General features: G+C 49.1%; 4 protein-coding genes and 2 non-coding genes across 7 annotated transcripts; 4 read left to right on the top strand and 2 right to left on the bottom strand.

Annotated features, from left to right (window-relative positions):
* The first annotated feature begins 2536 nt into the window (after positions 1-2536).
* PLXNB1 (plexin B1) lies at positions 2537-28072 on the top strand. 2 transcript variants are annotated; one of them, XM_036266932.1, is made up of 38 exons: positions 2537-2565; positions 6555-6607; positions 7270-8382; positions 9329-9511; positions 9860-9988; positions 10112-10212; positions 10536-10668; positions 10949-11105; positions 11378-11486; positions 11562-11670; positions 12058-12729; positions 12937-13059; positions 13246-13368; positions 13654-13747; positions 13830-14002; positions 14160-14311; positions 15649-15754; positions 15931-16067; positions 16350-16526; positions 16751-16922; positions 17087-17329; positions 18105-18269; positions 18353-18501; positions 19132-19232; positions 19317-19534; positions 19639-19817; positions 19945-20011; positions 20225-20371; positions 21079-21247; positions 21472-21575; positions 21649-21733; positions 21946-22118; positions 22275-22435; positions 22513-22660; positions 24712-24776; positions 24919-24994; positions 26276-26350; positions 27384-28072. In XM_036266932.1, the coding sequence occupies exons 3-38, from the start codon at positions 7276-7278 to the stop codon at positions 27486-27488; spliced, it is 6387 nt and encodes a 2128-aa protein (XP_036122825.1). In that variant the 5' UTR covers positions 2537-2565; positions 6555-6607; positions 7270-7275; the 3' UTR covers positions 27489-28072. The 2 variants fall into 2 exon arrangements, with proteins under 2 accessions (XP_036122825.1, XP_036122824.1); XM_036266931.1 differs by lacking the exon at positions 2537-2565 and adding an exon at positions 2708-2949.
* Positions 28073-40211: 12139 nt separating this feature from the next.
* On the bottom strand, positions 40212-60184 carry FBXW12 (F-box and WD repeat domain containing 12). The gene is made up of 10 exons (XM_036266316.1): positions 60095-60184; positions 59514-59551; positions 59171-59322; positions 55886-56004; positions 52091-52300; positions 51382-51540; positions 50380-50590; positions 49709-49887; positions 49495-49628; positions 40212-40311 (listed from the first exon to the last, which is right to left on the bottom strand). The coding sequence occupies exons 1-10, from the start codon at positions 60182-60184 to the stop codon at positions 40212-40214; spliced, it is 1392 nt and encodes a 463-aa protein (XP_036122209.1).
* LOC118633683 lies at positions 44036-44142 on the top strand. The gene has a single exon (XR_004960229.1). It is a non-coding gene; the product is annotated as a U6 spliceosomal RNA (small nuclear RNA).
* A 17907-nt stretch (positions 60185-78091) lies between the features above and the next one.
* LOC118633671 lies at positions 78092-78304 on the bottom strand. Its single transcript, XR_004960221.1, has one exon. It is a non-coding gene; the product is annotated as a small nucleolar RNA U3 (small nucleolar RNA).
* Positions 78305-82512: 4208 nt separating this feature from the next.
* Positions 82513-94153, top strand: SPINK8 (serine peptidase inhibitor Kazal type 8 (putative)). Its single transcript, XM_036267301.1, has 6 exons — positions 82513-82538; positions 84048-84127; positions 89706-89752; positions 90738-90859; positions 92491-92536; positions 94101-94153. The coding sequence occupies exons 2-6, from the start codon at positions 84061-84063 to the stop codon at positions 94134-94136; spliced, it is 318 nt and encodes a 105-aa protein (XP_036123194.1). The 5' UTR covers positions 82513-82538; positions 84048-84060; the 3' UTR covers positions 94137-94153.
* Positions 94154-104661: 10508 nt separating this feature from the next.
* NME6 (NME/NM23 nucleoside diphosphate kinase 6) lies at positions 104662-111659 on the top strand. The gene is made up of 6 exons (XM_036266908.1): positions 104662-104773; positions 107924-108020; positions 109587-109689; positions 110161-110200; positions 110629-110789; positions 111069-111659. The coding sequence occupies exons 2-6, from the start codon at positions 107931-107933 to the stop codon at positions 111188-111190; spliced, it is 516 nt and encodes a 171-aa protein (XP_036122801.1). The 5' UTR covers positions 104662-104773; positions 107924-107930; the 3' UTR covers positions 111191-111659.
* Positions 111660-113338: the final 1679 nt, after the last annotated feature.

The raw sequence follows: 113338 nt of genomic DNA, 5'->3' as shown, positions 1-113338 counted from the left end.
GGAACCTAGCCTGCTGCCTACCCATGAGTAACCATGATGACTATCCCTCTCCGGATCACTTTCTTTGCTATGATGGGGAGAACATCCTGGTTCTAATGGTGGAGGGATAATCAGAGAAGAGCAGGGAAGAGGGATTGGGGGAAGAGTTGATAGATATTGCTGAAGACATAATTACCGGGATTGATGGGCAGTCTGGGTCCCTGGTGTGAGTGCTTTGGGCAGCACTGGTGTGCCACTAGGGCTGGCTGTCCTCTCACACATACAGCCCGCGGGTGGCCTTTACAGGCAGGAGCAGAGCTCAGGTGGTGTGAATGTGAAAGGAAAAGCAGTGTTGGGGAGGGGCCTCCCAGAGGTGGGAGGAACAATAGGAGGTATGGAGGCTGACCACCCTGAGAACCTTTGACCTATTCTTTTTCAGCTGGGAAGGGCAACCTTTGACCTCCTGGGCTAACTGGCCATGGGTGGCCTGTGTGTCCTTGAGTAAACGAGCAGTAGAGGCACTCTGTAGTCCCGTTGGAGTGTTGGAGGATTTGCACATCTGGAGAATCTCTTTTCAGAGTACACCCCAGGGCTGCGGGTAGGTGCTTCTGTGGGCTTGCTGAAGACAGGCCTGTGGAGCCAGAAGTGTTTCCCATGAGGTGTCCTCCGTCTTCATGCCTGTGCTTAGGCCCAGGTGGCCCCCCACAGGTGCTATGAACCTCTGAGTGCCTGGTCCCTTGGTCATTTGGTTACTCTATCTCTGGCAATGTTTCTTTGTAATGAAATGACCTCTGCACTTGGGATGTTTACACTCCTGAAGGGGTAGGAGGTACCACCTCTATGTACAATATGGGGGTTACTATGGAGTTTGGAAGTCCTGGGACCCCTTTGGGTGAGGTGGGTCCTGAAGGATGCACTGGAGTAAATGGATTTAGGGAGGAGGGGATTACAAGCACATGGAGGGGTTCCCCACAAGCTGCACAGGCAGGAAGGCCATGATGGGTGAGGAACTTGGGACAAACTGACCTGGCTGAGGTGGTGACGACCGTGGGGGAGTGTGGAGCACAAGGTAAGAGAATGAAGTGGAGGAACTGGGGTGCCAGATTGGCAGGCACCTGGGGTCTGTGATGTTGGAGGCCAGGGATGAGGGTACTGGGGAGGGGGTGCCATGCTGGTATAGATCAGGTGCTGGAAGGGGCAGAGGAAAGGGAGTGGCCTGAGGAGTTGGGAAGGAAGAATTTGGAAGGCAGAGTTGAATAGATCGGTGTGAAGGTAGACTCTTGATGGGGGTTGGCAGATGGGAAAAGGGTGCAGGTTGTGTTAGCTCTTTGGATATGAGCCAGTGTGGATGACTTGAACCCTCTGGTTGAGGCTCCCCCCAGCTTGTGGAGGCTCTGGGGGCTTTCAGAGTGATGTCTGTGTGTGTAACAAATTTTGCCTCCCAAGAGGGCATCCCAATGGCTTGAGCCCAGGTCTTCCAAAAGTCCTTCTAGAATGGGCCAGGTCCTGTTTGGAGTTTGTAATGGTGAGAAGGGCCCGGCAGGGGGCACAAATGAACCTCTAGAGAGAACCCTGTGGCCCAGCGGTTCCTCCCTGGAAATGTCCAGGTGTTTGTCAGTGAGGGAGTTTAGACTTGTCCAAGGCTTCTCAGCTTCGGGTGGGTCCAGGTGCAGGCCTAGGAGAAAAAGGAGGAGATGCGCCCTTGCTTGTGTACTTTTGCAGCCGACGTGCCCTCCTTTAACAGTCGGGCTAGGTGTGGTATCGCCTCCACTTGCCGGTGAGCACAGGCGTGTGTGTGGTGTGGTGGGAGGTGGCGGAGGTCAGGTTACTAGGCATAGTGATGGCGCAAACCCAGCCCCAGCCCCGAAGCCCGCGCTCTTCCCGCACAACCAGAGGTGGGGGCCGGAAGGAGGGGTGGCCTGTTTGGGAGTCCTGGGCGGTGGGCAGGACCGGGCGAGGTGGGAGAAACAAGGTGCCCAGGAGCAGGTAAACAAAGTTGGAGGAGGCGGACCACAGGAGCCAGGTGTTGGAAGGGAAAGAGGAAGCTCGGGACCCTGCAGGACGGAGGTGGTGGCTAGGGGACCCTGCAGGACGGAGGTGGTGGCTAGGGGACCCTGCAGGACGGAGGTGGTGGCTAGGGGACCCTGCAGGACGGAGGTGGTGGCTAGGGGACCCTGCAGGACGGAGGTGGTGGCTAGGGGACCCTGCAGGACGGAGGTGGTGGCTAGGGGACCCTGCAGGACGGAGGTGGTGGCTAGGGGACCCTGCAGGACGGAGGTGGTGGCTAGCGAACAGACCGGGCAGGTGAGCGGCGCGGGTACCACCGGCGCTGGCGGGCGGGAAAAGGCCGGGCTTCTCACTGTACCCACATCCCTGGGGGTGCGGCGCTTGACCCCTGCCCTCACCCCTCCCATCCTGGGAGGGCTCCCAATTCCTGTTCCATCGCTGCGTGCAGGTGAGGGCGGGACGGGGTGGGGCCGCCCACGCAAGGCTCTCCATTTCCCCCAGCGCCGTGATCCTCGGTGCCGCGGCTCCCCTAGGGTGCACCCTCCCCCCGCCAAGGGACGGGTCGGGTTCCAGCCCGCGGTGAGTGCGGAGCCCGCGGGGTAGAATGCGGGGTCCCGGGCAGCGCGGGGCGCGCGCCCGGCTCTCGGCTGCTTCCGGCCTGGCCTGGGCGGCGCGGGGGGAGGGCGGCCCGGCGGGCGCGGGGGAAGGAGCGGAGCGCAGCGCCCGGCCGACGGGGCTTTGTCTCCTTTGTTCCCCGCGGTGGCAGCTCCGCGGCGGGAGGGCGGGCAGCGGGCGCAGTTTTCCCGCCCCTCGGTCTCCGGGTAACAGCTGCTGCGACGCCAGACCCACCTCCGGGGCGAGGGGGTGGGCAGCGAGGTCGCCGCGCGCAGATCCCGAGCCGAGCCCGAGCCCGTGGCGGCCGGCGCCCGCCTCACCGCTCGTCCCGCGGGGCCCGGCCGGGTGGTGAGTGGGGTCGGGGCCCGGGCGGTGGGGACCCGGCGCGGCGCGCCCCACCCCGCGGGAAGGGACTGGGGTCCCGATCCCCGAGGCAGGGGCAGCCGGGTGAGTGGTGGGCGGCTTCGGTGCTGGAAGTTGGGACCACACTTCTCCGTGTAAAGGAAACTCTGGCGGCTCCGCCTGTAACGCGATTGGGAGACAGAGGAGGTGGAGCTGCTCCTCCGAGCCCCCTCCTCGCCGCCGCCGCCTCAACCAGAACCGCCGGCCCCTTCCCCCGCTTCCCAGGCCACTGGTGGGGTCCTTGCGCGAGGTCTGGAGGGGGGAGGAAGGTCGAGGAAGAGTCGATGGGGAGGTCGAGGCTTCCCCTCTTGTAGGAACAGCTCTTCAGGCTGCAATCGGTGCAACCGACAAATACAGACTGTGAAACTCCTGCCACGCACCCACAGACGGGGACTCCCTTCTCGGTACACAGATGGCTCTTGAGCCCTCGCAGGTGCCCGGTAAATGGTGGGTCCTCCCACCCCATGTCATCATACAGACAACAGGGAGAGCAGTGTGCACTACATCTCTGTCAATGAGGAACTCCTCCTGGGTGGACCCTGGAACCCAGCAGGAGCCGGGAAAGGCCAGTTTCCCGGTAGTTTCCAGGAGTCCAAAGTGAGGGCTGGGTGTGACCCTTCTCCAGGTGTGGAAGGACAGAGGTTGTGAGCCCCTTTGGTTGGTGAAGACAACCCCAGAAGGGCCCAGGAGGTGCTTGCTCTTTGCAGACAGAAATTAGGCAGCCGTAGGCCCTGCTGCAGAGGTCCAGAGAAAGGTGAGCCAGAAGAGACCTCAGGACAAGCCTGGGCACAGGCAGAGTGAGGCTTTGGCTCTGAGCCTGGATGGGGCCAGAGGTCTGCAGAAGGGGCAGGAGATCCTGGCTGTGCAAGTTGGGGACATGAGGCCTGGCTCCAAACCCTTCTTTTCAGTCAGCTTTGGCCTGCTCATTAATAAAAGTGGGGCTCACAGCTTGTCCTCTGAGAGGCCAAGTAGCTTAGAGAGCCCCATGTCTTCCCTACTGGCTGGGTTTCCTTGGCTATGAAATGGGGGTTCTTACAAGTAGCACCTGCTTTGTGCTATCCTGATCTGTCCCAGTTGCTGGGGCCTCTGAATCAACACCCACACTCCCCACCTTCAAGGAGCTTCAAGCGCAGGGTGGGAGGGCGGAGCAGGGGGAAAGTGGCCTTGATTGATGCCACTAATGCCAGGCATACACCATGTCATGTTTAATGGTCACAGCAGTCCTGTTTCCCATTCGGCCCAAGGCAGAGCTGCATAGCCACCATGGGGGGAGGGGGGCTCAGCAGCCGGGGTGGACAGGGAAGGCTTCCCTGGGGGGTGATGGTTGGGAGTGGAGTTAATGGGATAGAGGGGGAGTGGGCATTCCAGGCGGTGGGAACAGCCTGTGATGGCTGGGAGGAGTACGGCAGCCTGCAGCTCAGACGGTCAGGCACGTGGAGCATGCGTGGGAGAGCACTGGCATGTGATGGGAGAGGGCCAGGGCTGGAGGGGTTCAACCTTTATCACAGGTCCTGGGGTGCCCCCAAAGACTCCGGGGGTGGGGAGGGATGTGCTCGATTCTGCTTGAAGGTCCTGTGAAGTAGGATTGACAGAGGCCTGGGGGCTGCTCTGTGGCCTGGCAGAGGTTGAGTGAAATAGGAGTGCCCAGGGGAGGAGGAGAAATTGTCACTGTCCTTTTTCGCCTGCCCCGCTGGTGGTAAGTGGGGAAAGGCGGGAGTTCTAGGCCCTGATGCAGTGATTGAAGAAGCCTGCTGCCCTTCCCAGAGGGTCAGCCTCCAGCCTCCTCTGTGGCCTGGCCAGGAGCTGTTCTGATCCCGCCCCTCTTCCTCTGGGCCACCTAGTTGGGATTTTACTTCTGGGGAGTGTCTTAGTTGCTGCCCCTTGAGGGCTGGAGAGCCTTGGCACACAGAAGGCTCTGAGCAAATGTTTGTAAGCAAATAAAGGAGTGAATGTTGGTCTAACTGTGGACCCTCTGCCCCAGGCATCCCTGAGCAGGAGGTGGCAGGAGGGGAGAGAATAGTAGCTAGGTGCAGGGGTGGCCTTGCGGTGGCCTCTGCCCAACCTCAGGCACACCCTATCTTCCTGGAGGAAGAAACTTTCTTCCCTCATCCCTTGGAAACAAGGTGGGGGGCTCCTGGGAAGCCTGTCTTTGCCACAGTCCTGGGCTTCTGGCCGGGTTCATGACTCTCCCTGCGGCCCCCTCCCCCGCCCCTCGGGTGGCAAACAGAGGCAGCCTTGTTCCTGCTCCCAAAGAGCTGCCCTGTTCTCTGCACACTAAAAATGGAAACCCCCAAGCTATTTCGGGAGCAGTGCCCAGCCGGGCTGTGGCCACAGCTCCCACCGGGCTGCTGGACCCTCCTTGGAGCCTTTGGCCCAACCTCACGCACTCTGGGGCAGCCTCGGGGACACCCCGTGGGGCCCTTGGCTGGGAGGAGCTGCCCTGAGCTGAGGGAAGCTCTCCCACAGGCAGACTGGCAGCTGTGTGGCAGGAGGGGCTGGGCAATGTGGCCTGGGCACAGGCAAGTAGGGGAAGTGTCCCATGGCCTGTGGTGTACAGCCTGTCCCACCACTTTACCAACCTTGGTGCTCCTGCCTAGGGACCACTGGGCCTGGGGGAGATGGTGTTGCTATGGTTTCCTGGTCCCAGCAGGCCTTATCTGGGGCCTGCGAGGAGGGGTCTGTGAGGAGAGCAGGCAGCCAAGGGCTGGGGAGCTCCTGGGGATGGGGGGCATAGCTGGACATGGTGACTTACTCTAGGACAGTCCTCTTCCCCACACCAGGTCCTGGCTCTGCTTTGACCTGCTGGAGAGGAAATAGCAAGAGATGGCCTGGCTTCCATAGCCCTCTGGGACTGAGGGCTCGAACCGGGGGAGTGTGCATGAGTCTCTATGTGGGTGTCTGAATGTCTGGTATGTGGGGACGACATGTGCCACAGGCCTGTGTAAAGTGCATATTTGTGCGATGTGTGTGCTTCTGTGTGGAACGAGGTTGTCTTTGTGTGGATGTGTCTTTGTGCAGGTGGCTAAGTGTGGGCGGTGTGTCTGCCTGTTTCTGTGTGCACAGATTGTATCTGTGTGCATCTGTGTGTGTGTGCAAGCACCCATGTACTCGTGTGGGTGTGTGCAAGCATCTGGGTGGTATGTATGCTTCTTGGTTGTCCTAGCATGTGTCTGCTTGTGTGCTGGTGGCAGTTGAGGCTAGGTCAGCCCCTGGTCTGTATGGGGGTGTGATAAGGTGGACAGAGGGTGAAAATGGGAGAGTGCCGGAAAGGGAGAAGGGGCTGCGGGCAGACAGGGCCTGCCGGGGGCCCGCTGAGCCCTGCCAGCCATCCGGCTCCTTCCTAGCTGCCCTTTCCCAGGCCCCGAGGGTTCCTGGTTCCGCTGCCCTCCCCCTCCCCATGTGGGCTCTGAGGAGGCGTCCCCTGTGGAATGTGTTTGGTGGCTGAGGGCCAGGCTGGGCCCAGTTCCACCAGCAGGCTGGGCAGAGGGAAGGGGGTACCTCTGTGCTGCCTCCACATGCCCAGCTTCATACTCTGCTTTCTCCCTGCCTAGGTGACTCCTCCACAGGTCATGCTGTTGTCTCCTGACCCAGCTGGCCCTGCCAGGTGAGCCTGACCTCACACCTAGGCACCTGGGAGAAGTGTGACTGCCCCCTCTACTGGGGCTTCTCCAGGCCTCCTCCCTGGCAGCCTTAACTCCCTTCTTCTCTCCGATCCTTTGGTTCTGTGCTTATTACCCTTCTGGATCCCAGCCTGAAAGGCCCTTCCTCCGGTTCTCACCCTGCCTTAACATGCGAGCGGCCCATGGACCGCACCCTCCCTCCTCCTTCTGCCCAGGAAACTGACATCTTTGAGAGGGACCCGCCCCCTCCTCCGGGCTCTGTGCCCTTCCTTCCCATCACCTACTCGCACCTGCCCCTTCCAGGCTCTGGTCCCTGGGGATGAGGTGTTTCGCATGTCTTTGCCCCTATAGCCCCTCACTCTCAGACCCAGGGGTGGGTGACACAGGCAGTGCAGGGTGAGGGTGGGGTGGGGTCAAGGTCTCCTGAGAGAATAGGGCTTGCAGAGAACGCAATGTTGAAGTTTCCAGGAAAAATCTCCCGACCCCTTGCTGGTATATGGTCCTGGGGTCCTCCTGGACCATGGTGCCTCTGCTCACCCCCCAGGTTAGGAGAGGCACCTTGGCAGTGGCATAGTCCTGTCCCGCACGAGTGGCCCCATGGTACTCAGTGGCCACATGAGCCCGACTCTGCCTCTCTCCCTGCCAGGTGACCATGCCTGCCCTTGGCCCAGCTCTTCTCCAGGCGCTCTGGGCGGGGTGGGTGCTCACCCTCCAGCCCTCTCCCCCGGCGGCCTTCACTCCCAATGGCACACATCTGCAGCACCTGGCACGGGATCCCACCTCGGGCACCATCTACCTGGGGGCCACCAACTTCCTGTTTCAGCTGAGCCCAGGGCTACAGCTAGAGGCCACCGTGCCCACGGGCCCTGTCCTAGATAGCAGGGACTGCCTGCCACCTGTGGTGTTTGATGAGTGCCCTCAGGCACAGCCTACCAACAACTTGAACCAGCTGCTGCTGGTGAGCCCAGGGGCCCTGGTGGTGTGCGGGAGTGTGCACCAGGGGGTCTGCGAGCAGCGGGGCCTGGGGGAGCTCCAGCAGCTACTGCTGCGGCCGGAGCGGCCTGGGGACACCCAGTATGTGGCTGCCAATGACCCTGAGGTCAGCACGGTGGGACTGGTGGCCCAGGGCTCAGCTGGGGAGCCCCTCCTGTTTGTGGGGCGGGGATACACCAGCAGGGGTGTGGGGGGTGGCATCCCTCCCATCACAACCCGGGCCCTGCAGCCATCAGACCCCCAGGCTGCCTTCTCCTACGAGGAGACGGCCAAGCTGGCCGTAGGCCGCCTGTCTGAGTACAGCCACCATTTCGTGAGCGCCTTCGCGCGCGGGGCCAGCGCCTACTTTCTGTTCCTGCGACGGGACCTGCAGGCTCAGTCTAGAGCCTTTCGTGCCTATGTGTCCCGCGTGTGCCTCCGGGACCAGCACTATTACTCCTACGTGGAGTTGCCCCTGGCCTGCCAGGGCGGCCGCTACGGGCTGATCCAGGCTGCAGCTGTGGCCATGTCCAGGGAGGTGGCCCAGGGGGAGGTGCTCTTTGCAGCTTTCTCCTCGGCTGCTCCGTCCACTGTGGGCCGGCCCCCGGCGGCAGCTGCCGGGGCATCTGGGGCCTCTGCCCTCTGTGCCTTCCCCCTGGACGAAGTGGACCGCCTTGCTAATCTCACACGTGATGCCTGCTACACTCGGGAGGGCCGCACGGAGGATGGGGCCGAGGTGGCCTACATCGAGTATGATGTCAATTCCGACTGTGCACAGCTGCCCGTGGTGAGTCCCGACACTTACCCATCCCTGAGGCCACTGACCAGGCATTCACTGCCAAGCAGCTGCCCGGGAGTCCGAGGGAAGCTGGTGGTGGTGTGGGGGCTGATCAGGTCAATGGCTGTTTCTTCCTTTGTGTCGGAGTGAGGGAGGGGCATTCAGGGAGACAGGGATGGGCTTGGGCTGGGCGCTGAAGGGGTGGCGTTTGTGTAAGTGGATTGAGAGGGTGTTTAGGGTTCTGAGGTATAGGACAGCCACCCAGAAGGCAGGGGAGAGTGGGACCTGTTGTTTTTAAGTTTTTGAACAAGAGGTCAAGTGAGGTTGAGACTTGTTTGGCTCTAGCCTTAGGATGGACTAAAAAAAGGGAAAAGAAGCGCCCCGTCTGCGTGGCTCAGTGGATTGAGCGTGGTCCCATGGACTGGGAGGTCCCGGTTCAATTCCTGGGCAGGGCATGTGCCCGGGTTGCAGGCTCGATCACCAGTAGGGGGTGTGCAGGAAAAAGGGAAGAAGCTGCATACAGGGCACTGAGTCAGTGAGAGGTGCCAGGGCCCAGGTGGGTGGACTTGGAGGTGAGGGTGCAGGCTACTGAGGCTTTGGAGAAGTGGTCCAGGAAAAGGCTGAAATTATGCATACTCTGCAAGACACAGCTGCTAGGCTCGGGCCGGGCAAAGGTGTGGCCCCAGGCAGGTGGGAATCAGAAGAAAAGAAAGGAGCTGCTGGAGACTGTCCAAGGCAGCTGGAGATAAGCCACCAAGGCAGGGCCAAGGATGTGGCTGTGGGCAGTGTTGTCAGGGAGGGCTGGCAGAGAGCCTGGGGCAGGGACGAGGCTGTCCCAGGAGGCCCAGCAGAGAGGACGGAATTGTTCAGGGGGAACTGGCAGAGAGCCCAGGAAGGCAACAGGGCAGGGAGGTTATCCAGGGAGGGCCTGACTGGTACTTCCTGCTGCCTGCAGGATACCCTGGATGCTTATCCCTGTGGCTCGGACCACACACCCAGCCCCATGGCCAGCCGTGTCCCCCTGGAAGCCACGCCGGTTTTAGAGTGGCCAGGAGTTCAGCTAACAGCTGTGGCAGTCACCATGGAGGATGGACACACTATTGCTTTCCTGGGTGACAGTCAAGGGCAGCTGCACAGGGTGAGTCCACAGGAAGTACTGGGCCTTGCCCCAAGGTCTGGAGGGGACAGGCTGCTGGGGACCCAGCCTGAACAGAGCTAACCCTGTGGCCCTGGGGCTGGGAGATGGGATCAGGATATGCCCCAGCCCCAGGCTGGGAGAGATCACCTGTACTCTTCTTCCGAGGGCTGGGTAGTGTTTAACTGTGGTCCCCACCCCTTCTGATTCTTTCTGCCCCCAGGGCTGGGTGCTGTGACCTGTACTGCCTAGGAGGAAATCTATCTGTAAATTGCTTCATTGTGGGGAGAGGGGGACCTTGGGCCTATGACCATGGCCTTGGGTCCCAGACCTTATGGTTTCTGATCTCAGGTGTACTTGGGCCCGAAAAGTGATGGCCGCCCGTACTCCACACAGAGCATCCAGCAGGGGTCTGCGGTGAGCAGAGACCTCACCTTTGATGGGTCCTTCGAGCACCTGTATGTCATGACCCAGAGCACAGTGAGTGCCAGGCGAGAGCTGGGGCCTGGCTGCTGGAAGGGGCCTTGGGCTAGGCCAGGGCCCCTCTGTGGGTGAGCCACCAGTATTTGGATTGCTGGCCTTAAATCCGCTTTGCTGTCACAGCTTCTCAAGGTTCCTGTGGCCTCCTGTGCTCAGCACCTGGACTGTGTATCTTGTCTTGCTCACAGGGACCCATACTGTGGGTGGTGTGTGCTCCTTGGCAGGTCAGTGCTTCACAGACTCCTGACCCCTCCTGACCTCAAACCCAGCCCTATCCCCAGCCTCGTGTCCTCAATGCTCCTGCATAATTGCCCTGTCCAGGCTCCCTGGTCCTTGGTCCTTGACTCTCAACTCCTGACCCCTGGATGCTCCAATCCCTGACTCCATCTTTCACCCTGGGTATCAGTGTCTTGCCAGAGCACACCCAGCCTGGTGTCATGGCCCAGTAGGACGCTACCCAGGTCCCCAGGACTGTAGGTGTCCCTGCTCCATGAACTTGCAGTGGCCCTGTGAGGGTCACAGGTGGACACTGGTCACTCTTGCCCAGGTGCTGTCGCCGTTCTGAGTGCTCGCGGGGCCAGGACCCAGAGCCATGGCTGTGGAGCTTCCAGCCTGAGCTGGGCTGTCTGCAGGTGGCAGCCATGAGTCCTGCCAGCATCAGCCGAGAGGAGAGGAGGGAGGTGAGTGAGCAGAGCAGGCAGGGCCTGGTGGGGAGGGCTCTGGCACTGGGTCGGCACCTTAGATTTCGGTGTCAGGTGTACTAAGTACAACACGGCCTTGCACGAGTCACTTCCCTTGGGGCCTTGCTTTCTCCATCTGTTATTAACCAGGCCAGAGGGCGTTCGTGAAGGCTCAGGAGCGGGTGGCCACTGGTGTCTGCCTATGTTGGGTGCCCCTTAAGCACGAGCCCTGATCTGCTGCCCAGTGACTCCAACAGCGTGTCCTGGCCTCTCTTGGCAGGTTTTCCTGTTGGTACCTGACCTGCCACCCCTGTGGCTGGGGGAGTCATATTCCTGCCACTTTGGGGAATACCAGAGTCCTGCCCTGCTGACCGGTTCTGGTGTGATGTGCCCCTCCCCAGACCCCAGTGAAGCCCCGGCGCTGCCGAGAGGAGCCGGTGGGTGAGGGAAGGGGCCAGTCCGGGGCCTTGGAGCCCTGTGAGCCCTGCCTGCGCCCCACTTTGCTCCAAGGGGTGTGGTCTGGGTGAGGTGTGAATTCATGCAAAAAGCTCACCTTTTTCTGAGTTCCCCGCCCCCCTCCACTAGTCCCCACGCCCCTAAAGCCCCCAGCCCTGGGTACCCTTCCCCACTCTGTGTGGTCTTGGGACATTGGCTTGGTGTCTGGAAACCTCTCCCTGCTCCTCAGCGTTGGCCCTCTCCCCCCTTGCAGACCACGTTTCCGTGAGCGTGGAGCTCAGATTTGGCACTGTCGTGATTGCCAGAGCCTCCCTCTCCTTCTATGACTGTGCGGCCATCACTGACCTTCACCAGTCTGCGCAGTGAGTCCCTCACCCTGACCCCCAGGCCCAGGCTGCCCTGTGGTGCCTCGTGCTCCATGGCTGTGCTCTGTCCAGGTGCCAGGCCTGCGTGAGCAGCCGCTGGGGGTGTAACTGGTGTGTCTGGCAGCACCTGTGTACGCACAAGGCCTCGTGTGATTCCGGGCCCATGGTGGTCAGCCAACAGGTGAGTGTGACTCTGGGCTGGGCCACGTGGGTTTGGGGTCCCCTGATAAGCGTTCTCTGATGGCCCGGGGTCTGTGTGCCTGCCTGCCCACGTGAGGCTCTGTCGTGAGCACCTGAGCTGCCGTGTGACGACTCACTGGAGAGGGCCGTCCGCCGTCCAGGAGAGGACGTTTGTAGCCAAGAGGCAGGGAGGTCTGGGCCTCGCGTCCCACCTCAGCACAGACGCCCGGAGCCTGCCCTCCCCTCTTCTCCTTTGGAGAATTAATGAGCTGTTTTTGTTTCTCTTTTCCTTGGTCTCCTTTCCTCTTAACACATCCTCTGCCTGCCTGCTGCCTGCTCCCGCCCTGCCGCTGAGCGGCCCCTCCTGTCTTTCTCTGCCTCCCCTCAGAGCCCGCTGCTCTCCCCAGCCCCTCCGACAAAAGATGCACCCACCCCCTCCCCGCCTACAGCTCCCAAGGCCACGGTCACCCCTGCTCCTGACACCCTTCCCGCCAAGCCTGGGGCTCCCTCCTCAGCCACAGCCTCAGATATCCTACGTGGGGCCGGGCCTTCCCTGCTCAGCCCCTGGGGGCCGTGGGCAGGTCCTAGCCCCACGAATGGCTCAGCCTCCACAGAGTCGCCCCTCCAGGAGGAGCCCCGCCTTCCCCACCCCCTGGACAGACCTGCAGCCACTGCCCCTGCTCTCACTGCCTCTGAACCCACGGCCACACCTGACGACCTCTTGGCCTCCCCCCCATCGCCCTCAGATGCAGAGGCACTGTCCCCTGCCCCTGCGGACTTCCCCTCCGCGGTACACCGGGACCACCCCCCCAGCACTGCTCCCACCACCACTTTCCCAGGGGCCGCTGGCTCCACGAAGCCTGCTCTGGACTGGCTCATGAGAGAAGGCGGCGAGCTGCCTGAGGCGGACGAGTGGACAGGGGGTGACACGCCCACCTTCTCCACTTCCACCCTCCTCTCAGGTGATGGCGACTCGGCTGAGCACGAGGGCCCTCCCGCCCCCCTCATTCTCCTGTCCAGCCTCGACTACCAGTACGACACCCCCGGGCTCTGGGAGCTGGTGAGGCCCGGCCCAGGAAGGGGCCTTGGGAGGGGACAGGGCAGGTGCCTCGCCTTGCAGTCCTGCGTCACCTTGCGGTTCTGCGTCGGCCGGGACTGAGGGTCGGGGGGCCGTGGCCCCGCACCAGCCTGGCCCCTGGGGTTCTGTGGGAGAGGAGCGAGGTGGCAGGGCGGGCTCCATGGCCGGCCTTGTCCCTGGTGCCTGCAGGAAGAGGTGAACCGGGGTGCAGGCGCCTGCCCCTGTGTGGAGAGCGTCCAGGGCTCCACGCTGATGCCGGTGCACGTGGAGCGAAAAGTGCAGCTGCTCGGCCGGAACCTGCGCCTCCTCCAGGTGAGCGTGTCCTGCTTGCAGGCGGTGCTGTGGCCTCCTTGGCTGTTGGCAAACTGTATGAAGCCCTGGGGAGCAGGAAGAGGGCATGGGCCAGGCCTCAGAGCAACCCAGAGGCTGTGCTGGGGTTCCTGCAGGCTCCCAGGCCACCCCCTGAAGCTGCCCCGACCCCCTGTCCTCTGCCCTCAGGACAGCCCCGGAGACAATGAGTGTGTGATGGAGCTGGAGGGCCGTGAGGTGGTGGTTGCGGCCCAGGTCGAGTGTGAGGTGCCTCCAGATACCCGGTGCCACGTCACGTGCCAGCAGCACCAGGTGCAGGTCTTGAGTGCCTGGGTGGGCAGCGGTGCCCTGGCCACAGACTGGCTACCAACCTGAGCGGGCTGCACCACGCTCATCCCCACCCAAGCTCTGACCCTGTGATCCCGAGGGAGTCTTGGTAGCTCTGACCTCTGACTCTGGTCCCATGGGGTCCCTGCACTCCAACTCTGACCTCTGACTTTGTGCTCCCACAACGAGTCGTTTTGGTCCTTTCCCTGACCCTTCCCCCCAGGCCCCGGCCTCCCCAGCCTCAGACTTACCTGCATCCTGTTTCTCCAGCTCAGCTACGCGGCTCTGCAGCCAGAGCTCCGCGTGGGGCTGTTCCTGCGCCGGGCCGGCCGTCTGCGCGTGGACAGCGCACACGGGCTTCACGGTGAGCGGCCTGGGGCTGGCGCTGGCTGGTGGCGCAGGGCTCGTCCCGGCCTGCCTCTCACCGTCGCCTCTGCCCTCCCCAGTGGTGCTGTACGACTGTTCCGTGGGGCACGGGGACTGCAGCCACTGCCAGACTGCCCTGCCCCAGTACGGCTGTGTGTGGTGCAAGGGGGACAGTCCACGCTGCGTGGCTCGGGAGGCCTGTGCGGAGGCCGAGGCCGTGGCCACCCAGTGCCCTGCACCCCTCATCCACTCGGTGTGTTGAAACGCTGGCGCGTCCCTGCCTCACTGCCCCCCGTGGAGGGAGGGTGGGCTGCTGTGGGCCCGGGTCCCAGAGGGAGGCTGGGCCTGTCTCTCCATGCTGCCAGGGGTCGACAGGTGGGTGGAGGTGAGCAGTCCTTGTCCTGGAACAGGTGGAGCCACTGACTGGGCCTGTAGACGGAGGTACCCGTGTCACCATCAGGGGCTCCAACCTGGGCCAACATGTACAGGACGTGCAGGACACGGTCAGGGTGGCTGGAGTGCCCTGTGTGGTAGACGCTCAGGAATACGAGGTCTCCAGCAGGTGAGCTGGCTGGACCAACAGGAGCAGGGCCTACCCTGTGGGCTCCACAGTTGGCTTTGCTGCTCAGGGCCACCCACCCAGTACTCATCTGCCCTCCCTCGTCCCTCTTTCCTTGGTTCTGGTCACAGTGACTCAACGCTGGGGTTGCTGTTATGCACAGACCTGCAGCTTCCTGACCTGGGCCACTGGTGGGTCATTCCTAGGCCTGGGGCCCAGCCACTGCCCAGACCTGACCAGTGGCTCTGCCTAGGTGTTCTCATCCACATGACTGTGGATGTAGCCATGGTAACAGCGTCTTCTGATCCCAGACAGCTGTACTCGGGCTGGCCTTCCGACCAACTACCCTTCTTCCCCAAGACTCATCCTGGGAGGACTCCTCCCTCCCTGGACCCCTGGGTCCCCCTCCCTTCTCAGGCTCACGGCTTACAGAGTTTCTGGCTCCTAGTAACCTGTCGGGGAGTTGCAGCGTCCCCAGAGTGCATACACGGGACACTCCCAAGGAGCCTTCCACAATCAGTCCCATACCAGCTGAATGTCAGGGTTACCTGGAGAGCCTGCCCAAGCCTCCACAGAGCAGGTCCTTAGCCACGGAGATGTGAATCTGTGGGCTGGTATTGGGGCCAGGTAATGTGTTTTAAACAGGACTTTGAAGAACATGTAGTTTCCCCCCTAAATGTGCTATGACGGAGAACTTTAGGTGACTGTCTCGACTGTTAATGATTCTTGAACCATGAGACTGAAGTGATTTATAATATATTCTGGCTGGAACCTCTGCTGTGTAGTTCACACATCACCTGTTCTGTTTTCTCAGTGACCGTGACAATGTCACGGAGTTAAGCCACTGCAGGCTTCACACTGTGAACATTAACTTGCCCCAAGCTTTTGTTTTCTGGCTAAGACCCAGCATTTTCTTAGATTGCTCGCTTTCCGTTCATGTCTAACCCTAGACCTGACTAGAGGCTTTCAGGGGCTTTTTTTTCCATGAGGAAATCAAATGTCCACCACTTTGCAAGTGGCAGGTGCTGTACACACGAGGTGGCCAGTGAGGCCCACTCGGAAGCTCAGCCCCACCGGCTGCTTTGGAATCTGTGCCTTACAGAAAGGCCTCCTTGCCAGGGAGCTCGGGCTCACCCTGAACGATGGAAGCACGAGTGTTAATTCAGACCGCAGAGCCTCCTGCTGTGCCATAGGGGTTCCGTCCAAAGCCTGAGGGTTTCTGTGTCTCGTGGAGGTTGGGGCGCGGGAAGACCACCTGACTAAGTGGGACAGGGAAGGGCAGGGCGGTCAGTTGGGGGCCCTCGGTGTGGCCTGGCACCCAGCCTGCCCTGTGCCTACAGCCTCGTGTGCATCACTGAGGCCAGTGGGGAGGAAGTGGCAGGCGCTGTGGCAGTGGAGGTCCCTGGAAGAGGACGTGGCGTCTCAGAGCATGACTTTGCCTATCAGGTACCTGACTGCTGAGCCCCCAGCTGCCAATGGGCCGCCCCCTCTGGTGGCTCCTCCAGCCCACCTGGTTTCACCTGCCTGGGTTCCCCTCCCCAGGGCCTTTTTGTCTGCCTTGGGCTCCCCCGCCTCTCTGTTTCTGGCCTGACGTCTGTCTGTCCTTATCCTCCTTCCCACAGGACCCAAAGGTGCATTCCGTCTTCCCCTCACGAGGCCCCAGAGCGGGGGGCACCCGCCTCACCCTGCGCGGCTCCAAGCTCCTGACTGGGCGGCTGGAGGACATCCGAGTGGTAGTTGGAGACCAGCCTTGTCACCTGTGAGGGCTTCCTCATTCTGCAGAAATCCCTGCACTCCAGGGTGGGGTCCCGGGGAGAACAGAGAAGGGGAGAGGGCCGAGTCTGCTCCGTCTGAAAGTGCCCAGACCCTCCCAAAGCTGAGCTGCTGCAGGAGTGGAGCCTGCAGGGTCCCCCGCGGAGATGGCAGTCAGACTGAAGGGAAGTGAGCTGAGACTTGAGTGGGTCCCCTGGCGTGGAGTCATCCCTCCGTCCCAGGCCCTCTGCAGCCGGGCCTGCCCTCCACTCCTCCCTTCTTTCCCTAGGCTGCAGGGGCAGCAGGCGGAGCAGCTGTGGTGCGAGACCAGCCCACACCCCACGCCTGCCACACTCCCTGTGGCTGTGTGGTTTGGAGCCACGGAGCGGAAGCTGCAACACAGCCAGTTTGAGTACACGTCAGACCCCAACATCACCTCTGCTGGCCCCACCAAGAGCTTCCTCAGGTGCTGGGCCCAGGGCATGCTGCACGGATATGGGAGAGAGGGCCTAGCAGGTCTGGGACGTGGGGGATGTGTAGGGCTTTCTGTGGGGGCTGTGGCTCCCACGCTGCTGGTGGGGAGAATCCCCTGTGGCTTCGGGCTGGGGCTGAGCTAACCCAGCCGGGACTGGACTGTGCTTGAAAGCCTGGTTGTCAAAGCCTTGAGTGGCTCATGGGCTCTGTTTGCAGTGGAGGACGTGAGATATGGGTTCGAGGCCAGAATTTGGATGTGGTACAGACACCGAGAATCCGAGTGACTGTGGCGCCAAGAGCACTGCAGCCGGGCCAGGGGCCTGGGCGGAGGCGCCGTGTGGCCCCGGAGACAGCGTGCTCCCCTGGCGCCTCCTGTGGCGGACATCACGTAGGACACCCATGGATATCCCCTGCTTGTGCTGGGCTAGCTGTCACCCCCTGCCTCACCCCACACCCTACCCCAAGGACAGCCGTGGTGGTGGGTGCCATCTTTGGGGGCCCGCCCTGCAGGCCCCTGCTCTGACCCTGCCCTGCATCCCTCCCTCTGCCCAGTTTGAGGAGCCCTGCCACGTGAAGTCCTCCCAGCTCATCACGTGCCGTACACCTGCCCTCCCGGGCCTGCCCCAAGACCCCTGGGTCCGGGTAGAATTTATCCTCGACAACCTGGTCTTTGACTTCGCCGCGCTGAACCCTACACCCTTCTCCTATGAAGCTGATCCCACTCTGCAACCCCTCAACCCTGAGGACCCCACCACACCGTTCCGGCACAAGCCTGGGAGTGTGCTCTCCGTGGAGGTACTGCTTCTCCTCGGGCATGGCAGGGCCCAAGACTCCCACTTGGGTGTACGGTATTGCTGTGTGTGATGGAGGGGCCTTCGAGCCGGGCACGACTCCAGAGCAAGGGCTGGTGGACGTACCTGGCACCTCACCCTTCATGCAGTGAGGGCCGAGGGGGCTGGTGGTGGGGTGCCCAGCCTGATGCATTTGGCAGGACCGGGCTCCTGTGGCCTGGGTCTTGACATACTCCTTGGCAGGCATCTCAGTGACAATATGTAAATGGTTTGGCACACACAGTAGGTGGGTGGCATGGCACACAGCGGCTGCCTGGGCTGATGCCCATTTGGGAGCCTGGCTCATGCAGACACACTTGGCACATGTTCTGACACACACGGTAGGTGGGCATTCTGAAAGACCATAGGTAGGCAGCCCATCATCACCGACCCGGTGGGGCCAGCAGGCATAGTAGGGGCTGTGGCCTTGTTAGGCAACTGGGCAGAATTTGGGACAACTTTATAGTCTTAAGATTTTTAGCTCTGGAGATTAAGACTTGAGGAAGACAGAGGGAAGGGCAGAGAAAGGTCAGGACCAGGAATGGATGGCAGCTTGGAAGACATCTATGAGACTGTCGCCCCACGTACAGGGGATGAGGTGCTGAGGCACCATCAGCCCTGCTCTTGGGAGTAGGTCTCAGGATCATCCCTCCCTCACCTGGGGAGACAGGAGGATCTGAGCGACCACCAGCTCATCCCTTCAGGGAAGAGTTCTAAGTGATCAGTGACCCGTGTTCTAGGGGGAGAATCTGGACCTTGCGATGTCCAAGGAGGAGGTCGTGGCCATGATAGGGGCTGGCTTCTGTGTGGTGAAGACGCTGACTCGGCACCACCTGTACTGCGAGCCCCCTGCGGAACAGCCCCCGCCCCTCCGGGAAGCACCTGACGCTTTGCCTGAGTTCATGGTCAGTGGGCAGGCCCTGGGCTGGGCCGGGCCGGGCACTGGGCACGTGCTGAAGCCTTGCTCACAGGTGGCTTCCCCATGCAGGTGCAGATGGGAAACCTGCGCTTCTCCCTGGGCCACGTGCAGTATGATGGCGAGAGCCCCGTGGCTTTTCCCATGGCAGCCCAGGTGGGCTTGGGTGTGGGCATCTCTCTGCTGGCTCTGGGAGTCATCGTCATTGTCCTCATGTACAGGTGGGTGCTGCCAGATGTAGCTGGGTTGGGAGGGGGCAGGCTACCTAGGAGTCAACAAACTTCCTGTAGAGGGTCAGGGAGTGACTCTTTCAGGCTGGGGGCCAGGCAGTCTGTCACAACTGCTCAACTAGGCCATTAGAGCGCAAAAGCAGCCGTAAACATCATGCAGACACGAGCATGGCTGTGTTCCAGCACATCTTTAAATGTTTCAAGTTTATTGATGCATTTGAGAGATAGAGGAAGGGAGAGAGAGAAACATCAATTTTTTGCTCCACTTATTGGTGTACTCACTGGTTGATTCTTGTATGGGCCCTGACCAGAGTTCGAACCTGCAAGCTCGGTGTATCAGGATGATGTGCTAACCAACTGAGCTGCCCGGCCAGGGCCTCAGTAAATCTTTATGGACAAAAATAGGTCACGGGTGTATTTGGCCTGGTTACAGTTTGCTGACCCCTGGGCTAGACAGGACGTAGGTGGACATGACTTGCCTGGGATGGGACAGGCTAAATTATTCTGGGCTTGGCTGGGCATGGCTGGGTTAGACTGCTGGCCAAGGCAGGCCTGGTCAGGTGGGACCAGCAGAGTGTGGCCTTCTCCAGCCTTTCTCGTCCTGACCTTGGTGCTGAGCAGGAGGAAGAGCAAGCAGGCCCTGAGGGACTACAAGAAGGTCCAGATCCAGCTGGAGAATCTGGAGAGCAGTGTGCGGGACCGCTGCAAGAAGGAGTTCACGGGTGAGCTGCGGAGAAGGGGCCCCAGGCTGCCACGCCTTCCGTCGCATGGCTGAATGCCCAAACCTGGCCTCTTCTGCTCAACAGACCTTATGACCGAGATGACGGATCTCACTAGTGACCTTCTGGGCAGCGGCATTCCCTTCCTTGACTATAAGGTGTATGCTGAGAGAATCTTCTTCCCCGGGCACCAGGAGTCGCCCTTGCACCGGGACTTGGGTGTGCCTGAGAGCAGGCGGCCTACTGTGGAACAAGGGCTAGGGCAGCTCTCCAACCTGCTCAACAGCAAGCTCTTCCTCACCAAGGTGCCAGCCCCGCCCATACCTGGACCCTCTTGGCCCCGCCCCCTCCATCCCTGGGTTTCTGAATCGGCCCCTCCTGCCCACCCATCCCCTCTCCCTGATGCCAGTTCATCCACACCCTGGAGAGCCAGCGCACCTTCTCAGCTCGGGACCGCGCCTACGTGGCATCTCTGCTCACTGTGGCACTGCATGGGAAGCTTGAGTACTTCACGGACATCCTCCGCACCCTGCTCAGTGACCTGGTGGCCCAGTATGTGGCCAAGAACCCCAAGCTGATGCTGCGCAGGTCTGTGGGTGATGGAAGCACCGGGAGCCGAGTCGGGGCCTCCGGGCCCTGGGGTCTACAGAAGAGAGCCTTGTGGCCCTACCTGCTGACCCTGCCTCCCTGCCTCCACCCCTCCCTGTCATCCCAGGACAGAGACCGTGGTGGAGAAGCTGCTCACCAACTGGATGTCCATCTGCCTCTACACTTTTGTCAGGGTGAGGGAGGCAGGGGTGGGTGGGGCTCCCCTGCAGGGAGGGGCAGTCTCCAAACCATGCAGCCCCTGGCCCCCATGCAGCTTTTGCACGCCCGCCCAGCATGTCTCCTGTCACCTTACGTCCTCTGTAGCCTGCATCCCGTCCCCTTCCCCAGTGTGGGTCATGTCCACACACCTCTGCCCTAGGGGCTCTAACTGCCTGCCACTCCCCCAGGACGCCGTAGGGGAACCTCTGTACATGCTCTTCCGTGGGATTAAGCATCAAGTAGATAAGGGTCCGGTGGACAGCGTGACTGGCAAAGCCAAGTACACCCTGAATGACAACCGCCTTCTCAGAGAGGACGTGGAGTACCGTCCCCTGGTGAGGGAGTGTGTCGTGCCCATGTGTGCGTGCCCGGGAGTGTCAGTCCCAAGGGGTGAGTGTGAGCATGTGTGAATGTGTGTGACTATCGGGGTAGCGCTAGGAGGGCCTCTGGGAGAGACGGTTAGACTAGCTTAGCAGGGTAGAAGCTTGAGGGCCAGACCTTGAGGAAAGGATAGGGCCTCAGAAGGTCCCCAGGCTTAGGATGGGGTCAGAGTAGCCACAGGCAGGGTCCGGGGAGCAGCCAGCCCTGCCTGGGACCAGTCCAAGTCCCTTCTGTGCTGGGGCCTGAGTGTTTCTGGGCCATGGTCTCACTGTCCCGTCAGGACTGATGTGCCCACCAGGCTGGAGCACCCTGGCAGACTGCTGTCACGTCCCGGTTTGCTTCCCTAGTGACCCACCCAGAGTTCCTTTGGGAAATCCCATTCAGGCTTCGCCAAACTGCTTGTCCGTTAGGCTGATGGGAACTTCCGTCAGGTGCCTCGCCTGACCAGCTGAGCCAAGAGCCTGGGGACCTGAGTGAAGAGAGCCTTGTGCTTACTCACCTTTTATGCCATTTACCCCATATATTCGCTAGGGCACTATGCCAGGGGCTGGGGCCACAGTGGAGGGAGCTGCTGATGGCCTTCTCGGGTTGTCCCTGTCCTTGTGTCTTGGTCATCCTCTGTGTGGCATGAGCCCTGACGGCTCCCATGTGTCCTGTGTAGACCTTGAATGTGCTGTTGGCTGTGGGGCCTGGGGCAGGAGAGGCCCAGGGCGTGCCTGTGAAGGTCCTGGACTGTGACACCATCTCCCAGGCCAAAGAGAAGATGCTGGACCAGCTTTATAAAGGAGTGCCTCTCGCCCAGCGGCTGGACCCTCGCACCTTGGATGTCGGTGAGGGCGGGTGGAGGCTGGGCTGCTCCTGGCCCGGTGTGAGGGGCGGAGCTGGGCTATAGAGGCACGGCCTCTCACCTGGCGAGGGGCACCTGCTCCTGGTCTGTGGACAGGTGGGCTGCCCCTGATGGGGAGGGGTCTGTGTCCCTGGGAGGAAGAAACGGGTTCTGCTGCAGACAGGGTGTACCGGAAAGCCTGGCCCCGGTCCCACCTTGCCCTTGCAGAGTGGCGGTCTGGGGTGGCCGGGCATCTCATTCTTTCGGACGAGGATGTGACTTCTGAGGTCCAAGGTCTATGGAGGCGCCTGAATACCCTGCAGCACTACAAGGTGGGAGGGGTGGGAGCTGGAGGAGGGGCGGGGGGGGCTGGCTGGTGGAGGGGTCACCAGCTGTGGTCAGCAGGTCCCAGATGGAGCAACTGTGGCTCTGGTTCCCTGCCTCACCAAGCACGTTCTTCGGGAAAACCAGGATTACGTCCCTGGAGAGAGTGAGTACCCGCTCTCCCACCACCACGGCCCCTGCCCTTGCTTTGCCCAGTAATGGGGAAGGGAACTCGGCCTCAGGGTGGCTTGTGTCTGTTTCCATTCTACCCAGACAAGTCCTCCCCAGGTGCCCCCACTCCTGGGAGTTGGCTGGACCCCAGGACTCAGGGGAGGGGGCACCTGATGAGAGGTGACAAGTGGTGGGGTCTTGGCACAGGGACTCCAATGCTGGAGGATGTGGATGAGGGGGGCATCCGGCCCTGGCACCTGGTGAAGCCAAGTGAGGAGCCGGAGCCACCCAGGCCGAGGAGGGGCAGCCTTCGGGGTGGGGAGCGAGAGCGAGCCAAGGCCATCCCTGAAATCTACCTGACCCGCCTGCTGTCCATGAAGGTGGGTGGGGACAGGGCTGGCAGTGGGGGGTGGGGGACAACAGCCACTCGTGGGATTTGGGGGTGGCATGGGACTCACACAGGCCTAGTGCCACAAGCTGAGCTGAGGTCCCCTTGCTGACCACAGAGATTCCTCTGTGCTTCTTGTCCCCTGCAGGGCACCCTGCAGACGTTTGTGGACGACCTGTTCCAGGTGATTCTCAGCACCAGCCGCCCTGTGCCCCTCGCTGTAAAGTACTTCTTTGACCTGCTGGATGAGCAGGCGCAGCTGCATGGCATCTCCGACCAGGACACTGTCCACATCTGGAAGACCAACAGGTGGGGTGGCCCGGCGGCCAGGGCGCAGGGTCTCCTGCCTCTGCAGTACACTCACAGCCACACCTCCCTGCCCGCAGCTTGCCGCTGAGGTTCTGGATCAATATCATCAAAAACCCACAGTTTGTGTTCGACGTGCAGACGTCTGATAACATGGATGCAGTGCTCCTGGTCATCGCGCAGACCTTCATGGATGCCTGCACCCTGGCGGACCACAAGCTGGGCCGGGTGAGCGCTGGGAGGACGGGGTCGTGGGTGGGGCGGGGCAGAGTGTCCAGGGGTGTTGTACATGCACACAGACCCCAGGCTTCCCCCAGGGTGTCAAGGAGGAGGGCTACACAGGTCTCTGCTTCCAGGCCCCAGGCCAGGCTTTGTCCCTGAGCTCCCTGAGCTCCCTGGGAGGTGGTGGTGCCTCATTCCTCAAGGACGACCAAGGGCAGGGGATGCCATGTGCTGATTCACAGGGTTGGACACGGCTGCAAGTACAGCCTGCTGCGGTGGCAGGAGGCCAGGGCCACCAAGTGAGGGCTTACCCTGAGGGGACCACGGGAGCCACTGGAGGCCTGGGAACAGGTGGGGGCGGGGTGTCAGACCTGAGTCAGGTGGAGCCTCTGGCAGTTGTGCAGTGGTTGGGCTGGAGCCTGGAGTCCACAGAGGAATCTGTGTTGTCCTTGGGAGGAGCAGTGGCCAGGTTCACGGTGGACAAGAGGGTGCAGGGCAGGAGAAGCTGGGGGTTGGATGTAGAGGATAAGGAAGATGGGATCCCTGGGCTTCTGGTTACAGTGAGCTTAGACTGGAGGAGGTGAGCCCGAGGTGGTGGTGGGGCCACCAGGTGGTTTCCAGGTGGAAAAGTGGATTCTACGATCACAGGGCAGCTCCAGGCTGCCTGTGTGTCTGATTTCTGAGCACGGCGATGTCTGCTGCCCGCATAGACCAGAGGGAGGGCCCGGGGAGTGGCTCATGGAGGGAGGTGTGGCCAGGGCTGTCCGGTGGCAGAGGGTGGGGTTGTATTGTCTCTGTGGTCAGAGCCCAGAGAGTCCCATGGCATATGGGGTCACCTGGCAGGCAGGGCCCTCGCAGATCCACGAATGGGGCTCTGCTTAGTCCAGACCCTGGCAACGTTGCCCTGTGGCCTCTTGAGAGAGATCTCCACATCTCTATGAAGAAATGACGGGAAGTTCCACTCTAGTGCTGTCTTGTGAACTGTTTTTGCTCTACCTGAATGAGCTAAGCACCGCAGGGCCACAGCAGGACCGAGGGGCCACTTCCACAGTGCACGCCACGGGGTGGCGGGGTATCTCTGCTCGCTCTTCTCACTGCCTGCCCTCCAGCACAGCTGCTGATGCTCCGGGGTAGCTCCAGAGTGGTCCAAACCGGGAGTGCCAGGCGCGCCGCAGAGGAGCGTGCCTCCTGCCCTGGGCCTCTTAGGGGCAGCGATCTTGCCTCAGCCTCCCAGCAGTGTCGGGATGAGGGAGCAGGTGCGGGCAACAGGAGCCTGCTGCCCAGAGCCCATAGCCCCTGGCACAGAGCTGGGAGTGGCCCCCAGTTTGGTGGTAGAGGATGTGTCTGGGTGTGTGGAAACCGTGGGCTCTGATTTGAGAGACTTGCTTCCAATCCCAGCTCAGCCACGTGGGATTTGGCCTGGGCGATTTACTTCATTTCCTGAGTGCGTTTTCTGATTTTTAAAATGCTCGTATGAGCCCTGACCGGTTTGGCTCAGCGGTTAGAGCGTCGGCCAGCGGTCCGGAGAGACCCAGGTTCGGTTCCTGCCCTGGTTGGTCGTGCGGGTAGCAGCCACTTGATGTGTCCCTTTCATGTCGATGTTTCTCTCTCTCTCCCTCCCACTCTATCTGAACAAAAAATGGAAAAATGTCCTTGGCTGAGGATAAAAAAATAAAAAGTAAAATAAAATGCTCTTATGCGGAATGGACAGCACAGGAGCAGCGAGGGCTGCCCACGGCCCCTCCCGCCCGCATGCCGGGCTCTCTGCTGGACCCGGGGGGAGGCACTCAGGCTGAGAAATGACCTTGGAGTAATTGGGGGAGAAACTCAGGAGACAAAGCAGGGACTGGGCTCAGTGGGAGGGAGGAGGCAGGGGGGTCCTTGCAGAAGGAAATGGGCTAGGGTGACCAGCCGTCCCCGTTGCCTGGGACTGAGGGGCGTTCCTGGGACTGGGACGGTTACAACTAAAACAACGCGGAGAAAGTTGGGACAGTCGGTCACACTCAGGGGACTCTCATCATTCTTTCCCCTTTTACTACTTGCCTGCTGGCACCCAGGACTCCCCCATCAACAAGCTTCTGTATGCTCGGGACATCCCCCGGTACAAACAGATGGTGGAAAGGTACGAGGGCAGGGGAAGGGGCTGGGATGGGGCACAGGTGGACAGATTGGTGGGTGCTTACAGCTGAGGCCCAGGGGTGGCCCTGGTAGGGTGAGGAGTGGTTTGTTGTCCCAGCAGCTACAGTCCCCATGATCTCTGGCAGGTACTACACAGACATCAGACAGACCATCCCCGCCAGCGATCAAGAGATGAACTCCATCCTGGCTGAGCTGTCCCGGGTACGGCCCTCCCTCTGCTTCTTGGGTTAAGCACAGACTCCTGCCATGAGGGTCCTGCCCCCTTCATATACTCCTTTGCAGGGAAGTTCTTGGAACCTCGGCAGAATGTTTTAATTGCCACTTTAAAAGACCAGGGCTGCCCTGGCCAGTTTGGCTCAGCAGTTGAGTGTCGGCCTGCAGACCAGAGAGTCCTGGGTTCGGTTCCCGCTAGGGGCACATACCACAAAAAATAAATAAAAAATAAAAGACCAGGGCTCCCAGCATTTCATCAGAAAGCAGTAGAGGTCTGTCCTGGCTGGTTTGGCTCAGCGGTAGAGCATCGGCCCGTGGACCGAAGTCCCTGGTTCGATTCCGGCCAAGGGCACGTACCTCGATTGTGGTTCATCCCTGGCCCTGGTTGGGGTCGTGCAAGAGGCAACCTGTTGATGTGTCCCTCTCATGTCGATGTTTCTTTCCCCCTTTCTACCCTCTCCTCCACTCTATCTGAAGATAAAAAGGAAAAAAAAAATCCTCGGGTGAGGATTAAAAAAGAAGAAGGAAGCAGCAGAAGTCTTGTCCTGGCAGCTGCCACCTCACCTGACTCAGCCAGGGGGTTGGGGTCTGTGGACAACAGCCCCAAGGTGGTGCAGTTGCTGGGGTTCAGCCCGGGACTGCCTGGGTTGGCCTGCCGTGTCTTCCTTTGCTCTGCCTCCCTGGGTGCTCTAGACATGCCCACCTACTCCTGCAGCGGCCCAACATCAACCCCAGCAATTTATGAACCATGGTTCTGAAATGATGACGATCATAACCACAATAATAATAGCTATGATTTCGGGGTATTTCTGTGTGTGAGGTGATTTGATTATCTCCTCATTTGATCCCCGCAAGAGCTCCCCAAGTAGGTGATATCAACTGCATTGTCCTGAGGTGTCCCGCGGAGGGGCCTGGGTGTGACCTCAGGACAGACGAGTGAGGCCAGAGCAGCAGCTGGCTCTGCAGTCACCTGGGACAACGGTTCCAGCCGGAGCCCGGGCGGGGAGGGCAAGGGCCGCGGGGGCCCGCAGACCCTGCTGAAACTGCAGACCTGTGGTCTCCCCACCAAGGAGGCCCTTTGGCCGTCCTGTCCCTGGTTGAGCACGCCTGACCTGGGACCCGATCTGAGAGGGGCCCTGCATCCTGCTGCGGGGCTTGTCCCTTCCTCCACCTCCCAGGCCCCTGCTCCCCCAGCTCCTCCCTGAGCTCTGGAAGCTGTCTGGTGGCTGGCAGCACCCCTCATCTCTGTCACTTCTCTGTCCTCCCTAGAACCACTCTGGAGACCTAGGAGCACGAGTGGCCCTGCACGAACTCTACAAGTATATCAACAAATACTATGACCAGGTGGGCAGCACCCGGGGCCCTGGCTGGAGGGCTGAGGAGATAGATGTGGGAGGGTATATGGCCCTGTGGTTCATGGGGGGACTTCGGGTCTCCCCCTGGCTCAGAGTAGGGGAGGGGCTGCGTCCTGGGCTCCTCAGCAGGGCTCCCAGGCATGGTGGTGGGCCTCTGGGGAATTAGCAGGGCCCGGAGATGGTGTACAGGATGTACCGGGAGGAACACACAGCTGCCTTGCTTGGCTCTCTGCCCGAGTCCATGGGTGGCAGTGCTGTGCATGGTCGCCCCGTGGGTGTGGGTGTGGGCCCGGGCCCGGGCCCGGCCGGGCTGCCAGAGAGGAGGGTCCAGTCACAGGGCCAAGGTGAGTGAGTTCACAATAGAGCCGTCTTTCTGGGGATTCCTGGGCTGGGCCTCTAGATCAGAGCACCCAGCAGTCAGCCTCCTGGTGTCTGCTGAAATGGTGCACCCAGATGTTTGCATGGCATCGGGGTGTGGCCACTGCTGTTCAGAGATGAGAGCCGCCTTGTGGCCCAGGCCTGGAGTGAGCCTGTTTTCACCAAGGAGTGACGCACAGTGTGAAGTCCAGGCACCTTCTCCGGGTGGTGGGGGCCTGGTGTGGGGGAGATGGGCACCTTTGGTTCCTACCATTCCCTCTGAGGTGGCCCCCATCTGTGGTCTGTCTCTGTCTCCCCCCCGTGAGCCTCACGAGGGCAGGACCTCACGTCATCGGGTCCCTGCTTGTTGCCTGGTGGTGGGGAGCCAAGATGGCAGTAACAGGGCCTCTAGGGGGTTCATGGGGAGGCCAGCATGGCAGGTGGGGCTGGCCTGCACTGACCGATTTTCCCCGGGGAGCCGGGTGTTCGTCACCACGAGCGCCAGGTGCTGCGGCTCACTAACCCTCCAAACCCACAGGACTGGGTATTCTTCCCTCCCCCTGGCGAGGCCCCGAGGTCACACAGGAAGTAGTGAGGGGACCCCGAATCGTGCCCTGGTGTCTGAGGAGGCTGGGGTCCCCTGATGGCCGGTCGCTGCCTTTCAGATCATCACCGCTCTGGAGGAGGACGGCACGGCCCAGAAGATGCAGCTGGGCTACCGGCTGCAACAGATCGCAGCGGCCGTGGAGAACAAGGTCACGGACCTGTAGGGACCCGGCGAGCCCTGCTGTCACCGCAGCCCTGCCTGGCCGCCCCGGCGCCTTGAGGGAGAGACACCTTCTTAGATGCTGTAGAGCCTGACGAGCAGTTAGTGGGGGTGGCCCCAGTCTCCCGGTGGCCCTGCCCCGGCCCTGCTGGCCTTACCTCGCAAGCCTGTGGCCGAGAGCTGATGGGGTGGCGCCTCGCCTGCTCCCCGAGCCCAGGGACCCTGTGGGCTGTTCTCTGTGATGTCAGTCTGTGGGGGGCCCGGCACAGGCTCCCAGAGAGGGAGCCCCTGGGAGACGGTGCTGTTTCTGAACACTGGCCTTCATCCCACCGGACCCAGGGAGGAAGGAGGGCCCACTCACTGTCTTGCCCTCCCCCCCATCAGCCCTGACCTCAGTTTAGCTGCCTCCAGCTTTTGCTGCTGCCACGATCCTAGGTCTGAGAGATGACCGCCTCCTCCAGGCCACCGTGAACTGACCCCTCAGAAGGGGTACTGCCTTAGGGCCACGCTGCCTCAGGCAGCCAGTGGCGGGGCGTCTGCTGCAGAGGGCCTCGGGGAGAGTGGTGGCCACACTGACCCAGCTCTTCATTAAAGGATAACACACTGCGTGGCGTCTGCTGCGTGGGCTCTGCCCAGCCCCTCCCTTCGTAGGAGGGCGCAGGGGTGGGATCTGCACCCTGGGGCAGGTCTCGTGGCTCCCGGGTGATGCTCCAGACTCCAGGGCTGCTGGAGTCAGAGTCCATGAAGGAAATGAGAGCCCCGCCCAGGATGGGGCTGGAGAGGTCGCCAACGAAGGCGGAGGGGTCTGCAGTCTCCAGGGGTCTGCCTTGTCTGCAGTTTGAGTGTCCTGACTCCTCCAGTCACGTTCCGCCTGTCTGGAAGGGAACTAGGAAAGGATGGCATTGCAGGCAACCCAGGGACCCTTTCCCACCGTCCTGTTTCTGAACTTCCCAAACCCTGGTAGCCTGGGTGTTCTCAGGGGCTCCTGGATACTGGATTGGGTTGTCTTCTAAGTCAAGGCATCTTGGGAGGGGTCTCCTAACCCAGCTGTCTGCCTGTGTGAAGGCTGCCTTGTATGGTTTTCCTGGTTTGTAGCTGGAGCGGAGCTTCGAGGCTGTCCTCCTGGGTCTTGTGTTGCTGGCTGGGTCTGTAGGGCTGGGAGTTGACGCCCCCTTGACTGAGACCACCCGTGGCCTGAGCAGGAGGCCAGCCCACATCCCTCAGGGTCTGCACAAAGCTCTCCCCCTTGGCTCTCTGCTTACTCCCATAGCCCAGACCCCAAACTGCCTGGTTTAGCTGAATGATGATACATTGTGGACCTCCCTTTCAAAGTGTTCCATCCTGCCCTGGCTGGTTTGGCTCAGCAGTTGGATCAACAGCCTGTGGACTGAGGGGTTATGTGTTCAATTCCCAGTCAAGGGCACATACCTGGGTTGCAGGTTCACTCTCCAGCCCCTGGTCAGGGTCATGTGGGAGGCAACCAATCGATGTGTCTCTCTCACATCAAAGTTTCTCTCTTTCCCTCCCTCCCTTACACTCTATCTGGGAATTAATGGAAAAATATTCTCAGGTGAGGAATAACCCAACCCCACCCCCCAAAAAGTGTTCCATCTTAAGGATGATGGCTTATCCCAATTCCAAATATTTACAGAAATCTAAGATAAGGATACTCTGGTATTTGAAAGGAATTTATTTATTTTTATCCTTACCCGAGGACATTTTTCGATATTTTGTTCAGATAGAGTGGGAGGGAGAGGGAGAGAGAAACATCGATGTGAAAGGGACACATTGAGTGGTTGCCACCCACATGACTCATCAGGGCTGGGGACAAACTGCAACCGAGGTACATGCCCTTAGTGGGAACCACACCTGGGTCTCTCTGGACCACAGGCCAACGCTCCAACCGCTGAGCCAAACCGGCCAGGGAAGGAATTTATTTCTTGATTGTTGTCGGGTTTTATTTATAAGCCTTTGGATTACCTAGCTGATAAGTGCACTGGAAATAGAATGATCTGTGGGCAATCCCGTCCCTGCAGGTCTAGGACCGCAGGGGAGTTGGGTAGCAGTGTACTGCCACCTTCTGGCCACAGCGGGGAAGTTATCAAAATGGAAACGAGGAAAGGAAAATCAGTAGTGCTTGGGCTCAGTGGGTCATCGTACCTTGTCTCTAACCTGAATTCTGGTTTTAGATGTGAGATGTGTCTAAGGAGATAGTTGAGGGAGTGTAACAGTGAGTGACTAGTCAGGAAAACAAACTACTGGGTGTTTCAAACAACAGTGTTGAAGGGGTTGGAAGGGCAAAAGGGGGGTGAAGTTACCCAGAGATGAGTGACTGCAGAAGCCTCAGGCTGGCAAGGGGACAGCTATGTAACCCATGGCCTCTGGCCAGTGCCTGCAGGAAGCTGATGCTGCGGGGCGCGTCCCTACTAGGCACCCTGCAGGGAGGAATGGAGCCTCCAGGAGGAGGGGTCACAGCTCTATCTGAACCTTTGCCGCTCCTTGACCTGTCTATCTTCCCTGAGATCTCAGGCCTCGAGCCAGCTCTGGGAGGCCAGCGGCCTGGATTCCAGTTTTAGTTGATCTGCGCCTGACTGGCTGGGCCTCTGGGGAGAAGGGCAGGGATGTTCTGACATGTGGCAGGAGCCAGCCTGGGTCCTGGGGTTGGGTCCCAAGTTGACACCTGACAGGCGAATGGCAAACCCCAGAAAAGAGGGAACGAGAGCTTCCTGACAGCTGTGGGCAGCAGAGAAGCCAACAGGCCTGTGCCCAAGTGGGCAGGTTCTGAGCAGGCAGCACCAGTGGGAGCTGTAGCTGCAGGAGGGGCTGCCCCTGCCCCTTGGCAGGGAGGATGCTGAGGGAATAATTACCCTGCCTGGTGCTCCTACCTCCCAGTCTCCTGTGGCTCCCCCTGTTGGATAAGCCACCTGAAAGCCAGAGGGAAGGGTGTCTGTGGGCACAGACTGGGTCAGCTCTAAGTACAGAGCAGGATAGAAAGGCAGGAGGGGCCTGTTGGTGCTCTGTCATTTAGGGCCACAGGGTGACTGCCATAGCAGGACTTGGTTCCTGGCCTTGCAGCATCCTCCCACACCCCGACGCCCTGGTGCCCCTTGGGCGGTGCTGCAGTCTACCTGAAGGACATTGGGAACCTCAGCTCCTTACAGCTGAGTGCGCCTCCTGGCCTGCTCTCCGGGCTGGGTAGGGTGCTGGGTGTGCAAGTAGGGGCCCAAGGAAGACAGCTGCAGGCGGTGGAACACGTGTTCTGGATCTACAGCTTTGTCTCAGGTAGAAGAACGCCGCCGGGGCGGGGCGCAGACCTACCCCGGAGATGTGGGAGGCCAGCACACCTGCATTCCGCACACCTGCCCAATGTGTGTGGGCACGTCCACCCCCACCCCCACGCCCACCCCGGGCAGACAGAGCCCTCACCTGCTCCCAGCCCAGCTCACTGACCTGAGTCCGGCAGCAGAGCTCATTGTTTTGTGTGTGGTTGTGCCTTTGTGTGTGTATGTGTGTGTATAGATATTTGATATGGGGGTGGGGAGCAGGCAGAAGCTCTGACCTTGAGGGAAGATGCCCTGGTGAAAAGCCCTGCAACTTGGAGCTCAAGAACTGGGCTGTGGTCTGGCCTTGGCACTGACTGCCTTGGAACCGGCTCTCTTCTGAGCCTCAGGTTCCTCTTCTATAAGCTGTGGGTCCTTAAGCACCTTCCCAGAGGGGGCATCCTGTGAAAACTGTCACTGGGGAAGGCAGGTCCCTGGAGACACTCTGGGCTACCCTGCAGGGCAAGAGCTGTCCCTCCATGCCCGGGCCAGGCCTGACCCCCATGGAGGGCGAGCTGGGTGGCTACTGAAGGCCTCGTTGGGAAGACAGGAAGGAAGAGGGTGCACAGCCTGCCCCGGCCTTCCCATAGAGGGGGCACAGACGGAGTCAGCACTCCCAGGCCCCTCTGGGCCCCAGCGCCCGACTGTAAGGCACAGGGAGGCCCTCTGTCACAAGGGCCTCTTCACCCTGACGTAGGTTTGTGAATCCAAGGGGACAGCAAATCCCTGTTCTGCTACCTGCCCATCCCCAGGCAGCCCAGCCTGAGATTTCTTGCCTCCTCTCGTCATGCTTTAGGGTCGCTGCTAGATTCTCCCTGCCTTTGCCCTCTGCTTGCCAACATCCCCACTTCTGACCTCCCCATGGAGAGGCGAGGTGGGGTAGCTGCCTCCCTCAGCCATAGGTGTGTTGGGAAAAAGCAATAAACAGTTCTCTCCAGAGCATTCTTAACGTTGTTTCCACCCTCTTAAGAAATCTCAACTCACTGAGGCTCATCTTACTATCTTACATTCATAGATGTTTACACAACATACACTCCTGAAAACTCCTCTGTCTTCTGACATTTAACATCCGACTCTTTTTTTTTTTTTTTTTTTTTTGAGAGAGAGAGAGAAGGGTTGGGGGGGTGGGATTAAGAGAGAGAGAGAGATTTTTTTTTTTTTAATCCTCACCCGAGGACATTTTTCCATTTTTTTTTTGTTCAGATAGAGTGGGAGGGAGAGAGAGAGAGAGAAACATCGACGTGAAAGGGACACATCGAGTGGTTGCCACCCGCACGACCCAACCAGGGCCGGGGACAAACTGCAACCAAGTTACATGCCCTTAGCGGGAACCGAACCCGGATCTCTCCGGACCGCAGGCTAACGCTCTAACCGCTGAGCCAAACCGGCCAGGGCGAGAGAGAGATTTATTGTTCCACTTATTTATGCATTCACTGACTGCTTCTTGTATGTGTCCTGACTGGGGATCGAACTCACAATCTTGGTATATGGGGGCGATGCTCTAACCAACTGAGCACCCTGACTTCACTCTTTACATACTCATAGCCTCTCATCATCAGAGTGATCCAATGTCCTTAAACGTGATCAATCCAACAACAATTTCCTATGGCAAAGGATTCCTTATCAATGTCCTTGGACCCCACTTCTATTCAACCACAACGACTTTGATATATATAATTGGAATCCTAGAAGGAGAGGAGAGAAAGAATTGGATGGAAGTAATATTTAAGAGATAATACCTGAACCCTGGCCGGTTTGGCTCAGCAGTTAGAGCGTCGGCCTGCAGTCCAGAGAGACCCGGGTTCGGTTCCCGCTAAGGGCATGTACTTTGGTTGCAGTTTGTCCCCGGCCCTGGTTGGGTTGTACGGGTGGCACCCACTCGATGTGTCCCTTTCACATCGATGTTTCTCTCTCTTCCTCTCTCTCCCTCCTGCTCTGTCTGAATAAAAAAATGGAAAAATGTCCTCGGGCGAGGATAAAATAAAGAAAGAGATAATACCTGAGAATTAAAAAAAAAGATGGATGGTAGGTATCAACTCACAGATTCAAGAAGCTCAGCTAACCCCAATCAGGATGAATAAAAAGAAAATCACACCTAGGCACATCTATTCAAACTACTGCAACCCAACACAAGTAACTGAACTTGAAAAGCACCCGGTGGGGTTTGGGGGATGATGGGAGGGTGGAGAGGCTCACTATCTACAAAGGGGCAAATGTAAGACTGATACCAGCATTCTCAACAGAAATGATGAAATACAAGAGACAACAGAACAAGAACTTTAATACAACAAAAGTAAAACAAAATTTAATTTAAAAAATATATACCAAAAGTCAAATAGGTGCCAGCTAGAATTCTGTATCCAGGCCAATATCCTTAAAAAATGAGAATTAGCCCTGGCTGGTTTTGCTCAGCTATTAGAGTATCAACCCACAGACCAAAGAGTTGTGGGTTCAATTCCGGCCAAGGGCACGTACCTCGGTTGTGGTTTGGTCCCCAGCCATGGTCAGGGTTGTGTGGGAAGCAATCAATCAATGTGTCTCTCTCACATTGATGTTTCTCTCTCTCTCCCTCTCTCCCACTCTGTCTAAAAATAAATGGAAAAATATCCTCAGGTGAGAATTAAAACAAAAAGAGGATTAGCCCTGGGCAGGTTGGTTCAGCAGTTAGAGCATTGGTCTGCGTATCAATGAGTCTCGGGTTCGATTTGGTCAAGGGCAAGTACCTTGGTTGCAGTTCGTCCCCAGCCCTGGTCAGGTCGTGCAGGAGGCAACCAGTCGATGTTTCTCTCTGTCTCTCCCCCACCCCACTCTATCTAATGATAAATAGAAAAATATCCTCGGGTGAGGAATAAAAAAATTTTTTTAAGAGGATTAAAGCCTTGGCCAGTTTGGTTCAGCGGTTAAAGCATTGGCCCACTGACCAAAGAGTCATGGGATGAATTTCCAGTCAAGGGCATGTACCTTGATTATGGGTTCTATCCCCTGCCCAGGTTGGGGTCATGTGGGAGGCAACCAACTGATGTGTCTCACATCGATGTTTCTCTCTCGCTCCCCCTCCCTTCTAAAAATAATCAATGAAAAAATATCCTCAGTGAAGATTTTTTACGGTTAGAGCGTTGGCCTGCGGTCCAGAGAGGCCTGGGTTTGGTTCCCGCTAAGGGCATGTACCTCGGTTGCAGTTTGTCCCCGGCCCTGGTTGGGTCGTGCGAGTGGCAGCCAGTCGATGTGTCTCTTTCACGTTGATGCTTCTCTCTCTCTCTCCCTCCCACTCTATCTGAATAAAATATGGAAAAATGTCCTCGGGTGAGGATTAAAAAAAAAGAGAGAGAGAAAAGATTCCAAAGAGGAACCAAAGAACTGCAGGAGGCAAGGAAGAACACCAGAAAGAATAAATGTGTTTAAGGGCCCTGGCCAAGTAGTTGAGTTTGTTAGAGCATCATCCCAATATGCCAAGGTTGCAGGTTCAATCCCCAGTCAGGGCATATACAAGAATAAACCAATAAATGCATCAATAAGTGGAACAACAAATTGATGTATCTCTCTCCCTCTCTCTCTCAAATCAATAAATAAAAACTTTAAAAAAGAATAAATAGCCCTGCTGGTGTGGCTCAGTGGTTGAGCATTGACCCAGGCACCAAGAGGTCGCCAATCAGGGCACATGCCCAGGTTGTGCCAAATCCCCAGTGGAGGACATGCAGGAGGAGGCCAATCGACGTTCTCTCTCATTGATGTTTCTATCTCCCTCTCCCTCTCTCTAAAAATCAATAAAAATTTTTTTCAAAAGAATAAATATGTGTAAAATATAAATGAATATTTAAAATAATATCTTAAGGGGTTTGTAACATATATAGAAGTACAAAATATCAAAACAGTGGCAAAAAGGGAAGAGGTTATACATTGTTATAAAATTCTTCAGCCACATAAGCAGTAATTTAATGTAATAAGTAAAATAAAGGATTCATGCTGAAATCTCTAGGCCCACTAATAAAACATTCCAAAATGTTTTTAAAAAAGTAGAAAAGGTGAAAAATATATAAAAATAAATTTAACTTTAAAATTTTATAAAGGACTAAAACAAAACATTTATGAATAAACTTGCTTTAACCATATATATATATATATATATATATATACACACACACACACACACACACACACACACACACACACACGTTTTTGCATGATCATAAATTCTCATTTCTTTTGGGTAAATACTTAGAACTAGGATTGCTGGGTGATATGGTAAGTGTATATTTAATTTCATAAGAAATTGCCCCACTATTTTCAAAAACAGTTGTATCATTTTACATTTCCAGCAACAATGTATGAAAATTGTAGTGGCGCCCTGGCCGGTTTGGCTCAGCGGTTAGAGCGTCGGCCTGCGGTCCTGAGAGACCCGGGTTCGGTCCCCACTAGGGGCACGTACCTCGGTTGCAGTTTGTCCCCGGCCCTGGTCGGTTGTGCGGGTGGCAACCACTCGATGTGTCCCTTCACATCGATGTTTCTCTCTCTCTGTTCCTCTCTCTCCCCCACTCTACCTGAACAAAAACTGGAAAAATGTCCTCGGGTGAGGATAAAAAAAAAAAAAAAAAAAAAAAGAAAATTGTAATGGCTTCATATCCTCAACGCTTGGTATTGTCACCCCTCCCCCAGTCTAATAGGTGTACAACAGTATCTCATGGTGGTTTTAATTCAGAGTTCTCTAATGGCTAGTGATGTTGAGCATCTGCTCGTGTACTTATTTGCCACTTGTACATCATCTTTGAAGTAGCTCTTCAAATATTTTGCCCATTTTTAGTTTGTTTTCTTATTGAATTTTGAGTTTTTTGTTTTTGTTTTTTTCTCCTGAGAGTTCTTTACACATGTGGGATACGGGTCTATAGGGGTCCAAAGGATCTGGGGACTGATCGAGGAAAAGAGATACGACCAGAAGAGGTGGTAACACATGAGCTTTATTGAGTGGTGTTTGGAGAGGGTTGCACAGAGGGCAAGTTCCTCACCTCATGAACCATCTAGAAGCTTATGGTGCAGAGGTCACCATACAGAAAGCGAGGAGGGCAAGGGTACTCCGGGAGAGAGGAGATGGGACAAGGGGACCTCCGTGTCTCGGTGATGGAGCTCAGCAGCACAGTGTGCCTGTCGGTGTGGGTTCTGGGTGGAGGAGCTCTGGAGGGCACTAGCAGCCTGGGGCCGACAACCACAGGTTATCAGGCGAAGTTTCGCTGGGGCTATGAAAAGCAGGAAGGCTCCAAAGAGCGAAAAATCTGCTCCTTTGGATTATTTTAAACAATCTATTTAATAAATATCGTTAATTTAAATAAAATTTAAAATAAGACACACTTAAATTTAAATAAATACTAATTTAAATATTTGTAACTTAAAAATGAAAACTAGACATAAAAAAATCTGTATTTGGCCACTGATAAAGCAGCTTCAGGATCCAGAATCCTATAAAGGCTCAGACGAGGACTTGCAAGCTGCCTCGCAGCCAGGCTGCCCATGTAGCTGTGGAGAGCCCGGAAAACAGATCTGGAAAGGAGAAGGTTCTGTTTTGTCCGGTTAGTTAGCTGGGATATTGTGACATCTTTGGTGTATGCCCCTGACTTTCTGTAGAACTTGGTGAGTGTTCTCTACCCATGGGCAGCAGGATGTGCTAGCAAGCATGTAGACCCCCTCCCTTGGGAGCCAACGACAAGTAGGGCTAGGGTGACATTCCAGTGGATGTGAAGTCACGCTGGCGAGCATAGGAGCTTCTCAGATAAGGAAGAGGCACAGCAAGAGAACAGAGTTCAAGTCAGAGGTCATCTGCAAGGGGTCTGTTTGTCTCCCGGGTTCAGGGCAATTCGATCTGTCTCCTGGGTGTCGGGAACAGGTCCGGGCTCGCTCCACCGTCCTTTAGTGCAGCAAGGTACATGGAGGGGAGATCAGGAGGCCTCTCTTTCCTGGGAAACTTTTACTAAAATAGAACATGTTAGTCAAACCTATAGCTTTAAACCATTTATCCATGCTATTCTGAATGTCATCCATAAAGCAATGATATCTGGTAGAGGTGCTCTAATAATGAGAGCAGGCTTGTTTCATTCTCTCGTCTGTAGTTAGCCCCCACGCGCACGTCGTGGCTGTAGGCACATGCCACACGGGGGCAATAAAAGGCGAGCCGCAGGAATCAGTGCCCCTCCTCTAAGTAGGCTACGATACCATTGGCCTGGCCTTGCTAGGAGGGGAAAGGTAACTGGTTCCCACCCGTGATACCCACTGGTAGAGCTTCCTGTGACTGAGGCAGAAACAAAACCCAGCCTGGATTAACGAGCACAAGTCGGAAGTGGGCTGCCACAGCCTCATGGCATGTCCGTAAAAAGGACAGGCTAACCCAGCCGGTGTGGCTCAGTGGACTGAGTGTCACTGAGAGGTCCCAGTTGGATTCCCAGGCAGGGCACGTGCCGGGGTTGTGAGGCATGCAGGATCCTCCCAGTGGGGAATGTGCAGGAGGCAACCGATCAATGTTTCTCTCTCTCTCCCTTCTAAAAAAATCAATAAAACCATTTTTTTTAAAGGATGGGCTAAAATAACGCTAGATTAATAATTTCTCTAATTCTTTTCATTCCAAACAAAAATTTATAGTAGTCCCTTTAATAAACCTTCCTCAAATTACTTGAATTTGTATGTGACATCTGTATTATCCTGGGACCTCAACTAATGGGAGCTCCATCTCTGAGGAGAGTATTGTTTGGTTAGGGATTCTCTGGAGAGAATGGTTCTCTGCTTTGTTTCCCACACACACACGTATGTGTGGCTGAAAACAATGGCTGTCCCCATCATCCTTCTCTAGTGGGGAGATTTTCCTTCAGTTTACCTACAAGGACTATTACTTTTCTGAGGGTCCTGGATCTCACAGATCGCTGACCTCACCTCCAATTTAGCAGAGGCCCCATCTCCCATCACTTAGTCCTTTAAAATTCTAAGAATAAGGTAAAAGCATTTGTTGACTTTTCTGGATTTTTTCCACCATTCCCCCAACATGAAGGTTTCTCTTCTATTCCAGCCACCTTCACCATGGGTTTCTGTCCGATGGCCTGGGGGACTGGCGCCAGGCAAAGTGCTCGACCATTGTCACCTTGCTCAGCCTTGTCTCCCACCCTGAACGGCTTGCCTGGAGCCTATAGATTAACTCCCATCTTGCTCTTATCTATTCACATTCCAGAGGCTCCATGCATAGCCCCCGCAGGGCCAAACCCTAAGGGACAAATTCCAGATACAACCGGCAGATATAAAAGACACGAGCCCCTACATTGAGCGCGGCTTCTAGGACTCTGTGAACCTGCCCAGAGTGTACCCAATAAAGCCTGATCCCTGTTTATTCAGCTGATTGGCTCTCCAGTCTCTTCTCTGTTTTATTTGGCGGCGCCCCCGATTCCTTACAGTTTCAAAGTTTTGTTTTTACAAATTTGAACAACATTTAGGTGCTCCGTGTAGAAAATTTTCTCTATACATTTTGACTACTCGTTGCCTGGCCGGTGTGGCTCAGTGGATTGAGCATGGTCCCATGGACTGAGAGGTCCCACTTCAGTTCCTGGTCAGGGCACATGCCCGGGTTGTGGGCTCAGTCCCCAGTAGGGGGTGTACGGGAAGCAGCTAATCAATGTGTCACTTTCACATGGATGTTTCTCTCTCTCTCCCCCTTCTCGTCTCTCTCAAAAATCAGTAAAAACATTTTGACTACTTATTTCTGGAAAAAAATGAAAGATTAACAGTAATTCAATGTTTATCTCTCTTTAACGTAAGTTATTCAGAAATCACAGACTTCGGGGGATCCTATTTATTCCTGTGTCCTTCCACAAATTACCTTCTTCGTGCTCATGCACATATATTCCACATATTTTACATATTTCTTTACATATTTCTATCTCATCTTTTATCTTGGTCTCTCCATTGCCACCTACTATCTTTATAACAGAGATAAGAGATTCTAATCAAGAAAATGGCTTAACTGGCTTTCTTGTCACTATGGCTACTTTTAAATCAATTTTCTAAATGACAATGAAAAGGATCTCTTAAAAACATAGGTCTAGAAAATATTGGTATTTTTTTGTCCTTTGCTAAAAACAAAACAAAAACCAAAATAATTAATCTTACCATTGCACTTAATACACATTAAATATTTGGGTTATATCCTGCAAATTCTGTGTGAATGGTCACTTTCTGACTTTCCACCCTTGTCTTAGTATATACTGACTTCAGCCACAGAGACTTTGATTCTGAATTCCTCCGTAGTCCCTTCACTGAGCTTCCCTTCCTGTATCCTCTTGGTCATAGCTTCAAGTTTATTTATACAGAGAGGGGATAGTAGGCACTAAACAGCTCAAACACATGCCTGTCGCAGAGCTTTCCCAGGTGCTATTTATAATGCATCTTATGTCATCTTCCCCGACCCTGACCCTGCCCTTCCCCGCCCCACCCTGACCCTGCCCTTCCCCGCCCCACCCTGACCCTGCCCTCCTCCGCCCGACCCTGACCCTGCCCCTGCCCTCCTCCGTAGTCCCTTCACTGAGCTTCCCTTCCTGTATCCTCTTGGTCATAGCTTCAAGTTTATTTATACAGAGAGGGGATAGTAGGCACTAAACAGCTCAGAAACCCACACTGTTCTTTGAAGAAATCTCCCATTGAGATTACATTTCCATTAGAGTACCATCAACCCCTCAGGTCATCTTTCTTCCAATCCTCCCCCTCCCCAGGAGAGTAGACTCTGTGTTTTAGGCTTGATTTATTAGTACTCTCTCCCAGAACTCCGAATCCTGAGCTAGTGATACAAGGATAGTGGGCCAGTTCTTTATCATATCCATTACAATGGATGTGGTGATATGCAAATCAAGATGGTCATGTGATTTAGACTCTGATGTATTTTCTATTTCTTAGTCCTTTTGGGCATGTTTATTCCCATTTATATTCGGAGTCTCTTCTAGCTACCTTTAGATATTAACCTCTATATTTTTCTAATACTTTTTTTTTTTTTCTTAAATTTTACATTTATTTTTGGTTGCTTATAGGCAAGAATACTGGCTGACACAGATGCCTTCACTTTTAAACCAGTCTCCATCTAAATTCACACTTTCCCCCATAAGATGTTTCCCTTGAATTGTTTGGAATTGTATATTTGTGTGACTATTCATAGTTCACTACCTTAGTATTTTACACTCTCCCTGATCACAGGGACAAAGGATATGTTTCTCCACGATGTGTCTTAATAGTGAGTCATCTGTAGTATTTGTCACAATATCTGATTCGTTGTACATATTTAAATTACTGTTTTCCCCCTAATTGCACCAAAATAATCATTCTGGGTTTGCAAATAGAATTGTCTTTACTACATCGAGGAAATCAATGCAAGGTTAATTGCATCAGTTTCCATATCACATATTCAAAGAATACATCACCAGAACGCTGGATTCACGATTTCTTGACACCACACATACTATGCTGGTGTTATCACATATTGCTTTGGAGTAATAACTGCCAACAGAAAAAACAGCATTATCAGCGAACAAAAGGGAAAATAGATCTCTTGTTGATGATACTAAATTTGAACATGATAAAGATATAAATTTCCTTCCTTCCTTCCTTCCTTCCTTCCTTCCTTCCTTCCTTCCTTCCTTCCTTCCTCCCTCCCTCCCTTCCTCCCTCCCTCCTTTCCTCAGCAGTTAAAAAAAAAAAAGATAAATATCTTCCCAAATCAACTGATCCTTTGATCATAGAAGTTACTTTTAGATTTGGTTTTGAGTAACTGTGTAGACCTGGCAAAGTTAAGCTGATTATCATTTGTGGGAGTAGCAATCTCAACCCGCTCTGAGATATCACTGCCAGAATTATTACTCTCTCTGATTTACTAGGTTATCTTATTTAATAACAATGTGAGAAAAGCTTTTCATTTTAAAATGGAACTCTGTTCCCTTTGCCTATGCCTGTTCTGCTCTAGGTGAATACCACAAAAGAAGCTACACAGGCTACTGTGGGGATGGTAGAGCTTGGCCCTACCATGGCACCACCTCATCCTGTGTTAATGAGGTGGTGCCCTACCGCTCTCTCCCAGGAGCCCTGGGGTACAGTCCTGTTGATCATCCCTGCCTTTGCTGGGGTAAGGGTCCCTCTCCCCTGCAGAGACTGAGATGAAGCCCTGTTGACCATCTCCTTTCCTGCACTAAGGTGAGTAGAGATGGTCCTCCTTCCTCTTCCCTTCAAGCGCTGCAGAGATAATAGCTAAAAACTCCTTAAGTTTGGTAAACCTACAGGCTCAAAACTGATCAAACCCGCCCTGGCCGGTTTGGCTCTGTGGTTAGAGCGTTGGCCTGCGGTCCAGAGAGACCCAGGTTTGGTTCCCACTAAGGGCCCGTACCTCGGTTGCAGTTTGTCCCCAGCCCTGGTTGGGTCGTACGGGTACGGGTGGCAACCACTCGATGTGTCCTTTTCACATCGATGTTTCTCTCTCTCTCTCTCTCTCTCTCTCTCTCTCTCTCTCTCTCTCTCTCCCTCGCTCTTCCTCCCACTCTATCTGAACAAAAAATTGAAAAATGTCCTTGGGTGAGGATAAAAAAAAAAAAAATCTGATCAAACCCAAACAGGTTAAATTCAAAGAAATAGACATCAGATACACATAAATTCTAAAAACTAAAGACAAAGAAAAGAACTTGAAAGCAGCAAGAGAAAGATGACACATCACCTATAGAGGAACAACAATTTGAATGACAGTGCATTTCTCCTTGGATCCCATAGAAGACAGAAGGAAGTGGCATGTTTTGCAAATGCTTACAGAAGAGAAGTTAATAAACCAATTAAAAGACAGATCTTAACACAGTGGGTAAATATCATGACTCAATAGATGCTGCCTATAAGAAATTCACTTAAATGACATGAGTAGATTGGAAGTAAAAGATTGGAAAAAACCAATGTAACATACAAACATTAATCAAAAGAAAGCAGGAGTGGCTACATTAATAACAGGTAAAGTAGACTTCAGAGCAAAGGAAATTGCAAGGGACAAGGAGGGAGACAATTAACCAAGAACACATAATACTACTAAATGTGTATGTACCAAACCACAGAGCTGTAAAATACATGAACTAAAAGCTGATAGAATTGAAAGAAAAAATAGATAAATCCACATTTATAGGAAAGTCTAAAAATCTTCTCTCATAAGTTATATAAACACTAAATTAAAAAATCAGAAAGGAGCCCTGGCTAGGTAGCTCAGTTGGTTCGAGTGTCATCCTGACACACAAAGGTTGCAGGTTTGATCCCCAGTCAGGGCACATACAAGAACCAACCAATGAATGTATAAATAAGTGGAACAACAAACTGATGTTTCTCTTTTTCTTCCTTTCTCTCTCTCTCTCTCTCTAAAAGAAAATTAAAAATTTTAAAAAAAATTTCAATATCAGAAAGGATATGGAGGAACTAAAGAAGATAATCAAGCAAGGTGACCCAATTGTCCTTTATACAATATTCCACCCAACAAGAGGAGGATACACATTATTTTCAAGCACACAGGGAACATTCTTGGTCTATCTTGGGTCATAAAACAGACTTTAACAAATATGAAAGAACAGAGAACATATAGACCATCTCTCTGACTATAATTTTTTTTTTATCCTCACCCGAGGATATTTTTCCATTTTTTGTACAGATAGAGTGGGAGGGAGAGAGAGAGAGAGAGAAACATCGATGTGAAGGGACACATCGAGTGGCTGCCACCCGCACGACCAACCAGGGCCGGGGACAAACTGCAACCGAAGTACGTGCCCTTAGTGGGAACCGAACCCGGGTCTCTCCAGACCGCAGGCCAACGCTCTAACCGCTGAGCCAAACCGGCCAGGGCTCTCTGACTATAATTGATTTAAATTAGAAATCAGTAAAAAGACAGCAACAAATCCCTGGCCAGTTTGGGTCAGTGGTTAGAGCGTTGGTCCATGGACCAGACAGTCCTGGGTTTGGTTCCTGCTAAGGGCATTTACTTTGGTTGTGGTTCATCCCTGGCCCCAGTTGGGGTTGTGCGGGTGGCAACCAGTCCATGTGTCTCTCTCACATCGATGTTTCTCTCTCTCTCTCCCTCCCTCTCTCCCTCCTACTCTATCTGAAGATAAATGCAAAAATAAATGCCCTCGGGTGAGGATTAAAAAGAAGATAGCAACAAAATCCAAACACTTGAAAATTGAACACACTCAAATAATACATGGGTCAAAGGGAAAAGGGAAATTTTAAAGTATATAAAACTGAATAAAAGAGAAAAGAATAAATCAAAATCTGTGAGTTGTAGTTAAAGCAGTGCTTAGTGGGGAATTTAGAGCATCACATGCTGATATTTAAAAAGAGAGGTCTCAAAGCAATAATCAAAGCATTCACCTCAAGAAATAGAAAAAGAGCCCTGGCTGGTTTGGCTCAGCAGTTAGAGCATCAGCCTGCAGTCTCGAGGGACCCAGGTTCGGTTTACCTCGGTTGCAGTTTGTCCCCAGCCCTGGTAAGGTCATACGGGTGGCAACTACTCGATGTGTCCCTTTCATGTCGATGTTTCTCTCCCTCTCTCTCTCTCTCTCTCTCTCTCTCTCTCTCTCTCTCTCTCTCTCTCTCTCCCACTCTATCTGATGAACAAAATATAAAAAAAATGTCCTCAGGTGAGGATAAAAAAAAAAAGAAGAAAAAAATAAACCAAAACAAGCCAAAGGAAGGAAGTAAAAGTAGATATGGATGAAATTGAGAACAGCAAAATAGAGACAGAAAAAACCCCACCCAGAGCTGTTTCTTTGAAAAGACAATTACATTAGTAAACTTCTCTTAAGACTGTCAATGAAAAAAAGAGAAGACAAATTATCAATATCGGGAGTGAAAGAGTGGATATCACCATCAATTCTGCAGACACGAAAAGGACTGAAAGAAACAAATCTTTACACATAAATCTGACAAGTTAGATTGAATGACTAATCCTGGGAAAACCACAAACTACCAAACTCATGAAAGAGATCATCCGAATGGTGCTTTAACTATTAAAGAATTTGTAGTTATAATCTTCCAAAAAAGTCATCTCCACTCCCAAACGGTTTCACTGGAGAATTCTACTGAACACTTAAAGAAGAAATAACACCAATTCTACACACAATATTTTCCAGAAAATAGAAGATGAGGAAACACTTATTTTAAGGGGCCAGAATTATCCATATACCAAAATGAGACAAAGATAGTCCAAAAAGTGCTGGCTTTGGTAGCACATATACTAAAATTGGAACAATACAGAGAAGGTTAGCATGGCCCCTGCTCAAGGATGACACGCAAATTTGTGAAGCGTTCCATATTTTTAAAAGAATTAAAAAACTGTCTAAAGTAAAAAATAAAATAAAATAGTCTAAAAAACTATAGGTCGATATCCCTCACGAACACAGAAGCAAAAATCACTCACAAAATATTAATAAATCGAATCTAATAATATATTTTTTAAAATGCAACACAACCAAGTGGGGTTTATTCCAGGAATGCAGGGCTGCTTCAGTATTCAGAAATCAACATAATGTGCCTTACTAACAATCTAAAGAAGAAAAACTATCTGCTCACATTAATTGATGTAGAAAAAGCATTTAACAAAATTAAACATCTATTCACAATTTTTTTTAAAAAACCCTCAGCAAACTAGGGCTAGAAGGGAACTTCCTCAACCTAATAAAGGGAATCTATAAAAACAGAGTGGCCCTGGCCGGTTTGGCTCAGCGGTTGGAGCATTGGCCAGCGGACTGGAGAGTTCCAGGTTCGGTTCCCGCTAGGGGCACATACCAAAAGAAAAAAAAACCCATAAAGTGAATATCATAATTGGGAAAGACTCAACACTTTCTACATAAGGCAAGGATGTCTGCTCTCCATTTCAATGTTGTACTGAATGTTATAGTCAATGCGATTAGGCAAGAACAAGGAGTAAAAGGCATACAGGTTGGAAAGGAAGGAATACAACTGTTTCCATTGACAGATGACATGATTGTGTACGTAGGAAAATCACAAAATATCTAGCAAATTTATTAATAAAGCTCTTTGAATAATTAAGTTTAGCAAGGTTGTAGGATACCAGGTCAATATACAAAGTCAATAATATTTCTACATACTATTAATGAAAATTGAAATAAATAAGACATTATCGTTTATAATACCACTAAAACCCTAAATATTTAGGTATAATCTTACAAAATATTTGCAAAATCTGTATCCTAAAAACTAAAAAAAACACTGATGAAAGAAATCAAAGACCTAAATATATTGACAGACATACAGGTTCATGGATTGGAAGACTCAACATAGTAAAGATGTTAATTTCTCCCAATTTTATCTATAGGTCCACTAGAATTCCAGTATACTTCCCAGCAGAATTTTTGTAGACATTGACAAACTGATTCTAAAATTTATGTGGAAAACGAGGAAACCAGAATAGCAAAAATATTTTTGTAAAAGAACAATCTGGAGGACTTATATCATTTGATTTCAAAGTTTTAAGGTTACACTTTTAGGTAGAGTGTTAGTAGAGAAAGGATAGACATATAGAGCATTGAAACAAGAGAAAGTCTTGAAATGAACCCATACAGGATCAATTTTTGACAAAGGTTTAAAGGCAATTCAATAGAAAAAGAATAGTTTTTTCAAAAAATAGTGCTGAATAATTGAATAGCCACATGCAAAAAAAAAAAAAAAAAAAGAAGAAGAAAGAAAGAAAGAAACTTTGAGGGTGTTAGAAATATTCTGTGGCTTGACTGTGATTTTGATTACAGGACTTTATATTTTTGTCAACACTCAAACTGCGTGTCGGACAACCAGATGCTATTTGGGAAAAACATTATATTTCCCTGCTTTGTTGTTTTTTTATTTTTTTGTCTTTATTGATTTTAGAGAGGGATGAAGGGAAAAGAAGAGAGAGATAGAAACATTGATGAGAGAGAGAACATCAATGGGCCGCGTCCTGCATGCCCCACACCGGGATCGGGAGTACAACCTGGGCATGTGCCCTGACCAGGAATCAAACTGGCAACCTCTTGGTGCATGGGTCAACACTTAACCACTGAGCCACACCAGCCGGGCTATATATTAATTAAAAATATATTAATTAAATATATATATCTCCAAAACACTGGAAATAACTTCTTATCTGAACATAGAGATTTTCCTCATTCTTTTTTTCTTTCTCTCCTTTTTAAAAAATTCTTGTTTTTATTGATTTTTTGAGAGAGAGATAGAAACATCCATGTGAAATAGAAACATCAATTGGGCTTTTTCCTTTATTTATTTATTTATTTATTTATTTATTTTTTAATCTTCATTGTTGAATGTATTACAGATGTTCCTCATTTTTCCCCCATTGACCCATTCCTGCCCCCCTCCTGCCTTTTCCCACACTGTTGTCTGTGTTCATTGGTTATGCATATATGCATATAAGTTCTTTGGTTTATTTCTTCCCAGCGCCCCAAACTCCCCTTTCCTTTGCAGTTTGTCAGTCTAGCAACCAATTTGTACTTCTTAATCCCTTCACCTTTTTTTACCCATTCCTCCAACCCCCCTCCCATCTGGCAACCATCAAAATGTGCTCTATATCTATGAGAATGTTTCTGTTCTGCTTGTTCATTTTGTTTGTTGATTCAATTGTCAATAGATATGTATTCATTGCCATTTTGTTCATATTTTTTATCTTTTTCCTTCAAAAAGATCCTTTAACATTTCATATAATAATGGTTTGGTGGTAATGAACTCCTTTAGCTTTTCCTTGTTTGGGAAACTCTTTATATGGCCATCGATTCTAAATGACAGCTTTACAGGGTAGAGTAATCTTGGTTGTAGGTTCTTGCTTTTCATCACTCTGAATATTTCTTGCCACTGCCTTCTGGCCTATAGAGTTTCTTTTGAGAAATCAGCTGACAGGCTTATGGGAACTCCCTTGTAGGTAACTAACTGCTTTTCTCTTGCTGCTTTTAAGATTCTCTCTTTGTCTTGAACCTTTTGCATTTTGATGATGATGTGTCTTGGTGTGGGCCTCTTGGGTTCATCTTGTTTGGGACTCTGTGCTTCCTGGACTTGTAAGTCTGTTTCCTTCACCAAATTAGAGAAGTTTTCTGCCATTATTGTTTCAAATAGGTTTTCAATTTCTTGTTCTTTCTCTTCTGCTTCTGGCACCCCCAAGATGCGAATGTTGGTACCCTTGAAGTTGTCCCAGAGGCTCCTTACATTATCCTCATTTTTTTGGATTCTTTTTTCTTTTTGCTATTCTGATCGGGTGTTTTTTGCTTCCTTATATTCCAAATTGACGGTTTGCTTCTTGGATTTACATACTCTACTATTGAATCTGTGTAAATTATTCTTTATTTCAGTTAATGCCTCCTTCATTTCTGACTGGTCCTTTTTGATGCTCTTGAGTCCCTCACTAAGTTCACTGAGCATCCTTATAAGCAGTATTTTGGTTTTTTGTTTTTTTTTTTATCCTCACCCGAGGACATTTTCCCATTATTTTGTTCAGGTAGAGTGGGAGGGAGAGAGAGGAACACAGAGAGAGAGAGAAACATCGATGTGAAAGGAACACATCGAGTGGCTGCCACCCGCACGACCGACCAGGGCCGGGGACAAACTGCAACCGAGGTATGCGCCCTTAGCGGGAACCGAACCCAGGTCTCTCCGGACCGCAGGCGGATGCTCTAACCACTGAGCCAAACCGGCCAGGGCATAAGCAGTATTTTGAACTCAGCGTCTGTTAGGTTGCCTATCTCCATTTCGCTTAGTTCTTTTCTTGGGGTTTTGTTCTGTTCTTTCATTTGGGACCTGTTTCTTTGTCTCCTCATTTTGGCTGCCTCTCTGTGTTTGTTTCTGCAAATTACTTAACAAGAGGTATGAGGCTATCTGAGACCAGGTGCTGCTTGTTTGAAAGAATTTAGGAAAACCTGAAACTGGATCCCAGACAGGTTAATCCTATGGTCAAGCAACTGGCAACAGCTTGGGTGGGCCTGAAAGTTGGGTGGGGCGGGGCCTCAGGGAATCACTAGGGCGGGCAACCAGTGTGAGCCAGGTTGCTGGAGTCCCAGATATGGGGGCTGTCTGCTGCCCCAGGGAAGGGCTCACCAAAGGAACAAAGGCCTCTGACAGCACGTTTGTCCTGGAGAAAGCCCCCTCTCCAGCCCTCGCTCCAGTGCCAAACAGCCCAGTTCTTCCCTGTGTGTCTCTGGTGCCCCTCCAGCTGCCTCCCCTCTAAGCTTAGAGGGAGAGAGTCTGACAAATCCGTGTGCGGGCCCTTTAAGGAGCTGCCTGGGGCTCCAGCCACCTCAGCCTCCCTGAGCCTCAGTTCCCGCTGGTTTTTCCAGCCAGAAGTTATGGGGATTCTCTTCCTGGCACTGGAACCCTGAGTGGGGCGCCTGGTGTGGGACGGAGTCCCCTCAGCCCTCAGGGAGGACCTTCCCAGCCGCGGGAGCCTCCTGATTTTTATCCGCCACACGTGGGTGTGGGACCAGCCCGTCCCCTCCGCCCTCCTACCAGTCTGGATGTGGCTGCTGCTTTAATTCCGTAGTTGTAGGACTTCCATTCAGCTGGATTTCAGGCAGTTTTGAATGATGGTTATTCTGTAGTTGGAACTTTGATGTGGTCGTGGGAGGAGGCAATACCAAGTTTACCTACCCGCCGTCTTGACCGGAAGTCCTTTTTTTTTTAATGACAGTAGCACAATACTCCATTATGTGGATACATCATAGTAATTTAGACAATCTCTTATGTTGGAGCAGTTGGGAAGTTTCCAGCATTTGGCAATCACAACTAATGCTACAATAAACAACTACTGCATTTTAATCACTGGAGGTGTACCATTAGAGAACATTCCTCCTAGTGGCATTGGCAGTTTGAAGGATGTATGTAGCCCCGGCTGATTTGGTTCAGCAGCTGTTAGAGTGTCAGCCCACGGACCAGTGAGTCACAGGTTCAATTCCAGTCAAGGGCACATACCTCGGATGTGGTTCGTCCCAGTCCTGGTTGGGGTCATGTGGGAGGCACTGGTCAATGTGTCCCTCTCACATCGATGTCTCTGTCTCTGTCTCTCTCTCTCTCCTTCCCTCCCACTCTGTCTAAAGGTAAATGGAAATAATATCCTCGGGTGGGGATTAAATAAATAAATAAATAAATAAATAAAAGATATATGCATATGTAGTTTATTAGATATTGCCCGAAATAAATATTATAAGGACAAGTAACAATCTGGAAGGAAATATTTGTAAAGTATATAAAAGACAAGACCTCTATGTACAGTATGTAAAATATCCAGAAAAATAATGTAGATGAAGGCAAGCAATCTAGTAGAAAAATAAGTAAAATAAAGATAAAGGCAGTTCAGAAAGAAGCAACTCAAACAACTAATGAACTAAAACAAACAAACAAGAACCTCACAACAAATAAAGACAGGACACTGAAGAAACATCCCACATACTGCTGTGGGATTATAAACGGAGAGCCGTACTGGAAAGCCTTTTGGAATCTATTGCAAGGGCTGTGGACACACTCCAAGAACAAGAATTTCTCTTTTGGGGCATATGCTTATTCATAATATCCTCAAATAATCTTTTTTCTTTACAATTCTATTACCCCTTTATTAATTTGTTTACTGGAGAAATGTAAAATGTTTAGGAAAAGGTTAAGTCACAAAGCAGGGCTTACCAGCTTGGTGCATGATCGTCCCTTCTGTGTTCCAGGTGACAACAGCTCTTGAGGTGTGGATAACGACCTTCCTCTTCCCACGTGTACAAATGCAGATAGTTATCCATGGAGGTGGTGAGGACACGGAGATAATCCTTCAAAGGATACGCAGGGGTGAGTGGTCCAGAGTCAAGGTCAGAGCAATGAGCAGTGTGGGAAGAGAGGGCATACATACCACCCATAGGTTGCAGATGGTCAGCTGATGGTCTTGAAATTGTTGCAGCAGGAAGCCATTGATGGTGAAGAGAAACAGATGTGGCCCACTCTCAAAGACAATCACATTCCCATCACCGACTCCCATACAAATAGGACTCTCCATATTAATCGGCAACAGGAAACTTGCGATCTGATTGGCTGTTTTCATGTAAAACATGCGCGCACACACACAGGCAAACTTTGGGTCATTTAGTCAGAACACTATTCTTACCCTGAATGAAAAAATAGACTCCCTACTTCCAGGGGACTTCAGTCCAGTGAGGAAAATGGTTAGGCCAGTGGCCTGAAAATACGTGTCACTGACTATGGTAATGGGTTAGGGTTAGGGTTATGGTTAGGTGCCACCACACGGGAAGATAGGACTGTGGACAATAAACAATAGGTCAGGCATTGAGGGAAGGGGCAGTGAAATCAGGCCCTAAAGCATGATGGGAATCTAAACATTTTTGCCCAAGAGGGCTCAGTGGAGTGTAGAGGTCAGAAGCGTGGGCGTTGGAATCAAACAGGTATGGGGTAGCCTTCAGCTAAGATGGCCCCTGCTCCTGTACACAGATTGACCTATTTACATACAGCTATAGCTTAAAATGAGTGCATGTGTGATCCAGAAGAGAAACAAGGTGGCCAGCATACCTTGGATGATTGTTCCATCCTGAGTCCACTCAGTTGTTAGATCAAAGGTAGCAAACCCTGTCTTTTTGAAAGAAGCTCTTCGGAACATCAGCGTTATCCTGTTTGCCCTCCTCGGGGCCCAGCAGGCTCCGCAGCAAAATGGAAACGGGAGAGAAACAGACAGAGGGGCTCTGTCTGCTGATGGTCTCAGTAAGCACTCGGTGACAAGTACCTATGGAGAGATCATTGTGCGTAGTCAGGCGAAGGGAGAGGTTACAGCATCTTGGTACAGAAGCGACTCCAGAAAATCCTCTTTAAAAATCCTCAACTGTGGCCAAAGCTTTATTCTGAATCTCAGGAAGGCTTGAATAGGCGCTGCTTGTCACTCACTGTCTTCCTATCCTGTCTGTCATGGTCACACATAGAGCAGAGTCCCCAGAGCTTCTCTTCCGGCATGACAAGGGCTTACAAAAGCAGGTGGCCACATTGGATCCCCAATCAAGCTGTGGTTGGCCAAGCAGATTTTCCCTTCTTGGAAAACTTGACTAGGGCTGAGCTGCTTTTGCTGCTGCCTCCCTTAGCTCCTTGCTCTCTAGTGCCCAGTGCACATGCGCCATGTAAAAAGGCCTGCTCAAAACGCCACTTTCACGGAGTGATATTCAGAGCCTGATGCACTTTTATTTACTCCTTGACCTTGTCCTTTCCTCCAAGGTATCTCAAAGTAAAATAAAAAGAGCCAAAGTGAACCAGATCCTAATTCTTTGTCTCTCTCACCCTCCTCCATCTCTTTGGCTGATTCAGGTTTCATGAGCTAATTTTCATTAATACACAATTTGTCTTTGTGACTGCATGTTGTTGGTTCAAAGAACAATGTTTCATGGTTCTAGGAATGGATCCCACATGTTCTATGGCCTCTGAGAGAAGGGAGCCGCTGTCTGGTCTGTTTGGCTAATACTTCCCGACTTCACCGTCCCAACACTGATTCTCTCCTTCTGGGGCTAAAGTCCACAGGGCAGCGCTTACCCTTGGCACGATATGTTGATGTATCCCACCAGCAAAGATCCATTTCTTGTCAGGAGAGCAGCGTAGAAGATCAACACTGTAGTTAAATGCATTAACTTTAGAAACGTTCCTTAACTCAGGCACTGTCAACGTGAAGATGTCACCTTCAGAATTGCCTACCTGAAACCAAAGCACCACCACGGTGTCAATGGAAAGAGCTGTGAAATCCTAAAGCACACAGAAGGCAGCCCTGGCAGCTGCAGGAGGTGCCATTTCTTCCATCACATGACGGGCATTAACACCTCTGACCAGCCTGCCCCACAAGGTTGCTCAGATGATCCCAAGGAACAAAACGTCCTCCGTCCCAAAGCACGCTGGGATAGTGACTCATGAGCACATCAATACTTATTTCTCAGTGTCTCCCCAAACCCACGTCTCTCCCTCCACAGTCCCTGTCCAAGTTCATGTACTCTACAAAAAGACACACTTGAAAGAAGAAAAATAGATATGAAATAATACAGGAAGGTGTTTTTTTAGGGAATTACTGGGGAAACGTACCTGAGGTATAAGACCAAGATTGTCCAGCCAACATTCATGAGTCTATTGTGACTCTCGGAGTATGTGATAGAGGTGCCTCAAGGAGACAGATTGAGATGGGACAGTAATGGGATTGCAACACCTGTCAAGGCTGCAGGCTTCGTGGGCCCCTCCAGACACAGGGCTCACTTACCATCAGGAAGGGGCCATCACTTGTCAGAATGGCTTCAAAGGAAAAACAGGCCCGAGGCATGGTGAGCGTAGCCAGAGCGTCCACATGCTGACAATTCCACACTTTGATAGTGTTCTGTACATCCACTGTGAATGCAAGGTACATCTGCGGGAGGGTCACCAGATACTTGATGCTAGATTGCTGGACCGGGCTTGACCAGATCATGGTGCCCTAGAGAATGAGAGCAACACTGTGTGTTCATCTGCAGTGTCGGTTTGGAAGCCTCCTCCAAATCAGATTATTTATTTTTTTCTGGGAATAGAATAAGAAAATTTGACTACACATCTCAGCTATTTGAGGGTTAGTGAACATGAAAAAGGAATTATACAATATATTCAAAGGCAGGGACCCACATAGTGAGCATAAAGGACCAGACTCCCTGGGTTCAATTAGTTCTGCCTCTTACTAAGAGTGTGACATTCGGCAAGTTACTTACCACTGTGGCTGCTTACAGGGCTGGGGTATTACATTTCACAACGTGTGAAACGTACTTAGACTTCTGCCTAGACTTCTGCCTAGTACACAGTTGGAGTTCAAGGGGTACCAACTATCATGATAATCGTTATTCCATCATCCGTGTACATTGAAAACAAGGCAGAAGAAAAGTTTTCCTTCTAGGATCTCCTTTAGTCTCATTAAAATTGTAAAATATATCAAAGAAAAGAACACAAACATAATTGTAAAGTTTAATGAATTATTACAAAATGATCTATGCCCTCTTAAAGCCCCTTTGTACTTGCTCTGTTTATTACCCCCTCCACCATCCCCAGATGTAATCACTGCTTCGATTCCTAATTCTAAACAGGTTGGCTGTGTCATGTTGTCTGTTGTAAAAATATCCATAAACTGGGCAGCTTAAAACAACAATACATTTTTATCTTACAGTTTGTTAGAAATGCAGGTGTAGCTTGGCAAGGTAGTTCTGGCTCAGGGTCTCTTAGGAGGTTGAAGCCAAGTTCCACTTTCAAAATGACTCGCTCATACGGTTGGCAAGTTGGTGCTGGCTACTGGCACTAGTCTTCAGTACTTCACCACACAGACCTCTCTGTAGGGCTTCACAGTGTCCTGTCCTCATAACATTGTGGTCAATGACTCAAAAGAGAGAAAATGTCTTTTATGACCTAACCTCAGAAGTTACACACCATCATTTCTACAATATCCTATTGGTTACAAAGCTCAGCCTTATTCAGTGTGGGAATAGACTACATACGATTGTTAATACTATGGAACAAGGGATATTAAGGGCCATCTGAGAGGCTGGCTAAGCCAGTCGGCCCTGTAGCCCCTAATGTCACCTCCCTCCCACATGCAAAATACACTCACCATATCCCACTGCCCTCAACCACCTCATACCATTATAGCATCATCTAAAAATCTAGGATCTCACTATTGAAATAGGTTGAGGTATAAAGGAGGCTTTTTAGATTTTGTTCATCTTGATGTGAAAAACTTTGAACTAAACATAAGTTTTCTGTCCCCCATTTTCCCCAAATACAAGGGTAGGGCAGGCATCGGATAACTTTATAGACAGTCTCATTCAAAAAAGAAGAAAGTAGAAAATGGGAGAAGGGAGCAACAAGGAATTTCTGTTACACAAAAAATTGAAATCCAATAGAGAACATTTGGTGGTTTGCTGATTAGGACTCAAGGCCTGGGAAAGATTCTTCGTGACTGTTGGCTCCACTCTCCAGGCTCTTGGTTCTGTTTCTGAGACATCCTTCCTTTTCCATATATGGTGGCTCAGTTTCTCAGCCGAGTAGTTTTTGCATCCTGCTTCCTGCCTGTAAAAGTCTGGGATTCAAAAGTCTCTTTCCCTTTTGTAATAGCTCAACCCCTTTAATCCCAAGCTGGCAGTGTTCCTGCCAATATAATTTTCTCAAAAACTTTGTGGCTTTCCAAAGAACCTTATTGGAGTTTATATCATTAGACAAGAGCCACACTCATAAGTCTTTGAGATAAATCCTTTGATACCTTGGGCTTCTGCTGGAGCTGCTGAGGACAATGTCTTAAACTTCTTTGAAGTCCTATTGCTTGTGTGAACAGTTCTGGGGCACCTCTTTAGATCTCTGTGGTCTAACAAAGAATTTTGCAGTCAACCCTTTGGCTTCAGTGTAATAGGATAGTTTACTGACATTGCCCTGGATTGATCTTGCTTGGAATCCACTTCTGAAATTTTAGCATCATTTGCCATCTAGACAGGTTGTGAATTTTCAAAACCAGCAATCCTTGGTTCTCTGTGGTTTGACAGTCCTTACTTTATCCACTCCCTCTTCTCTTGCATTTTACTGTAAGCAGCAAGAAGCCAGCATTCAGCATTCTGCCTGAGAATATCCTTGGCAAGATCACTCAATTCATTAGATTTATTTTCTAGTTTTTACATTACCATGGGTGACAGTGCTGCCAAACTTTCTGCCACTATGTAATAAGGATCCACTTCCCTCCAGGATCCAATTATGTGTTTCAGACTTTCCTTTAAGTTCTCACCGGCAGCCTCATGACAAGCCATTAGGGTCTTGCTAACCGTCTCTTCAAGGCCCAATACTATCCTCAGAGTCTTCCCAGCTCCTGCCCCCTGCAAAGCTTCTTCCACATGTTAGGTTTTTGCTATGGCAGCACCTCACTTCCAGTACTAAAAGCTATATTTGTTTCCTATTGCTGCATAACAAATTACATAGTAGCTTAAAGCAGTTAATACTTACCTCACACAGCTTCTGTTGTGTGAAAAATTCAAAGGTGGATTAATCACCTGGCTCTGGTTTAGAGTCTCTTTGTTAGGTTGCAGCAAGATGTGAGCTGGGGATGCAATAATCTGAAGGTTCGTCTGGGGTCAGAGGCTTCGCCTCCAAGATGGCTCACTCACATGACTGCAAGTTGCTATTGGCTGTTGGCAGGAGGTCTGAGTTCTCTGCCATGTGGACTTGTCCGTTGGACTGTTTAAATGTCCTCAGGGACATGGTGACTGGTTTCCCCCTAGAGCAAGTTATCCAAGAGAATACCCTTCTAATTTATTTTTCCCCAGCTTTATTGAGATGTAATTGACATATAACATTATATAAGTTTAATGTAAGGGTGGGTACCCTTCTAAAATTTTATCTCATTTATCTGCCACCTCATACATTCATAAAAGGGTATTTAACATATAGCAGAAGACCCTGTGTTAGAAAGAGTTACTATATAATTTTTATAGGAAAGAGGGAGAAATCTAAACAGGGAAAACCAAGATAACATAATTTGGGACCCACTGGGGTCTTCCAATCCCCTCTCCAGTGCTCAAGCACTGCACAGGCTGGTCCTGATATATAAGACAAACTTTGTGTCCCCTTGGAGGTCATTTGAATTAGAGACCACTTTCTGAAAAAGCCAATAAAACAAATGCCTATTGTTGACAGAGAGGCAATAGAATAGGTAATGAAGCACAAGGCCAAAAAATTGTTTACTCCACAAAGTCACTCCATGTTACCAATAGAAAATAAGTTCTTGCACAAGTTTATATATAGAAACACATATTAAAAGATGAATTCTCTGGACCGCAGGCCGACGCTCTAACCGCTGAGCCAAACCGGCCAGGGCAAAAGATGAATTCTCTATGTGCTATAGTCTAAATGGAAAGGTCACAGGTTACCAATTAGAAGACCTGATTTGAAGCTTTGTTTCTGTTATCAATTGAGTATCACTTTCCTCCCAGCACTAGCTTCACCTGTGGAGCCGGATGGACACAGGTATGCATTACTTGTGCTCCTCATTGGCCAGACTCACCTCCTGCACATCCCAGACAAAAAGCATGCGCTTTGAAGACACTGTGCAAATGAGTGACTTCTCTTGTCCACTCATCGGGAAGCCACCTCCTGAGAGATAAGCCATAGGTCCCAAGATTCCTAGAAGGCAACACAGACAATACTTGGCCACCAGGCAACTGAGAAATAATCCAATTAAATAAAGAGAATTCTGGAGAGAAAATTTTAAGTTTTCTTGCCACCTTTATGGAGAATAGGATGGAAATTGGGCTTCAGAGCCATTCAAACTTGGGTTTCCATTGCAGATTGGCAACTGAAGAGATATTGGCTGATTTGTTTTTCCTCATTAATCTCAGTTTCCATAGATATAAAATGGAGATAAAAATCACTCCATCAGCCCGGCTGGTGTGGCTCAGTGGTTGACAATTGACCCATGCAACAAGAGGTTGCCAGTTCGATTTCTGGTCAGGGCACATGCCCAGGTTGTGGGCCAAATCCCCAGTGGGGGGCAAGCAGGAGGCGGCCAATCGATGTTCTCTCTCATCGATGTTTCCATCTCTCTCTCCCTCTCCCTTCCTCTATCTAAAAATCAATAAATTAAAAATAAAAATAAATTGTAAAAAAATAAATAAAAATACTTTAAAAAAATCACTCCATCAGAGAACTGTCCTGAGTTTCAAAAGAGATAACATAAATAAAATAAGCATTAGAACTGTTATCTACACTTCCGGTCAGGATGGCGGGTAGGTAAACGCGGTATGGCGTCCTCCCACAACCACGTCAAAGTTACAACTAAACTACAAAACAACCATCATTCAGAACCGCCTGACATCGAGCTGAATGGAAGTCCTACAATTACGGGATTAAAGCAGCAGCCACATCCAGACTGGTAGGAGGGGCGGAGGGGACGGGCTGGTCCCACACCCACGTGTGGCGGATAAAAATCAGGAGGACACTTCGGCTGGGAAGGTCCTCCCTGAGGACTGAGGGGTCCCCGTCCCACACCAGGTGCGCCACTCAGGGCTCCAGTGCCAGGAAGAAAATCCCCATAACTTCTGGCTGGAAAAATCAGCAGGAACTGAGGCTCAGGGAGGCTGAGGCGGCTGGAGCCCCAGGCAGCTCCTTAAAGGGCCCGCGCACGGACTTATCGGACTCTCTCTCTATAAGCTTGGAGGAGAGGCAGCTAGAGGGGCGCCAGAGACACACAGGGAAGAACTAGGCTGTTTGGCACTGGAGCGAGGGCTGGAGAAGGGGCTTTCTCCGGGACAAACGTGCTGTCAGAGGCCTTTGTTCCTTTGGTGAGCCCTTCCCTGGGGCAGCAGACAGGCACCATATCTGGGACTCCAGCAGCCAGGCTCACACTGGTTGCCTCGCCCTGGTGATTCTGAGGCCCCGCCCCACCCAACTTTCAGGCCCACCCAAGCTGTTGCCAGTTGCTTAACCATAGGATTGGCCTGTCTGGGATCCTGCCTCAGGTTTTTCTAAATTCTTTCAAACAAGCAGCATCTGGTCTCAGATAGCCCCATACCTCTCCTTAAGTAATACACAGAAACAAACACAGAGAGGCAGCCAAAATGAGGAGACAAAAAAAAACAGGTCCCAAATGAAAGAACAGAACAAAACCCTAGGAAAAGAACTAAGCGAAATGGAGATAAGCAACCTAACAGATGCTGAGTTCAAAATACTGCTTATAAGGATGCTCAATGAACTTAGTGAGGGCCTCAAGAGCATCAAAAAGGACCAGTCAGAAATGAAGGAGGCATTAACTGAAATAAAGAATAATTTACACAGATTCAATAGTAGAGTATGTAAATCCAAGAAGCAAACCATTGATTTGGAAGATAAGGAAGCAAAAAATGCCCAATCAGAACAGCAAAAAGAAAAAAGAATCCAACAAAATGAGGATAGTGTAAGGAGCCTCTGGGACAACTTCAAGCGTGCCAACATTCGCATCTTGGGGGAGCCAGAAGTAGAAGAGAGAGAACAAGAAATTGAAAACCTGTTTGAAATAATAATGGCAGAAAACTTTCCTAACTTGGCGAAGGAAACAGATATACAAGTCCTGGAAGCACAGAGTCCCAAACAAGATGAACCCCAAGAGGCCCACACCAAGACACATCATCATCAAAATGCAAAAGGTTCAAGACAAAGAGAATCTTAAAAGCAGCAAGAGAAAAGCAGTTAGTTACCTACAAGGGAGTTCCCATAAGCCTGTCAGCTGATTTCTCAAAAGAAACTTTGTAGGCCAGAAGGGAGTGGCAAGAAATATTCAGAGTGATGAAAAGCAAGAACCTATAACCAAGATTACTCTATCCTGCAAAGCTGTCATTTAGAATCGATGGCTACATAAAGAGTTTCCCAGACAAGAAAAAGATAAAGAAGTTCATCACTACCAAACCGTTATTATATGAATGATGAAGGGTCTTTTTGAAGAAAAAGATAAAATATATGAACAAACCAAATGGCAATGAATACATATCTATCAACAATGGAATCCACAAACAAAATGAACAGGCAGAGCAGAAACATTCTCATAGACACAGAGAACATTTTGTTGGTTGCCAGATGGGAGGGGGGTTGGGGGAATGGGTGAAAAAGGTGAAGGGATTAAGAAGTACAAATTGGTTGCTAGACTGACAAATCTCAAAGGGAAAGGGGTTGTGGGAGGGTGGGAAGAAATAAACGAAAGAAGTTATATGCATAACCAATGGACACAGACAATAGTGTGGAAAAAGGCGGGAGTGGGGCGGGAGTGGGGAGGAGGGGGTCAATGGGGGGAAAATGAGGAACATCTGTAATACATTCAACAGTAAAGATTTTAAAAAAGAAAAAAAAGAACTATGATTTAAATATTTCCTTTTTCTTAAATATTTTTTTAAATATGTTTTTATTGTTTTTTGAGAGAGAGAGAGAGAAACATCGATGTGAGAGAGAAACATCAATCAGCTGCCTCCTGTAACCCTCTCACTGGGGATCAAATCTGCAACCCGGGCCTGTGCCTCAATCCATGGGACAACACTCAATCCACTGAGCCACACTGGCCAAGCTAAAATTTTTATTCTGGGCAGATGGGAAGCCTTTGGGAAAAGGGAGTAACAGGCCTAGTTTTATGCTGTGAAAGATCATTCTGGCTTCTCCATGCAGCATAAATCACAAGGGACAAGGCAGGAAGCAGGAAGACCAGTGACTGTCCCCACAGCAACCCAGTCCTATTAAGTCTTAATTCCCTTTCTCTTCACTGAATGAGGACACACACACAAAGTGAATATTCTAAAAACAAGTTCATCATGCTGCCCGGTCCCCATACCAAGGTTGCCAGTTGCTTCCTTGTAGACAAAGTCCTCTGGCCGTGCACACGCCATCCGACGCTCTCGCTTTGTTTGGGTGAGGAAGAACTGCTTCCACGTCACCATGCCCAGGCACTGATAGGGGAAGCTCCATCTCTTCAGACACAGGTTTCTGGAAAGAGTCACAGTCCCACCAGACTGCCCACCTCCTCAGCACCACAGGTACCGCATGAATCTTTACTCTCTGCAAACTTCACTCATGCCTCCCAGAACACAGCCACACACAGGCCCCGGTAGAAACCCGACGTCTCCTCTCCCCTAGAGACACCTGTCTTCCCCCCTTTCCCCTGTTCCCTTGCTTACCTCCACAGGTGATCACTATTTGCAACCTTATTCCAGTACTGAGGGAGAGAAAGGAAGAGATAAGCAGGCAATTGGTACCCAAATGTTGGCTCCTCCTTTGCTATCATCTCTTCTAGGAGCAAGGCCCACACGGGTTAACCAGCCACCATCCTGCTCTCAAAGCCCTCCCAGTCTGGGGCAATGGGACATGATAACAGCAGAGCTTCAAGAAGCGTTTAGTCAGCACAACGACTCCTGTACATCAATTTGTCATTTTCATTGATCAAAACATGAGTCTCAGAGTGAAGGATGCTAACCCCCAAACACTCAGTATACCACTCTTGTTATTCTGCAAATTGGTACTCAAATTGGTCAAGAGACGCAACTATCTCCCAAGGACATGGAAGGGTATGTTAGACCTGAACGGGCAGGCCTGAGCAAGGTAAATTGGAGGAATGAAGGAAGGCTGTGTGGGTATGATGTTGGGGTAACCAAGATCCCAAGGCTGAGGGAGAGACGTGAGAGGGGTCCTGTGCCATCACTGACAGGGTGGGCGGTAGTGGTCAATTCAGACAGAGCTGCGAAGGGTGGAGAGCGTTCACCTTGTTCACTTGGCAAACCCGCAGCAAGCTGAGTCCATCCAGGAGGGAGAAGATTCTCAACAATGGCACTTCAGGCAATTGGATCTCCATCTTACGTGGCCCGAGCCCACACCCAGTCTCCTTTCTCCTCTACAGGTTGCTCTTAATTTAAAGGCTTGGCTCAAGTCTGTAGCACTTGGGAGGATTCCCACACACAGCCCATCTGGCTCTGGGAGAAACAGGCTGCAGGTGCGCAGATCCACAGCCTGGCCTCCACTCCCACCTCCGGCGGGAGCCAGAGCCGCGCAGCTGAGGGCATCCTTCCCACCCTCGCTTGTAGCGCTCACTGCTGCAATGCCACCAGCGCCACCTTTTTAACACGGTGAACTGGAAGTGCAGGAAGGACCTTGGGCAGCTCTAGTTGTTGATGAACTTGTCAGGACTCAAGGAAATTTCAACTTGCACGCATTCATCAAATTCAAATCTCCACGTGACATTGAGTTCCGAATCACCGGGGTAGGCAATCTGCTTCCCATATCGATACGTCTACTTTGGGACGTATCTGCCCAGTGGAAGGGTGAGCTCGGGCTGAGCAGACGGCTCCGGGGACGCGTGTGCTGAGGGTGCAGGCCTGGTCTGAGATGGCTCTGACAGTTGCTGCCTTTCCCTGTGACCCAACACTCTTCTCCCAAGAACTTGACAAATGATTCCAGCATTTTCTATAGGAGTCCTTCTGTGAGGCTCAGCAGTGACGACCCCTTCCTTAGACTGCTGCCTGCAGCCTGACCCCAGCAGTGGTTCTCAGGAGTACCCTTTCTTCTCTCGTGTCACCTGCTCTGTTACCCAAAACCAGACTTGTCAGGGGCCATCAAACGTCCTCTATCTTGGAATTCAGAATGGGAAACTTTTCACATTGACGGGCCCATAAAATACAAACCGGGCCACCATGAGGAGACCATGTTTTCACTCTGTTGAATTAATTCATAGAAAATGCTTCAAAGAGAATGGCAATTAAAGAAAAAAATCCGGTTTAAAGAGAGCTAAAGGGAGTCTTATGGGATCTCTGATATCAGTGATTCTAGTTCTTCTGAAGTCTTTCAGTGTCCCTGAACTATGCCGATTTGCCAATTATAAAATTAAAATAAAACTATGGCTTCTGGTTTACCCAATTCAAGTGAATGAACAAGCTGTTGACTATTCACCTTTAACACCAACAAAAAGTTCATGTTAAGACTTGATTAGACCTTGATAGACATCCTGAACTTTTCTTCAAATGTATTCACATCTGGATAAGTAACACGTGGGACTGAAACCTGCCAATCGGCGCCCTTCCCCTCTAACGTCCCGGACCCCAGACGTTACAACTACTTTTCCGGCTGCCATGTGCTCTCGCCCTCAGCAAGGCGGGAATGATGGCTTCAAACGGACCCGATATTGGAATCTCTCTCTGGGTTTCTCGTTTTCTCTTTCTAATTAGGCCTTCCTGTAATTACTTAGGCTTCTTCTCTCACACAAATGGAATGAAATCAGCACTGAAAGAAGCAAGGCATTCTCACCGGTTCATCCACTCTTTGCCCAGGCTCAGTGAGCATCTTTCTGACCTCTGTTTTGAACTCTTCCTCGGATAAACCACTTATCTCCATTTCATTCGGTCTTTTTCTGAGGTTTTATCTCGTCCTTGATTGGGAACATAGACCTCTGTTTCTTCATCTTCCCGGACTCTGTGTTGGTCTCTGTGCAGCAGGTAAGGAGCCACCTCACCAGTCTCGGAGGAGCGTCCTGGAGCAGACGAACCTTGCTGTTCATCCCGCCCTAGCTCTCGCTGTCCCTCCGACCTTTGGGGCTCCCAAGCAGCCTAGTTTTCTTCTAGAGGGTCCTATAGCTGAGGGTGGGCTACAACCTGCCAGTGTCTCAAAGGGGAGGATCTCGGTCAGCACCTAGATCCAGGAAGCCAAACCCTTGGCAGCAGCTTTTATTTATTATTTATTATTATTATTTTATCCTTACCCAAGGATATGTTTATTGATTTTAGAGAGAGAGGAAGGGGGAGAGAGAGATAGAGAGAGAGAAACATTGATCAGTTGCTTCTTTTTTTTTTTTTTTTTTATCCTCACCCGAGGATATTTTTCCATTTTTTGTACAGATAGAGTGGGAGGGAGAGAGAGGAAGGGAGAGAGAGAGAGAGAAACATCGACGTGAAGGGACACATCGAGTGGCTGCCACCCGCACGACCAACCAGGGCCAGGGACAAACTGCAACCGAAGTACATGCCCTTAGCGGGAACCGAACCCGGGTCTCTCCGGACCGCAGGCTGACGCTCTAACCGCTGAGCCAAACTGGCCAGGGCAGATCAGTTGCTTCTTTATGCACCCCAGCAGGAATCAAATCTGAAACTCAGATAATGTGCCCCAGCCAGGAATCGAACCCAAAATCCTTTGGTGTACAGGACAACACTCCAACTGAGCCACCCAACCAGGTGTATTATTATTTTTAATGTTTTTTAAAATGTATTTTTATTGATTTTTTTTTTTAGATAGAGAAGAAAGGAGAGAGGGAGAGAGATAGAAATATCAATGAGAGAGAAATGTTGATTAGCTGCCTCCTGCACATCCCACACTGGGGATCAAGCCGCAACCCAGGCATGTGCCCTGATTGGGAATCAAATCGGCAACCTCTTGGTGCCTGGGCAATGCTCAGTCCACTGAGCCACACCTGCTGGGCTTAAATATGCTTTTATTAATTTTTTTTGAGAGAGAGAGAGAGAGGAGGAAGAGAGAGAGACATCCATATGAGAAACATGTATTGGCTGACTCTTGCACGCCTCCTACTGGGGATTGAGCCCATAACCTGGGCATGTGCCCCAACCAGAAATCGAACTGGCAACCTCTTGCTGTACAGATCAATGCTCAACCACTGAGCCACACCAGCCGGGCTATTATTTTTTTTTAATTTTATCATTTTTATTTTCAATTACAGTTGACATTTTAGTTTCAGGTGTACATCCCCATGATTAGACATTACATAATACCAAGTGATCATCCCAATAAATCTCACACCCATCTAACATTATACATAGTTTTTAGAATATTATTACTATGTTCCCTATGCCGTGCTTTACATCCCCATGACTATTCTATAACAACCAATTTGTACTTCTTAATCCCTTCACCTCTCTATACCCATCCCCTCAACCTCCCTTCCATCTGACAAGCCATCAAAACATTCTTTGAGCCTATGAGTCTGTTTCTGTTCAGGCAGCAGCTTCTAAAAGTCTGCAAATCCACCTCTGTCAGGGGAACACTGGGAGATGGGCAGTTCTGTCTGCTCCCTCTGTGCTGAGCCCTGGGGTGACAGCCATTAAGAACTGTTTCTTTGCTGCTGTCCCGTTGAACTGTGAACACAAGCCCCATTGGCCACCAGAGTCAGACTGTCAAGGGATGCGTCCTCTGGACAGCAGACACAAAAGCTAGGGAGCCAGACATGTGCCAACGCTCCCTTCTCAGAGACACCAAAAGTCTGAAGCAAGGCAGAGGGAGAGTCCATGATCTGCAATTCCTGTTTTACCCCAAGAAGCAAAAGCAGAAATACGGCCCCTGCACCTGCACATTCACGCTCCCACATCTCCCGTGACCCTACACTGTGTCCCTCGGCCACATGTTCAGCTCCGTGATTCTTCATTTCGTGAGCAAATATTTAATGTGTGCCAACTCTGTAGTCCCTTTTCCAAGCCCTGGAGCTCACCAGGGACAGGGCGCGGGCCTCACTTTTCCTGATCGCTGACTGGCCTAGAAGCATCAGAGACACCGTGTACAGGGAGGTTGGGGTGGCTCTAGAGGCCAGCGCGAGGGCGCTCCTGCTCCCTGGTGAGTTCCCAGCTTCTTGAAGCTTCCCTGACCAGTCCCGAGAATGGCACAGTGTCTGGCACATTGTAGGGATTTGGGAAATAGTTGTTGAATGAATGATTGGATGAATGAATAAATACTTGTATGTAAGAAAAGAGAAAAGACTGTAAAGATAAAGAAGAAATAAAAGGACAAACTCTGAGACACAGAGATAGAATTAAAGAGAGACCTAGAGCCCTGGCCAGTTTGGCTCAGCGGTTAGAGCATCAGCCCAATGACTGAACCGTCTCGTGTTTAATTCCGGTCAAGGACACATACCTGGGCTGCAGGTTTGATCCCCAGCCATGGTCAGAATGGTTCTGCAGTCCATCAATTGATGTATCTCTCTTACATCGATATTCTCTGTCTCTCTTTCTCCCTCCCTCCCACTCTCTCTAAAAATCAATGAAAAAAATATCCTCGGGTGAGGATTAACAACCAAAAAAAATTTTTTAATTAAAAACAAACAGCCCTGGTCAGTTTGGCTCAGTGGTTAGAGCGTTGGCCCACAGACCAGAGAGCCCCGGGTTCAGTTCCCGCTAAGGGCACATACCTCGGTTGCAGTTTGTCTTCATCCCCCGTTGGGGTCGTGTGGGTGGCGACCACCCGATGTGTCTCTCTCGTATCAATGTTTCTCTCTCTCTCTTCCCCCCTCCCTCCCGCTCTATCTGAAGATAAATGCAAAAAACAAAACCAATGAGCAGTTCTGTGGCCTGGTGCTCTGGTGCCGGTTGTGCTTAGAGGAGGCCAGAAAATGGCTCTGACATTTCAAAGGTATGTTATCCTAGATGCATGGAAACAATAGACACATCTCACTTATGATAGAAGTTGACCTTTGTCAAGGAAGCTACATGCCTAGGACATGACTACCCACCCTGATCCGCTTAGTTAGGAATTTTTATGTTCAGATCATCTGATGTGGTTACTATAGGTCACTCAGTTTGTAAGGCCTGACCTGGGGGCCCCTCTTGAGCTTGTCAGGTTTAATATGTGGCCCCTTTTTTATTCACAAGAGAGAATATAAGAGACAAGAAAGTCAGAGAGAGACTGAAACTCAGAGGCAAAGTGATCAAGGAGCTTGACCCAGGCTCCTCTGCTCATTGTTCTCAGTCATAAGGATCCAGGTGGAATGAAAGGAAAGTCTGTTCCACCTCTGGGCAGTTGGTTGGTTTGGGGTATCTTTGCTCCAAGGAGCTCAGAGGAAAACCCATCCATCCTGAGCCTTGGGAAGAAGCACCACACACATCCTTGCCTGGCTAGTGCCACTGATGGTGCTCAGGGAAGCCAAGGGGGGCGGGGGGACAAAGTAGGGTGAACATTACATGAGTGGGCAGTAGCAGGCCACCTACCTGCTGACCTGTAGAGCCACTGTGAGTGTCAGGAAGGCATGGAGGCCCAGGATCTGCAAGGAGCCCTAAACCCGCCCAGTTGTACCCTGGGAGTCTCCTTCTCCTCACCCATGTGAGGAATCTAGGGTGTTTCCTGCCAGAAGAGGCCTTAGCAAGACCAGAGCCAGGAAATTCATGGCATGAGTGCCACTACTATCCTCCTTCCTTTCCCCAAATTCCACCCCTGGGAACATGACGTAGTCCTCGAATTCTGTCTTGCCAAGTCCTGAGCCACCCCAGGGTCCTTCTCCATCCCTGGGCATGGGATGAAAGTGCTCTCCTACAGTGACTCTCATTTTACAAAATGGTCACGGATCTCCTAACAGGAGCCAGCAGAGAAAAGGGCAGGCACAGGGGGCAGCAATGGGAGCACCTAGAAACATGGAATGAGAGCAAAGTCTGGACAGAAGGTCTTGAAAGCTGCCCTCCATAGGGGAGTCATGGGCCTCCTGAGCAGCAAATAGCATCATGTGGCCAGAGGGTTTGGGTGGTCCCTGCAATGATCCTGGTGAAACAGAGCTTTGGTGGACTGCGGCAGGAGTACTAAGAATGGGGAGTGAGGGTCAGGGCCAAGAGGGTGAAATAGATCTACAGGTTCCAACACTTTTGTGCAGAGCCTTGGGGCCACAGAGAGGCTGGGCAGGTGGAAGATGAGGAGATGAGAAGATGAGAGGGAGATCAGGAACTCAGAAGAAAACATGAGTCCCGGGGGATAGGAGGACACTGCTTTTACATCTATTGAGTTTAGAAGATGCAATGAGGGCCCGGCCAGTGTGGCTCAGAGATTGAGCATCAACCCTTGCACCAAGAGGTCACAGTTTTGATTCCTGGTCAGGGCACAAGCCCAGGTTTTGGGCCAAATCCCCAGTGGGGGACAGGCAGGAGGTGGCCAGTCGATGTTCTCTCTCATCAATGTTTCTATCTCTCTCTCCCTCTCCCTTCCTCTCTCTCTAAAATTAATAAAGAAAAAAAAATTTTTAAAGAAGATGCATGGAGGGCTATAAAAATGAAGACTTTTGAGTTAATAAACAACCATGTTTTCTCTTTAGCCTTGAGAGGCTGTGGGATATTTTAGAGGCTGTCAGCCCAACTTCTTATTTACCTACTCAGTGCAGTCCAAGCAACTGGCAAAGCCTCAAGAAGGAGATACCAGCTCATATGTTGGGGTCCCGTCCTTTGCCTTCTTCCCCTGCACTGACAGCCACCGGAATCCTGGCTCCCTTGCCAGCTACAAATGTCAATTTTGCCATTTCGTGTTGCTCATTTCTCTGTCACTTAGCAACTGACCTCCTCATGCCTGGATTTCCAGGCTCCTTCATGTCATTACAGCCCAAGGCCAACAGGCAAAAATCAGATAAAGGATTTTGGCTCCCCACTCTGGTTCATTTCCTTTGGGCATCTGCCCACTCAAGTCCTGGTTGCCTAGGCAGCTCTCTGATGATGTCATACAGATTTATTTTTAAATCTTATTTCCATTTTATTCTTTTTTTTTTTATCCTCACCCGAGGACATTTTTCTATTTTTTGTTCAGAATGAAGAAGAGAGAGAGAGAAACATCAACACAAAAGGTACCTATCGAGTGGCTGCCACCCGCATGACCAACCAGGGCTGGGGACAAACCGAAGTACGCGCCCTTAGCGGGAACTGAACTCAGGTCTCTCTGGACCGCAGGCCAACGATCTAACTGCTGAGCCAAACTGGCTAGGGCCCTGCTGTCTTCTTAACATCTGTACTTCAATGTTTCAGGGCATCTCAGAATTCACATGTTTAAAACAGAATTCTTCCTGGTCCCACAACTGTACACTTTCCCTGTGTTCCCATACATATAAATGTCACATTCATCCACTTGCTCAGGCCAAAAATGTCACAGTTTTCAAGATTTCTCTTTGCTGTGGTCTTCCTCTTCTCATCCTCCATCACTTCCTTTACATGTCAGCTCAAATACATCTCCACATCGAGTTTCCGCTAAACTAATACTTCCCATCAAGTTCGGCTCTTCATGCTATTTTACTTGTCCTCATTACCCTTCAGAGCCCCTATAATTAAATTGTAAATAAATTAAGTAAATTTATGTGTTTATCTGTTCATTGTGTCTCTCCTTCTATGGATATAATTTGTCTGATGAAAGGAATCTGTCTCTCTGACTCACTTCTGAATCATAGTCCAGGCTTGTTTCTGGAAACATAAGGTTGAATTATAATATGATGAATGAGGAATGGATGAGCTGTCGAGACTGCAAATGAAACACGAAGCTTCGTTTTCCCTGTTGAAAATAAGGAAGCGATTTTCTTCCCTTCCCTTTTCTGAGAGCATTTATTTTAGAAATCTTATCACCGTAAATTCTTTCTCTATCTCTTTGACAGGTATATGTGGTTTTTAAATGAATTTTAATTTATTTTTCTTAAATTAAATTTCATTTTTTTCATCACCATTTACTCCTCTATGTCCTTTTCCACCTACATACATTTTTTAAGAAGCTAAATAAATATCTTCCCAGCTGTTTGACCCAGGAGTGTCTTTCTAAAGGACCTGGAAGTCATCTCTTTGAAAACAAACATGCAGGGAGAGCACCCCTATCTCCCAGTTTCAGAGGGTGGGAGGCTGGGGGCCTAACTCAGCAGGTACCTTACCCCCAGTGACAAAACTATATCTTGTCATAAAGAAAAGTTTCTTTTCCCTTCTATAAAACCAATATACTGTAGAAGGTTTGTCCAAAGAGCGAGACAAACACGAGTCCTATCTGACATACATAAGAATGGTGTAGCAATCAGAAATCCAGATATTTGGAAGAGGTTTACTTGAGTTTTAGATTTTCCCACCTTTTCATGAGGAAAATATAATAGAATTTTATACTTTTGCTCAATAGAATGTGATAAAATATCCAAAAATATATAATATGTATTGCTGTACAATTCCAACCTACCTCCTACCTTTTTCCAAACAGATCTACATTTTTCAGATAAATATTTGATGAGCCCGTGCAGTTAAAGGTGCCTTCATGGGACTCTCTCATGTGATTATTGACAGTTGCTGAACAGTTTTGTTTTGTTTTTTCTTTTTTTTCTTTTTTTGGCACGTGCCCCTAGCAGGAACCGAACCCAGGACTCTCTGGGCCGCAGGCTGACGCTCCAACTGCTGAGCCAAACCAGCCAGGGCCAGTTTTTTTTTTTTTTTAATCCTCACCCAAGGACAGTTTTCAATTTATCATCAAATAGAGTGGGAGGGAGGAAGAGAGAGGGGGAGAGAGAACCATTAATGCGAGAGACACATCAACTGGTTGCCTCCTTCATGACCCGACCAGGGCCGGGGACAAACCGCAACCAGGGTACATGCCCTTGACCGGAATCGAACCCGGAACTCATTGGTCAGCGGGCCAACGCTTTAACCACTAAGCCAAACCGGCCAAGGCCTGAACAGCTTTATAAAAATAAAATAAAAAGACTTTTACTGTTCTGGGGGAAGATATACAAATAGGGAGAGTGCTTAATTATAGACAACTGGTAAAAATTTGAATGTTTATGGGTAGTTGTTTCTAGGGTGAGAAAGAATAATCTAGACTTGGAGGAGATTGTGAAAATGGGTACAAGAATCTACGCCTGCTTGTCAGTGCACTCCTTTACAATGAGACTCTAGTCCTCCCATCGAGGTGAGGCCTACTTCTCTGCTCCTGGAGCCAGCTCTGGCTTTGTGACTTTCTTTGGCCAGCAGTCACACACAGGACCCGGTGTGCATAGCATCCATAGGTGATAGGAACTCATATGACCCCACTTAGATGCCAAGGGAATTGATACCTCTAAAACATGGAAGGGGAAGCCCAGCCAGTGGGGCTCAGTGGTTGAGTGCCGACCCACGCACCAAGAGGTCGGTGGTTCGATTTCCGGTCAGGGCACATGCCCAGGTTGTGGGCCTGATTTCCAGTGGGGGGCATGCAGGAGGCGGCCAATCAGTGTTCTCTCTCATCAATGTTTCCATCTCTCTCCCCTTCTTCCTTCCTCTCTCTCTAAAATCAATAAAGGAAAAAACAATTTTTTTTTTTTTTAATATGAAAGGGGAAGATGACTTTGCCACATTCCTCTATATAGCATCTACTTATCTGTTGAAATTTACTTTCACTGTTTTTCTGGTGGAAAATTCTGCCCATCCCTAGCTACTTGGTATTTAAATTGTTCTTTGGAACTCCTTATGATTTTCCAAGTTCTCTTTTATTTTTTTTTAACATCAGCCTTTTAAAACTATAATTCTACTTTATGACTGATATACTTTCTCATATGTAGAAAGTAATTTAGGAAAACCTGTATCTCTTCATAATTAGATGTTCAGTCTATCTCAGTTAGGTTGGCTTCATCCTCCTAGTGAAAGTAAAATTAGCAGTTCTTATACCATGTGAGTGTAGATGCTCATGGTTAACATATATGATTTTATAATGAGAAGATATATTTTCCAGTGAGTAAGATGTATTTTCCTGAAATTAATAAGAATTTGGAGAAAATATGATCCTCTGAACTTTAAACAAATTTATAAACAATATGGGAGGAAATAGAGTGGTTCCGTTGCTTGTCTTTTTGGAGATGGACTCTCTGCTTTGATCACTAGACTGAATCAAGATACACATCATACATTGTTGATGCTCCATCTACACGCCCTTGTCCCACCCAAGTTCACCTGTAGCTGTAAAGAAAGAAGGCACATCAAGGTATGAGCATTTCTTCTCTACCTGAGGCTCTCTTTGGTACCACATGAACTTGCTTGACTGCACACAGACAGGTACCAGGAATATGGGAATAAAAGTTTCTGAAGGTGCCTCTCAAACAGTGGGGAATGGGAGTGTCCATGTCACGGCCTCACGTACTCAATGGGGATGATTCTGAGTTTGTTGCACAGAGTGTCTCAGAGATTCTCCCAGTGGATTGAGCACAAAGCTGCTCATTAACGCCACCTAGAATGGCTTTTCTACCCTCCTTGTCTCATTTCCCCACTTCCTCACTTCTGTTTCTTGGGACCATCTTTCAAGTAAAGCATGCCATTTAAGTCCTTGTCTCAGGGTCTGCTTTGGGAGAATCAAATCTAAGACCATTGGTATAGTAAGTAGTCAACTGTCGGTCAGAGTACAAGGAGGGCTGCCTTGCCAGTGTGAAGTAACACTGGTAACACTGGGGGGACATGTGGTGGGTCACAATGAGGTACAGATGGACAGAGAAGCACTGGTTTATGCATTAGTTCTAGTATTTGAAATGTCTGGGGAAGAGTGATTGCAAAGAGTCTAGAGTTGGGTGTTGGGTCAACCATAACCAAAGGACATGCTATGCTATAAAGGCCAGAATCCTACTGTAATCTAAGGACATGCTGTGAAGGCCAGAATCCTACCATGGCAATGTTTAAACAGCCCTCATCTTCTGTAGCAAGAAGGCAAACTGTTAAATTTGAGGCCAGGATTTAGTTATAAGGGCAGTGGAATTAAAAGGATGTCAAATGCATAGATCTTGTAAGTCTTCTCTGTTAACTAGGACCCTAGAACTGAAGGGGGAAGAAAGACCCTAATACCCAGGATAGGGATGTATATTGGGATTTTCCTGAGACCCTGAGCCTAGAGTCCTCCCCAAACCTCCAGGTCTACAGAAATAGTTCTCTTATCTCTGCTAGAGGAGAGCAGGCTCCCATTATCTTCTGACCATACAAAGGCCTCCTGAAATGTCTGCCTTACAATATATTGTCTATCTACCTCAAATTCCACTTGTGCCCCTCCTCATAGCCTCTAGACCAGCGATTTTCAACCTTTTTCATCTCAATGCACATATAAACTAATTACTCAAATTCTGCAGCACACCAAAAATTATATTGCATTTTTAGTCAATCTGACAAAAAACAAAACAAAGGTATAATTTTTATTCATTCACACTGGATGGCTATTGTTGTGTTGGCTATTGTTATTTTTTTTTTTATTTGACCATCTAAGGGAAAAGAGGTTAGTGCCCCTAACTAGTCAGGTGTTGCATGTTTCAAAAATTCTTGTAGCACACCATTTGAAAATCTCTGCTCTAGACCAACAACTAGGCTCAGGTCTTAGCAGAGCCTTGATAAGGAAATAGCTGATAGAGCAAAGGAGCTGCATGATGCATCTAATTTGTATTGACAGGCATTTGGGGAACAGGTGCAGAGGTGGATCGTGAGGGAACATAAGGCTGAGCACAGAAGTGTTTATTGATATGAGGGCATCCCCAATGACTCTAAATTTGACATCTTGTGATGACACAGGACACGGCTCTTGACCCTGTTGGGAGGGCTCTTTGATGATTTCACATGATGATGCCAGAGTAAATGACGTGGGGAGGCTGGAAATGTCTTGGCAAATCCTGAGGGTGAGGATACAAACAAAGGGGCATGTAAGAACTGAATTACTATGTGATCCCAGAGAACCCACTGGTATAGTCCTGAGCTGATTATGATTACGTAACCGGGCTGAATGCAGTCCCAGAGGCCCTCATCTCACAAAAGCAATACAGAATGCACGAGTAAGGCAGACACCAGCATCAGTGACATCTGTCCTCTGAAGATCCTGGTGATGGCAGGAGATTAACTAAGAAAATGGGCCCCCTAGTGCCAGTGGGGATGACAGAAGTCCATATAACAGGGTCCAGATGGCAACATCTCATTGTGAGAAGCAGACGGGTGTGACTGCTATACAGGGAAACAAGTCAGGTTTTGCAACCTGGGGGCCTTGACCCATAAGGATTTGTGTCCATGGTAAACAGGCCTTGTTCCTAAGTAGGAGATTAGACAGGCAGCCAGTGAAGGCATGGCTTTTCTTCTATTTTTGTTTTTTATCCTCACCCGAGGACATTTTTGCATTTATCTTCAGATAGAGCAGGAAGAAGAGAGGGGGGAAGGGAGAGAGAGAAACATCGAAGTGAGAGAGACACATGGACTGGCTGCCAGCCACACGACCCCTACTGGGGCCGGGGACAAACTGCAATGAATGTATGTGCCCTTAGCGGGAACTGAAGCCAGGACTCTCTGGTCTGCAGGCCGACGCTCTAACCGCTGAGCCAAACCGGTCAGGGCGTCATTGCTCTTCTCCTACAAGTGGAACCATAAATAGGACTGCAGAAGGCTCATGTCAGCCACCAAGCAGGAAGTCATGAGCCCTCACAAAATTTTAATATCTGAACCAGTTCACAGAGCCCATTGTTTGAATGGGGACCTGGGTGTGACTGAGAATGGAACCAATAGAGACTCTGCAGTATAGAAAACATATATTCACCTAGTCTTTGTCCAATGGGACCTATGGCCATGGGCCCAAGTAACCATACGTTGGGGAAAGGGCTCTACCCAGATCATTGAGGGCTGTTGGATATAGATGATAAGCTCCTTCTAACAGCAGGGGGACATAAACAACAATCACAGCTCTCAAGTTAAACAGAGGCAGATGGAGACCAGATAATGCATGGCTCAAGTCTACCTTATATTGGATCCAGTGGTTCTGTGATCTTACCTCATGGTTATTGCTCTGGTCTATGACTCTGAAGTTATGATGGCTCTACCTAGCAGCTGGCAGAGTATACATACAGGTTGTGTGATCTATAAAGTAAAATTCATTATGGTAAGAAGGGCCAAGTGAATGTTCTTGTAACTTCCTTTACTGATCAAAATATTGGAAAGCAGCATTGTACTGTATCCAGGTAGGACTGCAGCCTCAAAGACAAAGGAAATGTAGGCTCCATCACAGCCCAAGTATGGCTGTTGCAAAAGCACAGTGGATCATGGGAGATGAGGATCTACTCTATAAACCTGACCACGGGGTCAGTCCACGAGCAGCGGCCCTGCAGGTGTGTCAACCTTACAGGAACAGATGAACACACACCAGTTATTTTGGGAGTGGTCTGTGGCTCTTTATTTGAAGAATGTGCTGTTTTTCATCGCTATCAGGAAACAGGATCAAAAGCCGTTTTCGATCACCTGAGTCTGAAAGCAGTTCGCATTCACTCTTTCCACGGGGCTATGACAAGTTTTCTGTTCCATGTCCCAATAGAATCTGAAGGAGTTTTTGATCATTTTGACATTCCACTATACTAATGACATTATGCTAATTGGATCTCATGAACAGGATATAGATATTTCTCTGGATGATCTGAGAAGACAAATTTGTATCAGAGAACAGAAGAAACACTAACACCCTCTCTCTTTTCACTTCTAAAATATTTTGTAGAGTTGCCTACACAACAACGTTTGCCTCCACTCCTGGGCTCTTCAAAACCACCGTTCCACCACAGCTGCTGTAGCTACCCATCCCCCCAAACTCCTTCATGCTTCATTCAGGAGTTACTTTTAAAAAAATTTTTTTCTTTATTGATTTTTAGAGAAAGGAAGGGAGAAGGAGAGAGATAGAAACATTGGTGAGAGAAAATATCAATTGGCCACCTCCTGCACGCCCCCCAAGGGGGATTTGGCCCACAACCTGGGCATGTGCCCTGACTGGGAATCAAACCAGTGACCTCTTGGCGTATGGGTCAATGCTCAACCACTGAGCCACACCAGCTGGGCTTTAGGAGTTACTTTTATGCAGTTATGTTACCTGTGAGACAAACTCAGTTATCTTCTTCTTTTTTTTTTAATCCTCACCCAAGGATATTTTTCCATTTATCTTCAGATAGAGTGGGAGGGAGGGAAGGAGGAAAAGAGAGAGAGAGAAACATTGATGTGAGAGAGAAACATCGATATGAGAGAGAAACATTGATGTAAGAGACACACATCGATTGATTGCCTCCTGCATGACCCCAACCTGGGCTGGAGTGAACCACAACCAAGGTATGTGCCCTTGACCAAAATCAAACTTGTGACTCATTGGTCCATGGGCTGATGCTCTAACCACTGAGCCAAATTGGCCAGGGCATCAGTTCTTATCTTTTTTTTTTTTTTTCTTTATTGATTTTAGAAAGAGGAAGTGAGAGGGAGAGAGAGATGAAAACATCGATGAGAGAGAACATCGATTGGGAATACCTCCTGCATGCCCCCCACTAAAGATTGGGCCCACAACCTGGGCTTGTGCCCTAACTGGAAATTGATTTTGTGCATGGATCGATGCTCAACTACTGAGCCACACCGGCCCGGCAGTTCTTATCTTCTTTTTTTTTAATCCTCACCTGAGGACATTTTTCCATTTTTTGTACAAGATAGAGTGGGAGGGAGAGAGAGGAAGGGAGAGAGAGAAACATCGACGTGAAAGGGACACATCGAGTGGCTGCCACCCGCACGACCAACCAGGGCCGGGGACAAACTGCAACCGAGGTACATGCCCTTAGCGGGAACCGAACCCGGGTCTCTCCGGACCGCAGGCCGATGCTCTAACCGCTGAGCCAAACCGGCCAGGGCAGTTCTTATCTTCTTGAAGGAAAGATTTCAATCAAGAGACAAAGTGCAGCAAAGCAAGCAAGAGTTTAATTGCCCGCAGCAAAAACACACTTAGGACAGTGAAACAAGGAAGGGCATAGAAAATGCAACAGGACAGCCTGGGCTGGGCTACTCTGGGTCACTGAGAAGTCAGAGAAAAGGGGGCCTTGGAGACAGGTTCAGGGGTAGTCTGGGAGGAGCTGCCTTAGCCCATTTCTCCCCTGGTTGCCTGTCTTATGGGGCCCCTTAGAGGGAAGAAGGGGAGAAGGAAATGGAAAGGGTGTGCCCCTGGGGGAGAGCACGAACTGGGTCCTTTGTGTTGAGGGTATTTCTCTCTGTCTTGCAGGTGGGACTCTTTGGGGAAGTCTCAGGGGAGGGTCTGATAGACTATTCATTAGCTCTCCAGGGGTGCTGTTTCAGGGTCATGGTTGGCACCATGGCAGGGGGTCATTAGTCAGTGCAGCTGGTCCTGAGGCAGCCAGGGCATCAATTGTCTGGTTTTACTGCTTTTCTGGGCCTGGAGCTGAAATATACCTGAGGCCCAGATGTTATCTTTAGGGAGGAAAAGAGCAGGGGGTCTAAACCACATGACCTGTGATATATTAGGGAAGGAAAGGTTACCCTGGGAGCAAGATTCTTGTTTTCTTGGTTTTGCTCCTTGCCAGGCACCCAGGGCTTTCTGTCCTGATGTCCTTCTGTACCTGGCCGAGCGTCCTTGTTCTGCTCACATCTGTCTAACTACCTATGAGAGTTATATTAATTTTCCTCTCAACAGTTTTGGGCAATCAAACATTACCTCTTTTATAAAATGACATTGGTGGGAAAATGGCCCTTATTCTATTTCATTGGTAGCTCCATTACATACCATTTTTTGGTGCGTCTCTACTGTTTATATCATAAATGCCTGGGTACCTAAGATTTGTGAGGGAGTACAGGAAATTATACATTCAGAGAAATTTATCCCTCAAAGGAGCTATAATTCCCTCTGGAAAGTGGAATTAGATTCTCTACAGTCATTTACTATGTCTGGGGATTGAAAGGGTTAATAACGTTCTAAAGGGTAAAAGGAAAAGCTTGAAAAAGGTGGAACTGTGAAAAATGCGTTGCTTATATGACCTTTGCCCAGCCTTCTGTGGAGTACGGATTATTGGATTATCGACAAGACGATGAATCACCCAGCAGATGCAGGATGTGATACCAGACCAGTCCAACTGCAAAGTGGACAATGGGCCAGGCAGAGTATGTCAGCAGGAACTGCCGGAAGCTAGAAGCAGAGTATATAACCTACACCCCAACTGTTATTGGAGCCTGACTCCTTTTTCAGGTTTAGCTTGCCTGTACCCAGGCGCGTGCAATAAAATCGTTTACTCTACATTAGCCTTTCGTGGATGTGATCTCCCACCAGCTCAGACCTTTGATTTGGTGTCAAAACTCCAGAGGTCTGTAAGGATCCTGCACAGGGGGCAACCTCGGGCCCCTGGAGTCCTCCGGGCCTCCTTTTGGACTGAGATCCATCACATCCTCCACTGGACACCGGACCTCCAACCTTTCCTGCTGACCGAGCATCAGCACCGGACACTAATTCTCCGGGCTGTCCTGTTATCCCCCATCCAGGACATAAGAGGGCCATGTCTCTTGGTCACATCTGTGTGATTGCCCCTCCAGAACGCCAGTGCTGGTCGGGACACACTCCTCAGGAACCAGGTTCCCTCAGCTCACCATATATCTGGGGACGCCTGATGTGGGTGAGTTGCAGGTCTCTCTACCCTAGGAGAGAAGCAGGGACGCCTTCTTCTTCCACTAGTGTATCCGTCCAGACCATTCTGCCGAAACGTCTCACACCACAACACAGAACAACACCCCAAGGATGTCTCCTAAAAAATCTACAGACCCTAGGGCCCATTCAGGACTTACATCCCAAGAAACTCGTTTTTTACTGCAACACTGTATGGCCTCAATGCAAATTAAACAATGAGTCACCATAGCCTGAGAACTCACTGTCCTAGACAATTTCTGTCAAAGGCAAGGAAAATAGTCTGAGGTTCCTTCCATCCAGGCCTTCTCTGCACTCAGAACACTCCCTCTTTATGCGATTCTCGCTCTCCCTGCCAAATCTTACTCCACTCTAATCCTCCCAAACCTCTCTCTGAAGACAGGGCGCTAACTTCTCCTGTTCCCTCCTTTAACCCAGCGATCTCGCTCCCTCCTTCCCCACCAGCCCCTCCAGCAGCCTCCTCCTCCAGCCCCTTCTGTGGGCCCCCACCCTAAACCTCCTACTCAGGCTCTGACTCCTCTACTGCCAAAAGCGATCGGGAACCATCTTTGGTCCCTATCCGCCCCCTACCTCGCATTTTAGAATGCTCCCTGAGGGAAGTAGCAGGAGCTGAAGGGATTCTCAGAGTTCATGTCCCCTTCTCTCTCTCAGATTTGTCCCAAATAAATAAAAGACTGAATCCTTTACTGAGAATCCCACCAATTATACTCAGCAATTCGAGTATCTTACTCAGTCCTATGATCTAACTTGGAATAATATTCATGTTATTCTCTCTTCCACCCTTAATCCGGAAGATAAAAATTGAGTTTGGGTTAATGCCCAGGGCCATGCCGATAATCTGAGGCGACAGGCCCCCACTAACCCGGTAGGGGCCAAAGCAGTCTCTCGCCAGGCCGCCAGGTGAAATGATAAGACGATGAGGTAGGTAGCAAAGCCTGGGACCATATGGTAATATGTCTCATTGAGCGAAATAAAAAAGCCTCACACAAGGCAGTTAACTATGAAAAACTGTCTGTAATAATCCAGGAAAGGAATGAGAACCCTGCAACCTTTCTATCCCGCCTTACACAGGCCATGCGAAGATGCATTAACTTAGATCCTACTAGCCCAGAAGGGACTGTCGTTTTATTTTTTATTTATTTATTTATTTTTTATTGATTTTTAGAGAGAGAGAAAGGGAGAGGGAGAGATAGACAGAAGCATCAATGAGAGAGAACATCGACTGGCTGCCTCCTGCATGCCCCCCACTGGGGATCAGGCCCACAACCTGGGCATGTGCCCTGACCTGGAATCGAACCGGCGACCTCTTGGTGCACCCAGGAGCATGCAATAAAATCGTTTTGCTCTACATTGGCCTTGCAATGTGGTATGATCTCCCATTGGCTCGTACTTTTTAGGATTTTTTGTTGTTGGTGGTGGTTTTTTTGTGTTTTTTGGTTTTTTTGCTGAGAAAAAAGGAAAGAAACAAGAATAGCTAGAGAGGGATGAACGATCAAGGAAAGATGTGTTTAAAATGTAATTGTGTGTACCCATGTGTGTGAGAGAAAGAGAGGGGAAGGATGGAAGAAAAGAGGAAAGGCTTTGACTTTTTGCCAGTCAGAACGCGCTCTCCCCTCCCATTCTCCAAGGAGAGAAAAAGAACGATCATCAGTGGCAAATGGCAGTTACCGAAGCAATGCCAAGAGCCGATTTCATGCTCAGGCGAGAACGCTGCATCTCCTCCTCCTGGTTTCCGGTTCTCTACACTATCAGAGAAACTTGTCTAGTAACAAGCTATAGACATGATCCCTGAAAGTCTAGTCTTTGGCTCATACCTTTTAGGGATATCTTCTCCTCATCACTCTGGAAATCGCGGGAAAGTTTATCCTCTAGTTAATATTGACATTCTCTTTGGGTACTGTCATTAACTACTAGTAATTGTTTACAATTATTTGCAAATTAACCACTAGTAATTGCTTACAATAATATTATTATTGTAGTCCTGGCTGGTTGCTCAGTGGTTAGAGCATCAGCCTGAGGACCAAAGGGTAGCAGGTTTGATTCCAGTCCAGGGCATGTATCTGGCTTGCAGGTTTGATCTTCGGCCCCCGGTCAAGGTCGTTCATGAGGCAACCAATCAATGTGTCTCTCTCACATTGATGTTTCTCTCCCCCCCCCCCCCGCCCTCCCTTTCACTCTCTATCTATCAAAAAAAAAATACCCATGGAAAAATATCCTCAGCTGAGGATTAACAAAAAAATTAAAAATAGTATTATTGTAATCTCTTTTGGAGAATTAGCATGATAGCCCTTTGCAGCCACTGTCATTCTTTCTGCAGATGATAGCTCTGGAAGGAGATGAGGTCAGAGATCGCCAAAGTTACAACCCAGAGTTGAGCTGCTCCTTGCCACACACACAAACTCACTCCCGAGCCACTGGCCCCAGGTGCGAGCTGCAGGTCTCTAGATAACCTCTGGTCCACATTCACCCCGATGCATCAGAAGCATGTCTGCCCGGCCCCCTGATCCTGACCTACCCTCCACCACAGGCCAAGTGGGCTGACTACAGGCCACCAGGGATTCCATGACTACCAGGTGTGACTCTGCTTAGAAGGAACATGTTTTGGGAACCAAAACTCAGTGTGAGCAGCTGCGACAGAACCATGCCCCTTGGCTGTCTGCATAGCTGCAGGGAGTGGACCTTGCCTACCCCAAGCAGCCTGTCAGGTCCTCGTATACCACCCGGACCCCAGGAGCTCTGGGCCTGTGGTCTAAGTGGGGCCCCTCAAGGGTGACCTCTCAAAACTATTCTCACCTCCCCCCACCCCAGGACTGGAATACCCAGATAGAAGGAAGGGGCCAAGGCCACAGTGCCCACCTTGCAGCTTGTGATGGAGCTGCCGCCTCCCGGACGCATGGTCAGGGGTTCTCCCAAGGCTTCCTGAATTGAGGGTTACCAACTAGTGTATTCAGGAGTCATGTCCTAACAGTGTGCCAGGGACACGTCTGTGAATAGGCTGCTGCAGGGTCACTGCAGGAGGTGAACAGGGCAATGCAATACAGAGTACTTTTTTTGTTTGTTTTGTTTTTTAATTTTTTTTCCTTTATTGATTTTAGAGAGAGAGGAAGGGAGAGGGAGAGAGAGACAGAAACATCGATAAGAGAGAACATTGGCCACCTCCTGCATGCCCCCACACTGGGGATTAGGCCCACAACCTGGGCATGTGTCCTGACCACTTGGTGCATGATTCTACCCTCAACCACTGAGCCACACTGGCTGGACAACTACAGGGTACTTTGTGTTTTGTGTGTGTGTGTGGTACGTGCCCCTGGCAGGAACCGAACCCGGGACTCTCTGGCCCGCAGGCCGATGCTCAACTGCTGAGCCAAACTGGCCAGGGCACTACAGGGTACTTTGTAACCTGCCTGACTCCCCAAGTGCCAGCCATCATTCTTACTGTACACAGTCTCCCTGACATGGAGCACCTGGCCCCTCTGAAGCAGCCAGGCAGGCTGGTAACCAGAACTGCAGACCATCTTAACATAATTTGTCATTTGTTTAATTGTATTCTTTTTCCTAAACATGACTCCATGTTATTTAAGCTTCACACCCCCAAAACCTGGACTCACCCTCTTCTGAGGATTGAATGAAGGGGGATAGCAGAGTGGGCGGAGTGGATGGTAGAAGAACAGGGAGCCTGGGCCATGCAGGTCCGTGGAGCTGGAGGGGATTGCCTGCCCAGAGCTGCACTATTTCGGGGGGCAGGGTGTAAGCGGTACCATGAATTTTGTTTGGGTGCAGTCTGGAGAGTCCCCTGGCTCTAGGGTACAGGCAGGGGGTGCCCCGGGCTCTCAGGTATAGGGACTCCTTGGGGTCCTGCTCCCAGCTCTGGGGAAGTTGGCCTCAGCTGCTCCTGGCTGGAGTGAACATGTTACACAGAGGCTGCCCAGGATCCAAAAGGGGAAGTGGCCAAGAGTCTGGGTTGCAGGAATGGCCTGTGGCTCCCTGTGGAGGGTCTGTCTCTGGCTATCCAAAGATCATTTTGTTTACCTTGGCCTCCAGCCTGCAGGCCCATGACAAATCTGGCCCCTCCTGCCTGACCTTACCTAGCCTTCCCCAGGGGCAGTGTGCAAAATATTCCGGTAGGCAATCTCCAGTTTGGGCTGGTTTTAGGGAGTGTGTGTGTGTGCGTGCGCGCGCGCCTTCAGCAGACTTGCTAAATGGCAGGCACACAATTCGGCCAGGAACAAAACTTTTGGTGGGCTGTACCCTTCTCACCAGGGTGCTTGGGAAGAGACTCGCTCTGCCTAGAGTTTGGAAGAGCACCAGATGGAGGGACCTGCAGGCGTGGGGGTGGGGTGGGGGTGCCTACCCCCTAGCCACACACTCAGCCCTTCTGCCCTAGCACCGAGTTCACACAGTGAGGTCATGAAGGGGCACAGTTTGGCCTTGGCTCTGGCAAGGACTTAACAGGACTGAGGAGGTGGATGGGGGCACTGGGGATGGGAAGGAGGGGGCGTGAAGCAGGGGAGCAGAATGGGGCAGAGGGGCTGCGGGGATGGATGGCCTTTTTCCAATCCTCTGGTTGGGAGGAGAAGGGGCCGACCTCAAGGGCTCATGCCCCACGCAGCAGTCCTGGGACTGTTGGGGGCAGGCCGGGAAGGGTGTGGGGACCTGGAGACCCCCTTGTCTCAGCAGCTCAGTCATGGCGCTGTGGGCTCTGCGTTGAGCTGGGGACAAGGCAAATCCAAGCCCAGTGGAGTGGACACTGCACGTATGGAGCAAGAGCAGAGGGGACTTTATGAACACTTAACAATCCAATATGGAGTCACTGTCAGCCATGACAGTGAAGTCAAGTGCTATGTCAAGACGGAGGTAGTGAGGTGTGATGGGAAAGCCCAAAACCACAAGTCTGGACACTCAGATAAGGACTCCATCTAGACACTCATGTGAGTGGAACCTCCACCCCTTTGTTGCTATAACAACTCAAAGCTCCAACCACCCAATGCTGGAGCTGGGCAGTAACATGGTCACACTGGAGCCCTGCAGACTTGCACTCCCCGGATGTGCAGCAACGCTAGCCCACTGGCTTGAGTTTGGAAGAGCACCGGATGGAGGGACCCACACCCCACACTCCACCTGTGAGGCCGCCAGTGACCTGGACTTGTGCCAGATGCTGGCTCCTCTGGCTTCTACCGCTAAGCTCCCCCTCTCTGTGTGTAACCTGCGTGGGACTCTGTTGGTTTATTGGGGGTGGTGCCCTAATAAACCTGCAGATATAGCCATTTACAGTATTGTGTAAATATCTGAAGCAATCTTTAATCTTTAAAAGATCTGAGCTGGCGGGAGATCACATCCACAACACAAGGCCAATGCAGAGCAAAACGGCTTTATTGCATGCACCTGGGTGCAGGTTGGTTGAGCCGAGAAGGGTTCAGCCTGGAATTAGGGTTGGGGTGTTGATTATATACCCTACTTTTAGCTTCCGGCAGTTTCTGCTGATGTACTTTATCTGACCCATTGTCCACCTTGCAGTAGGGCTGGTGTGGCATCTGCTGGGTGATCCATTACCTTTTGGACAATCCAGATAAACCTTAATCTAATCCATACTCAACAAAAGGCTGCGTCAAGGTCATGCAAGCAACACAATTTCCAGTTTCCGCCTTTTGCAAACTTTTATCTTTACCCTTTATAACATTACTAACCCTATCAATCCTGAATAGAGCTAAAAATGTAGGAATTCAAAAATTGGGTATGACATCACTAAAATGGTAGGTTCAGGTTTGGCAAGAACAAGGAGATTTTGGAGTGGTAGTGGACAGTACAAACCACCCTCAGAAAACTGAAACAGGAACTCCAAGATTCACAGAATTTGGGTTCGAGTTGTGTCAACAGTTCCTAACTTTAAAGGTCACTCTCTTCCACTGCCAGCCATGTGACTTTGAAAAGACACTACGTCTCAAACCCGCCCCAACACACATCACTTCGTGACCAGTGAAGTGAACATATAAATATCTTGTCCAGCCAGTTTCTCAGAAAAACTGTAGGAGTCACAGCAGGTAAAGTGGCCTTATTAATCAGCAAACTTTTGAGTAGCAAAGGGGTTATATTCTTTATTATTTGTTTTTACTCAGGGAAGGTCTTGGGTGGAAATTATCTAGATGTATAATTTGCTTGGAAAATGTGTAGAAAAATGTATAGAAACTTGCAGGTAATGCCAATCAGCTTGTACTGTAACATTTTCAATAATGCAAGTGTGTTGGTAAGTACTCTGTGGTTTTCATTTTATTTTATTTTTTTTCATCCTCACCTGAGGACATTTTTCCATTTTTTGTACAGATAGAGTGGGAGGGAGAGAGAGGAAGAGAGAGAGAGAGAGAGAGAGAAACATCGATGCGAAAGGGACACATCGAGTGGCTGCCACCCGCACTACCCATCCAGGGCCGGGGCCAAACTGCAACCGAGGTACGTGCCCTTAGCGGGAACTGAACCCGGGTCTCTACCCACCGCAGGCCGACACTCTAACCGCTGAGCCAAACCGGCCAGGGCTGTGGTTTTCATTTTAGTAATGTTATTGTAAGAACGAAGTGGAACGAGGCGGTGCAGGGTCTCCAGAAGTGCAGGTTTATTGGGAATCAGCCTGCTAGACTACCTCTAAGAAGAGGGTAGGAACCGGCTTGTACAGACCAGGGATTTTTAAACTCAGGGCTGGGTGGGGGGGGGGGGTGTTGTTCAGCTGAGGAGATGTGGTCACCTTTGATTGGTTGGGCCGGGGGTCTCCCGAGTTCTTAATTGGTCCGGGGCTGGGGTCTCCTGAAACTTGTTTTTCTTATTGAACAACCTTTGCACTTTTGAGTGGGTTAGGGTGGTTCCATCATTCATTCCACCTGACTGAGTGATGGGTTTTGGTTTTCTGGAATGAGAGGCTTAGGGCAGTAATATGGAAGTTAAGAGCTAACAGTTATTAGTTACTAAATATTAATACCAGAGTAATACTGTTAGGGGAGATTAGGAATATGGGAGTGTTTGTTTTGTCCCTTCCTATTTCTTACTGTCTATTGATCTACCTGTGTCACTGCACTTCCTATAGTGATTGCCCTTCTTACTCAGGGATAAATATCAGCTTTTAAATATTTCAATGAAAATTTTTGGTGTTTATTCTTTATCAAAAAATCCCTTGCAGATATTTTTTTATGACCTCTTTTTCTGGCATCTTCTAAAATTCTGTGTTTGAGATCCTTTTCTCTAATGTTTATTCTAAGCAAATGAACTGAGCAATGAAATTGCATCAGACACCGTTCGTTCTAAATAACCTGAGGAAAGAACATAACTTAAAGTATTTAGACTTCGTTTCTTGACCATGAGGGGTCTGTGTGAGAATCTGAACTTCATGTAGAGTTTTCTATCCTGCTATCAAAAGTTGTATTATGCCCTGGCCGGTTTGGCTCAGTGGTTGGAGCCTCGACCTGTGGACCAGAGAGTCCCGGGTTCGGTTCCCACTAGGGGCACGTACCAAAAAAACAAAACAAAAAAAAAACCTACTAACAAAAGTTGTATTATTTCCACAGCTCTTCTGCCACCATGAAGGGGACATTCTTGAACACTGTCCTTGTTCTGGCCATCTCCCTGGGGGTTGCCTTTGCAGCTGGTGAGTTATATGTCTTTTCTGCAGTATATCCAGGATCATGGGGAAATTAGAGGTAGAAGTGGAAGTGCCATTCAGTTTTAGATCATCCTAATTCCTCATGTTACAGATGTAGAAACCGACCCCCCCCCAAAAAAAAAATAGAAGGGAAGAAGGAATAGAGCTATATAGGAGTAACATTTCTAAATGTCACTTGAGTTAAAATGGTATAGGTTTGAGGTACATTTTGATAAGATAGATATGGTAAGCCATAATACAACTACTAAAAATATTCAGAAAAGATTGTGAAAAAATTTTTATGGGAATTACAATGTTACACTAGATTATATTCACTTAATGTAGCAAAGGAGGAACAGGGAAGCAAAAAGATATGAGACATATAGAAAACAAAAAGTAAAATGCCAGATGTAAATCTAACAATATCATAAAAACATTACATGTAAATGAATTTCACAATCCAGTCAAAAGGTAGAAATTTGAACTTCTTAGATTAAAAAAAAAAGAAAACAAGATCCAAGTATATACTGGAGATACATTTTTTTTTTTATCCTCACCTGAGGACATTTTTGCATTTTTATCTTCAGTTAGAGTGGGAGGGAGAGAGGGAGGAAGAGAGAGAAACATTGATGTGAGAGAGATACGCTGCCACCCACATGACCCCAACCGGGACCGGGGACAAACTGCAACTGAGGTACATGCCCTTAGCAGGAACTGAACCCCAGACTCCCTGGTCCCTGGGCCAACGCTCTAACCACTGAAAACGGGCCAGAGCTGGAGATACACTTTTTTGGGCAGAAACGGAAAAGCTGATCCTAAAAATCATATGGATATGCAAAACACTGAGAGTGTCTAAACAATCTTGAAAAAGAACAAAAATGTGGAAAGTGCTCTCACTTTCCAATTTCAAAACTTACAAAGTAACAGATATCAAGAGAGTATAATATTAGCATAAGGGGAGAAATACATATCAATGAGATAGCATTGAGACTCCAGAAGAGCGGTTCTCAACCTGTGGGTCACGACCCCTTTGGGAGTCTAATGACCCTTTCACAGGGATTGCCTAAGACATAACAGTAGCAAAATTATAGTTATGAAGTAGCAATGAAAATAATTTTATGGTTGGGGGTCACCACAACATGAGGAACTGTATTAAAGGGTCGCGACATTAGGAAGGTTGAGAACCACTACTCTAGAAGAAAAAAAAAAGACCTTACTTTTAAGGTGAATTGATTTTAGCAAGGTTCCAAAACAAGTTGATGGAGAATTGTCTTTTCAACAAATGCTGCTGAGTCAACTGGATAGCCACATGCAACAGAATGAACATAGACCATTTCCTCCTGTCATAGACAAAAAATTAACTTAAAATGGATCACAGAACTGAATGTAAAGCTAAAATTATAAAACTATTAGAAGAAAATACAAGTGAATTTTCATGGCCTTAAGCTAGGCAAAGCCTTCTTAAATATGACACCAAAGGTAGAAGGAACAAAAGAAAAAATAGGTAAATTGGAATTCATCAAAACTAAAAAACGTTAGTGATTCAAATGATACCAATAAAGGTAACAATAAAGTGAAAAGACTACCCAAAGAATGGGAGAAATTATGTGTAAAGCACATATCTGATAATGAAGTGCTATGCAGAATATATAAAGAACTCTTACAACTCAATAATAAAGACTTAAAATAGTCAATTAAAAAAAAAAAATAGGCCAGCCCAGCTAGTGTGGCTCAGTAGTTGAGCATCAACCCATGCACCAAGAGGTCGCCAGTTCGATTCCGGGTCAGGTCAGGGCACATGCCTAAGTTATGGGCCAAATCCCCAGTGGGGGGCATGCAGGAGGTAGCCAATGATGTTCTCTCTCATCGATGTTTCTCTCTCTCCCTCTCCCTTTCTCTCTCTCTAAAATCAATAAAGAAAAAAAAAAATAGGCTAAGTATCTTAATAGACATTTTTCCAAAGAAGATACACAAATGGCCAATAAGCACATGAAAAGATGCTCAACATCACTGGCCAGTAGGGAAATATATATCAAAATTACAATGAGATACCTCTTTGTACCCATTATGATGACTATAATAAAAAAGAGATAATAACAAATGTTAGCAAAGATGTTAAGAAATTGGGACACTCATACACTACTGTTAGGAATGTAAAATGGTGCAGCTTCTTTGGAAAATAGTCTGGTAGTTCTTCAAAAAGTCACCATATGACCAGCAAATTCCACTCTTAGCTATATACCCAAGAGAAATTAAAACACATGGCCACACAAAAACATGTGCATGGATGTTCATAGCAGCCTTGCTCATAATAGCCAAAAAGTGAAAACAACTAAAAGATCCATTAACTGATTAATGAGTAAATAAAATATAGCCCTAGCCAGTTTGGCTCAGCGGTTGGAGCGTCGGCCTGTGGTCCGGAGAGACCCAGGTTCGGTTCCCACTAAGGGTACGTACTTCGGTTGCAGTTTGTCCCCGGCCCTGGTTGGTCGTGCGGGTGGCAGCCACTCGATGTGTCCCTTCACGTCGATGTTTCTCTCTCTCTCCCTTCCTCTCTCTCCCTCCCACTCTATCTGTAAAAAAATAAAAATAAAAATAAATAAATAAAATATAGTATATATAGTGTCTTTTTTTTAATATATTTTGGAGAGAGAGAAACATCGACGTGAAAGGGACACATCGAGTGGCTGCCACCCTCACAACCCAACCAGGGCCGGGGACAAACTGCAACCGAGGCACATGCCCTTAGCGGGAACCGAACCCGGGTCTCTCTGGACCGCAGGCCGACGCTCTAACCGCTGAGCCAAACCGGCCAGGGCAAAATATAGTATATATAAACAATGGAATATTATTTCATTATAAAAAGGAATGAAGTACTGATGAATGTTATATCATGGATAAACCTTTAAAACATTATGCTAAGTGAAAGAAGATAACACATAAGACTACATATTATGTGATTCAAGTTATATAAAGTTTCCAGAAAGGACAGAAAGTAATCTAGTATGGGGAGGGGGAGGGGGAAGGGGACGTATGTTGAGGAAGGAATGAGAAGTGACTGCTGATGGGTACAGGGTTTCTTTTTGGTGTTGAAAATGTTCTAAAACTGATAGTGATGATGGTTGCACAACTTTATGAATTTAATAAAAAACATTGAACTGTACATTTTATGTTATTTTATTTATTTTTTATTAATTTATTTTTGTTACAGATGTTTCTTTTTTTCCCCATTGACACGCTCCTCCCCATCCCCAGCTTTGTTGTCCGTGTCCATCGGTTATGCGTACATGCATATAAGTTCTGTGGTTTATCTCTTCCCTCCCTCCCCAACCCCTCTTCTGAGGGTTGTCAGTCTGTACCCTACTTCCACATCTCTGGGTCTACCCTGTTCCTCACACTGTTATGTTCATTATATTCCACAAATAAGTAAGATCATGTGATATTTGTCTTTCTCTGCTTGGCTTGTTTCGCTTAGGATAATATTCTCCAGGTCCCTCCATGTCGTCTCAAAGGATAAGAGATCTTTCTTTCTTACAGCTGCATAGTACTCCATTATATATATGTACTACAGCTTTTTTATCCATTCATCTACTGATGGACACTTGGGCTGTTTCCAGTTCTTAGCTATTGTAAATAGTGCTGCTATGAACATGGGGGTACATATATTCTTTCTGATTGGTGTTTCAGGCTTCTTAGGGTATATTCCTAGAAGTGGGATCATTGGGTCAAATGGCAATTCAATTTTTAATTTTTTGAGGTAACACCATAGTGTTTTCCATAATGGCTGCACCAGTCGAACTGTACATTTTAAATATGTGAATTCTATGGTATGTGAATTATATCTTAAGAAAGCTGATATATTATACAAGGGTGGGCAAAGTAGGTTTACAGTTGTGAATATGTGAACCAGTTTATTTTTGTATTATTTATTAATTAATTATATTATTTATTTGTATTACAACTATAAACTTACTTTTGCCCACACCTGTATAGAGTTGATAATGTTATAGTTATTATATAATATAATTATATTTATATAATTATATAACATATTATATAATAACTATATCAGATAATTATAATATATACTATAATTATATTATATATGTTATATACACATATATGAATAATTGCAAAGACTACTTTGAATCCAGAATATGTAAGTCTTAATGAAACCCAGCATCTTTTAAGATATCTCAATATAATTATTTTATAGTAAGTTGTAACTTAAAGGTTTTTTTTTTTAACTTTTTTATCCTTACCAGAGGATATTTTTGCATTTATATTCAGATAGAGCAGGAGGGGGAGGGAGAGAAACATCGGTGTGAGAGACATACTGAGTGGTTGCCACCCGCAAAACCCCAACCAGGGCCGGGGACAAATCGCAACTGAGGTACGTGCCCTTAGCGGGAACCAAACCCAGGACTCCCCAGTCCGTGGGCCAATGCTCCAACCGTTGAGCCAAACTGGCCAGGGAAAGGGTATTTTTTAAAAACAACTGAAAAGGCCCTGGCCAGTTTGGCTCAGCGGTTAGAGCGTCAGCCTGAGGTCCAGAGAGACCCGGATTCGGTTCCCACTAAGGGCACGTACCCAGGTTGCAGTTTGTCCCCGGCCCTGGATGGGTTGTGCGGGTGGCAGCCACTCAATATGGTCCTTTCACGTCGATGTTTCTCTCTCTTCCTTCCTCTCTCTCTCCCGCTCTATCTGAATAAAGAAAATGGGAAAATGTGCTCAGGTGAGGATAAAAATAAATAAATAAATACATACATACATACATACATACATACAACTAAGGATTATAGACATTGTTTTTTTTTTGTTTTTTTTGGTTTTTTTTTTATCCTCACCCGAGGACATTTTTCCATTTTTTGTTCAGGTAGAGCAGGAGGGAGAGAGAGGAACAGAGAGAGAGAGAGAAACATCGATGTGAAGGGACACATCGAGTGGCTGCCACCTGCACGACCAACCAGGGCCATGGACAAACTACAACCGAGGTACGCGCCCTTAGCGGGAACCGAACCCGGGTCTCTCAGGACCGCAGGCCGATGCTCTAACCGCTGAGCCAAACCGGCCAGGGCAGTTGTTTTTTTTTTTTTTGTTTTTTTTTAATTGATTTTAGAGAGAGAGGAAGGGAGAGGGAGAGATAGAAACATCGATGTGAGAGAACATCGATTGGCCACCTCCTACATGCCCTCCCTCCCCCCCCCCACTAGGGACTTGGCCCACAACCTGGGCATGTGTCCTGACCACCTGGGCATGTGTCCTGACCGAGAATCGAGCTGGCAACCACTTGATGCATGGGTTGACACTCAGCCACTGAGCCACACCGGCTGGGCTAACACATTGTTATTTATCTGAAAAGTAGAAAGGGCTGGAATTAAGATCTCCATTTTACATGAGGGAGGGGGGCAGAAGCTTCCCAATTCTTCTCTTCTTTAGAGGGTAGCATGCATCAGAGAGGAACTTCAGCCTTTTCTGATGGGATTCAAAGCTTCCTGTGTGCCAAGCAGCTATCACCCTAGCTATCTTCCCTGAGGGCAGAAGACAGAGCAGCAACTTTTCTGAAGCTGTTTTTGTCTTTCAGAATTCCCTCTTCCTACAGGCAAAGGGGCTAGCTTCAAAGAAACAAAGGTAAGCTCTGCTTCTTTGCTTCCCATTCCTGTTCTGCTTCCCAAGAACAGGAATGGAGAGAAAACCAGTTTCCCTAATAGCCCCAGCTCTTTCTTCTGGGCGTTGGGGGCCAGAGGAGACTTGCATGGGAATACCACCATAAAAGCCGAGTCATCAGCCCTGGCAGTTAAAGCGTTGGCTCTTGACTGTAGGGTCGATTCTGGCCCTGGTCAGGGTTGTGCAGGAGGCAACCTATCGATGTGTCTCTCTCACATTGATGTTTCTCTTTCCCTCCCTCCCTTCCTTCCACTCTCTAAAAATCAATGGAAAAATATCCTTGGGTGAGGATTAACAACTACAACAACAACAAAGCTGAGTCATAAACTACATGTGGCACATTTTTATGTTCCTGAGCCCTCTTTCCATTCCTTATCCCTATCAGTTCATGTAACTTTCTTGTGGGCTAGAAAGCAAGTATTTTGCATCACTAAATAAATGATGAAGTCATGGCTCAAATTCAAGTCAGTCTTATGCTATAGTGGACATTCAGCTGGGATATACTAAGACACACATCCTGCCTCCCACACACGAAGGTCCCTCAATGCATTCACTTTGTCCCCTTCCTTATGCATCCTAGCTCTGCTGTGAAAGTTTGAGCCCACTGCTGTCTGAAGCACCACACACAAGTCACTCAGTCATGTTCATAAGGAAATTTTAACCTTGAAAGACATTTTCTCTTCTGTAACCTAACAATCACAATTTGCGGTTGGGATTGTTATGTTACAATACACTATATTATATTAATTATACTGTGTATATTATATTAATTATATTATATTATATATTGTTGATAGTAAATGCCAGGGGTCAATCTCAGACTTCTGAAGCCTGGTCTCTGAACTCCTGGCCTAGTGCTCCTGATTCCCTCCCTCTCCCCCAGTACCAGTGACAACAGTCAGAGGACCTGGAGGAAAGCATCTAAAATAAGTGTGTGTCTTACCTGCAGGCCATATGCACCAACTATATAAGGAAGTGCTGGTTCATCAGCTACATCTCACCAAGTAGATACCTCTGTGGCAGTGACAAGGTTACCTATAATGGTGAATGTGACCTCTGCTATAGAATTGTGTAAGTCTTCATTTTATTCTCCCTTCTCTCAAGTCAGGAGGTTAAAGGTGGCAAAGATAGGATGACCTCCTCAGAAGGCTTCCTACTGGTTAGATCTTCCCTCCAGAAACTACTCCATGATTTGCTCCTCCACTTCTTCCATTCTTCCCTATGCCCCCAAGTGACCTCATTCACACAATGCAGAAACGGAAACCCCCTGAGGTGAGGGTGCTGTGTTTGGCCTGAACAAGGATCGGTTGAGAAAAACATGCCTTCCCCCCCCCCCTTCATTTTACTTTTATTTATTGATTTTTTTTGTTTTTACTGATTTTTTTAGAAAGAAATAGAGATAGAAACATCGACCTGAGAGAGATGCATCAATTGGTTGCCTCCTGCATGCTCCCTAATGGGGATTGAGCCCACAACCCGAACATGTGCCCTGACTTGGAATCGAACCAGGACCTCTCAGTCCATGGGACCACGCTCAATCCTCAGAGCCATACCGTCCCTGGGCCCCTCTTCATTTTATTAATATGATGTTATTACATTGGTTGATATTTTTAGGTTGAATCACCCTGCGCTCTTGGGAAAAATCCCACTTGATCATGGTGTATAATCCTTTTAATATTCTGTTGGCTTCGATTTGCTAACACTTAGTTGAAAGGGATATTTGCCTGTAGTTTCCTTTTTTTTTTTTTGGTGATGTTCATGTCTGTCTTTGTTATCATGATGATTCTGGCTTCATAAAAAGATTAGGGAGTGTTTATTCCTCTTCTATTATTTGGAAGAGTTTGAGAAGGGCTGGTATTAAATCTTAAAACATTTGTTAGAATTTACTAATGAAGACATCTGATCTTGACTTTTTCTGTTAGGAGGTTTTTTATTACTGATTCCATTTCTTACTTGATAAAGGTCTGTTGATTTTGTTTCCTCTTGAGTCAGGTTAGGCAATGTTTGTGTTTCTAGGAATCTGTCCACTGCATCTAGGTTATCTAATTTATCGATATACAATTGTTCATAGTATTCCCTTATAGTCATTTTTATTTCTTTAGGGTCACTAGTAATGCCTTAATTTTTGTCAAATGCATACTTTTAATGTATAGTCTCTTTCTAATACTCTGTATTTCTACTTAAATATTCAAGATTATGCCCTGGCCGGTTTGGCTCAGCGGTTGGAGCGTCGGCCTGTGGTGCAGAGAGACCCGGGTTCGGTTCCCGCTAAGGGCATGTACCTCGGTTGCAGATTGTCCCCGGCCCTGGTTGGTCATGCGGGTGGCAGCTACTCGATGTGTCCCTTCACATCGATGTTTCTCTCTCTTCCTCTCTCTCCCTCCCGCTCTATCTGAACAAAAAATGGAAAAATGTCCTCGGGTGAGGATAAACAAACAAACAAAAAAAGATTACTTTGAATTTTCTATATTTGATTTAAGGCTGAGTATGTTTTATACATTCAATCTCTATGACAAATAAAGATCTATGTAGTAGGTATTTTTAAATATTTATTAAATAAGAATTTGATTTTTAAAAAGAAAGAAAAAAAAATTCACTATTAGCAGAAAGTTTCCTTCTCAAACTTAACTAAAGATTAGCAAGTAAAATTAATCATAATATATCACAGAGCAAAAATAATAATTTCAAAATATTTCTTTCAGATATGAAAAGCTTAAAAATGTAACTAAACTGCACAATGGACCATGTGTAAGTAAAGTCATTTTTATTTTTCATTTTTAGGAGCAAACCAAATTTAGTTAAGAGCTCACTGTTGTAGAGAGTTTTAAATATTTTGTTATGAAAAATTTCAAGCATACACAGAGACAGTATAATAAACCTCACATGCCTATCATATAGATTCTACAAAATACAAAATGTAAAAGAAAAAAAAAAAAGTATTTGCCACATTTCCTTTCTCTATTATTTCCTTTTTCTTTGCTGAAGTTTATTAACACAAATCTCAGACGTCATGTCGTTTCACTCCTACTACTTCAGAGTGCATCACTAGGAAGTGGACATTTCCTTGCACACTGACAATGCTGTTTTACATCTAATTAGTTCCTTACCTTCTAACATACTTCAGGCTCAACTTTTCCCAGCCATCTCAAAAATAATATCTTCTGGGTAAAGAAATGTATGTTGGCCTGATAATTCAACAGTAAAGAACATATATTCCACCCTTTTCCTCCCCTGCCCTGTCTAATGTCTGGGATAGTGACAAAAGACACTAATTGGAAGTGGAAGGTTGTCCTCCGAGTGAATGGTCCAGGCCTTGCTTGCCCTACTCTAGATATTGTGCCTTTGGATTTAGAGTCAGAGGACAAAGTGAGAGCTCTGCTGATGCCAGAGAGATCACTATAGTGTTCTGAGGCATGGAAATGGGACTGGGACAAATCATCTTGGAAGAGAAAGAAGGTGGCAGGTGTCCAATAGCCTGGGAACTGGCGCCAGGCAAACTGTTCAGACATTACCTTGCTTACCCAACCTAGACTCCCACCCTGTCTCAGGAACTGTTTGCCCCGAACTCAGATCAACTCCTGTCCCATTCTCCTGTCCTAGTCCAGGAACTGTTTGCTCCGGGACAAGAGACTCACATTCCAGGGTCCCCCATGCGTAGCCCCGCAGGACCTAACCCTAACAACAAATTCCCGCTGCCATAGGCGCAGATATAAAAATCACAAACCCCGGCATCGGGCACGGCTTCTCGGACTCGACCCCCGGAGTCTGTGAACCCGCCCGGAGTGTACCCAATAAAGCCTGATTTCTGCTTATTCCGCTGTTTGGCTCTTCAGTTTCTTCCCGCCTCCCACCGGCGGCGCCTGGCTACCTTACAGCAGGTGAAGCAGATGAAGACAATTATATAATTTTATAATAATTGTATGACAGTATCTCCTGACACAATCTCAATGACAAATTCACAGGGCTAGTCTGATTTATGGACCAGCGTACATACTACTCACTGGGAAGTCTATAACTGGAGTGTTCTCTACTTCCACTAAAGAGAAATCATAAAGACTTTTCATGATTTGGGGGTAATTGTAATGAGACCTCACATGACCTCTACTTCTGTCAGATTCTTTTGAACTGAGCTAATTCATAGAATATCCTGTTGAATCCCTTCCTCTTATATCTGGGCCACAGCCCTTGTCAATTAAACCTCTGTTCTTAAGTCCATTTCAAACGTATAACTTCAAAAAAGTGCTTTTAAATGGAAGGATATCCATTGTTAGCTCTTAACTTCCATATTATTGCCCTAAACCTCTCATTCCAGAAAAACAAATCCCATCACTCCAGTCCCGCAGAATGATGGAACCACCCTAACCCACCCAAAACTGCAAAGGGTCGCTGGACAAGAAAAACAAGTTTCAGGAGACCGTAGCCCCCCACCAATCAAGAACTCGGAAGACCCCAGGCCCGACCAGTTAAAGATGACCACATCTCCTCGGCTAAATGACACCCCCCACAGCCCTGAGTTTAATAATCCCTAATCTGTACAAGCCGGTTGCTACTCTTTCCTTAGAGGTAGTCCGGCAGGCTGATTCCCAATAAACCTGCTCTTCTGGAGACCCTGCACCGCCTTGTTCCGCCTCGTTCTTACATCCATAAAATGTCTTTTGGCAGAATTTCTTTTTCCTTGGGGAAGTCAGTATTTTGTTCTATCCAGGCCTGATTGGATGAGGCTTTACTCAGTCCTCTGATTTAAATGTTAATCTCATCCAAAAACACCCTCTCAGAAATGTTCAGAATGTTTGACCAAATACTGGGCACCGTGGTCCAGCCAAGTTGATACGTAAAATTAACCGTCACAAAGCCTGTGCCTGGAAGCACTAGTTAGAAGACAGCCGCAAAGCCCCTGCCCAGGGACCACTATGTGAGTGAGCGATGAACTCATTTTATTCTTTTCATTTTTGTCTGTTTACTAAGTGGTACTTCAGTCTGCCTAAGACAAAAATGAAGATACTGTAATTATCAAACTGCAGGTGGGCTGAATCACAACACTAACACTGTTAAGGGGGTTCTGAAATTCTGCTGGATGCATGATAATCCTACAAAATCAATAACATTTCTTTATAGCAGTAACACCCAACTGGAAAATAAAATAAAAAATAATACTTCATTCAAAATAGAAACAAAAACTATGAAGTATCTGGAAGTTAACCTTTCTCCTCACGACTTCCAAAAACTTTAAAACTCAACCAAAGGATATTTATCATATGGAGAGACAGTCCACACTCCTAGCTTATAACTCAAGTTTATGACTGCCCTCCCCTTCTCCCCCGGCTCTCCTGGGGTCTAAAAGACTCAGAGACATCCACATTAGCTCTCCTCTTCTCTGCCCACTTCCACTCTGTGCTTTTTTTCTTCTTCAGTGAAATTAGAATATGTCTAGTCTGCCTTAATTCATCGAATAAGCATTCCTCCTGCTGGACTATGGGCGTAGTTACCAATGTAGTAGTTTTTCTCTTAATTTCCCCAAGTTTGATTTCTCTGAGCAGATACTTTTTTTACAGGAAAACTCCTGAACTTAACAAGAACACATATAGGACCTACAGAATCCCCAGATGATCGAGTGAAACATAATGGTTGTCTCTTAAAGTATATCCCCTTCAGCCCTGGTTGATTTGGCTCAGCAGTTGGAGCATCGGCCTGCGGACCAGAGTTCCAGGTTCGCTTCCCACTAGGAGCACATACATACATACATAAAGTACATCCCCTTCAGAGGAGAATGCTGGCACTGGACGAAACCAGCCATTGGGATCAAACTTGTTGGTTTGTTTCTTCAGTAAATGATTCTCAGCAGAAAATCTGGGTGGCAAACACTTTTCTTGGTAAAAATCTTTTTTGTTGTTAATCCTCACCTAAGGATATTTTTGGAGAGCTTGGAAGGGAGGGAGGAAGAGAGGGAGAGAGAGAGGGAAAGAAACATCTACGTGAGCGAGGCACATTGATCAGCTGCCTCCCACACACGCCCTGACTGGGGCAGGGCACCGAACCTGCAACCCAGGTATGTGCTCTTTTTTGTTGTTGTTAATCCTCGTCCGAGGATATTTTTCCATTGATTTTTAGATAGAGTGAAAGGGAGGAAGGGAGAGAAACAGAGAGAGACACATCCGACGTGAGAGAGACCCATCAGTTGGTTGCCACTCGCACAACCCCAACCAGGACCAGGGACAAACCTGCCACCCAGGTACGTGCCCTTGACTGGAAACCGAACCTATATGACCCTTTGGTGTATGGGCCAACACTGTAACCACTGAGCAACACCAGCTAGGGCAATAAGAATCTCTTTTTAAAATCTCAGCTATTCTGCCCTGGCTGGTTTGGCTGAGTAGATGGAGTGTCGGCCCACGGAACAAAGAGACCCAGGTTCGATTCCAATCAAGGGCACGTACCTTGGTTGCGGTTCGACCCTGGCCCTGGTTGGGGTTGTGTGGGTGGCAACCAGTCGATGTGTTTCTCTCACATCGATGTTTCTCTCTTTCTCTCTCTCTCTCTCTCTCCCTCTCTCCCTCCCACTCTGTCTCAAGATAAATGTAAAAAAAAAAATATCCCCAGGCAAGGATTAAAAAAAAAATCTCAGCTATTCTGTGTTCTCATCCCAAAACTACACAACTCCCTCTTTTCTTACATAGATTGTGAACAAACGACCACAGGAAGCTAAACAAAGGAGCAGGTGCCTCAAGAGCAGCAATGTTTACAAGATGAGGGCTTTGGGCATTGTTAAGCTGAACAGATGTTAGGCAAGTGACGTGGCTTCCCATACATCAGGATCTGGTTTGAGGAACTTTAACCATACCATAAGAAATTCAAAATTTTATTCAAAGAAAACTGAGCACCATTATTGGAGTCTCTTTACTCTAGGGGAGAAGCGGGGACGCCTTCTTCTTCCACTAGTGTATCCGTCAGACCACTAGGCCATGACATCTCACACTGCAACACAGGTCAACACCCTTGGATGTCTCCTAAAAAATCCTCACACCCTAGGGCTCCCTCAGGACTTATGTCCCAAGAGACTCATTTTTTACTGCAACACTGCATGGCCTCAGTACAATGGGTCACAATAGCCTGAAACGGCACTTTCAACATTCTACCAACCTAGACAATTTCCGTCAAAGGCAAGGAAAATGGTCTGAGGTTCCTTACATCCAGGCTGCTTTGCACTCAGATCATACCCCCTTTATGTGACTCTTGCTCCCCATCCCAAATCTTCCTGCTGTGCTCTAATCCTCCCCAGCCTCCCTCTGAAGACAGTGGGCAAACTTCTCCTGTTTCCTCCTTTGACTCAGCGATCTCCCTCCACCACCTCCTCCCTCAGTCCTTCCAGCAGGGCCTCCTTCTCCAGCCCCTTCTGTGAGCCCCCACCCTACCCTGAACCTCCTACTCCGGCTCCAACTCTCTCTCTCTCTCTCTCACACACACACACACACACACACACACACACGTGCACATGATCAGGAACCATCGCTGGTCCCTATCAGTCCCCTACCTCAGTCCCCAGTTTAGAATGCCCCCACCCCCCAGGGAAGCAGCAGGAGCTGAAGGGACTGTCAACTCTGATGGCAGCAGGTAGGCCAATTTCATTAATTGATACTGGGGCAACCTACTTTGCCCTCCCTGAATTTAGGGGACCTCTTCGACACTCTGGGGTTTCAGTTGTGGGAATTGATGGCCAAATATTGCAACCCAGACACTCACTTGTTCTTTAGGCCCTTACATCTTTCCCCACTCTGTTTTGGTGTTACCAGCCTGCCCCACTCCCTTGTTAGGGCAGGGCATTCTATCTAAACTCCGTGCTACTTTAACCTTTACTCCTTCTCTCCCCACCAACCCCTCTCATTCTTTATTTTGTCTCCTCCAAGAATCTGCTTCCTCTCCTAACATAACTCCCCCCCACCCATGCTCCTCCCTCCCCTTGAGGAGGCAGGGCAGGGTCTGCTGGCCTTGCAGGCCTCTGGTGAAATACCACTACTCTTACCGTTTTTTTTTCACTGACCCAGTGAGGTGAGGGAGAGGATCGAGCCCCAAGGTGCTCTCACTTCTGGCTCCAAGCACTCTGCTGCACCGGCTGGGCGTCACCTGCTCTGGGGAAAGTGCTAAGTGGGGAGACTGACACCTGTCAATCGATAATGCAGGTGTCACCCTGGCCAGTTTGGCTCAGCGGTTAGAGCGTCGGCCCGCAGACCAGAGAGTCCCGGGTTCGGTTCCTGCTAAGGGCACATACCTCGGTTGCAGTTTGTCCCAGGCCCCAGCTGGGGTCGTGTGGGTGGCAACCACTCGATGTCTCTCTCTCAGTAGATGTTTCTCTCTCTATCTTCCTCCCTCCCTATCTCAAGATAGAAAAACAAAAAAGATAATGCAGGTATCCTAAGGCAAGCTCAGGGAGGACAGAAACCTCCTGTGGAGCAGAAGGACAAAAGCTCCCTTGATCTAGATTCTAAATATAGACCATGAAAGTGGACACCACGTATAATCGCTCTCACTATAACCTTATGAGAGGTGTCTGTAAACTAACTCTTCATAATATGCCTAATCCCTGCAATGAGAATTTATATGTGCAAGCTCAGAGAGACTTGATACAACACCAAAAAAATCATACCAAAAAAATTAGTCACTGTCACTATGGTGGCACTAACGCTCTCCTCCCTCTAACATAATTGAATCATTTGAGCCTTACTATGGGTCCATCAAACACCTCCCTAGGCCCAAATATGACTGGACTGCTTTGCCTACCAGCGGGAATGTTTTTAGGTGCACTAGACATTTCGGCCTCCGGGAGAGGAATTGCTATTCAATACCTAAAACCAGAAAAACAGGGTGACTTATGGGCAGTAGGATATGTCACCCCAGCCAATACCTTAATCCATTCCTTCACCCCTAATTCAACCTCATCAAGCCCTGAGCCCAGAATCCATCATAGGACAAAAAGAAGAGTTGGACTCCTCATAACAGGAGTCATAGCTGCAATTACCACCGCAGGGCCTCGTGGAAAGAATTACTTATAATACCTTAATAACAAAAAAAATAACTGCCACCATGGCAAACATAGATAGAAATATAATTTTGGGTACATGCCCTTAGCGGGACCCGAACCCAGGACTCTCTGGTTCACAGACAGACGCTCCGGAGCCAAACCAGCCAGGGCTACTGATGAAACTTTAAAGCTTCTTTCAAAACCCCTCGCTTCTCTTGCCTGCATGGTAATAGATAATTGCATTGCACTAGATCATTTACTAGCTAAAGAAGGGGGCATATACATGATAGCAAATCCATCCTGTTGCTTCTATGTTAACTGGACAGGTCAAGGAGAGGACACAACGAATCCTAGACAATGCCTAGTGGCTAAAAGAAATTTAATCAGGATCACCTAGCCCAATCTATTTGGACAAGTATAGAAGCAGCCTTGCCTAAACTAATATGACTACTCCCCTTCATAGGGCCCCTAGTATTAGCCTTCTTATTATTGGTTTTCGGACCCTGCCTCTTGCGCCTGATTACTAGGTTTGTACAAAACTGACTACAAATTTTAGTTAACCAGACGGTTAAACCATTTGTTCTAGCACAGGTAAAAGGACTCTATCACCCCATTCCCCAAGAACTTATCTAACAAATTCTTTTTAGAAGTCCATGACAAGCCCACACCTGCAGGAAGTAGACAAAGAGAAACTTTGCCCCTTTTTCCTTTTTTTAATCATTATAAGGTGGGAATGAAAGAGTCAGTAATGGCCCTGGCCAGTTTGGCTCAGCAGTTAGAGCGTTGGCCTGTGGACCAGAGAGACCCGAGTTTTCCCACTAAGGGCACGTACCTTGATCCCAGTTTGTCCCCAGCCCTGGTTGGGGTTGTGTGGGCGGCAACCAGTTGATGTGTTTTTCTCACATTGATGATGTTTCTCTCTCTCTCTTCCCTCCTCTCCCTCCCGCTCTATGTGAAGATAAATGCAATGTCCTCAGGTGAGGGGAAAAAGGGGGGGTTAGTAATGTTTTAACAAAATTAAACTCCATTCTAACCAGTTATTCCTGCATGTAAACACCCAAGCAGTTTTCTAAAAACCCTGGGACTGACACCCAGAAGAACCATAAAGATAAGGGGTTAATGGTGGCCTTGGAAAACTTGGAGGGACTATAAAAAAGAAAGAGATTAATGACTGCCCTGATCTCTGTAACAAGCTCATCCCGTCCCCTGCAAGATTCCTTCCTCGCCTCTGTAGCAGTTCATGTAAGCCCTGGCACCAAACAGTGGCACCAAAAGAATGTAGTTTTTTTGTAATTTCTGTAGTTTGTGCCTATATAAGCCAGAAAACAAAAAAGGCTTGAGGCTGGGCCCTTCTCGGCCCGCCTGCACCCAGGTGCATGCAATAAAGCCATTTTGCTCTACACTGGCCTGTGTCGTGGATGTGATCTCCCGCCAGCTCACACCTTTTAGGTTTAAGGGTCACTCCCCACCTACTGGTCAGTTTGTCAGTAACTTTGGCCATGGTTTTCTGGTTGAGATTTACCCAGCAGCTTCCATTGTAAAAAAGTGGTAACTTTTATTTATAACAAAAAAGAAACAGTACCCTTATTAGAAACAAAATATGCCATCTTCTTAGACTAGAGTAGGAAAAACACGCAATGAAATTACCACAGCCACAGAGGTTAAGATCATGAGAAAAGCCTGTGTCTGGAACATTGTCTTTAGGGATCGCATATGCTCAAAGTCCAGGAAGAAAAACAGGATTTGGAAACTTGCTCTACCAGATTAAGAGCATTGCAAGAATGAAAAAAAAGAGGGAGATTTTCTTAAGAGACAATTCTAAGGAGGCTCATTTCCTCCTCACTATTTTTTTTTTTTTTTTTTTGCATTTAACTTCAAATAGAGCGGGAGGGAGAAAGGGAAGAGAGAAACATTGATGTGAGAGAGACACATCAACTAGCTGCCACCCACGTGACCCCAACAGGGGCCGGGGATAAACTGCAACTGAGGTTCATGCCCTTAGCGGGAACTGAACCCAGGACTCTCAGGTCCGCGGGCCAACGTTCCAACTGCTGAGCCAAATGGGCCAGGTCTCCTCCTCAATTTCTGTGGCCTAGCAAGGAGCTAGCTCCATGGGTCTTCCTTCTCTCCAACAGAAAAATGTTAGAACCTCAGCGACCCTTCTAGAAAGGAGTAGGGGAAGAGCAAAGAGAAAAATGTCAACAGAGAAGTGTCTGGGAAAAAAATTCTACACTTCACCAGACACATCCAGAAGCTGAGGACAGTATCTTGAGGAACACAAAGAAGAGGTCTCAGTTCTCACTGGGTCCATGGGGGAACAAACTTTAGAAGAAAGAATAGCACCTTCAGCAGAAAGAACAAACTGCCAAAAGTAATTCTCAACTGAAACATAAGGGGTAAAGAACCCCCTTCCTTCCCAGGAGGCAGGTTTCCTAGGCCTGAGTAACTCAACAGCAGAAGACAGTGGACACTTAAGACTGTTCACAGGGCCCTGGCCAGTTTGGCCCAGCTGTTAGAGCATCAGCCCGCAGACCAGAGAGGCCTGGGTTTGGTTCCCACTAAGTGCACGTACCTCAGTTGCAGTTTGTCCCCGGCCCTGGTTGGGGTTGTGTGGGTGGCAACCACTCGATGTCTCTCTCACATCGATGTTTCTCTCTCTTCCTCCCACTCTCCCTCCTGCTCTATCTGAAGATAAATGCAAAAATGTCCTCGGGTGAGGATAAAAAAAAAACTGTTCACAGGGACTTGAGGAAGCTATGTCATTAGAGCCCACCCTCAAAGCAGCCCCGGGGTGGCAGAAACAGAGGGTCCAAAGGGGAAAGAGTATTAATAAACTTAACATGTTGGATGAAAAAAAAAAGACCTGGTTCTCAGACTAGCTGGTTGGGGCTGCCACTAATACCACTAATTAGAGGCAAGACCAGACAGACACAGGTGGATGCCTCTCAGGATACAATAAACATAGGTCATAACCTCTTAAAGGATGATTCTCCCAACTGAGTTTAGATGCACAAGTTGGAGACTGAAAAACTGGTACAGAATTACCTGAGTCTCAGTGAAACTGAATCAAGACTTTCTTAGCCTATTCACCTTTCTTCAGATATCGTTGAGGATCAGGGTCTTCTGACAGATGTGTAAGGACAAAAATTTGCAATCTGCTATGAGCTGGGGATTGACCTGCTTCCTAAGTTTTGTGGATGTGGGGCAATGCTGAAATAATTATGTCCTGTTAACTATTTAGATTATTTTTGTTGTTTTAAGTGTGACTTATGCCCTGGCCGGTTTGGCTCAGCGGTTAGAGCATCGGCCTGCGGTCCAGAGAGACCTGGGTTCGGTTCCCACTAAGGGCACGTACCTCAGTTGCAGTTTGTCCCCGGCCCTGGTTGGTTGTGTGGGTGGCAGCCGCTCGATGTGTCCCCTTCACATTGATGTTTCTCTCTCTCTCCCCCGCCCCCCACTCTATCTGAACAAAATATCAAAAAAAAAGTGTGACTTATAAGAGACTTGGCATTGTTCTTGGGTAGCAGAGTTAGAAGGCAGGCACATTTGGCTCTCACACTGTTCTCCAACAGCTCCATAAGTTTTAATTAAGCTGATATTGGTCTTCACCTGCCTGCCATTCCTCCATTTCTGTTAGTTCTGAGCCCAAGCTCAGAAAAAGGGTGTTATTTATTGGGTCCCCCTCTAAAATCACATCTGCTCTTACCTTCATTATGTAGGCTTGTTGTTGAGGTCAAAGCAACTATAAACAGTGTTATATGTGTAAGACAGAGAGACCATGGTCTAAAAATCAACAAAGTCCCTATAGTCCAAAGGTATGTTAATGAAAATAAGGGTAGAAAACAAAACTGGACCTGGTGAATTTGAAAAACAAGACAAAAAACAGTGGTGTGGCTCAGTTGGCTGAATGTTGTTCCATGCAACCACATGCCCAGGGTTGCAGGCTCAATCCCCAGTTGGGGGCATGCAGGAGGCAGTGACTGATGTTTCTCTCTCACATCTACATCTCTCTCCCTCTCCCTTCCTCTCTTAAAAAAAAATTCATGATGCCCTGACCAGTTTGGCTCAGCAGTTAGAGCGTCGGCCTGCAGCCCAGAGAGACCCAGGTTTGGTTCCTGCTAAGGGCACATACCTTGGTTGCAGTTTGTCCCTGGCCCTGGTTGGGTCGTGCGGGAGACAGCCACTCGATGTGTTCCTTTTGTGTCGATGTTTCTCTCTCTCTCTCTCCCTCCCACTCTATCTGAACAAAAAAATGGAAACATGTCCTCGGATGAGGATAAAAAAAAAGAAAAAAAAATTCATGAAAACATATTTTTGATAGGAGCAGGGAGGAGGGTGTCAATGGGGGAAAGAGGAACCTGTAATAAAATTAATTTTTTAAAAGATATTTTTATTTTTAAATCTTTACCCAAGGATATTTTTCCATTTATCTTCGATAGAGAGGGAGAGAGAGAGAAACATTGATGTGAGAGACACATCGACCAGCTACCTCCCACATGACCCCGACCAGGGCCTGGAACCGCAAAAGTACATGCCCTTGACCAGAATCAAACCCACAACTCTTTGCTCCACAGGCAGGCAGTCCAACCACTGAGCAAAACTGGCCAGGGCAAAAAAGGTATCTTTTTAAAAATACTAAGAACAGCCCTGACTGGTTTGGCTCAGCAGTTAGAGTGTCAGCCTGCAGACCAGAGAGACCCAGGTTCAGTTCCTGCTAAGGGCACATACTTGGTTGCAGTTTGTCCTGCCCCGGTTGGGGTCGTGTGGGTGGCAACCAGGCGATGTCTCTCTCTCTCCCTCTTCCTCCCTCTCTTCCTCCCACTCTATCTGAAGATAAATGAAAAAAAAAAAAAAAAAGTCTTCGGGTGAGGATTAAAAAAATAGAAAAAAAAACTAAAAACAGATGTTTGATCAGTGGCACATGGTAAGCGTCCGCTCATCCTGTGAAGGCAGAAATGGACCTGTGCCTTCACCAGCCGGATAGGTGAGACGGAAACAAGCTGCGGGAATCACAGACCCTCCTTCCAATATTCCAGGAGTATAGCATCTGTAATATGCAGGTACCAGAGTCAGCTAAAAAATTATTTAAATTGATGGCAGTTATCGTTTATGATCCTTCTCATATTCTATGATTCCACTCAAGAAAAAACTGTGCCCTCTCCATACATTAGACTACACACCAGGAATACCCAGTCCTCATCTCACCCTGTACTACTTCAGTAGACCCCAGGGTAACCCACTCCCCAACCCGTTGCCCAAATTCCTTAGCGACAAGTCCAAGACCCTTATGACTAGTTTCCCTGGCGTCCTATGTACACTTGGCCTCCAGCCAAGAACCCTGCCTCACCAACCCCCGTATTAGCTGTGCTCCTTCGTGTCTGTCACCGCTCCGCGCCCAGAAGGCTGCCTGCCTCGGCCCACGCGAGAGTGCACAAGTTCCTTGCCCTCCGCGTCCCTGCGACAAGCACTGGGCACCAACCCTAAGTGAGGCAAAGAATATGAGTCGGGCAAGGTGCCAGCCGGTGGCCCCGCAGGGGAGGACTGCCTCTGCCAGGCTGCCACTCTGGACCGCCCACCCTGATCTACGTCCTCTAAGCTCACACTCCCTCCCGCATGACCGCGCCCAAGGGACGAGTGCTGGAGAGAGAAACGAGCCACCAGCCGCCGACCTTCCCGCTGCAACCTGTCCCCGCCTCGAGCCCTGGTGGATACCACAGCGCAGTCGCACTCCCAGGGCTCATGCACCGCCCCTCTCCGCTTCCGGCTCGGCCCACGGCCTCACGGCCTCACGGCCAGGACCCCAGGGGGCTGCCCGCCGAACGCCTGAAGGACCCCACTTGGGCTCACAGGCTAGCTAGCACGGCGCCTGTTGGCCACGCAAAGTGGCTGGAGGATTAGGTGGATCCGGACCTGGACTCCAGCTGGACTGAGGCTCCGAAAAGCCCAGAATCTGGGGTGGACTTAGTCCCCGGGTACAAGGGGCAGGGGTCGCGTGGCTGCAGGCCTGGAGAAATGGAGGGGAGAAGGGGAGGGGACGATGTCCAGAGCTGAGAGCGTGAGACTGGGGGCTGGGGGGCGGGGCCTCAGGTGTAGAGGGCTGGAGGCGGAGTTGAGGGTTTGGGCCTGCGAGGACGAGCCGCTTGGTTTCTGCTCTATGGAAGCGGAGGCATAGGTACCTCAGGTGTGGGGGCAAATGCCCAGGCAGCTTCTAAAATTTGTAATTCTCTAACGGAGGGACCTTTAAGTTGATCAAATTTCTCGACCTGTCATCATTTGTTGTAAACTAAGAACAAGACAGCCATAGCTCACGTTAGGAAAGGAACCACGTCTTCCCCTGGAGACCAGTAGCAGCCTGGCTTTGGAAGAGCTGGACCAGGTTCATTGATTAATTCGTTCAAAAATATTATTGAGAGCCCTGGCCGGTTTGTCTCACCGGTTAGAGCGTCAGCCTGCGGTACAGAGAGACCCGGGTTCGGTTCCCGCTAAGGGCGTACCTCGGTTGCAGTTTGTCCCCGGCCCTGGTTGGTCGTGCGGGTGGCAGCCACTCCATGTGTCCCTTTCACATCACTGTTTCTCTCTCTTTCTTCCTCTCTCTCCCTTCCACTCTGTCTGAACAAAAAATGGAAAAATGTCCTCAGGTGAGGATAAAAAATATATATATATATTATCGAGAGCGAGCTATGTGCTAGGCACTCTGCATAGGTACTGAGGAGACCATGGTGAGCAAAACACACCCCTGCTTTCATGGAGCTGATTTTTTAGTGGGGAAGACATAACTGAAGAAAACCCTGCAGGGAGCTCTGAGAAAGTATTGCAGGAGAAGTGAGCTAAGATCTAATAGGTGAGTAGGAGGAAACCAAAGAAAGCACATTCTGGCTGTGAAAACCTCACACAAAGGTTGTCCAGAAAGTCCTGAGGCTGTAAGGCCCATGAGGCTGGAGCAAGAGAAAGTTCAGGAGTGTGAGGTTCCAGATGAAGCTAGAGAGGTACGCAGGGATGAGATCATGCAAAGCCTAGTAGGCCACAATAAGGATTTGGGGTTTTATTATGAAAGCATGGTATACTTTAAAGGGTTAAGGAGGGGCCATGGCTGATTTGGCTCATCAGTTAGAGCATCGGGCCCGCGGACCAAAGAGGTCCGGGTTCGGTGCCCTCGGTTGCAGTTTGTCCCTGCCTGGTTGGGGTCCTGTGGGTGGCGACCACTGGGTGTGTCTCTCACATCGATGTTTCTCTCTCTCTTCCTCCCTCTTTCCCTCCTGCTCTATCTCAAGATAAATGAAGAAATGTCCTCGGGTGAGGATAAAAAATAATAATAAATAAAGGGTTAAGGAGGGAATGACATGTGGGTTTGCATTTTATTCTCTGGCTGCTGTGTGGAGAACAGACCCATTGGGATGGCAAGAGTAGAAACTGGGAGACCATTGAGGAGACTGTTGCAGAAGTCTAGGGAGGAAGGATAAAGTCTTAGACTCAGGTGATGGTACTTGAAGGGAGAGAACTGCATGGATCTGAGATATATGGGTTAGGTAAAATTGCCAGAATTTAGTGATAGTGTGGATGTGGAAGGTGGGGAAGTGAGGTGTCAAGGACGTCTCTCCCTAGATACATGGCGAAGATTCTGCTTGCTTTGGGTTACTCGCCACCTGAGATACTAGGGAGAGTGGGTTGGCTGATCTTGTACTGGTTAGACTGGGCTTAGCTTTGTGGTTCGAGTGGAGCATCAAGCTGAAAGCTATAGAAAAGACATGAGTACAAGAGAACTTGGCATAGTTTTTTCCATTTGAGCCAGACCCTACCACCACCTTTAATTTGATTATTAGGCTACTCTTGGGCTAAGAGAAATGAGAGTGTTGGCCAGTCTGCCCATGTGTGTGTTCATGGAAGCTTTCTCTATCTGTTGGCAAATTTAGGGGTTCTACCAGATAATCTTTTGAGACCTAGTCCTTAGTCCTGTGGACATGATCAATTTCTACATGTAAATAGAATTTCACAGTTGGAAGAGACCTCAAATTCTCTTAGTCCAGCCCTGGCCGGTTTGGCTCAGCGGTTGGAGCGTCGGCCTGCGGTACAGAGAGACCCGGGTTCGATTCCTGCTAAGGGCGCATACCTTGGTTGCAGTTTGTCCCCGGCCCTGGTTGGTCGTGCGGGTGGCAGCCACTCGATGTGTCCCTTCACATCGATGTTTCTCTCTGTCTCTCTTCCTCTCTCTCCCTCCTGCTCTATCTGAACACAACAACAACAACAAAAAAAGGAAAAATGTCCTCGGGTGAGGATAAAAAAAAAAATTCTCTTAGTCCAGAGTATAAAATACTTTTATGTTCTTCATCATTTCCACAATTATTTATTGAGCTTGTACAGCATGTTAGACACTAGAAATTCAAATATGAATAGAATGAGACTATATAGGTTTATTTAGTCAATAAAATTGATCAAGTACCTTTGTGCCAGGTACTGTTTCAGCTGCTTCAGATACAACATGTTTACAACTAGTCCCTGAACTTGGAGTTGCATGTCTATAAGTCTTGCCATTGAGGACAGCTGAATGTATTAAAGGGTTTGATTTAGGCAGGAAAGATCCTGACCTGTCTGTAAGAATAAATAAGAGATGGTATGTATCCAGCAGACTTTTTGGTATCTTGCCAACATGCCAGTTTTTGTCCATCCAGTCTTCCAGTACTAGAATTGATAGCAGAGCACTATAAGATAGAGTGCCTTTGGAGTGGAAACATTTATTATACACTTGTGGCCCTGCTGTTGAGAAGTATAAGTTGTAAATACTCTGTAAAACACAAAGGACAGTTAGGAAGGGAAGGGAATATTGGGAGAGACAGGTAGTGTTTAAATTTGAATTTCTTTTGAATGGGTAACTCCTTTGGGCAACCTGAGTTCCCCCTCTACCACTCCCTTCCCTCAATCCCATGAGCACAAATGGGCCATTAAATAAAACGCTATACACATGTATGCAGTAACAATGTACTGTATACAGTCTTCCTGTGTAACTGTCATGTGCTTTATGAGTGCCAGGAGTGAGAGTACTGGTTAGCTTGCAAAGCCGGTGGCTCCAGAGTAGGAAGGGTGGGGAGTGCAGCTCTGATGGGTCCCTAACCCAGCTCTGATGGCAGGAGTGAGATGACCTCCTTCTTGCGAAGCCCTCAGGCTCTCCAGCTTACTCTGGCCCTGATCAAGCCTGATGCTGTCGCTCACCCACTGATTCTGGAGGTAAGAATGAATCCTAAACCTCTACTATATGCCCTGGGCATTACTTCTTTTTCAGGTGCCATAGGGCCACTTGTGAAGACTGACAACACAGTCCTGTGCTAGATACCATGGAGGCAAAACTAGGAGCCATGAACTCAGACCCTAAGAAAATTAAATCTGTATTGGAGGATTGGGGCAGATATAAAATATAAGAAAGAATCCAATACAATAACACAAGGAACAAACCTCAAGATAGTGTATGTATCATATTACTTTTCTATTGCTACATAAAAATTATCACAAACTTAGTAGCTTAAAACAATACTTATTTATTATTACATGATTCTAGAATTAGGTACAGGAAGCTCGGCTGTGTTTTTTCCTTATGGTCTCACAAGGCCAGAGTCAAAGTATCAGCTGACTGGGCCCTCATCTGGAGGGTCTGGGGAGGAATCCACTCCCAAATGTGTTCAGGTTGTTGGCAGAATTCAGTTCCTGTTGTTATAGGACTGAGGTCCCCATGTCCTTCCCTTTAGGCAGGGACTGCTCTCAGTCTCTAGAGGCCACTCACAGTCCTCATCAGATAGCCCACCCTGTGTTCAAGACAACAGTAGTACATCAAATGCTTCGAATCTCTGACTTCTTTAGCTCCCAGCCAGATACAACTCTGTTGTTAAAGAGCTCATGTGATTAATTAGGCCCATCTGGATAATCTCCCTTTTGATTAAAGCAAAGTCAACTGATAGTAACCTTAATTACACCTGCAAAATTCCTTCTGTCACATCATGTAACATAATCATTTTGCATGCTATTCACAGTCCTGGAGATTTCCGGAAGGAAACTTGGTGGGGCTAAGTGAAGGTCATGTTAGCATTTTGCTTACAATATTTTGAGAAGTTGTAGCTGAACAGCACTGCTAAGTGAGCTCACTGTGGTGCAAAGGAAGATCAGAGCCCTCAGGTGGTCTGCAGTTTGGGACTAGGCCAGGCCTCAAAGGAAGGAAGGCCTGTGGTTAGTGCCCAGGAGGAGGGCAAGTGTTCCACAGAAGGGAGATGCTGAGGCAGGAATGGTGGGTCTAAGGGCCGCAGGTGGGCTGAGTTGGTGGGACTAGGGAATTGGAAGTGTTGGAGGGCCAGCAAGTGCAGCCTTGGACTCCCTGAGCACTGGACTGAAGCGGTTGCTCTTCATTCCATGAATAATAGGAACCATTCAAAAGCTTCTCACCAGAGTGTGACCTAGATTGTGATGTTTTGACTTACCAAGTGTGATGGGATAGAGAGTGGGAGCGATTTAAGGCAGGACCACTATCGAGAGACTTTTATGATGGTCTGAGTGGTGGGTCCTGTGGCCTTGCGCTCAAGGAACTATAGGAACGGAGGGGCAGACAGGACTTTTTGCTCCCCTCCACCCAAGGCTCACATTCTGGTTATGTGACTGTACCATACCCCACCTTCTTCTGTTCTCACCCACCAATGGACAGACTCTGATGTCCTGGTCTCGAAGGGGTCCTCATGGTTCTTTTGGTCAGCCTGAGTCTGCTTTTCACTCAAACAGGCCTTTCAACTGATTTTGTCTTTGCTTATCCAGGCTGTTCATCAGCAGATTCTGAGCAACAAGTTCCTTATTGTACGAATGAGAGAACTTGTGTGGAGAAGAGAAGATTGCCAGAGGTTTTACCAAGAGCATGAAGGTAGGACCATCAGCCTTCTGAACGGCAGGCTTCGCTATCGTAAGAAGTGTGTGAAAGAGATTTTACCTGGACATGTCCGGCAGGTTCTCTGCTGCCAACTGTAAAACTGTTTGATATTGTCTAGGAAGGTTTTACTTCACCGTCCCAACCAGCAACTTGGTTTTATATCCTGATAATATCAGGAGTTAACTGGAGTGAATGTTGACTCTGTCAGACACTGCCTAATGGTCGCAATTTCATATAATTCTCCCAACAGCCCTATGCGGTAAGTACTGTTATGTTCCTAGTGTACAGATTAGGAAACTGAACTAGGGAAGTTAATGACTCAGCCAAAATTGCCCAGGTTGTGTCAGACTCCAAGGTCACTGTTCTTTGTTCTAAAGCAGTTTTTATTATTCCAAGTTAGGAGACAGAAGTGCAAAAGGTTCTCCTGGGCACGAGTGTCCTAACAAAGGTACTCTCTTTTTGCAGGGCGTTTTTTCTATCAGCGGCTGGTGGAGTTCATGACCAGGTACTTCCAGTTTGGGTTCCATCGTCTTTATCTACTGAGACATATCCCCCCTGCGCCCTAACTAGATGTGTTAAGTTTATTTGCCACTCTTTAAAGTTGTAATGAGGGTTCAGTGTCTGAAGAAACATGGACTTGGGGCTCTGACTGAGTCGACACTCACCTGGTGGCCACCTGCCCCGTGGTGGCTACGGATCCAGGGGCTGTAGAAGCGTATTGTTATATGCTGCCTAGCAACTCTGCTGATATCTGTGGCTTTCTTGGACATCAGCAGTAGTCCTCCATCACCTGTTAGAAGCAACATTGGTACTCAGCTAGGAAGGCAAGGAAACTCCCAGGATGTACAGTGTGCCTTTATCTGTGACATGCTCATGGCGTGCCGTCCTAGACCCGACGGCCAGGTTCCTGACACGTGCTCCTTTTGTTCGCAGTGGGCCAATCCGAGCCTACATCCTCGCCCACAAGGATGCCATCCAGTTCTGGAGGACGCTGATGGGACCCACCAAAGTGTTTCGAGCACGCCACGTGGCCCCAGATTCAATTCGTGGGAGTTTTGGCCTCACCGACACCCGCAACACCACCCATGGCTCTGGTAGGTCTGCCTCTCAGGTCCATAGTCACAAATAAGGGAGGATGGTTTGGGGTTGGTGGGCAGGCTGTACGGTGGTGTTGAGAGTCAGGTCCTTCCAGTGAGCTTTTTTCCTTACTGCATGTCTGGCCCTTTGCGGCCAACTTAGCAGATGTGGCCCCAGGATCGAGGAGCAGGCAGGAGAAGTAGAGGTTCAGGTTTCTGAACCTGATTATAACTGCCTCTTGCCTCCATTCTGCACTCCCTAATAGAATCCCTTCTCTTTCTTAACTCCTCTTACAGACTCTGCGGCTTCAGCCAGTAGAGAGATTGCAGCCTTCTTCCCAGACTTCAGTGAACAGCGCTGGTATGAGGAAGAGGAGCCCCAGCTGCGCTGTGGCCCTGTGCGCTGCCGTCCGGAGTGAGGCATCCACTGTGCGGCCAGCGCAGGAGGCCAGGGCCAGCCTGCTGCAGGCCCGTCAGTCTGTGAAGACTGGTGACATTGGCAAGCCTTTGTCTTACTTAGCCGTCCTGTCCAGAGCATTTCCCAGGACCAGGGAGTCCTGGGGCTCATGCGCCATCTCTGCTAGGTGCCGCCACCTGCCCGAGAGCCTAGCTCCTCACTGCCACCGCCTTGAGAATCTAACTCTCTATCTACCTCTTTGCTGGAATGTTCATGGGTAGTTCAGAGGAATGATGGTTCCTCTTTTTTTCTGAAAACTGTTCATTCCTTTTCAAAGGGAACTTGCCTAATTGACTCTGCAGAAACTCTGTATAAGAAACATTTGGCCTGTCTTCCTCAATACAAGTCAGTATTCTACTGACTCCTCAAGGCTGGGAGCACTGCTCTAGTGCCTTCTCTCCATCCTTAACTGGAGCGATTAAACCTGTCCTGAAGCCGAGTGTCTCCCTGTGCTACGTGGAGGAAGAATTGTGTAGGAATCTCCGGGGAGGTTCACACACACACAGTGCACAGCTTATGTTGTGCGGGAAGGCACCCAGCGACAGAGCTGAGTGTGGGCTCAAATCCGTGCTGTGCACTGGTATAGGGCTGCGTCCTAGAGGAAGGGGCCACTTTTATTTGAGCAAAGGTGTGTCTGCCCAATAAAGGCATGTTTTTATGATTCACTTCTTTTATAAATCATAAAAATAGTTGCAGGTCAAATCCATGTCTAAGTTTCAGGTTCAGTGTCTAGGAGTAGGTCAAAGTAGGACAAGTTCATGTCCACATCCAGGTCTGAAATCTAGGCATTAGGTCCAGATCCACGTCCAGGTATGAAGTCCAAGTCCTCTTAGAAGTTCAGGTTCAAGATCCATATTCAAGTTTAAGATCCAAATTCAGATTTATAAGCAAAAACCATATCTAAGGTCAGGTCCAAGATCAAGGACCATCCAAGTACATCATTGAGATCTGATGTCTAGTTTCAAGGTCCAAGTCCAAAGATCATGTCAATGTCCAAGGCCAAGGACCAGGTTGAAGGATGATTTAAGTGCTAAATCAGGATCAGAGATCAAGCTTTGAAATACAAATTCAAGGTTCAGAAATCAGGCCCAAAGTCACTTCCAAAGGCTAATTGCAAGTTTAGGTCCACAGTCTAGGTCTATTTTCAAAGTATAGATCCAGTGCCCACAACATGGTCAGGTCTAGGCCCACATCCAAAGTTGAGGAGCAAGGTATATGTCTAATTGTCAAGGCAGCTCAAAATAAAGGTCTATATTCTCAGGTACAGTTCCAAAAACCTGCTCCAGATCCAAAGATCAGGCCTAATGTCAAATGTAATGTTAATGCCAAATTTAGGTCCAAGGTCAAGGTCCAATGTTTAGAACCAGGTCCAGGTCAAAGTCTGGGTACTGGGTCCAAGGACCAAGTCTAGGTACAAAATCCAGGTTCAGTCTCCCAATCAAAGTTTCAGGTACTCTGCTGAAGGTCAAAATCTAGGTCTAAAGTCTGGTTCAGAAGAGAGGTACAGAATACATTTCTCGCTCACAGCCCTCGGGAGGAATCAACCCTGCCAATACCTCGATCTTGGACTCCTAGCATTCAGAACTGTAGGACATACTCTCCGTTGTTTAAGCCACTAGTTTATGGTATTTGTTACAGGAGCCATAGCAAACTAATATAACACCCAAGATCCTGATCAAAGTCCAAGGTCCAGATAGAAGCTCAGGTCCAAGATTCTAGACAAATACAGGTCAAAGATTGAATTCTAAGGTTGGAGTCCAAGATCTAAATACATGTCCAAGGTCCAGGTCTAAGTCTAGGACAAATTCCAAGGTCTAAGTAAAAGGTTCACATCCATTTCCAATTTCTAGCTTAAGATAATTTCTAAGGAACTAGACAAATTCAGGTCCAAGGTGCATGTCCAATATACATGTGCAGACCTGAGGTCCTGATTCAATATCTATAACCAAGGTCAGGTCTAGGTACACATGTGAGATTAAAGGTCCAGATCCAAGACACAGTTCCAAAGTTGGCTCCTGATCTGTGTCCAAAGTCTAGCTTAAATCCATGTCTAAGTCACAGGTTCAAAGTCCAGGTCCATGGTCTTTATTGTAGAAACAGAAAAGCGAAT

Source organism: Molossus molossus, unplaced genomic scaffold, assembly GCF_014108415.1.
Source record: "Molossus molossus isolate mMolMol1 unplaced genomic scaffold, mMolMol1.p scaffold_m16_p_18, whole genome shotgun sequence".
In the NCBI taxonomy this organism is placed as follows: domain Eukaryota; kingdom Metazoa; phylum Chordata; class Mammalia; order Chiroptera; family Molossidae; genus Molossus; species Molossus molossus.
The sequence above is the reverse complement of the archived record's forward strand: the minus strand, read 5'-3'. Positions and strand labels throughout refer to the sequence as shown.

What these genes read in the sequence shown, in the direction of transcription:
- NME6 (XM_036266908.1), top strand. Translation starts at nt 107,931, where the DNA reads ATGACCTCCTTCTTGCGAAGCCCTCAGGCTCTCCAGCTTACTCTGGCC. An exon ending in GTTTTACCAAGAGCATGAAG is followed by an intron (nt 109,690 to 110,160) that starts GTAGGACCATCA and finishes CTCTTTTTGCAG; the next exon opens with GGCGTTTTTTCTATCAGCGG. An exon ending in CTGGTGGAGTTCATGACCAG is followed by an intron (nt 110,201 to 110,628) that starts GTACTTCCAGTT and finishes TTTTGTTCGCAG; the next exon opens with TGGGCCAATCCGAGCCTACA.
- PLXNB1 (XM_036266932.1), top strand. Translation starts at nt 7,276, where the DNA reads ATGCCTGCCCTTGGCCCAGCTCTTCTCCAGGCGCTCTGGGCGGGGTGG. An exon ending in CTGCAAGAAGGAGTTCACGG is followed by an intron (nt 19,233 to 19,316) that starts GTGAGCTGCGGA and finishes TCTGCTCAACAG; the next exon opens with ACCTTATGACCGAGATGACG. An exon ending in CGGACCACAAGCTGGGCCGG is followed by an intron (nt 22,661 to 24,711) that starts GTGAGCGCTGGG and finishes GCTGGCACCCAG; the next exon opens with GACTCCCCCATCAACAAGCT.
- SPINK8 (XM_036267301.1), top strand. Translation starts at nt 84,061, where the DNA reads ATGAAGGGGACATTCTTGAACACTGTCCTTGTTCTGGCCATCTCCCTG. An exon ending in GGGGGTTGCCTTTGCAGCTG is followed by an intron (nt 84,128 to 89,705) that starts GTGAGTTATATG and finishes TTTGTCTTTCAG; the next exon opens with AATTCCCTCTTCCTACAGGC. An exon ending in GACCTCTGCTATAGAATTGT is followed by an intron (nt 90,860 to 92,490) that starts GTAAGTCTTCAT and finishes TATTTCTTTCAG; the next exon opens with ATATGAAAAGCTTAAAAATG.
- FBXW12 (XM_036266316.1), bottom strand. Translation starts at nt 60,184, where the DNA reads ATGGAGATCCAATTGCCTGAAGTGCCATTGTTGAGAATCTTCTCCCTC. An exon ending in AATAGTGATCACCTGTGGAG is followed by an intron (nt 59,323 to 59,513) that starts GTAAGCAAGGGA and finishes GACTCTTTCCAG; the next exon opens with AAACCTGTGTCTGAAGAGAT. An exon ending in GACGATCATGCACCAAGCTG is followed by an intron (nt 40,312 to 49,494) that starts GTAAGCCCTGCT and finishes TTCTGTTGGCAG; the next exon opens with TTATTACTCCAAAGCAATAT.